Raw genomic sequence first — 121896 nt, 5'->3', positions numbered from 1 at the left:
GATGATGATGATGATGATGATGATGATGATGATGATGATGATGATGATGATGATGATGATGATGATGATGATGATGATGATGAAGCTAAGGTTATTTAAGACATGCAACCTTTTTTTCATCCTGCCTCCTAAGATTTTTGATACTATCCCATGCTTCTATCAAGCAGTGTTAGGTGCAATAATCTTTGCCATGTGTAAGTCAAGAAATGATAAGGTGACATTTTTGTCCACCTAAATTGCCTAAATTTTCATTATAGTTATAATTCTTACAAATGTTAAAAGCTCTGTCCAAGTTGTATGATACATCAAGCATAAGCATTTTAAATGAAACGAAGTAAGAAGATGTTCACCAGGATTACATCCATGCTGCATAATGCAGTGGAAGCAGTAAGTTGTAATGTTTGCTTAAAAAAGAATGGTAAAGAAAGTCCCAAATTTAGTACTCAACCATGTGAACAAATTGCTTAAGGACAATGGCACATAAAAACCAAATTCAGTTGTTTAAAACATTTGCATTTAGTTTGATAATTTAAGCTCAAATGGAAGAGAATTAAAGTTTTTATTTTCTCATGTTGTTCCCAATTGAAAGTCATGAAATATATTTCCCATTTTTGCCTCTTTTTATTCTCCCAGGTCCCACACTCTCTCTGTTTGTGAGAACCTTATTCTTACTGTTTTGTTTTTTCATATCTTTTCAAAGAGTTCTCTTGTTATAATAATGCATTTAGCTTTTGGAAACCTACTTTTCTGGTGTGATTGATGTCTGGTCCATGAATAAATTGTAATTATTTGTATTTGAATTGTTAAAAAACGAATCAACTTTTATTAAAAAATATTTTCTTATAGCTTGCACCTGAAATGACATTGCTTGAACAGTTTCGCTATCACTGGAAATGTGTAACTCAATTTTTTCTCGACACATCAGGTATGTTCTCTCAGTGTGGTTTTGTTTTCCTTATAAAGAATAAAAATGATATTCATAATGCACTCACATTGAGCCTGTGTACCTCATTTGTAAGAAATTCTCTTGTACTTGTATATATTAGAACGTGATTTTGTTAAATAATTTCATGATCAAAGTATTTCTTATGATGTTCACAGATGAACGAGTTTCAGTTGAAAGCACAGCAATTCCACACCATTTGGAACAAATGATCAATGTTTTGCAGCAAGAAGAACAAGAAAATGGAACTGCAAGTGCTGTAAGAACTTTATCAAAGCAATCCTGTTATTTACTTTTTATTTTCGTTCTTATTTATGTTTATGTAGTGATTAACCTCTTTTCTAGGGTCCTTCAATGGAATTCATGCTACAGCATAAGATTTTAGAAACAATGCAAACCCTGGGTAAAGCTGATGTAAGGTTACACAAATGTGTTTAATTAAGGTTACTGTGATGCGTTTCATTCAATGTAAACATTAATTGTGAAATTTTTAGTGTCCACCTGGAATGAAACGTTATGTTCTTGTGTTCTTCACTAATTTATTGGGTAAATCAAGACAACAGTTATTGCCTCATGTCAATGTTCATAAGCCAGTTAATGTGAGTTTATAATTTTTTTTGTAAAGTTAATTATATGTTATTTTACCCACCATACTTTTTATGTAAATCTTGTTAACTAGGATAAAAAAATTTAAATAAACCTAGCCTTTTAAGAGACATAAGACTCTACAAATATTATTTTGTGAAACCTGGAAGAAGCTAAATTTTAATTTTTTGTTATAATTATTTAAAATATACTAAGTACTGATTGTTAATAATTCTTGTACCTAAATCTAAATACAGTCAAATCTGAAAATCCCTTCTATTTAGAAATTAATTCGTTGTTGTGGAAAAATAAAAGCTGCACCAACTGAAACAGAAGAAGTGCAATTCCTTCTTCAAGTCTCTTCAAAGTTAAAACAGGACTCGTACCTGGTTAATTTTTTCCTAGAGGTATGCATATAATTTAAATGTACGATTTTAAAACGAATCATTAGAAAGTTGTCCTTATTAATTCCCATCTTTAGGCACCAAGTACTACTGAAAGTGGATCATCTCCACCCTTGTCACCAGGAATGGAACGAGAACGTGAAAAACCTGAATATAGTTTAGTCGATGCTTTAATTGTTCTCACGAATAGCGAGGTAGTTATATATACTTATGCATTATTGCTGCATTCAGTATCTGCAATATTAATATTTTTTAACAACAAGCAATTCCTTTAAGGTGAACATATCCTCATTTTATAGGACAGTAGAGTGGCGATAAAAGCATGTGAAGGCCTTCTCCTCTGCACTTCTATTCCTGAAGATCAAGCTGCTAGTGTTATTGTCTTGTACACAGCTTTCTGTGAGAGAATGGTAATGTGCAATTTTAATCTTTATTTTGATACCTCACGCCTTTAATTACTTTAATCACTTAACTGTACAATTTATTTATGGAATGCCGACCAGAGATTCTTTGATTTTATTTCTAGTTTTATTAGATGATAAATTGTTGTCACTTTATTTTATCACATTTTTGTTTTAGGCTGATCAACTAGCAAAATTATTTCGTGGATTACCCGCAGTTATTGACCCTGCAGATATGAATCAGTTATCTACTACGTGGGGGTATACCATTGTTAATACTTTACAAACATTTGTCATAAGCACATATCTAAATTTCTCAATTTTGGACCCTATTAAGTTCCACAAAAACACATTTTATAGAGCATATCACAAAATAAGTTTTACAAAAGTAGGCAAGAGTAATTAGTTCTACAGTTTTTTTAAAATTAAATTGCAAAAATAGTTTTTAAAGATATTGCTGCGTAAAGAATTATGTTTGACTATAAAAGCCATTATTTTCTGTGGTATACTTTTGTTGCTCTCAACACAAAACAAAAAGACACTTCCTGTTATCATTTTTCATAAAAAGAGGATTTTAATCAGCATAAGTAGTTCCCTATCTTTTTATGAGAACTCCTAATTATAAAAATAACCTCGTACACCTCCCCTAATCACAAAAATATGTTCTGGGAGAAATATTTTTACGCTGAGAGTATTTCATGCTAGAGTATTAGTATACAAGTTTATGTTTCAGATTTGACCATGAAGATCAAGCAGGTCCCCCTATTACTGGAAAACGTCAAATGATAGCATTTTTTTCATGGTTGGATTACGTCAATCAACTTAGTGTTGAGGCGCATTCTGTAAGGACTTATTGATAACTTTTTTTTTGCTAAAACATGTAGAATGTATTTCAACCCTAAAAAACACGATATTTTGTTGAATATAGATGGTGTCTAAAGCACTTGCTGGTGCAATACGTGAAAGATTCATCCTGACAGCTATTGAGCCTGGTCTTTCCCAAGCGTAAGTGTGCCTTCCTCTTTCATTGCAATAATTAAAATTTTGTGTTATTTATCTTTTCTTATTTTTGTTTAGATCAGAGCCATGTGCTATCACTGTCACTGCAGTTTTAACTCGTTGTCTGAGACTGGTGTCTTCCGCTACTTTAGCACAAGGTATGTAAATTGTTGAGCAAAAGGGAAATCTTGACAAGAAAATTTTACCATAAATGCTTATTAGAGAACTCATCTGGGGTGACAATATGTTTTTGTAAATTGCAAATTGATACATCACTGAGTGTAAATTAAATATTTTTTTACTAATCTGGAATGATTCTTTATGGTTTACATATTGCAAAAAATTAACTCATTTTAACATAACGAACAATAACGCAGAAGAGGAATATTTGTTTTCAAATAAAATCAAATACAATATACATGGTCTGTAAATTTAACACATCAGTTTTCTAATGCAATAAAACAAAAGTGAGTTAAATAAAATTAATATCTTATAATATTAGAAGCCAAGAAAATTTTCACTTAAGATATTCAAAAAATAGTTGCAAAATACTGTTTGGAAAATTCTGATCAAGTTTCATTACAGAGATCAAAAGGTGAGTTCAAAGGATCTTCACACTGTTTTATTTAAATTAGCTATCACAAAAATGGAAAAAAATATAAAATTAAGCAAAATTATTTTGTTATAATTTTTGGTGTATCCTAATACTAGCATTTTTTGTGCTTATTGTGCTAATTCACAGTATTTACCTCAAATATATTTTTGTTTAAGTTTTGTACAATCTTAATCTAACAAGCATACATAAGCACTGTTTTAATTAAAGTGTCCCCACCCCCACCTTCTTTGAAAGCTGATTGAAAAGTTGTCTGGGGTTAAGTCTAGCATTTGCAGAAGAAACAGTTTATTTTTGTATGTGTATGGAAAGCAAATACAGAACTAAACATTGAAATATATGTGACATTTTTGTAGAGTTTGCAGACATTCTTCTTGGGCATGACACTAACCCTGAACAACCAGACTATCAAAGTCCGCATAAACTGCGCCATTTACTCATTCAAAGGATTAACCACTTGAGCGATCAACTCGCAGTCGAAACTTTGCGATTATTCCAAGCGCTACTGCAACTGTCCTACCAACCAATTATAGACACTTTAGTTGTGAGAAATTTTACGAATAGAAGCTACATTGACTGGAAGAATGAAAAACAGTCTGAAAAGACGAATATAATAAATGTGGACACAAATAGTAATAATGACAATAATGAAATTTTAGAAAAACAAAATAATGTGCAAAAACAAGATATTGAGAAGAAAAACAATGTTGTCAGTCTGAATGAACATGGTATAGATAATACTTTGCCAGAAGTTTCAAATGTCGCTATAGCTGATGAAGAAAAAGAAAAAAATAATACTCTTGAACTTCCCAAAGATAGTAAAAGCAAGGTAATATTAGAAGAGAATAACTTAGAGAAAAAAGTTGAAAAGAAATTGAAGACAAGTGAAAGTGTAGACAATACAGAAAATGAAAAAATTGAGGATACTGGAGAGAAAAATGAAAGTGATGCAGATGTATTGAAATTTGATGAACTGAACATAAATGATGACATTACATTTAGTAAAAAGAAAGTTGAAAAAGTTGTGAATGGGTATGACTGAACGTGTGTTTTTCTAGTAACCAGACATTTGCAATTATTGTTAACATCAAAATCGTTTGTTTAGATTTCTTCTCATACTACCTGACACTTTAAAAACGTCTCAGATGGTAGGAGAGACTGGGTACGATAGTTACCTTAGAGATGCTCACAAACAGGTAAAGTCATACTGGTAGCCTTGTGGTAGAGCATTCCCTTCCAGTGTGGGAGGTCTTAGGTTCAAACCCCGACCAAGTCATGCCATAGACTATAAAAGTGTGAATCTATCCTTTCTGCTTATCTGTCAGCATGAGAATAGGATTGATATCTTAGGCGGTTGTCTAGTTGAGCGATTGCTGGGAGCTTTATATGCACTAGGACCCCCTTCGCAGGACCCTCGTTAATAGCAGTACCAATAGGAACTGAAGAGGTCATCCTGAGTAAATAATTTCAACAATCACCCTGCATATCATACTGCATTCTTTTGGAGTTGTCTAGATATTTGAAAAGTTTATGTAACTCCTGAACTCTGGATATATCTTTAACATTATTAAACCCCTAACTTATAACGCTTCATGACCTCTTTTTTTAAGTGTCAACAAAGAGCGATACAAACATTCTCTTTTGATTGGCCGAATTTATTAACAGATGGTGAGTGTTCACAAATTTTGCTGTTGTCGCTGTCTTCGCCATCGATATTGCTGTTGTTGTTATTATTTTTGTTGTTGTTGCCGTTGCGATTGTAGTTTTATTGTTGTATTTATTGTTTTTTGTTGTTGTTATTGTTGTTATTATCATCATGCGTTGTTTTTTGCAGGCTGTTTGGCTGCAACGACAGATGATTCTTTTTATGAGGGTGCATTTTTGCATACTATTTTCAAAAGATTGCAAAGAATTTTAGCTCAGGTATTGCTTTGGTATATATCTTGTAATTGGTTCAGTTTTATGTTAACACTTATCCTGCTGTGTGTAGGTGTTCAGTATCTGCATTTTTCTTAGCCATTCGAAATTAATTTGGAAGTAACTGCTATCATCTCCACACTGTGTCAGTTCCGTCATCCGTATTTACATGAATTTCTTATGGACACGTCAGGCGTGACAAAAGATTCTATATTGACTCCTCACAGAATATTACAAAAAGTAGGTGAAAAAGTCTCCTGTTATTATTTCTTTATTATGTTTGTTTGTTTGTTTGGTTAAGTTATACTGTTGTTGTTATTATTGTTACAGATCTGTCAAGACGTTCGAAATAGAACATCTAGGATATCCAACTTTCAAACCTCTTTACTAAATGTACGCAAAAACTTAATTGGGTTGAGTCATCACACGACAGAGTAAGTGTTGTAAAAACAATTTTTCCCCTGTTTAATGTGGAGATTTATACTGACCATAACTTTTGGTAATGTTTCAGTCGTTATGGTGATGCGGGCAAATCCTGAATTAATAATGTACACAGCATGATAGGTCCTTAAATTACTAACGGATGTGGACTTGCTTCCGAGTACATGATTCCCGCTCTTTTAGTAGTTAAAATCTTGAAATTTACTAACGACAAATGTGAGAAAAAATCTATAATCTGGTCTGTAAAATATCAGTAAAATTTAGACTATCAAGGTCATGCTTTACTTTTAATTTTTTTTTCTTGTTTCAGTATACCAGATGAAGCTTTCATGGAAGGGGTAATTGTTTTAGAAGAATTTTGTAAAGTAAGTATTTACTGTTTTTATTAGCCACCACCATCCAACTTCTGCACTTAACACCCTCAATCCTCATCCTTGCCATTGCAATCTTTACATAAACAAACACCTCTGGGTGTAAATTATATCTTCAATGTATTATTATTTGTTATTTTAGGAGCTGGCAGCCATTGCGTTTGTTACAGCAACAATGGAGCAATCTCAAGATATTTAGCTTGATTTTATTTTAATGAATTTTTTATAGTTCTGTCTTTTTGTAAACCCCCTGAAATTTTCGTCCTTGTTTATTATATACATTTTATAAAAATCAATCAGTGTAATATTTATTATTCTATGGTTTCGGTTATAATGTAATAATGAACCAATCAAAATCATGCATTTTTGCCACTCCCCACTCAATTATGCCAGCCGGCAGTATGCACACTGTCGTTTCTAAGTTTTGTGTTTCATTTTTATCTTGCTTTATCAATTTTTAGTGAAACGTCTGTTTACAGGGTTTCCTCATGACATGGTGTGTACATCTCACTGTTTATTTTATGCCAACCCTTCTCTTTTCTTTTGTTTGTATAAACATCGCCCTGTTTCGTTCGTTGACACATACCTACATATACTGCACAGGTTATAGATGTTTAGAACCCGATCACAACATGATATCATTTGAATTTAGCCTCGTTTAAGTTTGTGCAGATATACCATTTTGTTGTAATCGCTGAATAAATGTTGGTTTCGCGAATTGAGATGTATATTGTATCATCTTAAAATTTATATGAATTTTCATATTGTTTATATTTAGAAATAAATTTGACATGATTTGTCACTTTCTATCACTTATTAATTTATTTATATATCAACATTTTTTCTTGTGTGCAAACAAATATTTTATAAAGTAAGCTACTGATGAAAGATTTTTACTGGTCTGTGATTTGTACCAGAGTTAGTTTTAAAAATGGCGGCCCATCTTTTTCAAATAGAATCCTGTATCGTGAGGAAAAGAAATAAATTTCAATGCTTGTAATTTTTCTAAATTTCATCTCATGTGAGAAAATAATCCTGTGGTGCTTGTTTTTTTCCAACTTTTTTTGTGTGTGCTTAGGACATTTTCGCCTCAAATATGTTGCCACCTTATCTGCAAAAAGAACTTTTTTCACAGCATTGATCTCAGGAATTTTTTCACTTGGTATTTTCATGTTTCTATACCAAACGATTTCATTTTTAGATGTTTTAAATTGATTAGAAATTTTAAAATTAAAAAAGATGGATCGGAAACGACATTTATCGTCAACCGGATCTTCGTCCAGTGATGATTTTTCATCGAGTGACAACCATTCACCAACCAAGAAGGGGCACAGCAGTTTTATCAAAGCAAGAAAATATGAATCTCAACAAGAAGATAATTTATCGTCTGATGGCCAGTTGCCCACCAAAAAAGCGCGTCATGAGTTTGACGAAGCTCCTTCTTCGTCTTCAGAATCGTCATCTGGTGCACCATTGTACAGCTCTTTTGCGCAAAAAATGATGGCCCAGATGGGATATAAGAAAGGGAAAGGTCTTGGTAAAAACGAGACTGGTCGTGTTGACATAGTTGAAGCATCCAACCAACGTGGTAGAAGAGGTCTCGGTCTAAAATTAAAAGGCTTGGAAGCGAAAACAGCACTGTCTTGGGATGAGGAAGAGGAAATTCTAGTTAGACAGGAACCTGATTGGATACCTACCAAAGATCAAGCTATACCTGCTCTTGATGAGTTAAACTCCTATATAACCATGACCGAACGAAAAGAAACGATTGACGACGAATTTGAGTTTTGCGAGCCAGAGATTCTCACAAGCATTCTGGAAAGTAAAAACATATTTGATAACTTGGGAGGTGATGAATTTTTAAAAGCAAGATTTCGTGCTAATCCCTACGAGACCATTCGCGGTGCCATCTTTCAAAACCGTGCGGCGATGAAGATGGCGGAGGTTGATGCGTCTTTTGATTACATGTTTACTAATCATCCCGATCGGAATGAAAAGGATCCAACGAATTTGTTGTATTTTGCTGATATATGTGCTGGTCCGGGTGGATTTTCGGAATATATATTGTGGAGAAAGAAATGGCACGCAAAAGGATTTGGATTTACGCTGAGAGCTGATTGGGCGAACGACTTTAAGCTTGATGATTTTATTGCTGGCACACCTGAAACTTTTGATTGTCATTATGGAGAGAAAGGATATAACGGAGATGGAGACATCTTCAAAGACAAAAATTTGACTGCTTTCAGGGAGTACGTGTTGGAAAATTCGGACGGTATTGGCCTGTATTTTGTGATGGCTGATGGTGGATTTTCTGTAGAAGGACAAGAAAATATTCAGGAAATATTATCAAAGCAACTATACCTAGGACAATTTATATGCGCTTTAGGGACTCTTCGTCCTGGCGGACATTTTATATGCAAACTTTTTGACATCTTTACCCCGTTCAGTGTTGGTTTGGTGTATCTCATGTACAGAGCTTTTGAGAGAGTATGCATATTTAAACCAGTGACCAGTCGTCCAGCAAATTCTGAAAGATACATTGTGTGTAAAAGTTTACGCAAGGATTCTCAACCGATATACGACTATCTGTTCGATGTAAACATTCGAATTAACGGACTGAAAGGAAGCAATATAGATATCAGAGAAATCGTCCCAGTCTCCCTTATGAGAGACGATAAAGAGTTTTATGAATATATTTTCACTTCGAACAATACAATTGGTGCCAGACAAATTCTCGGTTTACGAAAGTTGGCAACTTATGTTCAGAACACTACCTTAGTTGGTCAAGACCAGGGTGAAGTTCGGAAGCAATGCCTAGCAGCATGGACCATTCCTTCTGAAGCGCGTTCGAATGTGATAAGAAACGATCCAGAGACGCAATTCGAAAAATTGATTAAACATGCAGCTACAGATTGGATGAGAAAACAGCCTACGTTTTTAACGGAGGAGAGTGTCCATCAAATAAAGAGTATTCATGACTACAAATGTACCTTCTCAGGTGGAGACCGCGTGTATCTGTTTAGTTTGGGTAGACAGTCGGTGTATAAGTGGAATCCACGTGACCAATTTGATCCAGCGTGGAAGCGACTTGATAAAATGAATTTGGAGCTGCCCCGCTTTACCCTTCTCGACGCAGAGCTCGTGTTCGAATTAAAAGGAGATGGCAAAGGCCAGCGAAGAGTGATGGCTGTGCATATTTTGGATGTGCACTACCTTGGAGGAGAGTACGTTGGAGATAAACCATTTAGTGAACGTATCAAGTACGCGGATGGATTTGCCAAAGCGCTTTCCAAGCCATGCCGACCGGATGTTATTCGCGTGCGCGTGAAACAATTCTTTGCAATGATTGAAATGAGCGAAGTCCTCGACGCGTTACAGGTGAAACACATGAAAAGAGGAATGGAGAGGAAGTTGTGCAGCAACGTGGAGGAGGACAAATATTTCGTTCCTACTGGTTTGTACTTGATTCGGCGTGTGAAAGAACCGTGGCACCTGCAGTTTAGTCGTTCAAACAAGAGGTTCTATTTTTACAATCCACATGGAAATAAATCTCTGTTTGAGCCTCCCAAAGATTCTTTAAGTGACGTCAAATATTGCGTCAGTTCGCGTTTTTACTGGAAGTGGGAGGAGAACTTAGATTTAGATCTTGATTCATCGAAAGAAGGTGTTTTAACGAAAGCTGCTGTCGTTGATTTTGTCTCTCGCAAACTTTAATCACCAATGGTTACTTTTAAAAAGTTAAACGTTTTATTTATCAAAAGGATTATTTTGTGTTTTAGTGTTTTTACCTTGGTTGTCTTTTAAACTAAAATTTACGAAAATTACGCCCTTCCTATACACCTCTTCAAGCATCATTATTGATTTCTTTTAAAATGAAAACTAACAAAAATCTCCATCGTTACACCTTAAAATGTTGTCTTACTTCAAGTATCTCGTTGGCCAATATTATGTCTGCTTTAATAGAACAATTTTTGAAATGTTAGTGGTCAAACTCTCTTAGATATCTGACGTGTGATGCGACCACATAAAAATTACTACCCATAAGTATTGGCGTAATTAAGCTACGGATAAAGTCTTGCTAGTGCAAAAAATAATTAACAAAATAATAACAAAAAATAACAAAAATAATTGCTAAACACACACCACGTGACAGAGCGTGACGTAACGACTAGTTTTTGATATTTCATAAAAATGCCAATTTTTACCAGATTGTCGTTTTCGGCAATCGGTTGGACTGCTTCGATAGAATTTGTTTATTTTTTATTAACCAGAGAAAGACCTCGTGGTTTATAGTATTTACGATAAATGTTTAAAAGATTAGGATTTTATTTTATTTTGACAACAAGATAACACAAGTAAAAGAATGTGTAATTAAATTACTTTGATATACACTGGTTTTTCCATTATGTTAGTCTTTTCAATTGAGCTGAAATTGTTCATTCCATTCGAATCTCATTTTTAGTAGTTTACGTTGTCTGTGTTACCCAAATCAAAATTGTGAAAACGCTAGGTAAAATAGTTACAATTCTAGCACTGGTATTAATTTTCGCGGCAATTTCGTGAATTTTCGTCAAATTCGCAAAAATAAATACCCATGAAATGTATTTTTTTTTAAGTATAATTAAGAAATCGGTTTGTTGATTTTTGCTGATATGAAATAGATTGTTCAGGAAAGAGGGAAATTTTAAAAGGTGACAAAGTAAATGTTTTTGCAGTGAATGCGTGTCTTTTAAATTATCGCCTTCATTTTTTAGTTACGATAAATTACAAAATTGAGAAAATGACCGACTGTCCCTCCATCGTAGATGCCAATCCTGAATCTCAAGATCTATCTTACAAAAAGAGATTGCAATTGCTTGAAAACGATGCACAAAGTTTATACAAGTTTTGCATATCCAAAGGTTTCTCCACCAATCAAATGAAGACATGTTTGACTCCTTTACTTGGAAAACAAGAACCGCTTGTAACTCGTATAGCAGTTGGGTCATCGAGGTCTCTTTTTAAGTTATCTGTTTTATTTGGCGTAGTCGCGATACTTTATGGTTGGCCAACTTCTAATAAAATGGTCAATGTGCACATGAGATTGCTCAGTGTCAAGGTAAGAATTCATCTTGTTATTTTCGTGCAAACGCGGCGTATGACGCTTTAACAAGAAAGTTTTCCTTTTATCGAAGAAAGCTTTGACAGAATTTTTCTCCAAAGTTTAAAAAGTTCACGAGTTTCTTAGCTAACCTGTGAGTGCTTTAAAATGTTTTATAAAATGTTGTAATTGTCAATGAAAACCTTTTAGTATAAACTTTTTGGTTCAAATGTTTGGCGGACTAGTGCTAAGTTTCTTTTTGGCTGACTTTTTATAAAAGAACGTTGTCTCTTATTGGTTTAAGTTAAAGTAATATATTGAGGAAAGTGGTATGTTTTCGGAAAATAATGATTGGAATGTTGGATAAAATATTCCTAGTAAAAATTTCTACACAGATCCGGCGTAAGTAAATGGTCATTTCTGCTCTGCTGTATTTGCCAAAACTCGCTTTCCCTCATGCTGTGTTGTTTGTGTTTAGACGATACCTTGGTGGGATTGGACAGGACTTTACGAAGAAGACTGCCTGATCAACAATCCCTATTTACCGGAGAAAAAATTAAGCGAAGAAGATTGTGGCGCTTGCAAAGAACTCCCGCTGCAGATGGACGAAGGAGACCTGGAACGATTATACAACGTCAATACTACCATGGTTACAGATGAATTTCTCTATGCTGATTGGCCTTTAGTTGTTACTGACCCCGTGCGTGATTGGCCAGTTGATAAAGATGGAAAGTTGTTGTTTTCATTGAAGATGGTGAAAGAGGTAAAATTTGTAACTGACGCAAACTCATCTTAGTGTTAATAAAACTATGTCAGATTATTTTTGTAGATGTTTTGTTCATATTTTTGATCTTAAAGTTATGAAACAACCGCTTCCGCCTACAATGAGACTCTCAAGTTGAGAAAAAACTATGAAATTTCAAACATTTTAATACGAAAACAAAAGCATATTATCGGCATATTACAGCCTCAGTTTGAAATTTTAGTTTAACATGTTGAGGCTAAGCTAATATGCCAGCAAGTCACTTCAAAGAATGTGTAACGAAGTTTCAAGCCAAAGCAAGCTGATGGACCTTTTTTTTTTTTTGATAGCTCTATACGACGAATCCGTCTTTGGTGGAAGGATCTGAACTTGACACTTGTGAATTTTTTTCAACAATGGAGGAGAGCAAGAACATCTATGATTACATTAAAGCGCTCAACGAAGATACCCTCCCAACAAAATATCACGTGGCTTGGTATGTTTGTATATTTTGCAGAACGATACCTTCTAAACGATACCTCCTAAAAAGATCGTTTTCTGACTTGTACTTACCACCGTCAGTTTTTCTATAATCTTTTTTTACATTTATTGCGTGACTGTGTACCAAAAATTGACGATGTAGATTTTGGGCTAAGGCTTTTTCGGCACTTAGGCTTAATTTACGCCCTGGAAAGATCGGTGTCCGACCAATTCTTAACTCCAGTTAGTGTTTGTGGGTTTTAAATAAACACAAGTTGGACTTGCTTTTTATCAAAATTTGACCATATATCTTACAGGGTAACCATAAGGCAAATTTGGGCCTTACAAATTGGGATATGACTGACCGTCGGTCCCGGATATTTCGTTCAGCTTTGACAAATTTAGACTATGAGGTATGAAGTTGAGTTGAAAAGATGTGGGGTAAATTCAAAGCAAAATTTGGTGTTTCTGATTTTGTCCTACACCTTGTTCTCCCAATAACGTTTCAGCTGACCCAAGCCATCTTCTCTGACCGTACTGTCTCAAAATGGGAAAATGAAGTAAATAAATCCGTTGTGGGACTAAAGATTCCAAACATATTCAGTATATTCATAATTACGCAATTATTAATTGAATATAAAAGCAATTATGAAATAATATAAATGTAAATTTGATAGTTAATTTATTTTGCAGGTAGCCATGAACCTTCGTCCATAACTCCCCTCCGTTTTATTTTTTTGTTATTAACTTCCATCTTAGGGAGAATTGTCAACCGTCTGCAGCAAAGGTATTTCGATTGTACACTAAGAGACCATACTTCCTTCCAGCGATGGCTGAATCTTCGAAATCCAATCAAATCATCGTTGCCAAGGGTGATTTTGACGGCGATGTATTTCATGTATGTCATTTTACTTCGTCTTATGAAAATCTTTTCAATAGACCTTCCTCGTATTGTACTTTTTGTTGATGTTGAGTATTATAAACAAGTAAAGGTATTGTCGTAGCCATGTTCTGAAAGATGAGTTTGCTATGCGTACAAAAACTTAACTTGATTCGACTTTCGAAAAACAGTTACAAAGCAGTACTCATCGTGGTCAAAAGCGTTTTATTTACGGCTTATCATATTATGCTTCGTTTTTGAATGGAAACTTGAATACGAAAAAAATGGTTGTGGCAGACCATATATATATACTTGCTTTTTTTTTTTTTTTTGATAAGTGAAAAATATTGCCATAAGAGCACGTTAAACGCACAACTACAGTCCAAGAAATTCTGCACGAATTAAGTTTTGCTAATTTTGCTGAAAATTTACGAAATTATGTGTCATAAGTACTATATTGTATTTAACAAGTATTTTATTTTTCGCAAATTTAGATTCCACAGCAAGTCGATTCCGCTTCATGGATAGTCGTTGTGAGTAAAATATTTCTCGCCAGGTTAAGTACACTCGCAATTTGTCGTACGGGTGCCCTGGTACCGCATAGTTCCCAAACAGTTTATCGTTTCAAATACTGTAAGAATATCTTTCATGATATAAAGTGACGTCTTTAAGTAGGACTCCCGTTAAACTCTCTAAAAGACTTCTGACTATCTAGAAAGTCTGAATCTCGACATTTTCTCAATCAATGTTTACTATGGCGGCTGAAGGAGATGCCAGTTACAAACCCTGAAGTAAACCTTAAAAACTCAGAGTATTCAGGGATTGGAGGAAAATGGCAATTATTTTCACAATAGCAAGGAAAATTTGGTTTTAATAGCATATTTCTATAACTATTGTGAGAATCCACGCCTCCTAAAAATCTTATGAAGTCATAAAAAAAATCCTAAAATATCTAAGTTATAGTTAATTTGTGCAGTTCAAGTTGCAACTATTCAGTGCGAGAAAAAGGTATGGTAGGGCAAATCAAATGTCAGATAAAATTTCCCTCTTAAAATGTACGCTTTTTTTTTCATAAGAATATATTTTATAAGAATATCAGGTTTACAACAATAAAGAAATAAGAACAATGACCAGCCTGGTTAAAATTTTTACATTCTTGTAATGTTGTAGTTGACAGGACGAATGATGATTCACTTGGTACCGCATGAAGAATGTAATAGTTACAATTGCAAAGAAGTTTCTTTTGTTTTGTCAGCTGGTGAAGCAAGTAAGTTCAAGAACACTCTTGATACACAATTGTAGGGAGGAAGTATGAAGGAGGGGGTGTTGATAATTTAAATTGATAGTGGGGAAGGGTATTAGTAAATTAAAGTGGACCAAGGGGGTTGGGGTATTTTTTAGTTTTCTATTAAAATTGTGTTATCGGATCTTAAAACAAAGTGTGTTTAATTAATTCTGATTTTGTCAGAAATTAAATTATGTCTTGTATAACATGTAAACTGTGTTCCTAATGCTGGCTTTTAGTGAAATATTCACTTTATTTTCTTTTGTTTCCTGATTTCGCTGAAAATTTTTATAGCAAATCTTATAAGTTAGTAAATGTAAGAAAAAGAAAAAATAAATATTACAAAAACAGCAATAATTTCCGAGACTTTTTCTACGTCGGACGATGTCTCCTGCAGTGACAAACGTGATAAGATCTTTAATTTTTATTGGCGCAGTAAAGAAGGGAAGGTTAATTTTCCGAATTTTTTAATAAAGGGGTATAGGTGGTGGTAATATTTTTTGAAATTTGATGTTGTTTCCTCTATAATTGGGTTACCAAGAATATTTCTTACTATCGCTAAACTTTACTCACTTTTCTCTTTTCTATCGGTAGAGAACATCTTCAGTGGCAGCATAAGGTTGATTTAAACCAAGGCTATTATTAAATGATTTTTTTCATTCGTGTTTTTTATTTAGTGCTTGTCTCTACGCGTATTTGGACGATCAATTATTCTCCGTCGACCGACGATGTGACGTTAGCATTCTCTTCGACTGTCGTCTGGGATGACGTTTAGATGACGTGTAAGGTTTGTTTGATTACTCGGTACTTCTCCTACGGAAACTAACAGCCGCCATTATTAATAACAAAGTACACAATTTTTTGCAAGCTCGAATTCTTCAAAAACAACAAAACAACTTGTGAACAACAGTCAGCGTCAAGTGAGTAAAAAAAAAAGAAAAAGACAAACAGCAGATATTGCAAATGCAGCAAAAGTTTTTCTTATTATAAAAATCGATAAGTTTTATACGATGAAAAATAAAATTTAAGCTGAAGGTAGACGTGAATTTTCTCTTCTCGAGAAAATAAGAAACAAGCAGCAACAGTTCAGCCTATACACTACTGAAACATAGGAAACATTAAGCTTCAACTAAAATTTTGTGTTACTTATATAAGGGCGTGTATACAGTATGGAAAATAAAACAGTAGAGAATCAATTACTATCACTGCAGAATTGTCTATTTTTTAGGCTGATAGCTCCAGAAGCAAATAACATGGTTGAATTTGCTTCTAACTTTAAAAGACACGTATATTTTTGTATTGGTTAAGCAGTGCTCTCGTCTCGTTCTCGTTTATTGTTAAGGTTTTCACAGTTACACAATCTACTTTGTTTTGTTTTTAAACTTTTTGTTTGCACGTGCTCGTATATATTTAGCATTTTTAACTTTATTTTGTAAGGGATAATTTTTAATCTTTTTTATGGGAAGTATATTTTGGTAAATTTGGAGTGGAAATAGATATTTTTGTTACAATTTTGTACTTTAATATTCTATTTTTTTATTATTTTAAGTTACAATTGAATTGAAGGTTGTTTTATGTTAAAAATTTGAAATTTAACTTTTCCGCCTGGTTTATTAACTGCAATCACACAAAGAAACCTGAAAACACAAAAAAAAAACCTGAAAAATTCTGAAAAAATAATTTTATACTGAAAAGTGTGAAAACAATTAAAGAATAAACCATAGTGTCTTTGATCTCTAACGTCTCCAGCGATGTATTGATAAGATAAATTGTGAGATGACCATTTAACCCCACTCATCTGTCTATCTTATCGGGGAAAAGAGTTTTTAGGTTACTCGGGGAAAATTGACAATCATGGACTTTTATCAATTTGTGCATTTTCTTCCTTCTCTTCTTTTTCTGTAATTATCAAGTCCATTAGTTAACATAAAAATTAGTTGCTTGACTTATGACGAAACAAAAGTATCTAAATCACATTTTTGCGGAATTATTGCTCGTAAAATGGAACTTAACTTTGTAAACACGGTCCAACATTTCTTAAAAATTGACCTTTCCTTAGTTGACTATGTGTTTCGTAGCGTGATATAATATATTTTTAAACTCGATAGCTACAATTTCTAAAATTATGTAAGTTTAAAAAAATACCATTTTCCAAGTTCAATTCGATGTCATAAATAAAGAACTGGGTAGGGAAAGTTTGTTGGCCCAGTTATTATACACTAAAAAAGAAAATAAATTACCTGAATCAACTCTAGATTTGAAACATAGCGTGCAAATAAACGACACTTGCAGGGCGTTTCAATGTTGAAGAAAATTTCAACTTTGTTGAGTTAATTTTGTTTCTCATGAGACCAGATCTCAAATTATATCTAAGATTCTTTTTCGCAGCAAATTCCTTACAATCCATATTTTGTTTTGAATATCTTCTTTAGTAATCAAAAATGCCACGAAAGTTTGGGTTTCTTATATGTCATGGAAAAAAGTAATTCCTTGGAATGCCATAGCATATTGACGCGGGTACGAAATGTATCATACGAAATGACGCATGCGCATCTATCAAACGTCGTATTCATTTTAACTAGATGAACGGGACTTGGTGATAGGAGCTTGTTAACTTCTTCAGCATTGTGAAGTTGCTAAATATGTCAAAGTCGTGATCCAAAGTAAATTTAACTCTAAATTAACATGCGAAATAAAATATTGCGAATTTACCTGCTTGTTTAAAATGCCTTATTTAAGTTTGTGGAAACAAATCAAGTTCGAAAACAATAATTCCGCATTATTTTATTTCTTCCCAAATGAGAAAGAAATAAAGGTAGCTTAAAGGGGCTACGGAACAGCTGTTGGTTTCGGACTTTAGTGACTTACACGAAAGTCGAGCTGATGAGCCTTTTTTGAGCCGATAAGTTTTTTTCTAAAAAGATTTCGTCACATTCGAGTGTTTATTGTTTATTTTTGCGCAAAAAATAAAAAAAACTAATTTTTTAACTCCGGGAAAAGCTGCGAACTGAAGGACGGATACACCTGTGCCAGGTTGCTCCAAAAAAACATGTTGAACAAAAAAGAATTAACGATGTTTACAGAGGTTAATCGTACAAAACATGTATGAGTAATATGTACAAATAAATTATATTTTAAAAATCTTGCGTATTCCAGTTAGAAACGTATTAAAATAATATCCCCGTGCGTTTTCAGACCAACTGCGTTGTAGAAAGTTACAGTACGGATGAATAGGTTGGTATTCTTGATTTAATAATGCTTGTACATTCCTATAAAAACAAAGGGTTGATACAATTCGTTTTTTACTAGCATTTCTAATAATGGTGTGTGGCCGAGTCATTAGAGAGTTTATTTTATCATGACGAGGACGTTGTTAGCACTGTCAGTCAAACCATGTCGTGTGAGACTACTGGGTGGGTATTACCGATCTAATTCATCTATATTCTATACATGAAAAATACAAGACCCACTTGATGACAGTGTTTCAAACATTTAAAGAATTTATTTTTTATAAATGTTCGGAATAATTGTTATAATATGTAGAGCTCCACTGTCGCCACAAACTGTCACAACTTTCTAAAAATAAACACTGGAAACTAGGTTGCTTGGTTAATATTTAAACAAAAACAAAACAAAGTTAAGCAAAGAAATGGTTTTGTAAACGTGAGTAAACAAAAAATAATAAATATAGATAAAATTGATCCTGCATGAAGTTTTGTCTTGTCATGCTAATTCAGCGTTATAATCACATTCTGATATATCACTGAGAATATTTAAAGAGAAAATAAATTAATAAATCATAAAACATGAAGAAAATATAAATAATTGAAATTTTGGATCTCAAAAAAAGATAAAAAATTAAAATAACGTTGCAACGCTTAAATATATTTGCTTGACAACAGAATAAAAGTGTAAAAAACATGGCGGAGAAACGTGTTGTGGAAGAACGGTGATGAAATATAAAGCAAAGTGTATTTAAAAAGATAAAAATCTTAAGAATATTTTCGTTTGAATTCACCAAATATGAACAACACAAGTGATTTACCAGAATCCGCTCACATCATCGAAATCGTGGCGTTTACCACACTCGGTGTTATTCTGGCAATTATCAATTTGATCGTGTTTATAGCTGGGTTCTACGTGAAAGGATCCATAACAACTTGCTCCAAAATATCAATGAACATATCTCTTACAGGTGTACTTGTCGGTGCGCTTCTTTCTCCGTTTCACGGTCAAGGAGATGCATGGTTGTTGGGGGACGGCATCTGTAGCAGTTTTCTCACTTTGCATTCATTCTGGCGGACAGCTACTATGTCCTTCATAACCATCATGGTGTTGGAAAGTTATATTCAATTAAGACGTCACTGCAGCGACCCCGACGAAACACGAGACAACAAAAGTTACCTAAATCCTCACATGACTATCTTTCTCGTCTGGTCTTCATCAGGCGTCGTCGCCTTCCTGACATTCATTGTCATCTCAACGACAAACAACACGCTGTGTATAAGCTACCAACATATTAAGAAAGAGTTCATGTATTTTTACGTAGTCTTCGTTATGCTTCTGCCACTTATCGTCTTGGCTGGTCTTAACATATCGTACCTCAGGCTAACCTCGAAGTATATAAGAAGTATTGGAGTGTATGGGAAACATCGACGTAGAAACGTACTAAAGGACTTACAGTATGCAAAATGCGCGTTCAGATTATTTCAAGTCGTGTTAATAACATGGATTCCGTATATTGTTTACATGTTCTGTATTTTAAACTGGAATATCGAGACGATATATTTCGATGAGATTAGTTACAAGGTTGTCAAAACTTTACAATGGCTTTGTTACTCGTCTTGCTTACTACATCCGATCGTTATTCTGCATTACAACAAACAACTCAAAACGATTGTTGTTACAGAAGTTGTTCACTTGCAAAGAGTGTTTTTCGATGAAAGATTCGGTGAAGAGAGAATACGAGAGGTAAATGAACCGGCTCAAACTAGTAGCCAGGAGACACCATCGCCTGGCTTAAGAAGAAAAGCTATTCTAAAACTTCAGAGGCGAGAAATGGAAAATTCTGAAACTCAATCCTCTACAAACGGTTCAAACACTGACATTAGTATGTTATGACCAACTTTTCAATCAATCAATTAATTTATTTACTTATGCATTTGTTTATATTTTTTATATTTACGAAAACTTACCGAGCCACCGTTGCATTCAATTTTCTGCAAACTAACCAAGATGCATTCTTTTGTCTGTTTACTACTCATTCGTCTTGAAATCTAAAAAAACGGGGGTAAAATAACATCAAATCGCAAAAATGGCGTTAATTCTTTTAGGGACAACTTCTGATAAATTTACTACCTTTACTATTATTCACTAATAAATTTTGTCCTACTCTAATTAGATTAATTATGGAGTTTATGATTCCAGACATACACAGTACACCATCTAGAAGGGTGACCGACAATATAACTAATACCCGATTGCGAAAAAATTTACAGTTTTTGTTACTTTTTAATATAAAAGATCATAACATATTTTCGACGCGGTTTTTGCAGCGATTTCTTCCTTCGCCACGTCACTACACATTAAACGTTAATAAAGCAATATACTAATCATTTATAGGAACGTATACCCCCGGCTTGTTGTAGGAAGCGCCTAACTGAAATCATCTGAAATAAAACTGTTTACCTATTGTGATCTATTAAACGATGTATTGCGTGTAGATCTCAGGACCGGAATATTTAGATTTTGTAGGCGTTAATGACAGGAAATTGAAAATTGTAAATTCGAGAAAAACTAACATGCATTTTCCTTAGTGTTAAAACAAGGGTTGTCTAATTTATACATAAAAGCTCTCTATTGTTTCATAACATTTTGCTTTTTCTAAATGCTTGTAAGCTATACAACATTGCGATTATGAACTTTTGCAACTACATAAAAATAAACAAAAATTTCGTCACACAAAATTCACAGTGTATATTTTACGGTAGCCATGAAAATTAAAAAATAATCTAATATTTAAATGAAGCACAGTTTATGCACCAAATTTGGTATCAAAATTCTACCTGAGGTAACAAGTTCTTGAGGTGAGGATTTAACGCGGATGTGACAACATTGCTAAGCTCCACAAGCGCATTCATTGTCGACAAAAAGCACTCGCCATCGGCAGACATCTAAAAGTGTAACTTATTTGTTAAACGCATGCAGTTTATACTTTTAGCGTTACTAGAATTATTTTGTAACTGCTTCATTTGTTTTTGTATTTTTTATCTTTTAACCTTTTATCCTATAACCTTTAGAGATAAATGTTTTAAAGTTTTTAAAGATACAGTTTATGGAGAACATGTCTAAAAAAAGAGGCCAAACGGTGTAAAACACAACAACACAAGAATAGAGAACAAATGTTTATCATACCAATGCCATTTTTATAGGAGTTATCAATCTTGAGAGCACGGGTAGTGTTCTCTCTTCTGCATCATCAACCATCAACATTTGAACAAATCCTTCGTTTGCAACGAAAGCATATGGATGTATTGTTTCTCTTAACCCCTATGCAAAAAACAGTAAAAAACGTAAAAAAAATTATCAAGTACATAATGTCGAAAATTAATTGGAGATGTGAACATCAATGAATTAATTGGAGATGTGAACAGGAATGAATTAATTGGAGATGTGAACAGCAATGAATTAAATTGGAGATGTGAAAAGCAATGAATTAATTGGAGATGTGAACAGCAATGAATTAATTGGAGATGTGAACAGCAATGAATTAATTGGAGATGTGAACAGCAATCAATAAAGACTTCAGTCCTTATATCAATAAAGTTACAACCATTACGTCTAGCACGTGAATATTAACCTAAATCACCCAAATTCAAGAATTTTACTGTCCTCCATGTATTTCATTAAAACATGACCGTAAGATGCTTATCGCCATATCTCGTTATCGAACTGTTAATATAGGTTATTGTGAAGATTTAGATATTTTATTCTCCAGTTATCAATATACAAATATAAGCAGTTTTTTTTCCTTAACTTTGCCATTTTGTTTGTTTTAGGACATCTTGCTGAAAACATCGGTGTCACAGGTCAGTTTATAGGTTAAACATTGCTAAACTTTGACAGCTTGCTTTCAAAAGCACCCTTTGTATGCACGAATTCATAGTAAGCTTAAAATTATTATAAAGCCATTGCTTATTTGCTGTTAAGAATGATTATCAAAACAAAATATATATAACCAAAATATTTTCACATCAAAGTTGATAATATCATTGTACCTCAGCGAACGTGATAAGGAGGGGGTCATAATTTAGATCTTCAAGTGGAACTGTCCATTGAATTTTATGCTTCACTGAACCATGAACAAGACTAAAAAGTTTAAACAAACATTTTTACATAAAATAAAATGTCTTACATGAAATAAAATAAACAGTCAGTCGACTGTATGTGAATGGATGATATTAAAGTCAAGGTAAGGATACTGATAAAGGTGGGAAATATCAACACCGACATCAACATTTGGCTTTGTTAATCTTTTATTAGGGTAAGCCCTTCTTAAATAAGTGGACAAATAAAGAAGCCAGCATATCTTGCTAATTTGGGTAAACAGAATAACCCTATCAGAATAAAAAACATAACCATATCACACCAAACCCAAAAAATTCATTTTCGCTAAAAACAACAAAACAAATTGTCTTCCTTGCATTCATAATATACTAATTTATCTTAATGATATGCTATCCCAAATTTTGAATCCTTCACAACTAAAAAAACATACCGGCATGGAATCCCATCTTTACTATATGCAGATGCAAACACTGACTTTGATCCTTTTTTGTTAAACTGTAACAAGAAATATTATACATTAAATGTCATATTTGGACATTTTAAGAGAATAATTAAACAAACAATTTTTGAATTTTACACACTTTGGATTAAAAACTCACATATCATACAAATTGAAGTAGAAAATGTTTATTAAAACAAATACATTCTTTCAAATTTAAAGAAAAGCTAACTGACAATTTCACTGAACAGTTTTGTCGTTCATATTTTAATCCTGTCGTCATACATCTAACGTTACCATATTTGTTTACATATGTCCTGTGTCTCTGTCTACTATCTTTTATCTTAAAGCCATATATCCAATCCACATAAACATCTATAAATATTGGTTACATCTTAAATGTAACCACTTGGAGTTGAACTGAAGAATAATCTAGTCAAGCTTACACATCTTGCTACATCACCCAATACAATGACATGAGTACGCTCCAACAACTGAGCTACGGTGGGTAAATAAAATGTCAAAATGGACAAAAAGAATGTCACTTACAGGGTCAACAGTTTTTGGATTCAACCGATTAGAAGGCTTCTTATTCTGAGAGCTTCGTTCCGAAGCAGTTGATGCCCGGGGTGTTGTCTTTGTTGCATATTTTTGACTTTTCTGTCCTGTATTTAATGCAGATCTTGCTCGTGTTGAGGTTAAAACAGTACTACTTCGGCTTGAAGCCATTGTTGAAATATTATTCGGACTTGCTTTGAATTGATTCTTTCATAACTACTAATAATTTAACACTTCTAAACCATAAATTATTAATGTTAAAAAGTACAAAATACAGAAGAGAAACAATATTGAAAAGCCATATCACTTTTTCCTGATTTAAAAACAAAAAAGACTTAATCACAGTAATGATATAAAACAATGACAAAAGGATAGACAACAAAAATATTATATATAAAGAGTTGTCAAAAAAACTATTTGCTTTGATCCTAAACACAAGCAATGCATTCTCTATTTCGTATCCTGTAAAACAAAATTATACAAAATACTAATATTACTATTAAAAAAAGCCATTGAAATGAGGTTGCATAATTTGCTTCAAGCCCAGAATAACAAGCAGGAGATTGTTCTTGAAGAATACTTTTAGTCCTGATAGCCTTATTGTTGCCTTTTGATGACAGCTTTTTGTTTCACACTGAAATTTGTCAAATGTGTTGATCTTGTTAGCAATGGTAGCAGAAGAATAAAAGTGAAATGTCAAAAAGTTGGTTCCCCCACCATCATTAGACAATGAGACGAGTTACAACGATTGGAAAAAAGAAGTGCAAATATGGCAAGCACTGACAGAATTAAAGGCAAAAAAACAAGGGCCAGCTATATTCATGGGCTTAAGAGGAAAAGCTAAAGAATCAGTTCTAGAATTAGACATTGAAAAGATAAGTGCAGCAACTGGAGTAAAAGCCATTACTGACAGATTGGACAAAATATATTTAAAAGATGAGAATCAAACTGCTTACATAGCTTATGAAACCTTTGAAAAATGTAAATGACCGCCTGAGATGAGTATGAATAACTATCTTATACAGTTTGAACGGTTGTACCATAAAATCCAAGGACATCATTTGGTACTTCCTGATGGAGTGTTGGCATATCGAGTTCTACAAAGTACCAACTTTACACCTGAGCAGCAACAGTTAGCAAGAGCAACTTTAAATGAACTACAGTATGATGCAATGGTAGAGCAGTTAAAGAAAATATTTGGGGATACTGTGGCTTCATTAGGAACAAATACTGAAGTAAAGATAGAACCAGTTCTTCAGGCAAGTGCAGATACAATTGAGCAAATTACGTCACTCAAAGAGGGGGATATCAACGCTCAAGGTTTAGAAGAGGAAGACCTGCAGCTGCTTCAAATCAGAGATATGCAGGAAGAAAAACCACACCCAACAATAAAAGAATGAATCCACCCGATCAATTTGGAAGTCCATCAAGATGCAATATTTGCCAATCTATATATCACTGGGCTTCAAACTGTCCACACTCTTATGAGAACCAGGAACCTGAGGATGTTAGAAAAGATGACAGTCTTTCCAAGGTTACTTTTTTTGCAAAAATCAGAGAAGATGAAATGCAATCTCTGGTCGGTGAAACCCTGTCATGTGCAGTTTTAGACTGTGGTTGCACAAAGACCGTTTGTGGTAATACTTGGTATCAATGTTTTATTGATAATCTTCAAAATGATAGATTGCCCGAAGAGCATCCCAAGCAAATAAGACTTAAATTCGGAGATAGTGAAGCAGTTTGTTCTATGAAAAGAGTGTTCTTACCTGTAATTATTGGCTCAAAAGAAGTTTATCTGAAGACGGAAATTGTCCCAAACGAAATTCCTTTGTTACTGAGTTAAGCTTTCATGAAAAAAGCAGAGGCAGTTTTAGATTTTAGCAACAATTCGGGGACAATGTTTGGAGTATTCAATCCTTTAAAATTTACCACTACAGGCCACTATTGCATACCTTTGAACAACAACATAATATAGATGGATGAAAAGAGACATGACCACTTGTTACCCCAGGTTGCTTTTGTTTGTGCAAGTGCAAAATCAAGAAAAAGTGAGATTATCAAACTTCATCGTCAATTTCGCCATCCAAGTGCTGAAAAATTAAAACCTCTCATCAAAACATCTAATTCCTTATTAAATGACCGAGGTGAAGTTAAGAAAGTCATCGATGAAGTATCAAACTCTTGTAAAGTGTGCATCAAATACAGAAAACCAAGACCACGCCCTATTGTTGGCTTACCAATGTCATCAGAATTTAACCAGTGTGTGGCTCTAGATCTTGTGCAACTTTCTCAATCATTATGGTTTATCCATATCATAGATGGTTTTACCAGATTTTCATCAGCAAAATTGACAAAGACGAAAGACAAAGATGTAATAACAGATATTATTTTTGAAATTTGGTGTGCAGTGTGTGAGCAGTTTAACATAGAGTTTTCAAAAACTGCAGCTGAAAGTCCTTGGTCAAATGGACTATGTGAACAACACAATGGTATGATTAAGAAAATGCTGAAAAAAATTACTGAAGACACAAAATGTACACACAATCGTACACTTTTGTGGGCTGTAAGTGGAAAGAATTTTTATCAAGCAACACGGAATTTTCATCAAATCAGTTTGTTTATGGTAAAAATCATGACTATCCCTGCATCCTCACTGATCATTTTCCATAATGACATAGTTTCAAGTAAAACCGTGGCCCATAACCTTGCTGTAATGCATGCATCACGAAGAGCCTTTATAGCAGCAGAGTCTTCTGAGCATATACGAAGAGCATTGAGGCATAATGTTCAGTGTTACAATGATGAGCAATATATCAATGGAGATAGAGTTTTCTATAAGAGAAAAGACAGTGAAAAATGGCATGGACCAGGCACTGTAATTGGACAGGAGAATAAGCAAGTCCTTGTAAAACATAGTGGAAGTTATGTTAGAGTACACATGTGTCGCTTGCAGAAGTTTGACCAAGTTTTGCATTTACAAAAACCATCGCAAGACACGGAAGGGAGTACTGAAGTGACAACTACACAAGTGAACAATTGCATTCTACTTGAACGCGATGTTTTTGGTGAATGTGTTGGTGCAAATGATTTTGACAGTAACAATACAGAAGAACCAGAAAATGAGAAAACAACAAATTTACCAACAACAAAAGAAACAACATCAGACGGTGCCTCAATAAATAAAACAACAACACACAAGATATCAACAAATAAAATCACAACCAATCAAAATGTTAGCAATTCGTCAACAGTCTTAGGAATACCAAAGTTGAAGTCAAAAATCACTTACAAGCTAACTCCTAACAGTGAATGGACAAGGGGATTAGTCCACAGCAGAGCAGGAAAAGTGAACAGAAAAGGAAAAGAAGGCAGACAGTATGGTAGCTGTTTAAATGTCTAAAATGAAGACACAGGTGAAATAAATTGGTTAGATTTCAAAAGATGTGTGAGTGACTGGCAACCTGTTGTTGAGACAAACGAAACTGAAGTTAAGTACTATTATCGACTCAAGCAACTTTTACAGATGGGATCCTAAATGCAAAGTATAAAGAATTGGCCAATTAGGAGGACAACAAAGTTTTCTCCACCGTAGAAGATAAGGGTCAATCTGTAATATCCACAAGATGGGTGGTCACAACACAACAAGTCTAAGAAGATTAAGAGAGTTGCGTGTAGCACCCTTGCTGCTGAGACAATAGCTCTTGTTAATGGTATTGATACATGCATATGGGTGAAGAATGTGATAAATGAAGTGTTGAATACTAATCTAGAAGGCATCTTATGTCATACAGAGAACAAATCATTGTTCGAAGCTGCCCATTCAACAAAGTTCTTGGAAGACAAACGGTTAATGGTTGATATGGCTTCCCTTAGACGAGTATCAATCAGAAAGAGATTAAATTGAAGTGGATTTCTACCAAGCATCAGTTATAGCAGATGTATTAACAAAAACAAGAAGCAAATAGCAAAATAAATATTTGGTATTTCTGATATTCTTAAAATAAAGTTTATTTAAATAAGTCAAAGAAAATTGTTGTTGTGTTTACAGTATATTTATAGACTGTATATTCTGCTGGTACCGACCAACTAACCTGGTTTAAAAGATAAGATATTATTCTACCAACAGTAAACTTTCAAGCCAAAGCCTAGCATATATAAGCACTTCTTAACGAGCAGAGTAGGTCAGAAAGTGTAAACTAAACCTGTTTCAACCTGTTATTTAGCCTATAGTTATTATTTTGTGGACAAACTTTGTTTTGGTCCAGCTATAAAACTTAAAAAAAGACTTATATTAAAGATGATTCCTCATTTAAATTTTGATGACGTAGCCAATAAAATAATACAAAATGTAAAGAATTTTGTTTTAGTTACAATGGCGAACAAATTTTATTTTTTATTTTTTATTTATTTTTGAAAAATTTCATTTTACCGGCAGAATGGGTATATACTGGATTTATTCTGCCAATACCAGCAGAATATCTATGTTAGATAGATAAATGTGTATATTTTACATGACTAGATAGATAAATGTGCATATTTTACATGGCTAGTGTCACATACCCAATTATAGAGTCTGCACCAAATAGCTCTGTATATTAGAATGCTTATTCTCCAAACTTTCAAGGAAGCACTAACCGTTCAGTCTGAATAAGCGCCCAGAGTAATAGTTTAAAAATTATATACTTAAATTCTTAAACCAAAAACACGGAAAACGGAAAGAAGCAATTATGTAGGGAAAACTAGATAGCTAGCTAGCTAAGCAATTCTCTAATTTTTTTTTATAAATTTTTTTTCAATTATAAATTTTTACTTGCTGAAAAACAAATGCTAGCCCAAAAAAGGATGGGTTAAAACTGGACTAGAGCTAGCTAGTTATAAAAGCAATCTAAATTACACAGGAAAAAAAAGAAGATATGAAATAAAGCCAAAAAAATTTCAGATGATAAATCTCAACATCTCCACACCGCTCGCGTACCATCTTGGCAAAACAAAAGCAAAGCAGATATATGCGCTCGGGTACAAAAATAACAAGACCGGGGGTTGGAAAAATTTTGATTTGCTTTAGCCTCACATGTTTTATGTTTGAAAGTCTTCCGTTAATGGTGGGTAAGAAATGGATATTAGGTTAAGTACGAACCTGCTATGCAGTAACAGCAGCCACCAGGCTTATCATTTTGTCCCGCTAGCATTGGTTATTTCCAATCAAAATTTAGTAGTAAAAATTGATCAATTCAGTAATAATATTATTATTGTGGAAAGTTTATCATTTCTTGAACATGAAAGTTTAGTAGGCTACGTTTCGGGAGATCCTTCTTCCATCATCGGGAAAAGTCAAATGATGTTGAGCGTGTTTTATATAAATACATAAAGCCTTAGAACTAACCATCTTTGTGCTTGTTATATTGTGAAAGACTCAATTCCATTATGTCTCAGGGTTATTATGTTGTATTAACAATTCTCTTTTATCGAATTTGAACCTGGGCGGGGTGAGTAACTTCACATACAGAACTTGTTGATCCGCGTAACGCTAAGCGCTTTACGACGGTCGTTAAATTTCGCTTATTTATTTCATTTTACTGAGTTGATATCAGTGTACCAAATACTGACTTCAGGTTTTCGGACAATTTCTTGGAAGATGACTTTTCTATATGGCAAACATTCTATAGTAATTAATAAACGTATAAACAGAACGAAGTCAACATGGACGAACAAAATGTTAGGTTTATTTCTAGTTTTAATAACATTAATTTTTGTATAAACAAAAAATTTACATTTTTACAGAGAAAATTTCAAAACAACGTCAATGAAAAAATCCTTCAACATCACAACCCAAAAATGAATCGTCTTCAGCGTCCAACTACAAAAAGAAACAAAAAATAAAAATTGGCGTTTTACATTACAACCAATGAAAAAAACCAATGCTTTTCCAAGAGTGGCGGTAAATCAAAAGACGCGGTAAATCGAGAGGATTGCTTATTAATATTCGTGTTAAATTTTCTTTACGTCAAGGAATATGAACTAGGTGAAACCATGGAGATGGAAATATATAAATATTTCATCTCCATGGTTAAACGTAAAGATGGACAAGCATTTTCACATGAAATTTCATGCTGTAGATGATCTACGGAGCAATGCGGATATGCACTTTTCTTCCTTTAAAACAAGCGAGAAACTACATCTTAATTGCTCAACGACAAAGTAGTTACTTTGACGCTACGTCACAACTTCCATATATTAGATTAACGTCAGTGTTTAAATTAAAATAGTGAAGCCATTGCCGCCATTTAAGGCTCAATATAAAAAAAAAGGTGGAGATAGCATCTCCTTTGTGGGTTACTAGGGGCAATCTAGGACTAAAATAGGACTAATTTCTTAAAGCTGGGTAGGTAGGTTGTCCCCTGTGCGCTAATTCGAGAGGGACGCTTATTTGAGAGTAGGCGCCTAATCGAGAATTTTCAGTAAACAAACTGCTTTGTCAAAATTGATTTTATTCTGTTCCGGCGATTAGTAAATCTTTGGAAAAAGAGAAGAATAAAAAAATTCAAAACGTGCTTACACCAAAATCGAAACTGTCTAATGGATCCAGTTTAGTTTGACTTTCATTGCTAAGTGGTCTCTCTGCATCCATTTGCTTCGCTTTCTTGTGAGCTTGATAATTAAATAACTTTTTCCCGGACGACCTTGACACTCTTTGTGATGAACTGCCTTGATTTGCATCTTGCATTCGTGATTTCTCAGGGGTTCTATCTGACTGTTGGACCTGCTTCGAAATGTACCAGGGGTTCGAGTTTTGCTTCGCTCTGTGTTCATTTTTCATAAAAGTTTGCTGCAGTTGGTAAAGCTCTTTTGCTAGTGTCTGATGCTGCTCACTCAACATGGCACATTCATTCTTTCCATCCTCCAAATCAGTCAACATTCTGAAAAACAGGCTTCTTATTGCTATTTCTATAGCCGTATATTATCTTGAATGATCGTGCACAATAAGTTTTTAGGACTCCTTTTATAAAAGTCGTTCATAACATATTTGTTTCTCATAATTTCGACACTACTTAATGTGTCTTTGTCACGTGTAGAATATATTAATACTAGAAACAAATATATAAAAGATTGACTTCTATAAAAAAAAGAAATAAAAAATAACTTTTTTTCCGACAACGTGTATTTTGTTTTTTAAAAACACAATTTTATTTTATTTCTAGTCCACGTCTTTCGGCAGGAATTTCTACGGCGTCTACGGGTATTATAATATAGATTAATAATTATTTCAAGTGGGGCACAGCAAAAGAAGAATGAAAAATATAAAAGTAGTAAAAAAATGAGTTCAAATGAGTTTTATAAAACCTAAATGAAACGTAAAAAGCAATATAAACAACTATTTTTGATTTATTTCGTTTTTTAAAACTAATTTTAGCTTGTTGAAACTTAAATAAAAATCTAGCTTAAATAAAAATCTAGCTTCGTAAAATTTAGGATCACTTAAAAGATAACAAACGACCGTTTTAGTTTGGTATTAGCGAAATCAACTTATCATAAAATAATAATTTCATATGATTTATTTGTAAAAATAATAGGGTTTTTGTACCTTGTGCAACGGAGTATTCTGTTATAACACTCAAAAACTAGTAATTTCCGTAACGCCACGCTAGACTGGTATCCTTCCGTGCTTTACTAGCCTCGGTAGTAAAAACGGCGACAAAAAAAGGAGCCCATTTTAAAGTTCATCCGGCTTAAGGCGTAGAACAATAAATTGAAAAACTTTTTAAAAGCATAGAATTAAACTTACTGATGCAGTTCTGGTTTCATTGTTGACTTTTTTGCAACTTTTTCTTTCACGATTTTCAGTTCTTCCTTTTCTTTCTTTAATTTGCACAAATCTGTTACTAAAGCTGCAAAAAATAATCCCATTTGTATGTTAACCGTTTAATACAAAAAATTGTCTTCTTTTTTATCGCCAATAGGTACTCTGAAAGAGTTTGGTAGACATAGAATCTCTACTACTGCTTTTTTTACATTAGCGCAATTCCTGTCCCTCATGTGTGGAAACAGTCTCCGTTCTATACAACTCACTACACCAAATGATGATTTCTTTGCATGGTTTAGAGAATTCTGATTGCACTATTTTAGTACAATTTTACTCTTAATTTCATCCAATGGGATGCCTCGTACATTTCTGGAGTCCGCCAAAGTGGGACATTTTTATAATTCCGAAAAATAAGTTTACTGCAGAGATGAAAAGTAAAGATAAAGTTGATAGACATTTTCTACACCCAACACTTTTAAAGAGATGTTTACCTAAACAAATCTTGAGAAGAAACTCGACGTACCCTCTTTCAAGTCATTTAGTTGACTAACTTCTTTGTTCAGACTGTCTCTTTCAACTTCGAGTAACTTCAATTTCTCGTCGCGTGTTTGCATAGCTGCAACTTCTAAAAATGCAAACTCAACTTTTTCATTTAGGGCTCAGAACTATAAACACAAAAGAAAGGGTTACCTAAAAATCGAGAAAATCCTTTTTTAATATATTTTTAGTATTCAACCATAAAATTCACACGGTTTTCTAATTTAATTCAAAGAACTCAACCATTTGCCAGTGTTTTTGGAATACTCAGGAATACTTTATTTGGAATACTCAGCGTTAAAAATAATTTTGCAATCAACTTACAAGGGTTGAAGTTGTTGTTCGCATCAAATATTTGATGCGTTGAATCAACTCCTTCGTTGAATATTAGTTGAAAACAACCTACTGTAAATGCTCTAATAAACGTCCCGGGTGTTTATTTTATGGTAAAGATTTTTAAGTGGACGTTTATTGGAGACGGTCATTAAAAGGAAACAGGGGAAGGAAGGTATAAGCCAATTTTAATATCCATTACCATTCCGCAGAATACACAATCAAAACAAACATAGTAACATAAAAACGAGGTTAGTTTAGAGACAATTCTTTGTTTAGCGCTAATTACGAACGTTTGGTAAAAAAATAAATAAAAAATGGCATTTATTTGATATCCATAGGGCTTATTAAAATTGTTATGGATTTTATATTTTACACTCACACACAACTTGGCTAATACCTAGCTAGCTAGAGGTTAAACCAGTGTTGGATGATTATTGACACATATAATTTTTGGTGTTATTGGGTATCTTTCATTTTTTTGTCCTGAGCATCCTGGGGTTAGTGGATTATTAGGCCGAAAGGTGCTCTTCATCATGTTGACATTAAACAAAATGTGGGAAATTTTTTTATCATCCAAGGTAGAAGAATGTTTACTCAAAAGTACCCTTGACTTTTTTAAACAATTATGGCCTGTAAGAAAGTATTTATTGTAAGTTAGAGTACTGGCATATTCTATTATATTATATTATTATTTGTTCCTAAAAACAAAGTCTAAAAATTTGTATAAATTTGTTACAGGGTCACTTAGACATAAATCTGATAGAATTGATATAAAAAATTTTGTATTGCTATACCTCCCTTGAGTTTTAAAATTTAAGCATCGTAAACCTTTTATAAAGAAAATCATATTATTTCATTTTGATCAAATAATAATAAATTTTTCTTTACAAGCTAAGAGAATTGTAGATGAATAAACTGGTCAAGATTTGTTTTAAGCAACATATTGTTTTTCCCATATATTACATGTTTCCAGGAAAAAAAATACTCCGGCAAAGAATGTTTTATATGCAGATGGCCTTACGACTAAAAATGACCACTATCAATAGCTAACAGAGGTCTAATGAATAGTCTCGGCACTGTCAAGTTAATTCGAAAGATAACAAGAACAATTTTAAAAACCTTGAACTTAATTTTTTTAAAGAAGAAAGCTTCTATGCCTACTAAATTTTTTCCAGTTTGACGCAAATTTGTGACCTGTGACAAAAACATTTTCGTGACGACAGCAGCATGTTTAATTCATGAATGTGTCTTCACCTTCTGAAAATAGGTTTTAGCTATCTATCTAGTTAGTTTGATAAACAATTTGTGATTACTAAGTAAATTAGGTTTAGCCAAAAATATGTTTATTATAAATGTAAACTAAACAAAAAGATAAGAAGCAAGTAGTGGAGTGTGAAAATAATAAGAACACCTATAACTGGATAACATATCATTTCTGTGTGCATATAATATCTAGCTGATGAAAAACTAGCTAATTTTTAAGAAAATAATTATTATTTAACTTATATGAGCCATTAAGATTCAGTAAACTAGGTATACATACTAGATTTTACAGTAAAAAAAAAGTAAACTTTCTTGAATGGAAAAGATGTTTATATTGGCTAACCAACATTAAAGTTGTCATAAATACACACTTAATTGGATAAATATTTATAATTTTTGTCACACTACCACTACTAATAACCTTATATACTTGTATACACTACGACTTTTCCAATATGAAAATTATAAACCAACATTTGTTGATAACTAAAACAGCAAGCAAACAATTTATCATCCTGAACTTTATTTAAACTAACCTCGTTTGCATGCAATGTTTTGGTATTCGGCAACCAGGGTTGATCATGAAAAAGCAATATTAAAAAAGGCTTGTTCAACATTCAAGTTTTTACAAATAAACAGATTGAAAGGACAAGTTCGCAATGCCTTGAATTAGTTAGAAAGTTAATTGTAAAATGTTTCTCTGGTTTTTATAATTCTCCTGATCTTGAATTCAGTAGAAAGCCTTAAAAATCAACTCTTCTCCTTATTTCCCTATAAACTGCTTAAACAAGTTAAACTCTAATAAACATTAATTTTTGACTAAATAAGGGAGCGTTGGAGACAGGCGTTTTATTAGAGACTAGGCGTTTTTTTCAAAATTTCCAATATTTTTTGGCCTGCTTATTGGAGACGGATCTAAGAATGAATAAAATTCTACATCAGAAACGAAAATTTCCGGACAGATAAACTTTCGGATTTTTGTTTGTCCGAAAAATTTCCGTCCGAAATTTGGGTCTACTGAAAGTTTTTTTGTCGGGAAATTTTGGATTTTCTAATTTTTTTAAAAAAGTGCATAGAAATTATATATAGGGTAATTAGAAAATCAATAAAAAATACAGTTTTTAAATTTAATATTTTCGATATTTTCACATTTGGCTGAGGCTCTATCTATAAAGTTGGATCCTGAAGACGCTTTTTAGGTCTTGATTAAATATATGTACACTTTAAATGCTTCTAGCCTTCTTTTGTGTCATTTCCCATAATCATTACTTTGAAATTTGGTTAAAATTCGTTCAAAAGACTTACCGAAACATTTTTTGACTTTATAAATTTGTCCGAAAATTTTTCCGCTGAAATAAAAAATTGTGTCTGAAAGTTTTTCCGCCGAAACATTTTCCGCGGAAAATTGTAGTTCCTAATGTATGCTGTTTTCCTCAAATGCCATGGTGTTTCTGTAATGCTTAAAAAATCTAAATTTTGTAGGATTTCCAGGTCGCTGTCATCTGTTATTCAGTCACATACTTTGAATTTCTTACGTTTTAAAATTTGCCCATGTTCTTCTTTTACTTTACGTAATTTTTCTTTCAAACATCCTTCAAAGTCTGGCATTTCACACTCCCCAGTTAAAGGAAATTCTTTCAAGAATTTGTCGCACTCCTTAAGGAACGCTTCTCTAAATAAGACCAGTTTGTATTATGCAACAGTAGATTAAAAATTCGTGAAGCTCACCAGGAGTTGAAATTGAAAAATACTGAACAATAAAAATCTTGACCAAAACAAAAGCAAAATAAAACAATAATATCTTGCAAAATTAAGGTTACGAATGGCTTCCTGCTTCAAATAATCGTTTGTTGATCGAATTTTATCATGTACCTGTAATTTCTAAATCTTTTAAAAAATCTCGAACAACTTGTAGTTATGTTACAATCTGATTCAAAAATCGTCCATTTTTCAGACTTAATAGTATGTGGGCCAAGGACGTAAACGTCGTTTAGGTTCTGTGGCCTAGCTTGTTCAGAGAAAGTTAAAATGGCGAAGTTTTTTGACAACAGGCAACTACTATTGTCAGTTTAATCGATATCCAGTGGAATATTCATTATTCTTCAAAAGTACGAATATCATTTCTTTTATGAATTAATATTTGTATTTAGTCACAGCATTTCCGTCTAAGGAGTCTGGGCTTACCTTAAAGATAACGAGAGTGCGGTCAGAGAGCCAGAAAACAAATAGGATGCTCAATGGGGTTAACAACTTGAAAACATTTATTTTTGAATTTAGCATGTTTAAATTCACTATGTAGATACCTTTGTCACAAAATTTGGAGTACGAAACTTTTTTAGAAGCCTTTAAGATACATTGGCCTATATTAGCTAAATACGTCTATAGTTAGACAAAAATAATTCTAAACTTCTAACCTCTCATTCTCACCTTCGTGATTTAACTCTTCCTAAATGATAAATCATGCAACAACTATACACTAAAAACTAGGACTTAATGATACGTATTCATCTTTCTATATCTTGCGAGAATCCATTGATTAGTTGACAGACTTAAAATAATTATGCATTGCTGGGCCACGCATTTAAAACCAGCTGTAGAGATATACAATTAAAATCCATTTCTATGTTTCTTGTGTGGAAAATCAGGTCTCCTTGATATGAAATTTAAAGATAGAAAAATGAATAAAAATTCCTGAGCATGCTGAAAAAAAAAAAATAATTTATAACAGAATTTTTAATTTAATATCCTATGACTTATTAAACCTGTTTTATTTCATCCCAACTAAGTAAAGTTTCTGAGCTAATAGTACTTTCTTTTCTTGGATTAATTTTCACTACTTTTTTTATTTTATCTGAAAATATTATCAATGATTATTTGTTTTCAACGAAATCTTTAAAATTGAATTCATGAATTCAAAAAAATTTGCTCAATTTTTTTAAAAAACACACCCCATATAGGTTTCCTACACTTTTGTAAGATCTTTGTTAAAATATTTTTGTTCTTTTGGCACACCCTAAAAAAATATTAAAAAGTAGTTTCCTCACTATTAACTCTCGTAAGTCTGCATTTTCTCTACATGATTCTTCTTTTTGTCCCTTTAAAATGGTTTCCCTCATGGCAAGCCATTTCAATTCAATTTCTTCTTGCACCAGTTTGTGATTGAGAACGCTTAGACTACCTTGCAAAGCTTCAACTTCATATTTAGTTTCTCTCAATCTATCTTGATGATCTTGGATGTTTTGATTCACTGAATAAAACACAGTTCTGATGATTGTACCATATCACTGCATGTATTAGGCAACCCTTACGTAAGTCGAATTTCCACTTACATATTTTTTTGCCTTAGCACTGACTAGTATTAGTATCAAAAGCTGAATTCAATTCAACTGTTACTCGGAACAAACTGGAATGGTAAATACCAGACAAATTTCTGGGTTAGACGTTTAGGAAATGTCTTTTTGCATGAACAGAAATATTTCAATTCTAATCTGATCTGTTGGGAGGTAAAAGTATGTAACTTGCCTTTAAAGGCACAGTGTGTCCTTACCCTGAATTACGTGCATATAACTGATCAAAACACACCTACAGTAGGAGCCTCGTTAACTTCACTTTTCATTTTACTGCAACTTTATGTGTCAATATAATAAAGGGGAAAATTTAATTAAAAATTAAATATCTTAATGAACCTTGGTCAGCCTTGTCCGCCAATGTGCCTTATTTCATACAAGAGTGGTTGAAAAGAGTACAAATTTTAAAGACTAGGGTAAAATTTTACCAACAGCAATCCTGTTCCTTAGATTCAACATTACTTTTGAGCTCGTATGCACAATTGTACCACTGAAAAAACTTGTCTGGTCACTTGACAGGCTATTATAGAAATTTAATCTCATGAAGGGATGGCATACACATTTCTAAGCTAACTGATTAGAGTGACCTTGTGATAGTGATACTATAAGTATAACTTTAAATGAAACATGTTACCAAAATGATAAACAAGCAACTTTCTTACCTTTTTTCAAAGCTTCAAATCTTTGCTTAATCCTTTCTTCTGAATGAACAATTTGTTGAAACAACTCACTGATTACATGACCACTCATAATATTTTTTTTTTCTCTGTATGATTTATTACAACTGAATACAAATAAAACAAGAAGCCCTGGGGACTCTAAGAATTTATGCTCGCTACCAAAATATTTGATGACAACCTGTTAATTTGTTGTGTTATCATGCCAAACATTCGAAGAGATTTGGTGCATGAAGCTCTGAAGATAAAGCACACAAGTGACAATATATCTTACAAGAAACGCAAACAAAACGAAACGTGTCATAATAAACTAACATTTTAAAAGAAATTGCTAACAAAAAATACAGCCTATCATTTATGGTTGAAAGTCTTACGATTGAAACGTTTATGGTCTTAAACGGCATTTAGTTGACAAAAAATCAAAATTTTGATGTGACCATCATTTTCAGCATACTTTTTTTATTAACTGTGCCAATTTTTGTCGAAAATAAAGTAGTTTTAATTTTTGGACAAATTTTGGCCTGAAATGACATTTAGGTGACAAAAATCAAAATCATGATGGCACCAATATGTTCAGCATACTTTTTTGTTAACTGTGCCAAATTTTGTCAAAAACAAATACCAATTTTGGCCTGTGACAGGTACAAAGTATTAATGCTACTGATATTTGCTTAAACCATTTGCAGTAGCTTCTAAATGACTTGGTAAGTTTGCAGAAAAAGTATTATATTACACAAGAACAATCTAAGAATATTTTACAGGCAAATAACTAGAACAGAATACAATTTTATTATCTACTAACTCAGTTAAGGTGGCAGTAAGCTTCTTTTGCTGTCCAAACAGCTGAATATACTCATGTGATTTATGTATACAAAAACTTTTTTTACTATTTTTTAAAAACGTGAGCCTTAACACATACTAAAATGATTTGGGTTATTCACATTAAAGGAGTTTTTTTTTATACACATTTTTAAACATTAAGTTTTTGCATATTTTGAAAAATACCATTTTCTTCTACAGCATAAAACACGGTTAAAAGAAAAATATCAAGAGTAAAAATATGTTGCTTTCTAAGTGATCAACTTGCACTTTGATCTCCAATTATTTATCACTGGAAGCAAACATTCTATCAAAAAAGTACCAATCATTATATTGCACTAACTAATAATCCAATTTGCAAGTATGTAATATTTATTTATTTGCTAAAAGCTTAGACTATGTGGGAAAAAACAGAAAAAAATCTAGTGCCTAGTATAATACCTCCCATAGGTGTGGATTTAACATCTGTTGTTATATTCTCCCCTGAAAGATATTCAATTACTTAGTTGTTTTTTTCTCTCTCTCTGTTTACATACGCCCCCTTGTTATTAAGACATGTTGTATTAGTCGCTTAAAAATAATGAAAAATATATTTAGGTCCCTTCTTCTTTCACACAACTTCTGATGAAGTTGTTATTAATAATAAAGACTTGACACTGTATGAAGCACAAATTTACATATCAATACATAAGTATATCTAATTAATCAACCATCTTCTCAATTTCAGTCAATACATTTTTCCATTTTGTTGTTGGAATAAGCATAACAGTCCTATAAGAATTCATTGTCTGATCTTCGAAATTCCAACTGCCTCCGACTGCAAGACCAGTTGCTTCTGTAACATTGTAACTAAAACTCAGTTCGGACTCCTAAAAAAAATAAGAAAATTAATTAATACAGACATCAACTTAAAATTGCTAAACTCCAGTTGGTATATAATAAATTTTTATACGTTTTCAAACTTATTTGACAATCAAAGTTCAAATAGTACATGACAACAAACATGTAATGGTAGTTTCTTCTAAATGCAAGTAAATCATCAGAAAAAGAAAAATAGACAATTGAACAAAACTTTTTTTTCCATACAAAATTTACTCAGGAGATATCTCTTGTGTACATTTAAATTTTTTTTTAAACAACATAATTTTAAAAAACTACTTTAATAACACAGTATTGTGAAAATAAACAAAAAAAACATTTTAAAACCAAAAAAGAAAATTTTATAACAATTTTCTTGCAAGTTGCATTCATGTGTGCAATGGATGTTTCAGTGTGATAAATTACCCTTACTGAAGAATTGCATGCAAGCGGTCTGAATGATTCAGTGTAATATATTAAGATCAGAATTTTTTTTCACACAACAGTGGGATTAAAACATTGAATTAATAGTTAACCTTAAAAAACAGTTCATCCTCAAAATTTGTATATTCCACTTCCGAATTATTCTCTTGTTTCTTTTTTTTCTTGGCTTTACTACCTTCACCTTCTTTTTTCTGAGGTTCTATTGAAGAAGGTTTTAATGTTTTTGATAACAACATTAAATAATCGAAATCGTGCAGCTTGTCCTAAAAAATAAATCAATTATATTTCGAACTTCATAATACATTATTGTAAAATACAATTATTTTAAAAAAAAACTAACAAAATTTTTACATATTTTTCTCCTTCAATGCACTGTTCAAGGGTGGGATCAAATGGGGGAAACGGATACAAGTGGGTAGGCATTTGTTACGTTTTTAATGCTATATTAAATACTATTTTTTTTTTACAAAGCAAATCTATACCTCAGATTTTGCTTGCTCTACTTCCTCCCTAAAACAAAACATAAGACACCTTTATACCATATCTATTTCCATACATACAACTTAAAAAACAACCATTACCACCTACCAAATGGAGTTATGAAATGGAACAGCAATCTGTGAAGGAATATTGATAAACCTTTCGTTGACAATAAAGCCAATATTTTTCTCGTTAAATAATTTCTTCAGTTTGGTTGACAACTCATGAGAGGAAGATTTACATTTTGATAGTAATTCTTTTTTAAGTTCCTTTATGCATGTCTTTTCCTTTAAAGCAAAAAAGAGCCCAGTATAATTTTTTTACTTTGTTATAAAAAAATAATAAATAAACAAAAACAAAGAAGAATTAAACGGGTAAATCTTACTTTGTACTTTTTTAAACTAAGCACAGAAACGATACCATAAATTTCATCTTCTTCATCATCAACGATCTAAGATAAAAACAATTTAAACAAACACTTACAACTCCTCTCATTTATATTATCGTATAAATTAAAACAAATAAGAAAATTTGGTTACTTTTATTGTACTGCCAATCGAGGACTGTGAAATAATAATATCAGTTAATTCTGAAATATCTAAGTGCAACGTGAGAAACACCTAAAACAAAAAAAATAGACACTTAGTTCAAATAAAATTTGTTACATAATTTTTTGTTACTCTTTTTTGGCACTGATTTTTTTAAAAGTTTACAGCAGTTCATCAAAAAAGCTAGTCGACAAATACCATTTGTCTGTACAAGTCTCTCCACCTAAAAATGTTACTATGGTAACATAATAATTTCAATCAATAAATTTCAGTTGCAATTTAAAAGCATAACTAAAATTTTTCTTAGGCTGTCTACAATAAGAAATTAGCAATGGATCTCAAAAGTAACATTATTAAAGGGAACCCGAGGTATAAAATGATGTTGGACTTATATTATAGAGCTTAAAAAGTCTTTTTAAATTTTTTAAAAAGCTCTTTTCGTTCTCAAGATATTCACATTTAAAGAATTTCAGATTTGATTATGCTGCATGAATTATGATGTTATATTTCAGTAATAGCAAATTTTGACAATTCCTTTCATCAGTGAATTTAGACCTGTTAAGGGATGTGCATTCAAACTTTATCGATGCATAGATATTATTGATTAACATAATCTTTTTGCCAAAAAGACACTCGCTTGCTCGTCCCAGGCCCTTCATTTTTTGCTGAGGAACTCATAACTTGGGATCTGCATGTTGGTTTACAATCAAATTTTGTGAGTAAACATATAGGGCTTATACAAGCTTACCCACAAAATTTGATTGCAAACCAAGTTCGTATTTTTGCAACACGCACGCAGTTAATATATTTTTTGCAAAGGAAAAATAATAATAATTTGCCTCACTATAAAAAATGTTTGGATGAACTTGTTCTCTTGTTTTGAATTATTAAAATAACTAGCTTTCAAGGTAAAAAGATTAAAATACTTGCATGCTCGAAAACTTGTTTTTAAAACTTATGCAGTGAGAATATTTCTTGTGCTGTTTTAAAAGTTATACAGAATATACTTGTGCTGTTTTGAAATTTACATAGCAAGTTATTCTTCTCCCATTGAAATAATAAAAATAACATAAAATTGATTTTAATAAAAAAAAATTAGTGTTCTTTAATGTTTTTTGCATTGTCTTATATCTAAATTTAAGTGCAAAATCTTTTTCAGACTATAGTTTAGTTGACAATAAAGTCTTACACAGCATTAAAATTATTTAAAAATTCATAACGGAGGAGGGTGTTACAACAAGCTACAGTACTGTAAAAGGTATCTTAACATCGCGATCCTCTATCGTGCGCGACGTGAACGATACGCAATAGCTTTTTGAGCATATTTTTGTCTCGATAGATGTGAATCATATCGCGTCTATCAGGATGTTGCGATAGGCTCGATCTATCGCATAGTATTACTCGATGATGTAAATTTCTTTATAATACTTATTTTAAATTAAATACTGAACTTCAAACAAAACAAAACAATGCTTAAAAGAGTTTCTTTTTTTTCTATGATAATTTAGGAATAATAATTCTTGTGTGAATAAAGTTAAACAAAGTTGCCTGACTTTCGACGAAAGTAATAAAAAGTAAATTAAATATTTTCTTTGCTGGGTTTATCTGGAGGCGTAAAACGTTGTTAGTTTACACACATTTTCATATAAGAATCATTGTTTTTTTTTGTTAAATCGACATTTCGAGCCTTGAATAATTCTTAAGATTCTTAAAATGCGATCTAAAAAAGCTTTTCCATCGCCGTTCTTCTTGTATAACTTTCAAAACAGCACAAGAAATATTCTTGCTGCATCTATAAAAAACAAGTTTTTGAGCATTCAAGTATTTTTATCTTTTCACCTTCACAGCTAATTCAAAACAAGAGAACAAATTTACCCAAAAAATTTTTAGTGAGACAAATTATTACTATTTTTCCCTTCGCAACAAAAAAATATTAACTGCGTACGTGATGCAATAATACATGAAAAAAAATGCTTGTCGTAACACCCTTCTCCGTTGTATTGAAGAATTAAACTTTTTATTTAATTCTAGCGCAATCAATATTATTTAAACTTATTATTTAATTTTCATAAAGTAAAGTTTATATTCTTATATAAAAGACGCAGTTACAGTCTTTATTATAATAAACGAACTTCGTATAAGCAACTTCTCATACAAACTTGTTTGAAACGATACAAACTACAAAAGAACTTTATTTTAAATGATACAAACTTTATACGAACTTGTAATTTTGATGATACGAAAAAGTTCGTATTAAAAATAAAACTATACGAAAGATTTAATAAATGGATAGGAAGTTTTTGATACAAATTATACGAATTAAGTATGAACATTTTGAGACGATCTATTTATTTTTTTTCTTTACGCTGTGATTTGAGAACAATATAATAAAATTATTTCTTTCGAGATTATCGTTTAATTTATTTATTTTCTTTGCGCTACAATTTAATAAGAACAGATATTTAATTACTTTTAACACATCACAATGTATTGAGACTGCCTATCGAGGAAGCGCAATAAGGCTTCACGTGATAGAAATTTAGGAGCTAGAAAAGCTATCGCGTATCGATCGCGCCGCGCACGATACGCGATCCTCGATGTTAAGATACCTTTATACAGTACTGTACATATTTAGCTATTTTTGTGATTACAAAATTAGTGCATCGCGCATTTTAGTTTCATCGCAACAAATTACCATGAACAAAGAATTAACTGCAAGTGGCCTTAACTTCGTTTAGTATAATTGTAGATTGACATTTAACCAACAAAATATATCATCATTGATTATCTTCTAAGCTCACTATATTTTCACGAAAAGGGATGAGAAAATGTTTTTTTATAAAAAATTTCTTTAAAACTTTTTGCTTCATATCATTATTTTTTTGTTTTCGTGAAAATAAGGGTCGGTCGGGCCCATAGAACAACTAATTAAGTTGGAGTTGCCTAAATGATGTGTGCAAATCTGATTATTTACATGATTTGCAGAACACTTTTTTGTAAAAATGATTGCCAAGAAATTAAAATAAGCAAAACCCTTTTTATAGTAAAACAAAGCTCTTCTAGAGATTGTCTGTTGACTGTCTTGTCTATATGACAAATCAAAAAAGCAGCCACAAGAATGCTCTTTAAGCCACTGTATTGTTATTTCTCCTACCAGCATTAGTTAATGTACATAAATGGAAATTCTAAAAAAACATAGAGCAAACTCAGACTAAGTAAGCCAGAACTATATTTATAGAATTATTCATAGTGCCTAGTGAAAACCATATTAAAAAAGATTACTTATTGACTTATTCCAGTTAAAAATTGCTGGAATTTTCAATTAAAACCTTTTTGCAAAAAAAACTTACCCTTAAAAGAAGTTGCTTTATTCCATGGAAATCATTATCCACTGGAGTTTGTGCTTCAAATTCAACATTAATGTTCTGTAAAACAAAACAAAAATCTCATTAATGCAATGAGTAGTAGCTAAAAGAAAACAAGAAACTAAATTTTACCTCAACGCTATCTGTGTCCTCATCACTTGAAGCATTTTCTTCACTGTCACTGGAGCTTTCTTCATTGGAATCATTGTTTGTTAACGTGGCAGTAGCAGCTGCTGCTCTTCTCTTTTTCTTTTTCTTATCTTGCAAGTTCATACTTCTTAAATGTTTAGAAACAAAAACAGATATTTGGTGGGGTTAGTAAAAGGGTTAAGAAAGATTTGTAAAAATGCCAAAAGAGAAAGATTTGATATTTCTGGTGTAACAGCCACAAGGAAGTTAACAAGTTTTTTGTGAAAATTTATTTTAAGAAAAAATTGTCTTCTGTCCCCTTACTAATTTTTCCCAAAGGTAAGGGACCGTCTCCACTATTGTTTCACATTTTGTACAAATTGAAACGATCATGATCGTTTCAAGATCAACAGTTTTTTAAACTCATTTACAAATCGTTTCATGAAACAAATGTGAAGCGATTTAAAACAATTATTTTTGAAACGATCCTGGAGGCAATCTCCAAGAATAAACATCATTATTACACATTTTTAAGCAATAATTGCAGCAGTAGTGTGTTTGTAAACAAATGTCATGTTCATGTCTTGGATTTCTGGCAAAAATGACTTGTTTTATCAGATTAAATTTTTCCGTAGAATTTTCAATTCAATTTCCAAAACCAGCACCATTTTCTCCAGTTCTTTCCAACAAACAAACCTGTTTTTTTTATAAACTAAATGGGCCAGTTGGAGGACTTATTTTCAATGGTGTGAAACTTTAGTGTATAGTTGGAAAAATATTAGGGTTCGAAATAGAAAAGTAAAGTTGGTTCGCAAAAATTTTGGCACATAGTAATGAAGTAAACCAGCATTTAGCCTGGGAACACCGTAGATCAATTATTATTGGCTTGTTCATTAGTACAGGGTTTCCACCGAAAATATGGTATCAAATTTCCTGACTTTCCGACTTTTTGAGGTCAAATTTCCTGACTTTCCCTGACTTTTTCAAGAAATTGTACAGCCAAACAGAATAACAAATTAACTAAAACCGTTTAAACCATATTTGTCACAACATAACTTACAAGAGCTTTAATCCATATAATATATAACATGATCAAGAGTATGTTAGATCCACTGAATGACTAACAGAGCCTGTCAGTAAAGTTCTATCAGTCTAAGTCAAGTTAAAAGACAAAAAAATCCCTGACTTTTCCCTGACTTTCCCCAAAAATGGGTCTTTTTTCCTGACTTTCCCTGGCCACAGATAAAATTTTTGTGACCTGTGAGCTTTTACTTTTTTCTGCGTTATTAATTTTTTTTGTTGGAGACGAGTGGGGGACATTAAACTTGTGAACTTCAAATACGAGAACTGAGCGTCTGAACTAGCGACTCTCTAACTTCGATAGCCGAAATAATGTTGCAAAAAAAGAAATGTTTATTTTTATAGCACGCTGTAAGAAAATATTGAAAATGTAATAATTGTTTCAGAGGTTCATCTTAACCAGTTTTCGTGAACATTACAACGCAAGTTAAATAGAGTATACTGATTAAAGTTGTTTTCACAAAAAATATTTTTGTTTCAAAATGCATCTAAAAAAGCATTTTTATCGCCGTTCTTCCTTCTTAAAATTTTAAAATGCGATCTAACGAAGCTTTTTTATCGTCGTTTTCGTTCTTAAATTTTTAAAACGCAATCTAAAAAACATTTCTCTCACCGTTTTTTGTTCTTAAACTTTTAAAATGCGATCTAACAAAGCTTTTCTATCGCCATTTTTTGTTTTTAAAATGCAATCTAAAAAAGCATTTCTATTGCCGCATTTCGTTCTTAAATTTTTAAAATGCGATCTGAAAAAACATTTCTATCGCCAAATTTCATTCTTAAACTTTCAAAATGCGATCTCAAAAAGCTTTTCTATCGCCGTTCTTAAATTTTTAAAACGCGATCTAAAAAAACATTTCTCAGGTGTGTTTTTGGGTGTGCTGCACTGGTTAACTTCTTATAAAATTTGTCAATTTGCAGGTGCTATCAATAGCACGCCTAAGCCATTTTGCGTGTGTGTGGAGGTGTGCGCGTGCTATTGCACGCCTCTCCTGAAAAGGCCTGATTTCTATCGCCGCATTTCGTTCTTAGACTTTTAAAATGCGATCTCAAAAAGCTTTTCTATCGCCGTTCTTCGTTTCTAAACTTTTAAAACGCGATCTCAAAAGGCTTTTCTATCGCCGTTCTTCGTTCTTATATATTTAAAAAATGCGATTTAACGAAGCTTTTTTATCGTCGTTTCATCATCATCATCATCATCATTCTCGGCTTAACGTCCGTTTTCCATGCTAGCATGGGTTGAACGGGGTATATTAATGACCCTCTTCCAATCTGATCTAGACTGTGTTAAATCTAAACTCAACTTCCTCTGTATCAAGTCTGTCCTTATAACCTCCTGCCAAGTCTTTCTCGGTCTGCCTCTAGGCTTTGCCCCAGGAACTATCAAGTCTCTACACTTTCTTACCCAATTATCCTCCTCCATTCTTTCCAAGTGCCCCAGCCAATTCAATCTTCTTATCTGGATAACATCTTTAATTCTATGCTTTCTATGCTCTAATTCTCTGCTTCTTAGCTCAACTGAACTCTTTCTGTCTCTCAGACTGGCGTTGCACATGCACCTAACCATTCTCATATCATTCCTTTCTAAACGGTCAAGATCTTCCTGCTTCACTGCCCATGTCTCACTACCATACAACATAACACTTCTTACACAGGCCTCATACAACCTACCTTTTGCCTCAATTGACAGGACTCTGCTGGTCAACAAAGGAAGTAACTCTCTGAACTTTTTCCAAGCAGAACCTATCCTGCAAGTAATTAAATTTTTAAAATGCAATCTAAAAAACATTTATATCACCGTTTTTTGTTCTTAAACTTTTTAAATGCGATCTAAAAAACATTTCTATTGTCGCTTTTAGTTTTTAAATTTTTAAAACGCAATCTAAAAAAGCATTTCATTTTCTTCGCAAAGTGATTTGCTTAAATTTCATCTCAATTCGCAAATTGCGAATTGCGAACTGCTAATTCAAAACCTGAATGTATATAACTGCTAATACCACAAACAAAGCAAAACCAGCCAAAACGAGCAAAAAACATACCAAAAATTCAAAAAAAAGAAGCCAAATTGTATGATTTTGTTGGGTGCCATATGAATTCCTATGCAAACCTTGTAAGAAAGAACTGAACAATAGATTGTAATAAAAATCAAGTAGGTGAAGTAAGGTCTTTTTTATGTTGAAAATTTAAAAAAAATTATTTTTACTAAGAAATGTTTTTATATGTTTTTAAAAGCTTTTTGTGACTTCTTAGTTTAGATTGTTATACTATTTTGTGCTTCTATTATTATTGTTACTAAATTCATCGCAATTATGCAAACAAGTGTGCCGACTCTCCCCAAACACCGCAAAAACCACGGGGCTGTTTGACGAATTTTGTCGTTTTAGAAAAAACTCAAAATTTTGCCTGAAAAAACCTGAGTCAACCCAAAAAAAATTTTTTTAAACATTTTTTTTCATGAATATATCATTTATTCTTTTAATGTTGAGCATTGGTAGTGAAAGATTGTTTTTTATATCATTCATTCGATAAATAGCTGTAATAAAATCCCACAAATAATAAACTGTAAGTAAACGACAACAAAATAGCACATCTTCTAGACAAAATTAAAAATGAGAACAATGAGCTTAGCTCGCGTTGCATTACGGGTGCTTTTGGATGGGTCCAGGCTTTTCCAGTCTGTTACAGATGAAAACCCTGGGAAAAAAACTAAAAAACTCCTGCGGACTCTCACATAGCTATACAGCGTTTTTAGCCAGTCGGCCCCCCCTGTTTATACAATCGTTAACAAAATTCAAAGTTAGTGCTTTTATTTTTGTCACTGAATTTGATGACGTCATCACCAAAAATGCTGACGTCATCAATTTTTTTTCATCAAATTGTTCAATAATATCTTAGTTTCAAGTGCAACGGACAACACAATTGTAGGAATCACAGAGAGGGGGGATCCAATCACCTTCCCTCCCCCCCAGCATTGTGGAGCCCCTAAAAGGCCTAGCGGGAATAGGGTTAGCTAAGTATGTAAATTATCACACATGCAGTTGTAATGTCAGCGTTTTATCCAGTGCGCACTACTAACAGCCTAACGTCACCAGAAACTTGAAATAGTTTCTTGACTAAAAGGGGAAAAAATGTCTGAAACGACCAGGTCCGAGGCTGGCCGTTTTGCAAAGGTATTTTATAAGACAACGAAGTGCCTGAAACGACCACTTTTTTAAATCCCTAGAGGAGCTCGTCCCACAGGTTTGACTGAGGAAGGAATTCAGCGAAGGAAACAACACGCGCGCATCTGCCATTATGAATTGGTGTCTGATCCATTTTTGTCACGAATTATCGACAATTGAATGTTTTACTCGCGCAATTTTCTCGATAAAATCGATAATGTTTTATTATCGCCATATTTTATTTGTTAAATTTCGCTGGAAGGTTCAACCCAGATAGCTATATCAACACAACAATACACGGGCAGACAAACCAGACGATTTGTATTCATCATAAAGTCAAAAAGTCACTTGGAAATAGGTCATTAAATTCAAATAAAGATTTGAAGGTAATATGCAAACAAACTTTGCGTTTTTACAATATATACTTGTTGTTCTTTGTGATTTATGGCATAGAAAGTATAGTTCGTTTCCAAATTTTGCCAAAATAATGAATTTCCAGTGCTATTAGCCTGCTAGTCAGCTAGCTTACTATAGACCTGTTAGGTCAAACATATATTGCTCTCAGATATGTATGAGCGACACATATCTGAGAGCAACCTAGTGCTTACACACAGCAAAATCTTGCACAACTTTAATCCACCCTGTGTTCTTATTTCCAGCTTACAAAAATATAGCTACTAAAAGGTATTTGCTAGCTAGCTATTAACCTTTTAATGGTTAGCTCTTTTCGCTTTATTAATTACGTCATTAGAACCATATGGCTGACCACAGAAAACATTTAAAAAGGTCAATGGTCCTTTACATTTCACCTACTCTCTGCTTTTATTGTCATAGTCGTACTTTCACTTATTTATTATATTAGTGAGCCCTTGGTTAATTATTGTAATAATGGCTTCTTTTGTTTTGTTAAGGGTCTCTTATGATGTGAAATTCCACCCTTTTTAAGTTAAAAATGAAATTGCCAAAACGCTTGAGACTTGATTTTAAAGTTGTATAATCCTGGAACTACTTACCAAATAACTCACTAGATCCACTGGATGGTGTTTAATAGGCCAGCATTAGTAGTCATTTTAGAACTGAGGCAGGCAGTTTTCTTTGAAGTGACAGACATTTTTTTATCCAGCCTAAGAGTGTATTTTGTTGTTTGTCAGTGATTGGGATTTTTTAATGTTTCAATGAATAAACAATCTTCCATTCCTAAATAAATTTTTTTAAGTTCATAAATGCATTTTCATTGAGCAGAATAAAAGGAACTGCACATTATGTTTTAAAATTTGTTACACAAAACAATTAATCAATTTTTCTTGATCTGAAAGTGAATGAGTCAACAATAGAACAAAACTGTGCAATAAGCTTTTACACAGTTACAACATTTGTTAATCCACATTTAATGACACATTTTACATTTTTCTTACTTTTAGTCAAACTCACAACAAACTTTCTTTTTCCTGTATGTGTCATCTTTATGGAAATGAAATGTCTTGAATTTAAGTAAACATATTTCACAAACGACAGAGCATTTTTTTCTTCTTTAAAATTATGATAATAATTCTTCCTTTAATTTCTTTAGCATTTGTTTTACAATTTGTACAAAAATGAATGAAGGCAGTATTGCAAGTAGCTGTTGAAGCTTGAGTACTGAAGTATGGGAAATTGCTGTGGTAGTGACAGACCTTATATGCAGTATAAGGTATCAAAAACTTTGTATTTTTTAGATCTGTTTAACAAAATCTTTTTGTAATAAAGTCATACATATTGCAAAGAATCAATTTGGCACAAATTTTTGTACATTGTTGTTGTGTTTTTTTGTGTTTTTTTTTTGGGGGGGGGGGGGGGTTAAAGTTGGTTTTTAAAAACATTATACTTTAGCAGGTCTATTAATAAAAATATAACACCCAAGAAATAAATCGCTCCCCCAAGGTTACATTAATTGAAATTGGATGAGCAATCTAAATAAATACAATAAGTTTATAAACCCTTATATTTTATCACAAAGTCTTTTTTATCTATTTTATTTCATCTTTTTATATATATTTTGGTTGTTTTTTTACTGTATATAATAAGAAGAGAACATTGACTTCCATGTGAGATGAATTATTATTGCTCTTGGAATTGGGGGAGCAATTAATGGGTCAGCTAGTTTCTCATTTCTCAGAATTAGGTGATTCTTTGCGTGAGCAAGAGCAATTGCTTTCCCCTTATTGATAGGCCTGTTTAGCAACCTTTGCGGTAAATGTTTACTATCTTGATACATGACATTTTGTTGCATACAACTATTTAGTCATCAGAGCAAATCAACATTGCATGTGTAGAATGCTAATTTTGTGATCAAGGTACAATTTCTTATCTGTCCTCAGCCCACAAAAGAGTGATTTTATTGTGCATGAAAATTCAGGAATGAATTTAAGCACAAATCAGTGTCCTACCTGCCTGCGACTACAATCTTGTTATAATAACAAAGTTTACTATGCATGAACTTTGTTTACCTAAAGTTTGTTAAAGGTTAATCAATAATAAAAAAAAACACATAATAAATTTCTCCAATCTTAGACAATTTTGTTTGTGGAAGCAATCTTAAAATAAAGAAATTACAGAAAAAAGTGTAGTAACAAAATTTATTAAAATAAAAACCATGAAAATCATTACTTAAAATAATATTCTGTTATTGTGAACGAATTTTTTATCTTTTAATTTCTGATTTTTCTTCAAACAAAAACCACACCAGCACTTAAAATAATGTTTTTAAATCTGCCGATTTTTACTTTCAAAATCATACTTTCGTAACAAACAAGATGATCACACATGCTGGAAAGAATAACCGTTTTGGATCTATATTCTGAAGAAAATATCAACTAACTATTCAAAGCCAACATGTATACATCCTAACTAATCGACTGACTACTGATTTGGGATAAAAAATTATGTGGACTAATATATCATCAACATGACCCCTTTGTAGTTGGTAATCGCAAATTACAGCTAATACCTAGCCATGCAGTCCTTGACTTAATGCTGAAGTAAATGCAGAAGAGAAAAACAAAACAGGCTATATTTTGAAACTAGAATATGTTCTATGTCAATCTGAATGAAAAAGGAATTATTAGAAAACAAATTAAGAGTACCTAGAAATCTATATCACTTAAAAAACATTGTGATTAGTGGTTCAGCTAAAATAATAGGCCTGTACTTGATTTAAAAACTGTCCAAACTAAACTGATTATAGTTTTACAAATAACGTAAAAAAAACAATGTATTTAACAAACACTACCACATTGTTTCATTTAATTCTGAAGTTGTTAAGAAGTTAATTTTTTGATATCTATTGTAAACTTATTTTTTGACTTTATTATTTTGGTCAAATCATAGTCTCATTTTAACTAGTTAATATTGTAATACAATTTTATAAAGTGAGCTGCATTATGAATTTTGTTTTAATAATACTTTTTGTAATAAGAGAATGGATGTTCAAAATGTTTTAGAATGAAATATGATGCACTTTTTTTAATTTTTGCGTAATAGTAAAAAAAGCATATTTTTTTTCTTGAATACGAAAAATAGAATGGGGTGCTAAGAAAAATCAATGCATTTGATAAGTAAAAAACCCAACACCCATAAAATAGTTTAAGGCGAGTATGGAGGTGCACATATTCTGAAGAAGACTGCTATCATCAATACAAAATTTTAAACAATGTATAATATATTACCCGTATATGTCTGTGCGTCTTTCTGTTACGCAAAATGGTAGCTTAGCTGCGCAAGTAATGTGGCGCACGCGATACGGTATAAAAAGGGCAAGCCTCTGGATTTTTCCACAGGCTAACGACTAGTTTGATATAAAGCTCCAAGATTTTCCACAGGGGAATAATTTCCTGGAAATTTGACACTATCTTATTAACCATTTTACAGCAGCACATTGTAAATACTGATGTGTTGCTGATGTGTTGCGGATGTAGTTTAAGAAGCCAGATTGACATTAATAAAAATGCGCCCCCGTGGAATTTGTTATTATCTCAAAAAGAAGGTTAACAAATTATTTTGCTGTTTTTTAGATTTTGAAATAATCAAATATCAGAAATCAGCCATGTTTTGAATTATTTTACAAAAAGACGTGTATTATTAACTTTATTTTTTAAAATAAGTTTATTTGTACAATTTTATCTGTGTACAATTTTATCTGTGTACAATATCTACTGGATGATATTATCGAACAACTCTTTAACAGAGGGAAACATTGATTTTGTTTTTATCACAACAGAGTATTTAACCTAAAGTGCAGTATTTTGTGTACCATAACTCTTGGCGTATTGCTATGATTGTTTTAGTGTGGAAACCTGATTTTAACTTTTCACTTGCTTATATAAGAAAAATAATGATCTAATCATAGGATCGCAAACTTAACACTTGATTGTTTGAATGCTATTACTGTGTGATTTGAAGCAAGATTATTTTTTATGCCTTTCACTACCAACATTATTCTCTTCCTTTGAAAAATCATTAAAACAGGAATGTAACCTACATAAAACATTGAAGCTGGAATAAAAAAAAATTGTAAACGTTTGATAAAGATCATTATCGTTTGAATACGTGCTAATTTTCCACTTGTCTAAAACACACTTTGTGGCATGTTTTAGACATGCAATAATAATCATGCTTGAAGCAAGTGTAGCATGGTTGGAGGAATGTGTGTTTTCGATTGCAAGCTATTCCTGTCCAAGCCTGTGATTGACCAACATAACAACCATAAAAATGGATGTGTTGTCAAAATATAGTATCTGTAAGAATTCTTGCTTATTTTTCTTTGTTTTTTTTTTAGTATGCCCCAATTGCAAAGTCAATAAATCAACTCAAAGCACGCTATGATGTTATAGTAATAGGATCTGGCTATGGTGGTGCAGTTGCTGCTAGCCGTGCTGCTAGAGCTGGACAAAAAGTTTGTATTCTTGAAAAAGGACGAGAATGGCTTCCTGGCGATTTTCCAGAAACTATGGATGAAACTGTAAAAGAAATATGTTTGATAAAATATGAAGACAAAAAAGTGTTAGGTACTATACGCTATACTAATTAAAGAGAAGGTTGAATGCTATAGAAACTAAATCAAACACTACCCTGTAATGTTTGAATTAGGACAAGATTTAATTAAAGTTTCATAAAAATTGGTGGTGATTTAACTAATTTATTAAGTTTGCATCGTTTAAATTAGACATTTCAATTTCCATTTTGTGAATGCAATTTTTTAATAATATTGTCACAATGTCTTTTGAAGAGTAACAAATGCAAAGCTAAATTATTCATAATTTTGTTCTTTCCAAAAACGTATAGATAAAAAGTTTAGCACTGCTAGCACGTACCTTGTTATAAGGTGCAAGCAAATTTATTTTTTGAAAAAGAAATTCTCATGGTAGTATTCATAGACAGAAAGATGCAATGTCACATAAAGATTGTAATTTTAAAAATTAAGACCAATGCAATGTGTTTAAGGAGGAATTCTCAAAAAACGGTGTTATTTTTTTTAGGTCACCCGTCAAGTTTATATCAATTCAACATTACAAAAGATATTACAGTTATGACATCGTGTGGGTTGGGCGGTAGCTCCCTCACTGATGAAGGTGTTTCATTAGATTGTAAATCGAAAGTATTTTATGATCCAGTTTGGCCTCAGATATTTCGAGAAGACTTTGAAACCTTTAAAACAATTGACAGAAGTCGTGCACAAGAAATGCTAAGGCCTTGTCCTTACCCTGAGGAATATCCTCCATTAAAGCGTATGAATCAAATGAGAAGTGCAATCAATAGCATTAATATAATTGACGTAGAAGATATTCATGAGACATTTTACAGGACACCATTAAATATAAATTTTACAGACTTACCACAAAACCATGTTGGCGTGTCACAGCCGGCTTGTAATGGATGTGGGAATTGTTTGGCTGGCTGTAACACAGGAGCAAAGAATACGTTAGTGACAAATTATATTCAAGATGCAATCAACTATGGTGCTGAAGTTTTTGTTGGTGTACGTTTATTATTAAGTGGAAAACTTTTAATTTCATATGAATTTGTATTATATAGTTACTACATAAAGGCATTCTATTTTGTTTTTCTCGTATTTTCTGTGTTTTAAATAGGTTGAAGCGATTTCGTTACAAAAAGATTACGAGTCCTACCAATGGCAAGTGTCTTACCAACAAACTGGTGGAAGTGATAAATCCGAAAAAGTGGTTCAAGCAAGTTTCGTGTTTATATGTGCTGGACCATTAGGTTCGACTAAGATATTGATGCAGTCTCGTGAAAGAGAGTTTGAAGTCTCAGATCAGTTGGGAAAAAAGTTTTGTGGAAATGGTGGTCTATTCGGTAAATTTAAATTTATAATGTTGGTCGCAGAATTACAGTTTTTTTGTTATATTGTATTGTGATTTTTCCTCTCTTTAATGGATGTTTTTATAACTTTCTGTATCTGTATAGGTGTGAGTTTTCGTGGCAAAGAGCAATCATTCGCTACAGGTTTGAGAACTGGTATGTACAAACGTGGTAAACTGCCGAAAGGTGCTAGTCAACCTCCTGGCCCTGCAGTTTCCAGTTTTATCGACATAAGAAAAAAAAGAGGTGGCTTTATGCTACAAGATGTTACTGTTGCAGGAGCATTTCTGCCACCTTATGTTGTTGGATCTGCTCTTTCTTCTGGTGCTATGAGAAAACCTGACCCTTTCCCGCATGGCCAACAATGGATACAAATGCTTAAGGTTGGTGTTGTGTTTTTTATGTGGCAAATGTTATTTTAATCATTGCTAGATTACTTACCACAGTGTAACATTGATTTCTCGTTATTTCACACCTTAAATTACATCTACAAAAGGTTTATTTATAATAATCTTCTGTAAAAAGAGTTGCCGGCATATATAAATCGATTGCGAGCAATAAAAATCGCTTAACGAAAACCGGCTGTAAATTTCTATATCATTCCCTGTTTGTTTTTAGAGTATCGGTCAAAATGGGGTGGATAACACTCTTGGTCTATATTGCATGACTCCTGACGAAGCAGACGGTGAGGTAGCTTATGAGAAGGAGACTCGACAAGTGTATGTCAAGTGGAATAACGATCACCATCAACGCTTTTACTTCAGTGCCAGAACTGGTCTCGAAGAAGCAATTGGTAGTTTGGGAGGTAATATGGGATTGTCACCAAAATGGTCAGCTCAGTTAGGATCAGACGCTATAACCAAGCACCCTCTTGGTGGTTGCCCGATGGGAGAATCTGGTCATTATGGTGTGGTAGATCACATGGGACGTGTTTTTATAGGTGCAGTACTCCAGTTCAAGAATTTAGCTTTATTGAATGTGTAATGTAATACTAGACTCGAGGCGCATCTCAAAATCTTTTGAACGGTGTCGGTCCGGTCGGCTTACTAATGCTGCCATTGCTAACATTAATTTCGATAAATGCTATAAAAATACGAATGTTACAGCGAAAATATTGACGATGACTTTTGAACTGCCTAAGTTATTTTTTTTGTCTGTAATATAATCTATACCCATCAAATTTATTTCTTTGGTCGTTTCTAGGTAACACTGAAGACACGTATGACGGATTATTTGTGGTTGATTCATCGATCATTCCGTGCGCACTTGGTGCAAATCCTTCTTTCACAATCACCTGTTTAGCTGAAAGATGTATGCGTCTAATTGCCGAAAATGAAAGGTGGACCATAGATTACACACTAGGGGTGAGTGGAGTAACAATCTGTATACCTTTTTTATGCATGCACTTTCTGTACTGAAGATAATACATGTAGGTAATGTGGCATGTCACTATAATTAATGTAATTATGTGGTGTTTCTGTTCTCGAAAGTCTTCTTCTTTTTTCGACGAATGGCCAAGCAAATCAGAATGTGTTATATAAGTATGAAGATGACTAGGCCAATACTTATGTAGCATTTAATTTCCTTGTACTTATGCAGATTTATACTTTAGGTGAAAGGGAAAGGTGATCAAGCCAGTACAGCTTTGTAATAAAACGCGTAGTGTTATTTTTTATTATTATTATTATGAGCGGTGAATAATATACAGTTTTACTATGAAATATTTAAGTTTATTATTACTAAGTTTATAATTATGTATAAATCCTGTATGTTTGACCGCCATTGTCGATGCGGGCGAACAAGCCAGCATCTTGTGGTGTCATTTCAATATCATTGATGAAAAACGTCCATGCATTGGGTAAAATTGTGAATGATCGAAGCAAAGAAAACATATTAACTTTTTTTTATATCACGACAAGAATAATGTCCTTAAATTTCTCTGATGACTGCTGCGCATTCAACTCATTTTTAAATTGGATTTTGTTTTTTTTTACGGTCAAACTAGATGTTAAGTAGATTTCTGGTAACTCGAACCATATCATCTCGAAGTATTCTCCTTTATTTTTCATATAAGAGCTTTTATCGTTTTAGAAGCATTCCTTAAACCTGGAATGTTTTCGAGTTATCAAGAATTTAGTCTACATCTGATCATGAAAGCGAAGGTTACATGATTTTTAATTTTTAATAAAACGGTCATTATTATCGAAGTGCACACCAATTTCATACTCATATTTCTTATACTTTTAATTCTATTCGTTTTTGATTTATATTAGTTGCTTTTAAGTTTTTAAGAAAAAACCTTATTTTCGTATAGCTTTTTTATCACTTTTTTATTACCTTTTAGATATATTACCAAATGTTTATTGATCTGTTTTTGCGAAACCAATTGAATCTGTGTGTGCACGTTGGTGAGTTACGAAACGATATCTAGTCCCAGTCCTTTTTAACACTTTACAAAAATATTTGCTATCTTTCTCACCACATTTAAGAAACGATAGTTTGCGTATGTTGTCGTAAAATGTGTAGATAACTTTCTTTGCGAGGCGTGATTTTGATTATCGACAGCTGTTATGTGTGTGATGTGCGTTACCGTATACACGCATAACTTTAGGTATGTTTCTTGTAAATTTTATTTCGCAAAAAAAAAAAAAATCCTTGCATACTGAAAGTCTCTTACCTTGCCTCCCTTGCCCTGTATTTTGTGATCAACGGAAAATATCCCTTGCCCCATCTGTTGCGATTACCGAAGAATATTTATTTTGTAATGAAAATTTTGTGTCTCTATTTTGACAAAGTGATAGACGGATGGAAGTTTTACAAACGGCTTATCTCTCACGACTTTTTTTTATCCAAAAAAGTGACAAATTTGTCCCATTTATACCTTGACATTTTAATGTCGCTATGTTCATATCCTCTTTTTGTCCAATTTGTTAATCTTCGTAAACTCTTTTCCAAAACTTTTAAAAAAAGATTCTTGCGCCGTTTTCGATATCAAAATACCTGAAAAAGCCCAGGGAACGAGATTACAAATTTACGTTACCATCAGGGAATTTTTATCACACTTCTGACTTGTTATTTCCTAGTGTTATTGGATATTAATGGATACGGCAAAACAATGAACGTGTTGTAATATTTTCTCTGTAATTTGGAAGCCACCGATATTACATAGGAGCAGCAGTCTCGTATTTTGTAGAAAATTATTAGTACCACTTTATTTTGTTAACTGTCCTTGTGAAAAAAATGTAAAAAATTATTATTTTTAATGTTTTTCCTGACAAGTTATTTCGCTCGCCCTAGGCTGACGCGGTTTAAAAAAGGCTGATAAAAGCATGGACCAAACGACTTTTGTCTACAAATTTACAGCTTGCATCATGGAATAATCCACGTCGAGTCACGCGACGATCCTAAAATATGGTAATGCTGACGTTAGCAAAAACTACTGTAATGTAAACATTAAAACGCAATATATGTGATCTATACGTCGCCAAGAACAGAATTTCAATAATGGACAACATCACTTTTTCGTGATTAGACTCGTGTATTTTACAGCTAAAATTATTAAAAGATACAACACATATGAATAAAAGATAAAGACAGATATTACATGGCAGATATAAGTTTGGAAAAAGGTTGATATATTTTTTCCTTATTTACGATCATCACGGAAGTTAGTATCTTCGACGTGACGCTTTGTTTCGGTGTCCATCATTTTTTATCGCTAATAAGTCTCGTTCTTATGTGTCGCTAAAGTCAAATCTTGATAATTTTTTTTTAAATAAGGTGTCGTAGAGGAAAGTGCGCATACTTGTAGACAAATGAGACCGAAAGCGAAATAATTCTACCTAATAAAAACTGTTAGCCCATCTATCGTTTACTCGTCAAGTAAGGTTTTAAAATCTATTAAAATCACAACACAAACCGAAATTAGCTATTATTTTCATGAAGTTGATCAGCGTTCGAAGGTCCTGAAATAAATTTATCGCCTGTCGGGAGATCATCTTCATAAAATTTACGCTCGTCATCTCGGTTTCGGTAGTACGGCTTATTTCTATTATGCCACGAGTTACAATTTCGTCGGTCATCCCGATAATAACGATCGTCGCGGCGAAACTTTCCACGATACGGGTGATTGCGATAATTATTACTATATTCATCGTCTTGTCGATCGGGCGGCGGCTCCCATCTCGATTCATATCGATTATTAGCGATTGTTTTTGGTTCAGTGAAATTTTCAAAGTCATTTATATCTTCGTTCCATTCATTTTTATCCTCCTCATTTTCCTTCTTATCTCGTTCTTTTTTATATTCATCAAATTGTCTAAATATTAGAAAAAATAAAACATGAAACACAATTTAGTAGCATCCATATAATACAAGGGAAAGTTTTAGTACTAACGTTTTTGGTGTTCTTTTCATCAGATCTTCCAAATAACCTTCCCTTTCTAAATTGTGTCCACGAGATTCATTGAAGGCTAAGATAAAAACAAACTACATATTTAGGTAGAGATAAAGATTTTTATCCCTACCTAAAAACCTTTCCAGAAGAAAAAAGAGATTTTTCGGAAACTTTTCGAGAAGGAAATAAAGATTTTTAGGAAACTTTCCAGAAGAAAATAAAGATTTTTAAGAAAATCTTTCACAGAAAAATGGGAATCTTTAAGAAACTGTTCCACAAGGCAAAAACTTGCAAGCATTACAATTTGCAAGCATAAAAAATTCTAATTAAGTTTTGCTTTGAAAAATACCGCTAGAATTATATTTTTTTTTAAAATAACTGGCATCTAACCGATCAATGTATCGGGTAATTACACATCTCAAGTACCTTCTATAGCTTTTTCTGGTGTAAATCCCAACCATTCAATCATGTATCGACACACCAAATAGCCAGTCCTGTTTACACCATGCGTACAATGAATGCCGACAAGTCCTAAAAAAAGTATAGAGTGACTAACTGCATCTTTACTTCCTGGAAAACTTTATTACATATACTTCCACGGACAAAATTTTTAAAATTTATGATTCGTTCTCCCAAAAAGTTTTGTTTCAACTACAAGTTTCACACGGGTGGTCTTATTTTTTTTACACGGACAAGTAACTAGTATAAATCTAAATAAAAATCTAAAATAAAATAAATAAAAATAAATAAAATAAATCTAAAATAAAATTAAAAAACCTAAATATTTTCCGAATAGATAACCATTTAAGGTGGCAGTAACCTTCTTGTAACTGTCAGCTTCATTTTTACTCAGTGTTTTACCTATATAAATTTCTCTACTATTTTTTTGGGAATATGAACGTAGACACACGAAAACGATTTTTATTTAAATTGCTAAATCAACACAAATTTTCTTAAAACAAAATTAATTTTATTTTTAAAACAAGAATAAAATACATGTTGGCAGTAATGCGCCATCATAGTATTGACTTGGCATATATTCCTAGGATTTCCATTCCTTATAAAAACCGTACATAACAAAGGGGTGAATTTTAAGGTATATATTTATCATGTGATGTAGGAATATAGAATTTTCGTTCTTTAATAAAGTGGCAGATGAAATGGAGAATAAATCTCTTTTAAACGGATAAACAGTTCTTAGTTTATTGGGTCGATGCACGTACCCTTAAAGAATGTTCGTAAAAGGTGATAGTAACTCTTTTTTAGCTGTCCAAACAACTTATTTAATCAGTTTTTATGTGTACAATTTTCTTTGAGAATGCCGACTTTAAGTCAGCAAAAATTTCGAGTTAGGAATATTTAAGAAAAAGGAAATTGCTTTTATGAGCTCCAGCTTTTTACTACCTCGTGATTTTTTGCCTACTTCTGTTTTAAAATGAACTTTACCCGTGTTAAAAGGATGTGCAGGGTTTTTTGTTTCATTTTCAAACAATAGACTTTATATATTTTGAAAGGCTTTTGGGTAGAATCCCTTTTCCGCACACCTTTTTATAGCTGTATTAACTTTATAGAGAAATTGTTAAAACTGAATATTGTTGTTGAAAAATAATAGTATTATAGCTATAAAATCGTGGCAAGAGAAAAAAAACTTCGATACTTAGTCTGAAAATAACCTTAACTAATTATATGAAGTGTTTCTTTGGATTTTAAGTTACTGCCACCTTAATTGATAGAGAAACTAAGGGAAAAATTAAAATACAACTAAAACAGGCAAATTTTTGTATTCAAAGGCATAGTTTTATCGTCCTGTTAACTTTAAATGATTCAACAATATAAAGAAACAATATGGCTTTGTATTTTGAAAATGTCGCCAATTCTGGTAAAAAGCATGGACAACTCATCACTAAAACTAATTTTTTGTTAAAAGGTCAGTGTTTGAAGCAATATAATATTGCATATAAAATAGAAAAAAACTCCAAAAATAAATAAAAACCCCAAAATGCCTGAAAAAAGAAAATTACAAACAGCTGTAAAATCTGACCTACTGAAAAAATTGACATACCTAAACACAGAGGAATTTAGAAAAAATCACTTTTCTCAGCTACCAAGTATTGTGGGAAACATGGCTCTTAGTTTATTACAGAATGTGCTATTTTCTTGGCTATTTGCTTAAATCCACCAAAAAACAGAAAAACAGGGAATGCTTACTTTTACTGTCTCTTCCATGTTGATATATAACATCGTTCATAATTTCAGAGACTCTAAAAAATGTTTTTGCATCAAGTTTAACATTTTGAGTTATTATAGTAACTTATTTTAAGATAAAGATGTAATAATCCCTTTATAAATAACAATAAAAATAATAACAGAGAAAAATGCTTACACTTATCTCAAAATGGTAATATTTACACAAGCAATAGAATGCTCTGGTAATGAGCATTTACGCAAGCACTACGCGGGCGCAAGAAATTGCTCGCGACTCATGGCAAGGCCTGAACACAAATATAAACATATATAATAAATATAAAGAAACAAACAAAATCTATTCCTATAAAGCAAAAAAAAATTCTAAAACCTGTCTGAAACTTGATCACTTGGCACACGTTGACCTTCACATTTTACTTTTTTGTACTGAACACCATGATACTCTTCAAGTTCCTACAAATAAATCAAATAATTTAAAATGTTGGCAACAAGGTTGTTATATATCAAAAAAATTTTAATTAACACAATTCGAGCCTACATTTGCTCCATTGTAATAGCGAAATGTGAATGTAAGGTCAATAACAACAGCTAGCTGGTAACCAAGCTCTTCAATCTGCTTGCAAAGTTGTTCTGGAGTAAATCTGTACATACAAACAACTGACATTAGAATATGCAAATTTAGAATGTACTCCACAAATGTGCTACATGTTTTAAATTAAATTAATAACTTTACAAAAAAAAATTATTTTTTATATAAAACTTGTAATTATTCTACATTTGTGATGCGGATTTATTCAGAAGACCATGCACGAGCATGTGCCTTAGGCCACCTAAATTTATTTAGGTGTACTTTTTTTACACTAAAAATTCTCATAAATCATCACGAAAAAAGGCAAATAATTATTCACATAAGTTTTAAAAAACAAAAATTTTCTTTCTTCTCTTGATTTTCTTGGCAATTGTTTTGTAGTTAATAAGAGTGATGTGATATGAGTAAGTTCAATTTAAGGGCTACCTTATTTCAATAAACAGACATACAATTGGGAAAAAGGGAGTGATAGATTTATGAAAAATGATTCTTCGTAAAACAACACAAAATATTCCAACATGACTGACTGGTAGAAATTTATCTATGCGAAATGCATTTTTGTTGATTTTGCAAATATTAATCAAATTTTTCCTCAAAAAGTTTGATCATGATGGAAAATTAACATGCATGGATACAAAAAAGCCCAAAACTGACCAAGCAATTATCAATAAAAACATACACTTACTGTTGGTCTTCCTCCAGATAGGTTCCACCATCTTTATGATGAGGTTGGCGATTGTAACGCTGTATATGAATGACATTATAGGGGTAATGATTTTAAAAATGCATCCATGCGTTATGAAACATTTTAACTTATACTACGACATGTGTATAAAGTGGAAAGTTATAAATGTTATCAAGAATTCGCTCTAATAGATTGCTTACGTTTGCTAATGGGGTTTTAAATGCGACAATAGGTACACCTTTGATTGGTTTTCCACAGCATGAATAAGCCAACCATCTACACAAACAAAAATAATGAAATATTATACACAACCAGTAAGACCCATATAAAGCTAAAACTAATGCTAAATATTTTTTAATTTTGCTCCTGTTTTCTAAAAGAAATAATTATTTGGATATTATAAACTAAACATTAAATGAAATCAGCTAATCTAAAAATATTTTATGTGAAGATAAATTTTTTATATGTCAATTAAGAACCATAAATAAAAAGTACTTTTATAATTTAATATTATACACAACCAGTAAGACCCATATAAAGCTAAAACTAATGCTAAATATTTTTTAAATTTGCTCCTGTTTTCTAAAAGAAATATTTATTTGGATATTATAAACTAAACATTAAATGAAATCAGCTAATCTAAAAATATTTTATGTGAAGATAAATTTTTTATATGTCAATTAAGAACCATAAATAAAAAGTACTTTTATAATTTTTTTAAACAGTTTATTTTCTGTTTCAAAAGAACGTAAACAAAAAGAGCAGTTTTGTTCTTATCAGTCACCATGTATATACCAGAGAATAATATAATCTTCCTAGGAATTTTTAACATTTTAACATTTCACAACATAAAAAAATATCATTTTTGTGTTTAAAAATAAACTGATGTGATTGTTAGAGCCAAAAGGGCTTACAGATGAAAATGTTATTAACATGCCTTTCATACAAGCGTTGAAAATATGCATGTTTCGTCCTAAAGCTCGTGCAACAATGACTTGGTCAGTTGTTTAGTCAAAATTTTTGGAAGACTAAAACAACTTGTGCCGATTCTGTCTCCAAAATGTGGAAAAAGCCCCATAGACCTTTTTAAAGGTTTAGATTTTTCCCTAAGGCTAAGGGAAAAGAGTTATTTTTTAGTTCTTTTTAAGATACTATTAGGACATTAATAAATATATATATGAATCAGAAGGATTCCTTCTGCACTTGTTAATAGATAAAGCCTTAACAATCCCCCAGTGAGAGAAAATGGGCTAAAAAAATTATTTTTAGCAAACTCTGGCCATAGATACTAAAAGTAAGTTTAAGCAGTAAACACCAGTATTTCAGAATAACCACCATAGAGCCTGAGCAGTATTTTGAAGTAACCAACAGAGAACAAGCACTTTTAAATTAACCATCAGTGAACCAGCTTAAAGTTTTTTCTTTCAGATAAGCCAGCAACAACGTCCCCAATGTGTTTATTTTAATTTTTTACGACCTTAAAATTACTAAATATCACAAAAGGGTACCTAGTTTCAAGGTTTTTTCTAAGTACTTAATGCACTTACTAACTACCCTATTTTGCAAGAGGCCAAATATCATTGGTGCTCTTCACGACAACCAAAAAGTATGTTTTTTGAATTAAAAATGGATGCAAGCTTTTTTATAAGTTTACTAAGATTGTGCAGATCAGCACTTCCAAAGCCCTTTACAGTTAGAGAGAATGCAAAATAGGCCCAGATGACTTCCTGAATTGTGTCGCTAAGTAAATTGTGTTTAGACAATAGAAAAGTTTTTAAAAAATGGTTATATATAGTAGCCTAGCTAGCTAGTGCCATAGATTAGTGGTTGTAGATTGTGGCGCTATAGATTAGTGGTTGTAGCTTTCGTACTCTGTGTGGGAGACCAGGGTTCGATTCCTCTTGACGGCGATTCAACATGGGCGAGTGAATGAATGGGTCAACCCAAGTCATGTAAGGGAAATTGGGAAGATGGCACACTGTGTGGGTCGCTGGATGTTGCCAAGCGTTGTCTTAGAGCGCGGGCCCTGATTGGGTCTGCATAGCTCATGCACATTAAATACTCTAGGACTTTCCATCTAAGCCATGGCCCCTAATGGAAATAATAGACAGGGTATATCCCTCGATATTTGTGAGGCTAGCCATGTAAAATATGCACATCTATTCTATCTATCTAGCCAGCTTACTTTTGATTTAGCTAGCTATCTCCTTCAAAAAGAAAGCTAAAGAAATAAAATCAAACTAATCTTGAAAGCGAAAACTGTTTTAAATCATTTATAGTCTGATAGTCACACAATACAAGTATAAGCATTACCTGTCAGGTATAAAACCCATTTTTTGTTTTTGTTCCTTTCGTTTTTATTCGATTTTCACCATAGAGTCCACACGAAACCCGCAAAAAACCTCTCTTTGATGATTTTCGTTAAGAGACCGTAAGAATAGGGTACGTCAAAAGCGGCTGTCAAAACATTGCTCACGCTTTGGATCTCTGAATCAGCAAAACAAGAGTTGGTTAAAAACATTGTTGGTTCGCGGATCTCTAACTTTGAAAAAGTCGTATTTTTTCCTTGTATTGATAGTGTTGTATTCACCTGTTTTTTTCGCATCTGTAAGTTTCCTGATTTTTTAAACTGAGAGATACATCATACCTTTTCTGTTTCTCAGTATAGCTATAAGCAACACTAAACACAACAGGACATAGAATCATGCAGCAAAGACCTGGACAACCGTCATGTTTCGATCGAATGAAAATGGGATTCATGATTGGTTTTGCTGTCGGAATTAGTTCTGCTGGATTATTTGGAACTTACTCTGCTTTAAGGTATATTTCTTGACAACAATGTGTTTTGTATTTTAAATAGAAAAATTTGTGCTTATTAATTTTGCTTACAGGATGGGATTGAGAGGAAGAGAGTTATTATCTAGTGTTGGAAAAGTCATGCTACAAGGTGGTGGCACTTTTGGTACTTTTATGTGCATTGGGACAGCAATCAGATGTTAACATGATGTATAAACCATACAACTTTGATAATTTATAGTCTATAGGGTGTATAGTCTAGGTGTGTAAAAAGGACGTTATTTTTATCGAGTAAAATTTTGATAAATAAAAATATTAGAGTATATAGTTTTTGTTGATTTTTTTGTTTTGATATTGAAATTATAAAATAAACATAAGGCTTTGCTTTATTTGTATTTTAAAATTAATATAACAGCATAATCCTTGCATTATAATACAATATCAAATTAACAAAAATGATCGTCTTTAAGCCGAATCTCCACTGGACGATATTCGCGACTCTTTTTGTGACAAGCGACTAAATAATTAGAGTGTTGATGACGATCGTCCTAAAAATCGTCCTATGGATATTCGCCCTTATTGACACGCTTAAATGATCAACGACGCATACCGTCATTCGTCTAATTTAGTGCGAAAAAATTATTATTTTCTTAGGATCTCACTTATAATTAGAGGAAATAAATTGGCTTGTTTCGAAAATATTATTTCCATTAAAAATAAGAGGAAGACGCACTAGAGAAAAAAGAACTAACATTTTTTAAGTTTTTATTTTATTTTTTCTATCACTTTTCTTTCATCGATTTTTGTCTTTCATTGTGTTTATTTACTTCTGTTACAACTGTTTGTACCAGTTTATTAAGTAAACTTTGATTCAATGTCAAAAAACAATATTTGGCGGGAGGTTCCAATCCAATAACGAAAACAAGTATTATCACCATATTATCACATTATTTGGTTCGCACTCTAATTAGAGAAAAATCTGACCTTAGTCGCATTAAATGAGAGGAAAAACAAAAAAAATTAGTAAAGAGTATCGCACTAAAAATTAGATGATATAAATTAAGGAAATTTCGAAAAACAGCCATTCAGACTAGACAGGACGCGTTATATTAGAGGAATAACGGTAAATATAAAATCGCAATATTGTAACGATTTAAAAAATGTACCTACGTTTTATATGGCGCCAGGGATGAAAAGTTGATATGCCCGTGCCCGTAAATTTTTAGCAAAAAAAATTCAAAGTTAAAAAAAAAATTCAGGCTAAACTAACCAAATTATGTTGACAAATTCTGAGGTTTTGAATTTAAATTCATAACCTAGACTTTGCCTTTTCTCTTCCAACAGAAAGCCTTGTGATTCATCATCAGTGAAGGTTGCAGCAGATGTTGAGGGATTTATCAGAAGAAGCAAAATGGCTTATATTCGAACTGGTATTACTGTTCTTTCTATTGGTGGACCTGGGTTGTTATATTTTCCAGTTGAATATCCTTGAGTGTCGTAACAAACGGGTAAAGCACGCGTTGAATCTCCGTATGTCTCACCAAAATCGAATCGGCGTTCTAAAGAGATACATATATTAGTTCAGCCAACGTGTTCTGTCTGACCTAATTTTAACCACCTTCAGCTGTAAACATGATTCTTTTTGGTTGTACCAAGGTTGGTTTTCTTTCAAAATATCGTTGGACCAATGTTGAAAACTTGAGAGTAACACGTGACAAATTTAAAAATAGAATAAATATTTGACAAGACGGCAAGCACATCAATTAATAGACACGACTTACGAGGAACAAATCCGGTGTAATCTGGCACCATTCCAAGTCTTCTGTTATACACAGACACGTACCGAAGATTACCAGTATCAGGTAATGGCCAAGTAGAGGTATGGGAACTAAATCACAAGATACAACCACACATTAGGGCAATTCAATTACCGCAAATTAAATAGGGTGTTAAAGTACCACATTTAACTACCACTTTCTTCTTTTTTCGTTTACAAGACCGGTCGAATTTTTTGCAAATCCTCCAATATCCAAAGTACAAATGCACTAATTGCCGGCTGTCTGACCCACTTACTGTTTGCTAGGCTTAAATTCAGAAACGTCTATTTTCTCAGTTTTGTTTCTCTCTCGTGTCAACATCGTTCCCAACGCATCGCCATAGGCGTAACGCGTCCATACACCATATCTCCCTCCAAGTTTATGTTCCTCATGCCTTGGCACGTAACCTTTGTAGCCTGGTATAGGAGCTTCCGTAAACTTTCTCCTTTCATCTAGAAAAAAAATGAATACTAGATTTCACAGGTATCAGAATTTACGCATAACCACACAGCACACAAAATCAGCATGTGTAACCTACCAAAAGATTTGCCATTATAAGCAGCGATGTACCTAACATTCACACCTGGATGAGACGGGTCAGGAGGGGGATAGTCCAGATGCACTGTTAGGCTTGGTTGTGAACGAGTCGTTTCTCTTAAAGTGTAGCCATCAACTTTATTCTTGTATTGGCTTCTTTTAAAATCTATTATGGCATCTTCCGTTCCTTCTTTGTATGTTTGACCGTATTTAAAGGTATGCTGTGGGACAAAACCTAGAATACAACGATATCTTATAAATCACTCGGTTTATATATACTGTAGAAAATAAAACACTCAGCGGCATTTAAATGCCAAAATTTAATAAAAAAGCGCTACAGAGGTTTTGCTAAGTATTTTTGAGAGAAATAGGAATGACATACCAGTATATCCCGGAACCATTTTTTCAACATATTTTCTGTCCCCGCCATCAGGGGGTAAGAAACATTCTCTAGCATTGTTGTTGTAAACAAAAATGTCATTGGATAGTGGTCTGAATGAAGAAAGTTTTTCGTTCTTCGTATATTTCTATGAAACACAATAGGTACAACGAAATCGATTTTAAATGTTAGCGGTCTTATATTTGTTTTTGAGTCCTTGATAATGCTATTTACATTTTTATTTGCAATACAAAAGCAAAGAAAAGAAAATTTCAACTTTATTAAGAAAGAATTTGTCGCCCCCAAAATTATGTCCTTTTTTCCAGTTAAGAAAAGTTTTCTATTTCCAGAAGTAGAAAATAGACCTTTTTAGTAGTAGAAACTCGATCAACATATTAAAAAATCTCTTTTAAAAAAATAAATATGTAATTTCTTTAACAGAGTAGTAAGAGTAAAAGAAACTTATTTAAAATCCTTAAAAAACACAAAGGGAATAAATTGACAATTATGTTTTAAGACACTTCTTGTCATCAATTTCAATTTTTTTTGTAAACACATAAAAGTATCCTTTGTTGTAAAAGATGCGCGGAAATTTTTTTCGTGGAATAAATACATATGTCCACTCAGCCTTACGGAGCACTGGTACGAGTTCACGTTCGGCGGGAGATTCGAAAATAAATTCGACGTTCGAAATACGTAAACAATTTTACAAACAAAACAGAAAGAAATTTACTTATCGCCAAAACAAAGATTTATTGTCGTTTTTTATATAGTATAGCTATATTTATTCATAGAAATATTATTTTTATTAACCGCCATACTTTGATGTTTTGATAATAATATACGTTTTATACGTTTGCTTTGGAAGAGAAAAATTTTAGTGTTTTTAGTGTTTTTTTTAAATTTAGTTATTTATTAATGACTAATCTCTTCTCTTATTAGCTCTTTACTTTTAATTTACGGCTGGATATACCTCACTAATGATACACGTTTCTCAAAAAGATGTCAAGCTATAGCTAGCTAATATAGTAGTATACCAGATATTACTATATTTGTACGGGAATGTCAATTATATTCCCGGCTTTGAACTTTCAGTAATTAAGACAACATTTTCGTTTTTAGACTTATTGACAAACGAGGAAAACCATGCTTTTCACATCTTTAATTTTTTTTATGAACTGCAGGTATTTCATTTCATTCTTATTTTCGTCATAATGTCAGACTCATACGATCACTGACTCACACCTGCTCTGTAAAAAATATTTGCATTGTAAAGTCTATTAAAATTGGCTTATATATAAGCAGGTTATTTCGCTTAGTATTTCTACATAGTTACGAAAAGCTGTTTGTTACCATAGTCTATAGAAATCTATAGACTATGTTGTTATATAAGAACAATTTCATAAAAACACGAGCATTAGATTTGCCTGAAAAATAAGAACAAACTAAGAACAATTCGAGACTAAATTTCTCCAAAATAAGAATACATCTCTTACAATTCTCTGGCAAGCTACCGATAATGTTTTTGCTTGTAAAAGTTTCTTTTGTCGTAATTGTATATGCTCTAATGAACGTGCAGTATCTATCGACCGGTCTCTAATAAACGGCCTCTCTTTCAGTCAAAAAGGGGCTTTTTACTGAAGTTTTCCTTCAAGCAATTTTATTTCTGTTGAATTTATGAAGAATATAAATGAATATTTTAAATTGTTACTTTTTTAATAACGCCAAGTCTCTATTTAACGCCCGTTAAGTTTAAATAAATGGAGTGTTTATCTGTTCATGAACAAAATTACAAAGCTGCATCTCTTACAAAACTGGCAGTTTTCACATATAAAGACGTAAATTCCAAAGATCATTATAAAAAAATTTTATGCTGAACCCAGAAAGTATGATTCATATGTTAAAAAACCTGTAAATGATTTGATTAATACTTAACAAACTCCCAGCTTATACATTATTATTCTCTCTCCAATGTACTTATAAGCTATATGAAAAGCAGTATAGTCAGAATATCATAGACAGCAATATATTGCGTTTGCCTAGTCTCTGCATATCATATTTCTTTTAGGAGTTAAAAATAATTACAGAAAATGACGACACAGCAAAAAATGGCTTTTCATATGATGAGAAATCACAATGTGAGACACCAATTACACCAGAACGTTCAACAACGGAAATTGCAAAACCATCAAAACAACCAACAGCAGTTTCAGCATCCACAACAACAACAGTTCACAAAGCAGGCTGTTGATGTTGCGAAGGACACTGAAAAGTTACAAAATGATCAACAGAGGCTAACGACTTTGCACTCAAAACTTCATAAGGAAGCAGAAAAGATACGACATTGGAAATCTGAGAAAGAAATGGAAATCAAACAAAAAGAAAGGAGTTTATCAGATGCTGTCCAAACAATAGATTCACTAAGGAAGTCTATTATTGAACTTCAATTTCAAAATGAAGAGTTTAGTTCTAAATTACACGAGAAAGAGATCGAAAAAGAAGAAACAGAACAAAGAATGCATACAGTTAGAGAGATGGCAAATGTTTTAAGAGATCAAATGACACAGCTTGAAAACCGAATTGCGAAAGGTAGCTTATCTCGAATTTTTTTGTTTGCCTAAAACTGTTATGTGAAAACAGTCCAGCTATAAACGAGTTTTTTAAATAATTGTTTTCTTTCCTGAAATCCGCTTTCATAATCACGAAATTTTAATCTTACTCGCTATATTTAATTTCAGAAAATCGATTTCATACGCAATTTATTGTTATATATTTGTCTCTTTTGATGGAATTTCATACACTTCAAAATGCATTTCAACAAAAGGGTTGAAATTTCAAAAACATTCTTGTGAGATCACTGACGAAACCCATTCTGGCAAGCAAGAGTCAGTAGCCTAGATAAAAAATGATAGGACAAAACGTGAAATTTTAAAGTTTGCTATTCAGGAGAACAAGATAAGGAAGAAATCAACCAAATAAATCAAAACATAATTGAACAAAATCAAAACCTTGTTCTCAAGTTCCAAGAACTGGATATTGGTCAAGCGACGATGATCGAGAAGAATTCAAAGCAAGTTCAATTGCTACATAGTAAACATGAAACGGAGGTATGTTAAGGGCTTTATCCTTAGAAATATGCTTATCTATAAATAAATTGACATGTATAGAGTAAAAAAAAGTATTTGTCGTCATGATAAATATAAAGGATAACAAAACATTTTAAAAACTTCAATGTACAATTCGATAGTTTAACGTTCGAATTGTGACAACGTAGGTGAAGTAAATTTTAAATAAATGTGAAATCTTAAAATAGATATATAAAGTATATTGTTTATATGAACTTGAACATTCTTGATTCCTGTTATTTTGATTTTTTGACTACAACATATACTTTTGATAATACCAATTTTTTCTAAATAACATCACAAAGTAATATATATATCATATTTGCTCTTCAAAGGTGAAAGACCTGCAAGCAAACATTCGACACTTAGAAAACCAAGTGATAACATTAATTGAAACCAAAACAGTACAGGAAAAATCTATCAATGAATACATAGAACAGATGAGAAAGAATGAAGAACAAATAGGCAACTTGCAGCAAGAGCTCTCCAAAGACAAAGAAAAGCTGCAGCATGCTGAACAGGTTAATTACACGTTTTTATTTTAATGATCATTGACAAATAACAGCATACAAAATGTTATTTGTTAATTTGCTAAAATAACAAGATTAAACAGCTTCAACTTCTCCTTTTTGAATGATCTTTTTTTTCTTTTGTTTGTATTATTTCAGTGGGTGCAAAAGTTAAAAATCTTCGAGGTTGTTAAGAATAAAATATTGCACCCGTTTTTATTAAAAATGATAGCGTATTTCAGCTTTTAACTGAAAAAAATTAATCTTTTTTAGAAAAGTAAAACATTTTAAAGTCGCATCAATGAAGTTCGGTAGATCTTTTTAGTTTTACATATTTTTGACACGCATTTTCATGCTATACAATTATTTAGGTAATGTATGCGCAGGAGCAAAAATTGACCCAAGCTACTAAAATTACAGACGATGTGTCAAAACAACTGCAAATATGTAATGAAAAATTAATTGAAACAGATAACAAATTAAAAGAAATTAAAAAAGAAAAGGAAGCTCATGAAAAACATGCGATAGAAGTTGAAAATATATACTCAAAAGAAATTAACTCTCTGCAAACAGATATTAAAGATATGTCAGTGAGTATTCAGGAGAAAATTAGCGAAGTGGAGAAGTTAAGTATTGAAAATGAAGAACAAAAAGAAATCATTGCAAAAATGGAGACGGATGAATTGGAGCAAACAAAAACCAGTGATGAATTGAAAATAAAGATAACAAAGTTAGAAGAAGATGCAAAACTCTATGTCGAAATAAAACAAGACTTAGCTAAAGAGGTCCAAGAGTCTTCCAGAAAATTAACCGAAGCTGAATCACAGATATCAGAAATGATAAATGAAAACTCACTTCTTCAAAAAAAGATGGAAGAGTTATCAGAAGAAATAATAACTTTAAACAGAGAAAGGGAATCTTTATACGGACAAATTGGCACTGGCAATGATGCAATAAAATCTATACAAAATCAGATTCAAGAAAAAGAAGAAATTATCAATGAATACGCTACTAAAATAGCTGAATGTGAAAGTAAATTGAAAGAAGCAGAAAAAAATATCGATATCCTTTCAAAATCAAATGATGACCTTAAAAAAATGCAGAATGACGTAAAAGAAAAAATCACAACCAAGGATCAGGAAATAATGCTGTTAAAACAACTAAATAATGATAAGGAGAAACATTGCCAAGTAAAAGATGAAAACCTAAACACTGCTCAAAAAGAAATCGATTGCCTCTCCTCTAAAATAGCTGAATACGAACGTGACATGGCCCAGTTAAGTGCACAGGAGCAAGAGCAGGTTGAAACGATGAAATCCGAGTTAGCTGGACAAGAGAAAAAGGCTGAAGATTTGGGAAATAAAACGAAATCTCTCCAATCTCAAATAGCTGTGAAAACAAAACAAAATAAAAATTTAGAAAGAGAAAATAAAAATTTAAAGAATCAACAAAAGAAAACAGCTGAAAAGAACAACAAGTTAGAAGAGACCGTAAAAGTATTAGAGGAAGAAATCAATATGAGTAAAACAAAAATAAGCGAGCTATCTAAAGCACTAGAATCAGCAAACCTGGAAAATAAATCAAAGGAAGCTGAATTTGATGTGGCACAACGCGAATTCTGTGCAACGTTGGAGCAATATAAACTAGAGAACGATAAGATAGTTGAAGAACACGTGAAAGAGAATAGGGATTTAAAAACCCATCTTGAAGAAATAAAATTGCGTTGCTCTAATGAAAATGACGTATTGAGGTAGGTTGCCTTATCCAAGACAGCAGTTGACTGTTTTAATCTATGTACCACATAAAATCCCATTAAAAAATACTTCGCAGTAGTTTTTTACAGATATAACCTTTTAATTATTTATTATTTGATTATATAACTTGAACTTGTTACGGAATATAGGCAGAACGTCCACCAAGCGAACCAGCTGATTGAAAATCAGAGAGTAAAAATTTTAGAGTTAGAAGCAGGAATTACTACAATATCAGTCAAGGATCGTGCGATAGCAGAGCTAGAAAATACTATCAAGGTAATACAAGATAAACTTGCTGTTGAAAATGAAAAAAACAAATCAATAGAAGAGCAATACAATAATTTGTTAGAAAAGAACAAATCTATGGTAAGTAATTATTCCATAATACTCTCTATTCTGTAACATCTCATATTCTTGCCACGATTTTTATCACCCGTATTCTATTTACCAGTCCTTCACTCTCCCTTAAAAATTACAAAATTATTATAATGTAATTACATAGCTTTGTTTCAAAATAGAAAAATCAATTAAGTGATGACGAGAGACCTGCACAAGACAGAGTTGTACCAACGACGCCCAAACTTACCACAGAAGAATCCATTGCAGTCACACCGCATAGCATTTTAAGAACAAGTCAATCTTACCGAGGAAAAAGAGTATTGTTTACAGGTAAACCTGCTGACACAAATGATATTTTCTTTCTTGCAGCACTTATACCTTCAGACACTTGCATTTCTAATTTCGACTGATAAATATCATTCCTAATTATTTTGTTATTACATAAAAACGTGCCACGGTATTTTACGTTGTCGCAAATTTGAGTAAATGATGAAGTTCTCAAAATTAAAGTAGATTGGACTGATGTGGAGCACAAATTATGTATCCTTGTAATTAAGGCAGAAAAAGTCAATCCTAGTTAATTAGCGCATTTTTAATATTTTGTCGGCCTTAATTTTCCGTTTCCTCTATTTGCTTCCCTTTGTCGTTTTCTCGAGATTTTGTCACTCACGTCTAGCAAGGTTGGACCGATGGGTTTGATCCGTGCGATCCGTAATCGCATTCTTACTAAAGTATTTTAATGAATGTTGTATTTCGTTATTTATTTATTTTCGTTAATTAATTTTTGTAACATGCTTTAGGTGTCGCTAATGAACACAAAACGTCACCAATGGATATTGAAAACACGGATGAAACTCCATGGAAACCTGTAACACCATTATTACCAATGCAAAAATCAGTGACAAAAGCAAAGAACATTAGGTATGTACTTCAAATTGACAAAACTTTCAGTTATTAGAAAACTATTTTAATTTCAAATGACCTCTAAATAAGGTGCATGCAATTAGAAAGTGGCTTTGGACAAGACAGTATAAGATATACGGATGATATTTTGGGGTTGTATTGATCAGGACAAATCGTAAACGAGAATAAACTCCTTAAAATTATTAATTTTTGTTTCCAAAGAAAGTATAAAATTCTATAAATTCATGAAAACAAATCTTGCAAAAAGAATGACCAGCTCACAAAAATTAATTCCCTGAGTATCGATATTGCTAAAAATAAACTTAGCAAAAAGTAGTTCTCACTAAAACTTTTAAAGGGGCTACGAAACGATTTAATAAGCTTAATCCCTTGACATTCCGAAGAATGGCGTTTAATAAACGGACCACTCAAAAGGTCAATGTGCAAGAAATCATACACACTTTAGAACAACATAGACGTCTAGACAGCAATTTTTTATGAATAATTAATCTTTTTATGATGAATTTGCTACTCTTTCTTTTTTATTTCTAAAAAAAGAAAAACATGTTCTTCATTACTCTTTTGGCAGTATAATAAGCAACGGTCTGTAAAATTTATTAAATATCAGTAAGATATCAAAAGTTTGTTTTGACGAGAAAACAGAGACAACACGAGGAGCTGTATTTGTTAAAAAATGCTATGTTGCTAGCTTTAAGATAGTAATTAATACCTCTAAAAGATTCAAAATCATTGTTGTTGCTTAAACTGGCTTTATGTGCCATAAACTTGTATGTTTCCATGCAAAATTTTGAAGGTTTTAGCTAGCTAGCTAGATCAAAAAGTTTAAAGATTATTTTATTAGAAAACTTGAGTTAAAAGCAAGGTAAGTGCTTCTATAGAATTAATCATGGATATTTAATATATGCAGGCAGGGGCGGCGCCACTAGGGGCTAAGTAATATTTTTCTGCCAAAAAGTGTCTCTATCACTGCATGAAAATTGATGTGATTCAACCAGAGTACCTGCAGGCTATCTCACTAAATAATGTGATTTTAATGCAGTGACGCATACCAACGAAATCAGTACGTAACAAGCAGGGCCGAAATAGCCGTTTTACGTGTTTTAGGACTTTAAAAACGCATTGGCTTCCAGAGGCCCTGTTGTTTCGGAAACTTGGTTCGCTCGTTAATTGTCACTAAAATCTCAAAATCTCCCACTATGCCTAAGCCCCCCCCCACTTTGGAAATTCTGGCGCCGCCCCTGGTAGGGACCTTTTCTGCCATTTTTAGTTATAGTTGAATACACAATATTATATTTAAGATGATTTAAGATTTGTTTTTGTTCTCAGTGATCATAAACTTTTTCACCGCTATTAGCTTGACTTTCGTGTAAGTCACTAAAGTCGGAAACCAACAGCCGTCTTACCACCGGGAAATCGGAGTAGTTAAGGTGGGAAAAACGCTGGGTCTCAAACGATTTTTCTGCGGCCAAAATCTGGCCACGCTTTTTGATTGGCTAATTTTATTGTTCTCTGCTCACGTGATTATTATCGGGGAAAGCCCTTTTCATCCCGAATATTCCAGCGAGTGGTTTCACTCACCCTAATAAACATTAGTGTTCTACAAAGTTTTTACCAAAGTAAGATTTGGTCAAGCTTGGTAAACACCTCACAGATAAATTAAAATTAGTCACATTAAGATTAGTCACATTGTTCGATTTAAACTCGGGGTTTCCGCTGAGTAATTCGTTCGTGCCTAAGCTTTAGTTTGAGAGAAACTCATTTTATCAACTCGAAGAAGAAAGCTTAGTTAACTAGGCTACCGTTTCATAGTCCCTTTAATTATGTTGGTAATGCATCTTCACATCAACGAAAATAGCTATATATTTTCTAATACTCTATAAAAAAGATTTGCGGAAATTTAATTTCGCACTTTTAAAAAAAGTTTTAGTATTTTTAGATTCGTTGTTTTTATAGATTTTCTCCGAAGCCATCACCACTTGTTCTCCAACAAATGGAAGAAGACGAACGTAGAGCACATTCTCCAGGTCCGAAGATAAAGAAGTTGAACAGGATTTCAAGACGAACGGATGAGAAACAACCAAACCAACCAAAAAGCAAAAATGGCGATGGGAAATTTACAAATGAAAAAAATGCCTTCCTTAATTCAGCGAAAAGAAATATATACAATTCGCCAAGAGCTGTTTTAGGCCGTACTAAAGAGTCACCACATTCCTCGCTTCTAAAGAATAAAATGAAAAAGCTGAAATCTAACATTAAAAAAAACAAAGATCAAAATCTGTCATGGTTCGATGCTGATAACATTTTCGGTTTTGATGGTTAGAAAAAAGAACTTGATGGTCCTGGAATGTTTACATCTACATTAAAACTTCACTATTGTTTATATAAAGTTTCAATTATAATGAATTCTCTGTTATATCGGACATAGAACCATAGGTTTGTCTCTCAACATATACAGTGTACGGTTTCCCCGCTATGTTTAATTTCAGAATATTAATCGCAATAGTTTGAGTAAAGTTTTTCTTTAAATTATACAAGTTTAAAACCCTATTATTTTGTTGTGTTTGTGTTTAACGTTTGTGTAGTTGAAATTGAAATTAATGTAATTAAATTGTACTATATCATAATAATTATGTTTATACTGTTTATATTAATATCGTATACATACACTTGAGTTTATAACTAATAAATTAAACATTGAAAACAAATATATGTCTCTTCCCAACCTCATACTCCAGCTTGTGCAAGGTATGCCATAATTGTACATATTTTTGCGCGTTTATTTTTCGCGCGAGTTTAAATTCACCTACAAATAACAAGGAAAATAGTAAAATTCACAGTAATGAATCCTTTTTTATGTAAAACAGTAGAAAAATTATTCTGTTTAAAATTGCTTTAGTTCCAAATCTTTATTTTCGCGCGTAATAATTTTCGCGTTTCGCATGATAAATATTCCCCATCTTAAGCTTTCGTGAGGAGGAAAATTTCCAAAAATTACGGATGCGATTACTTTCAAAGAAATGCCGAAAAAAATTTCGACAGAAATAGTACAGAGATTTATTACAAAACTATAGCGCAAGGCGCAACGAGTTGTTTACAAATATTAGCTTTCGCGGGTGAACGAATTTAAACAAAAGGCGAAAAATAAAGCCTACTTATATCCTTCAAGTGTTGGAATACTAAGCTTAGATTTTAAAGTAATTGAAATTCTCCTTTGTGCGTGACAGATACCTTCCCTACTGACAAAACTATATAAGACAAGCAATATTGTTTGTTTCTTCAGGCGTTTTATTTCACTGTTATACATTCGCTGGTATTCATTTTCACGGATAAAAGTTTCCAAAAATATAGGCGGGTATAAATTTGCGAGAATTGCATACAAATGCTAATGTTTTGAAAGAAAAGCTTTTTTCACCGAAAAAAAATCAAATAATAATTTTAATGCTCGTTTTTGTGATTTCGGAGGAAGAGTGATTTTTGACATTGTTTCGATTTTCGAGAATGGAAGAATATTTTGCAGATACTTAATCTCGAAAATTTAGTGATGAGGTAAGGATGTTTATATTTGTTCTGTTATAAAATGAAAAAAAAAGAATATTAAAGATGGGTAAACTGAAAATTCTCAAACGCGGCATTTGCACTAAAATCTTGCTTAACTTGAAAATGGATAATTATTTGCCAATATATCTTTCCGTGTGACAAAATTTCCTATCACTTAAATTATTATATAAAAAAATAATCTACTTTTTTAAGCTGCGGATCAAATCTTGAACAAATTCAGGAACTAGTTCAACTTCTTAAATTTACTTGTTTTAACTTCTTACAACTCTGACACTCAAGCCCTTTAATCAACTTTTTTCCAAGCTATTTTTTTTCGTTCCTGTTACCCTACCATTTCGGCGAATTAGTCCATTCATTTCCAGTAGGTGAAACTTATCAGTGCGACTTTTTAAATACATACTTTCTATGAACTAAGAGAATTTCAATGTAACATAACATCACTACACACGTCTCAAACACAAACAAATTAAACTTTTAGAGGATGTGAACAGTTACACAATCGTTTGCTAGTTACACAATCGTTTGCACAAAGAGTTTGCTATTAGCAACCTTTCATTTTAACCTTTCTTAGTGTAATTCCAGTCTATCCACCTCCAACCGTAGGAAGGGAATGTCTAATAACGACGCTCTTTTCGCAGGTACCCTATAAAAGTGTAATCCAAACAGCTTGCACACAGGGATGAAATCGAGCTGGAGTACCCGCAAGTACATCATTATCAAGTTTTTAATGCTTTAAGTAATTTTATTTATTTAAATATTTTTACGAAAAATAGAATAATGACGTAATACTAAAATAGTCTGATACATATACTATACATGTAAATATTTTCTTCGGTAAACAGTATATTGTAAGCTGTGTCTAACGTGCCACTACACTTCACAACTTGAACTAAGCTTCATAGCTCTAAATTCCATACAATCTTTCTCTTCTTTCAAAACAATTCAACTGCGAAACTAAACAAAGATATACAAACTAAAGCACACACTTTTTGCAAGCAGAAAATAATAATACAGGTCAAATAGGTTTCGAGGCTTTCTGTTTTTCCAGAAAAAAATATAAATAATGTTTAAATGCGGTCAGTTTTGAAGTGATCGAAACCGCTTGCGATTAGAATTTTTTTTACGCACATTGCACTAGTTTCGCAGCGTGCGTTTTACGAGAAAAATAAGGAATGAAGGAATTTGCGTCTCTTAATGGAATAAATTTTCGCAAGAATTAAATTTCTAAATTTTTTTTGTGCTTTTCACGAAATACTTGAACTACCACTGTCGTCATTGGCGAAATTCAATTTTTCGAAACGTTATTTTTAGTCATTGTGTTTTTGCGTAAATTCACCAATTTTTCACCATTTTATTTATTTACATCTTAATAAAAAAAAAATTTTCTTTCGCTGACATTGTGCCAACTGTTGAAGTAAAGACTAAGTGATTTCCTACCTAGGTCCTGAGAATTCTTACGTCAATGACAGAGATGACGATTTTTCTGATGAATCTGGTTGATGTGGATGAAGAACGAATTGCATATTTGATGAATAGCCGTAATTTTGTGCTACACGCTTTTTTTTATCGCAAAATCGAAAAGGAAAATGATGGCAAAAAAAATTGTTATTTGAAACTTATATCTGAACATAAAAAGGAAAAGTCTGTATACAAAAATGTGGAAATATAAGGAATAAAAATAGAATTAACTTACGTTAGAAAGTTTGTCAGTGTGATAACCATAAGTGTGTCCACAATTGAATTTTAACTGTGGGGTATAACCACTATATCTAAACAAAGAAACAAAAAATTGATGAGTGGCAATGTTTAAAAGTCCCGCTATGAACTTGGAATGAGAAACATCTGGTAAACGTTTCCTTAAAACACCACCAAACCAAAATTTGTTATTTCTATCCAAGCACAGAACAAGATTTTAGAGAAATTTTAAGAAAATTTCTACCCTGTTCAATAAGTCAGAGAGAGTTGTTAATTTATTTGTCCACTCCAAAAGATCTCACGCTCTGTATTAGTTTCAGAACTATGGCTTTAGAGCTATTTAAATTAAGATTTAAACAAAACGCAGAAAATTACCATATTCTGTATTTCAAACAACAAAAATTTGCTAAAACCTGCTTTCTTTATATTTTTCTGCTTTAAAATTTCTCCACATGGACACTAATATCTGTCTGCAGGAGGTAGCAAAAACTTTAAGTGGATTTCCACTGAAGATTGAAGTGAATCGGATCAGAATATATTGTGATTTCTACGATCTGATTGTTTAATAAAATTTTCCTTTCTGACTTGAATCATCTTAACTTTTCTTGCGTACAGGAACACAAAAAATAATAATAACTAGCAAAATAACTAATCATCAAATTTACTGAACAAATTCATACAAAAAATCAATGTATGTTATATAAATAAGCTTGTTCACACAAGAAGAGAAATGTTGTTTACACATGATGGGTATAGATGGATATTTATTTAGGTAGGCTTGGATATTATTTTAGGTTGTTCTGTCTGAGAGGTTAAGGAATTGTATTATTTATTGACAATACCAATACCTTAGATAAAATGAAGTTTATCTGTTATAGTTGGTGAATGTATGGGAGGTAATGAGTACTTTGTCGAGTGCAAGATTTCTGCAAAATTAGATGGGGCGTAATGCCTGTTAAGGTGGACATCACAAACTATTCAAAATCTAAGTCAGTCTGATTTTTTTATATTTCTTGCTAAATTACGGTCGCACTACAATTTTTAAAGCATTGAGTGAGGCCATTGAAATAAAACACAGATCACCAACACATGCTAGAGTAGTCCAAGCCATTGAAAAAATTTGAATAGCTATGGCTCTGTAGGAACAACTTATAGGTAAAATTTTGTAATTAAAAAAATCAGGACAATCACATAAATTCTCTAAAGAGTAGGATTCCTTTTTCAACAGCATTATATTCTAGGGGCTAGCAATATGAAAATTAGTTGTTGCCACCACAAACGAACATTATTTAGACAAAATTTACCATCCCGACAAATCAGATTATTTAAATCTTGAAGGTTTAAACTTATTGAAGGTTGGTTGGAGATCTGGACACTGAGGATACTTTTGAAGTCCGCCTAGGTTCTTATTATAAGCAATATGAATATTTTTATTTCTCTGTATGAATATTTGTATGTTATTGACAGCAGCACTATTTTAAACATATAATCATCCCTGGCTTTCCTCTTCACTTTCCTGAATTCACCAAATTATTCCTAAATGCAGAATTGCGCTTTTAAGCTTGTTGACCTAACCACGAAAAAAACAACTGGCAAAAAGTAAACAGAGCTGTGTTACTTCATTAAAGATATATACTTATATTTAGCAAACTTTTGACAAATCTGCCATTGTTGACGACAGCGTAGGCTAAATTTCACACAAAAAATGATTTAACTTTTTCTCATGGTCAGAGTTTTTCTAGTTCATAACATTTTTTTTCCATTCTCAATAAGATTTTTGTAGCTAGCTAGAATAAATGACGTATGGCGCCGTAGATTAGTGGCTATAGCTCTCGTACTCTGTGCGGGAGACCGGGGTTCGATTCCTCTTGACAGCGATTCAAAATGGGCGAGTGAATGTTACCGTAGCCCCGGGTTAACCCAAGCCATGTGGAGGAAATTGGGAAGATGGCACACTGTGTTGGCCGTTGAATGTTGCCGGGAGTTGTCTAGTAGAGCGCGGGCCCTAATTGGGTCTGCGTTGCTCAAAAATGAGCATTAAATACTCTAGGACTCTCCATCTAAGCCATGGCCCCTCCTGGAAATAATAGACAGGGTATATCCCTCGATATTTGTGAGGCTAGCCATGTAAAATATGCACATCTATCTATCTATCTATCTCTTGTTGTGTTGACTCTAAAATTGTGTTTTCCAGTACCAAGGCTAGTAACTAGTAGATATTCAGCTACCACCTAAATTTAGAACCTATAATTTCAAAATAAAAAACAAACCCTGGTAGATTACTGGCTTCGTGTGGATGTATAAGATCTTTAGGTGTCAAAGATACATCTGCATTTTTTCTTAAGTTGGTCTTTTGAGCTGTCATAGCCGCCATTTTAAAAATCGAATGTTTTGATCACACTTTTCAGGGGGTTTGTCAACAATCCTCGTTGCTAAGAAAAGGCAAAGCACACTCGACCCAGATTACTTACAGACTACCATTTTCAGTTTGCCACATCCCTGTCGCCCCCAGGGGGTCGCTACGCCTCAAAATGCGGAAACCCTTAGGAACGAAGTTAAGTTTTTCATCTAGTCGCTCACATCATAAAAATTCAATAACTATTCCTTTGCTGATGGAAACAGTGCGCATTTGAGAAGGGTTAGGTCAACATTTCTCGTCCCTGGACTTCTTCAAAGAGCTTTGACCTATTTTTTGGAAGCACCCTCCTCCCCAGGTTATTTTCGCCGTCTTCTATCAAAATGATGTTGATCAGTCGTCACTCATCCCTTTGCTCCAAACGTACCCCAATTTTCACACATCGCACTTGTCGCCCTGCCTGGCAATAAAAACATTGCACCTTACAAAGGAAGCCACGAGTTTCTCTTTCTTTTTCTTAGATTGTCAGAAAAAAGCCCTGGCAACAAGGTTGGCTGATAAGATTACTACCCACTCGTTGTCACAGCTTAAAAGTTTTACGCGTTGTGGTTAAATTATTTTGTGAAAGAATTTCACCAAACAAGTACGGCGATGTTTAAAGATATTTTTTTTCAGTTTTGAAACGAAATAATGCGATGTATTATTGAAGCTTTGAGAAAGTTTTAAATTTTACGATCACCTTTTTTGGAATTCGAAAGAAAGTATTGTTGACAAAAACTGTACAAGAAAAAATATTAGAATATAAAAAATATCCCGATGATGGGAGAAGGATCTCCCGAAACGTCGCCTACTAAACTATCATGTTCAAGAAATGATAACCTTTCCACAGCAATATGAATACTGAACAGACAAACCGAAATAATATCTTCAATAATAAAAAATATTAGAGTAATTCTTTCCGCAGCATTCTTTCAATTTCTTGCGAGATAATCGTGTTCTTTATTATTTTCTTCCAAGAGTTTTTGTCATCATCGTCGCTGCACTTTGACAGACCTCACAAAATCTGTCATGACACAGCGCAGGTGAGACATAAAGCTCTGGGAACGAACAATTAACGGAAATATTTAAAATACTGACTAAATCCCTAATTTTCCGATGTTCCCCGATGTTTCACCGTCTTCAACGATTTGGCTAGCAAAATCGATTTCGAAACATGTTTACTAATAGAAGAGAAGGCTACTGCTCACCACAAAAATCAACTTTAACCTATCAACTGCAGAAAACAATCTTTCTCCTTTCATCACAGCGTAAAAATAACAACGTAAAAATAAAAACAACAGGTGAGAAACAAAATGTAAAGTCATTTTTTTTTACATCTATGGTTAAAACAAGTTTTTGAAAACGTCGAAATTATATACACTTTATAAATAGTGTTAAAATGGAAAGTAAATATCTTGTCATGTTTCAACACACTTCAAAAAGTCGAGAGGAGCATCTGTTTACTCCTCCAGTAACAGCAGCAGCTACTTTTCACTCGCTTGACAGTCATCCTCAACAAAATCTTTCGCATCATTCTTTGAGATTGATAATATGTGACTAACTTTATTTTTAAATTGAACTCCGTAAAACTTTTCGGCAGATTCCAAAAGTTCGGGACGGAAAGTAGTTGTAATAAATTGGGCTTTTTCAGCTAAGCTGTGGATCATAGCTAAAATGTTAAAACAAATACAATGTCACATCAAATAGCATGTAGCATAAAGTGGATAAATTTTCTCAAATTTTATATTTGCGAAGAGTTAAAACCATTAGGATTTGCAGATACTTTATTTTCGTGAATGTCTTTCTTGTTTTCTGCAATTTTTTTTCCGAAAAGTGCTACACTGGCGCCGTAACAACACTTCTTTCGCAATCTTTTTGAAATCTCTCATTCGATGTGTGTTAAAAGGAAGTATGTTAAAAAGGGTAAAACATGCGAAACCGATCTCAATGGTCCCTATAATCTATACCTATGATCTCTTTATCTATAATCTCTATCGACAGAAAATGGCTGATATTCAACGTAAAGAATATTTTAAGTTACAATACATACCTGCAACAGATTTGCGATACGACGGGTCGAGCGCTTGATCAATTTCATCGAATAAATAAAATGGCGCAGGATCACATTTTTGAATAGCAAAGATTAAAGTTAAAGCGACTAAAGTTTTCTGTCCTCCGGACAGTTGATTCATTTCTAGAGTTTCAGCACTTTTGCCGGTAAACGATACCTAAAGAAAATGTGCAGTTACACTGAACATATGCTTATTGCACATACACAGTTGCACTCACTTCGTGTGATTTTATTTCAGTCTTTCCTGTGTTTACATAAAGTTTTCACACCCGCAGTGAAATATCACATTGGTTATAAAAACAGAAGTAGCATTCAGAGTGGGTTTAACTTTAAAGGTATAATGTGAACACAGTTCAAAGCTACTTAGCAGTAACCGAGTTAATTCATTCGCCGCCCATAAAAATGAGTTAAAAACTAAACTACTTTCACAAAAACTTTGCGTACCTTAATGGAAATTCCACTAAATTCATCAAAATTCTTTCCAGATCGTTGACTTGATGAGTCAGATTGAGACTGAGAGTTTTCATCTTCTGTATCCCGAGTTTCTTTCTTCATAATAAGCTGAGCTTTACCCCCTGGAACTAACTGTTTAAAAATGTCGCTGAAATTATGCGATACCTAGAAACAAATAGAAGAGGAGTGAGATCAGACTGTCAAAACTTATATGAAAGTCCTAGGGATAAAAAAGAATACCTGTTTGAATGTGAACAATATAGCTTCATGCTTCCGCTGTTCAAGAACATCCATTAAATCAACAATAGCCTAAAATATAAGGGCTTTGGTTAGAACCAAATTATAATTCAGAATCAAGTAGCTTTCCTTGCCGTATTAATTCGATAAAAATAGTCAGACAGAAATGACTTGATGATGTTGGAATAGTGAGACTCTCCTGAAAACCATAAGATTTACGGGTAAAATTCCCCGATTGTAAAGAAAGTTTTCTTTCCTCTAGTTTTTCTGATTTTAAAACGAACTTGTAAGTTTTAAGGCCGCACAATCTTTATAGTGAAACGTTTTTTAATTGAATGATTGTCAAGAATTTTTAAGGCAAAAATATATTAAATTGACATAAAAGAAGTTTCCTGGTTTCCCTTACAAAATTGCAACATAACTTCTAAAATCTCCCTAAATAAGTTTAAACTTCGCTGACATCCAAACAACCCTCCTTAGAAAGGAAAATAGTTCTGCAAACCTCGTGTCCTTTAGCCAACTCTTCCTTTCGTTTGATTAGTTTTTCTTTCTGTTCAGAAAAGTTAACAAATTGATCCAAAGCCTTCTTGTTGACGTGGCTGTATTTTTTCAGTTCTTCATTGGCTTCTTTTAACTTCTTCCAAAGCTAAAAACAAAAAAAAAAAAAAAAAAAACGCGATTGAAACAGATGACTCGCTCAGGTAAAAAACAAAAAAAAAACTCACTGCTTTACTCGCCGTTTTATGATATTTCTCGAAAGCGTCTGCAGGAAGACTTCCCAACTCGCGGATTTTTCGCATGCATTCCTCTTTCTAGAAATATCATCACAATATACATTTGTTTATCTGACGACCGCGATAATGATTTCACAGAAGATCGGAAGATTTTAACAATGCATATTATAATTTAGTAACTACATTTGACAGGTAAATCTCAATTATGTCATGCTGGAAGATTAGGAGGAAATTTGATTTTGTTTTTCTTTATTTTAAACTTCATGAGCATAGGAATCTTAGTCAATTACATCATTGAATTTCCGCGCCCGAAGGCGTAGGAAATTCTTTAAAACCGTCGTTTTTTCTTTCGGAGCATTTTTTGAGAAAAAATCGACCCTGGGATTTCACGTTGGTCCGTCACGGATGTAAACTTCGTACCCAAGCTCCTTAACTACTGAGAAGTCTAGTATTGACGCTTCAGGCCAAAATTGGTATTTGTTTTCGACAAAATTTGACACAGTTAACAAAAAAAGTATGCTGAACATAATGGTGACATAATAATTTTGATTTTTGCCACCTTAAATGTCATTTTAGGCCAAAATTGGTACAAAAATTAAAACTACTTCATTTTCAACAAAAATTGGCAAAGTTAACAAAAAAAGTATGCTGAACATAATGGTGACATCAAAATTTTGATTTTTGTCACCTAAATGCTATTTTAGGCCAAAATTGGTCCAAAAATTAAAACCACTTCATTTTCGGCTAAATCTGGCACAGTTAACAAATAAAGTATGCTGAAAATGATGATGGTACAAAAGTTTGGTTTTTGTCACCTAAATGTCATTTTAGGCCAAAATTTATCCAAAATTAAAACTGCTTTATTTTTGACAAAAATTGACACAGTTAATAAAAAAAGTATGCTGAAAATGATGGTCACATCAAAATTTTGATTTTTTGTCAACTAATGCCGTTTAAGACCATAAACGTTTCAATCGCAAGACTTTCAACCATGAATAATAGGCTGTATTTTATGTTAGCAATTTCTTTTAAAATGTGAGTTTATTATGACACATTTCGTTTTGTTTGCGTTTGTTCTAAGATATAATGTCACTGATGGGCTTTATCTTCAGAGGTTCATGCACCAAACCCCTTCGAATGTTTAGCACAATAACACAACGAATTAGCAGGTTTTCATCAAATATTTTGGTAGCGCGCGGAAATTCTTAGAGCACCCAGGGCTTCTTGTTAGGTATTTAATTTCCTTCGAAAAATTAAGTTACAGCTTGCTCTGTATACACTTTTATAAATTTATAACTTTTTTTGTAAAGCTGGCTATTTGACAACTTCGATTACACATAAGTGTTGTGAACAAAGCATACATTCTACAAATAACACGCCCACCTTTTTAAGAAGCACACTTCTTTTGTTCGCAATCTTCTCCATTAACTTCGAATCTTCCTCGATTGCCGTCTTCTTTTCTTTCTCTATGTTCTAAAAAAATATCAGAAATACATAAGAGATAGGAAATCAACAACATTGTTTTAAGTAAATTTTTTATCATCGTAATTTTGACCGTGGTGGAGGACTACAGTAAGTTCTGTCCAGACGAGAGTACCTATTTAATTATGCGAGAGGTGATCAACGCAAAACCTATATCACGATCTATGATCACATACCTTCCACTCTTCCAAAGAAGATTGAAATTTTTTCAACTCTTCGTTGTGTTTTCTTAACTCAGCATCAAGTTCTAAAAGATTCGAAGAAAATAGGCTCGTGCTAGGCCCTTTGATTGTAGGTAGTAATGTGGGCTTTAAAAGATATTATATACATTACCTTTAATTCGTTCTGAAGTTTTATCGACCATCGAAGAAAATCGTTTTAATTCTGAACGTTTAATTTCTAATTGTTCTCCTTTATCTTCGAGACAAACCTCTTCAAGATTCTAAAACAAGGTCGTAGCCAAATAAAACAGTTGCTTTTACAAGCGTTTAGGACATTTGTTGTGAAGAAAATAAACTACCGTTTGAAGTTCGTCTCTTTTTTTATACAAATTTGAATTGAGAAGATCATCCAGTTTCTGCTTCTTTCCTTCCAACTAAAAAATACAATATTACAGATTACAATACTAAAGTATTTTATCTTGTATTCTTATGAGCTTTACGCATAGATAGGAAAATTTCTTTTTTCAATAACATTGATAAGAATTTATATAAACCTTTTAAATTCAAAATTTAACAACTTTTATTGAAACTGTACATTTATTGATGTGAAAATAATAAATGAACCTTAGTGTAACCAATGATAGACAAGAATGTGATATTAGCTTACTTGCGTTCTTTCTTTAAAAACAACCTTAATCTTATCTTTTAATTCACCAATCTCGACATTCAGCTGGTCAACCTATTGACAAAAACATTATGTATAACATAAAATTCCTCAAGTCAATTGTGTACTGTAGGACGTGTATACCTCATCTTGATCGGTTCTTGTGAGCTGGGAAAGTAACTCAGTTCCAACTTCTTCTTGGAATGATTTCATTTGTGATTTAAGGCGTTCTAGTTCCACTTCGTAATTGGTCAGTGCAGTTTCCTAAACAAACATGATTTTCATCTCACAAATCGTGAGTTTTAAAATAATATTGCAAACCTTAAGATGATGATATTAACACGTTTTAACACACAAAAGTGATAAAAAGTCCACACAGCATACCTTTGGTCCCAGGCTTTGTTCCGAAGCAGATTTGTTTTTTGTTAGATTCTTAACATCTTGCTTTTGTTGATCATATGTGTGTCTAACAAGAAATAAGAACAAGCACTTGTTAGTATTTTAGAGTAAGGCAGCAAAACTTCAAAAACTTCGTAAATTTAAGGCTTTAACTAACCTTTACAACAACAAAATTTAACGCAAAAATAGCGAAAAAAAAACAATTGGAAATGATTACAGCCTTGATTATCATTTTAATAAAGCAAATAAAAATCTAAAATCAGTAGGTTTTATGAGAAAAACAACGCAATACCACGTGTTTAAAGTGCAAGCTATTTTTTGAACATCATTTGACACAAAATAATATCACCTCAAATTTCCATGAAAAAAAGTTAAAGTGACTTTCAAGAATATAAAACTTTTCCCTTCACGAGATTTTAGGTGGAGCCTACCACCCCAGAAAATCATTTATTAACACATTAAATTACCTAAGTTGAACTTGAGTTGTTTCGATATTTTGTACATCACTTAATACACGAGTGATTTGGCCATCCAACTGCTGCAACTGAAGTTTTACTTCTTGAAGTTCACCTTCTTGTTTCTCCAATTTAGCTTGTTGTTCCCAGATCTTTTTTTGTGATAACAAACGTGACTGGTTTGTATTGACAAACCCACCTTCTAAAGTTCCACGACGACTAAACTTGTCTCCTACACAAGAACATACATCCTTATTATTGGAATCATATTACAGTGGACTAGCTCTTCTTATAGTTTTTACGTATTCGGTGATTGACGGACATTTAGGAAAATGGAAAATAAATTGTCTAATTTATTACCTTCCAAAGTTATTGTATCAATGTCGTGGCTTTTGGAAAATTGTGAACAAATGTCTTGATTTCTGCAGATTAATGTTTTTCCAAATGCCAATTGCATAGCTGGTTTGAATAAATCATTGTATTCCACTTTTGATATCATTGGGAGAACGTCCTAAAAAAAGAAAGCTCTCAATAAATTAATAAGATCTTAACTTACTATTTGAAGTTCTATGAAAAAAGGCTGGCTTGTTTGAAAAAAAACCACGCAAATCAAATAACATTCATGATAAGCATACCTTATTCCATGAAATTATCCAGTTATAAAATTAACGTGGTTTTTCAAATTCGCGTTAATTTAATGACCGTTAATTAAATGTAGTGTTAATTTAAAGACTGTTAATTTCATGATTCGTTACTGTTAATTTGGTGACTATTTTTTTAAAAAAACATAAAAATACATTTTTTACAAATATTCTACTAATAGACAATAGCTTAACGGTGTTTTTTTTTTCAGGGATCACTTTTAAAATACCTTTTGTATCATCTTCATACTCTGATACAAGTGGAAAATTATCTGAGGGACTTTTTCTTTCTAAATTTTTAACATTGTTTTTCCAAACAACGAAATCTTTTATTTCGATTTCCAAACCACCTTGTAATAGAAAAGACCGCTTCACTACCGTGGATTTGACTGTTTCCATAATTTTTGCTTCGAGTGATATCGCATATTCTCAAATTCGCGTTAATTAAATGCATTTTTGCAAACAACTTTGCTGCCTTTTACAAAAAAATTTCATTGAATGTTAATTTCATGACCGTTAATTTAATTCGCGTAATTTTCTTGACTCGTTAATTTCATGGAATAAAGTATATATTTTATTGTCACATTTTTTGTATGTAACTATGCACCTTATTGCTATTGAATGCAGTCCATAAACTACATAAAATCGTTTATTTACCATCAGTATTATTTGTGTGTATCAATTTTGGCGAGTGTTTAATTGATAAATAAACTAATTAATAAAAAAACATTTACTGGTGAAGAGGGATACTGAAGATCTCTAAACTGCAACTTATTCAATGGCATAAATGTTATTTCTCCACGAAGACCCATTTTATTTATATGTGATAAAACTTGTGTCCCAGTTTTGTCGGTATCCACAATGATGTTAAACAATCTAAAAAGAAGAAAAAAAAAACATAACACGACCATAGAAATATAGTAGAATTTAACTAAAATTAGAGAAACCATAAGACATGCCACTACTGCATTGGATGTGTATTAGTTCTACTTACTTCCCTCCAGCAGTGACATCAATAGCTGTAAAAAACTTTTCATTGCATGTAAAATTTTCAATAAGTGGTCCATAAACGCCTTCTATCCCTTTTTCTTGCACAATTCTTTTTACACTTTCAATACCAGCCGCTACAGGCTATTGTGAGAACAACAATAATGTCGTTAAGTATATGATAAACAAGTTTTAGCTGTGTTGAAGTATTAGAACCCACCTTGCTCATAGTATTTCTTAAATCCCTTTCTGCTCGACTAAGATCATTTCTTGTGGATTGAATAGCTGTTTCTAATGTATTTTCCTGTCTCCACAACTCCCTATTGTACAGTAAAATGAGTTGTGATACAATTTTGCTTTTCATAAATAAAGGCACTTGCTTCATGGAGGAAAACTTAACACACAGATTTGAAAATAGCAAATATTGCCGCAGCACAGGAATTAGCACGCAATTGTGAGAAACACAAATTTTTTTCCTAACAGTTATTTAAATTTCTAACTTTCTTGTGTTAAACAATTCGTCTCTTTTCATTTTCAACTCTGAGTGTTCTCGATTAGAAGCATCCATTTGACTTCTTCTTTCTTCAAGGTTTTCACTGCGTTCCTAAAGTAAGAAAAGAAGAAAATACTAAATTTACATGCATGGAATTATGTCTGTTAAGAGATCGATTATAGATTTCTCCATATTAGTGGTAGCATAATAGTATAAAATGTTTGTCTGTTTAACAGGTCCTGCTAATTTAAAAAAATAAATGTATTTCCTTACAGCGATTTCAGCATCAATTTGCGCAAATCTTTGTCTCGTCTCTCTAACATCATCTTTATATCGAGATATTTGCTGCTCTTTTATCGCCACGCTTGATTTCAGTGATTGTAATTCCTAAAACAAGAAATAGTTGATTGAATCCTGTTTAATAACATGTGGAACGGAGTGTTTGTTAATTTATCATATTTTTACTTTTTTAATCCAACTGTCTCGCTCTTCTTTACTGTGAAACTGTGTACCGCGGCCTTGTTTTGAAAACAAATCTGTCCTTCTCTGTTCACAAGATTGTAACCTAGAGTCATGCCATAAAATTCGTTACACAATAAAGTTAAACATTTTGATCTTACAAACAGATTACTTTAATACTCTTTGGCATTCATTATTTTTTTGAGACACTGTTTTTTTAGTACAACTCAGATTTCTTCTTTATAACATACCTAGCTTTGCAATCTTCTTCAATTGATTTCTTTTCTTGATAAACAGGTAATATCTGTGCCAATTTTTCTTCATTTTCGGTTATAACTAACTCTAGTTGTTCTAATTCTTTTGTACCTTGGGTTTTCAAATGAGCATCTTCTTTTACACCATCTTCTAAATCTTTCACATTTAATTCAAGTTTAGTGCGTTGTTTTAACTGTTCCTGCCTTTCCTCATCAAGCTGCTTTTTTTCAAGTTTCAAGACGGAATGTTTGTCTGTGATTTCTTTTATCTCATGATTTATTATCTATAATAGTTGCCATTGAACAATATTATATATCAGAGAATAAAAAATAACACTAGCAGAAATTTATCAGATTAGAATTCTGATTTTTGTAGAAGAATATGTTAAAAACTGCAGGTAAAGAAAACATCACATAACAAAACACATTTACCTCCACTTTCGAAGACGCCTCTTGAGCTTCTTGATGTAAGTCACTGGCCCTTTCGTTTTCATTTTGTCGAGATGAATCAAGCTAAAAATGATACAAATAAATTAAGTGATGATGATCCATACAAATCGTTGAAATGTCTAATCAAAACCAAATACATTACATGATCAAGTTTCTCTCTTGTTTCACGCAATTCTTTGTCATGTATCGTGTATTCTAAACACCTAAAAAGAGAAAGTGTAAACAAAAATTGTTCCATAATAATTTAATTAAAATACAAAAGCAACATACCTTCTTTCTTTATCCCACTTTTGATATTGTTTCAATTCTTCCTTTTCTGCTTCTAATGTCCCCAATCTTTCTTCAATATATTTTAAAAGGTCATCTATTTTATCACGCTTATTTTCTAAACAAACAAATGATTTGTCGCAGATAAAGACTTTCAAGAAACAATGAGAAGAAACATAATATGACAGTATTGGCAGCTGTACCAGTTTCTTTTAATATAGTGTGACTCTCATTTTTTCTTTCATCATATACTCTTGTTCCAGCCACCTCACGCAGCAATTTTATTCTTTCATGGTCTTTAGCTACAGCCAATTGATTTATCTAAACAAAAAGTACCCGAACACTGCATGCTAATGATAAATAGTGCTTATTGACAAAACAAAGCATAAAGTTGCGGTGTTTATGTAATTTTTGTCAATTAGGTACAGCTATAATGGAAATGTTGTTGATTTATTTTTGGGGTAACCCCTTCTTTTGATGGGTGAATAAAAAAATATTCATTAGTAAATCAGGAACAACAAAAAAAATTCACACATACCCTTCCCTGTTTTACAATGTAATATGGATTGCTCCTCGAAAAACCTGCACTTTCCAACAGGTTCATCACGTCAGTTTTAGTCACATTTTTTTTATCTAAAAAATACTGATCTTTTTTTGATCCAATCACACGACGTAGAGTAATTTCATCTTTGTCAATCTAAATAAACAAGAAAAATATACGTGCAGGATTAAAAATGTTCCATGCTGTGGAATATTTTAAAAAATGATGTCACTTTGCAAAAAGTTTTTTTTTTTTATATTAAAGCTGCATTTTCAAAGTGAATAGCATTTACTAGGTTTTTTTTGTCGTTGTATCACTAATGAGTACGAGGCCACAGTGGCAATAAAACAGAAATCAGTGAAACAAAACTGCTTTTTCCTGAAGAGCTACATTTTTACACAATAAAAATCTTGTAAAAGTTCATGCTAACCCTTGTTTTTAAACCGTTACTTCCGCTCCCTATTTTTTGAAATTACACAAAAATTAGTTGATTTTTAAAAATATATAATTACTTTAACACTGCATGACATATATTATCAATGCATAAATTGCAAGATTTCTGCATAATGGCATTTTATTGTGTCTAATTAACCACATTTTTAGCAACAAAAAGAAATTGCTCTTCTTTCATATTTGCAAACTCAACATACGGATAGAGGACTTCATAAATTGTAACTATTTGAGATAGTTTCAGATTGAAATCCTTAACAAGTAGTAAACAATAATTTAAAAAATCCATACTGGAATTCTCTTGTCGGTATTGTCGAAAATTATTTCAACATAAGCAGATACCACTCTCGGACCTGTTCCTTCCTAAAAATAAAATATTAAAAACAAAGATTTTCAACCTAAAGTGCATACACACAGTTGTGTTAATGGTTAACACAAAAATACAAAGGAATGGTCACATACATGCAAAAGCTGTTGTCGTTCCTCTTGCCTCATATGACTAAATTCGTCACTTAAAACGAATTGAATAGCTAAAAAAGGTTGTAAATATATGGTGTAAATACAGAACCTTATGTAGAAAAAAAGGTTTAGTCATCACTTTTATACTATATAAACAATCACATACCTAGAAAGAAATTGCTTTTTCCTGATCCATTTCGGCCAACTAAATAAAAAATTAATTTTGAAACACTTTTCAGTAGCACCTGGCTTTGTTTTATTACCATAAATAATTATAAATACCCAAATATGATGATATCATAGTACAAAATCATGTCTAAAATCTTTGCTGATCAGCCTAGTTATTACAATACAATGGAAAAACTTTGATCTTTTCATTGATCAGGTCATTTTTATTACTCCAACTGAAGTTAGATCAAAGTTTAAAACAATTGTGATGTATACTTCATTGTTACACTAGATTTCAGTTTACAACACTAATTGGAATGCACCAAATTTCACACCACACATTCTTTTATAAGCAACTGAGATGCTAAGGCTGGCATTTGACACAAACACTAACTAACAGCTAATCAACTTGTCAGACTGAAAATTCAGAAAGCGAGCCCCTTCTATTAAGTGTGAGGGTTCACACAACAAATATAAACCTTTTTTCAAATTGAATTTTATGAATGTCTGGATGATTGGAGTTCCAATTAATTGGATGTTTGTTAGACTTTATCCTTGACTTTAAGCATATTCATTAAGGTTGTTTTGTGAGTGCACTCAAATAAATTAAATATCATTGATTAAACTGCTCAGGTGGTCTAACAAGGCAAAAAAAGTTGCTATTTTCGAACCAGTCATGCAAATTAATTTTTACTAGCACTTCTGATCACATGTGGATCACTCATGCAGATTAATCTGTGTATGATTCATAACAGATGTAGGAGTAACACACACCTGTTTTTAACCTGAGTATGAGAGAGCTCATATTAATTGAAGCATATATACAAAAAAATAAATACAGAGAAATAATGTAGTTAAAATTCTGGATTCCTGACTTACCAACAACATTATGCTTGGAGCTGAATGGATCTATAACAGTCTGATCACGATAGCTTCGAAAACCTTGAATAATCACCTGGAAAAAATTACAAATACAATTTACAAATACAGTGAAAAGAAATTCTAGAGAGGAACTCTCATATTGTACAGTTAAAAATGTTTTAAAATGCTATTTTGTCACATTTTGGTAAGACTTTCACTTTTCTTTTATTGGTGCCTTTAAAGATGTATGCTCTCACTTGACAGGTTATGTGATGTGCTCTTACACCTCCAAACATTTTTTAACAAATGATCAAAATGTGATTTTGATTATAAAGGATCTTAAAGTAAAAATAAATGTTGCAGAGCTTAAAAAAGAGAAAAGCTGTTTCCTTTTTTTAAAATGTTTACATTTAAAAATTTTCAGATTTAATTATGCTGCATAGATGTCATATAATAATGAATTTTGGGCTGTTAAGGGATATACATTGATAACTCCAGGACTCTTATTTTTTTGTGATGACCCTAAAACTTGGAAATTGCATGTTTGCATCATCTTCCTCTGTTAATTTATATATGCTTTGTATATTTTAGAGTATATAATAGATAGTGGGCTTGGTCCCCTGATTGGTCTTAATCTACATTGTTGTCAATTTTTATCATTATCATTCTTGGCTCAACCTTCGTTTTCGATGCTAGCATGGGTTGGACGGGGTATAATAATGACACTCTTCCAATCTGATTTAGACTGTGTTAGATCTAAACTCAAATACCACTGTATCAAGTCTGTCCTCATTACCTCCTGCCCAGTCTTCCTTGGTCTACCTCTGGGCTTTGGTTACTTCCTTGTCAATTAAGGTGAAAGGTAGGTTGTATGAGACCTGTGTAAGAAGTGTTATATTGTACGGTAGTGAGACATTAGCAGTGAAGCATGAAGATCTTGGAAAGAATGGAGGAGGATAATTGGGTAAGAAAGTGTAGACACTTTATGATTACTGAGACAAAGCCAGGATGTAGACCAGAAAAGACGTATCAGGATGTAATAAGGACACACTTGATGGAAAGGAATTTGTGCTTAGAACTTACACCAGATTGGAAGAATGTCATTAGTATACCCTATCCAACCTATACTAGCACAGAAAAATAAGTCAAAGATGATGATGATGAAGTGGACGATGATGGTGATGATAATTAGTTTGAACAATTGATAGTTTTACTGTTTAAAACTAAAAAAGACATTATTTATTTAAAAACACATTGTATATAACTTTGTTTTGATGAAAATTAAAACCAGTATTGTCCTAAGGACTATTTCCCCTTTCACCCGCGCCCATGTTTGTTCGGCAATGCAAATGAGGTCAGCTCCTCCGTACCTTGGTAAGGATAGCATCGTATCTATATAAAAAACGGAAGGGTGCTGTAAACCACAACATTTGCTGAGTCTCAGGAAAAGCACATGCACCGTACTTGTTTAACTCGTGGGAAGTTTTGTCCTGGCCAAAGAGAATAGCAATGGTCTTCAGGGGCTTGACTGAGTGCATCACTACAAACTGATTTACTTGAGGTCAGGGACCATCTACAAATTCTGTCTCCCAATCTAAGCGAATTGGCACAAATTAATTCGTCTCCCTTACCAAAGTTTATTTATTCTTCTTAAGTTGATACTCAAGACAATTTTTTTAATTCAGCTTAAATTTAAAAAAAAATTGTCAGGGTTCGAATTAGAAAATTAAAGTCGGTTCGCAAAAATTTTGGCACTCTGTAACGAAGTAAACCACCATCTAGATGTGGCCTGGGAACACCTTAGATCAATTACCATTTTTCTATTGCCGTTCTTCATTCTTAAGTTTTTAAAATGCGATCTAAAAAAGCATTTCTATCGCCGTTCTTCGTTTTTAAACTTTTAAAATGCGATTTAAAAAGCATTTCTATCACCGTTCTTCGTTCTTAAACTTTTAAAATGCTATCTAAAAAAGCATTGATATCGGCACTAAAAAATATTCGATTCACAATTTTATCATTTTCTTCGCAAAGTGATTCACAAAAATGGCATTTCGATTCGCAAATTGCGAATTGCGAACTGCTAATTCGCACCCTGATTGTGAAAGGAAATGAGCCAATGTCAGAACGATTTGCAATTGTTCTGAACCGAATTTAATCTTTCATAAAGAATAAAATTTTGAATGCTTTTTCTTGAATTGTATGCAAATATAAAACAAATTATTATTTTCGTTTGTCAATGATTTAATTTGTTAATTTGCTTTTTTTCGTTATAAAAACATCATGACTGATAATACAAGTGATACCTTAAGGGAATTAATTTTTGCGTAAATTAAATTTCGCGGATTTGGCGGTTTTTGGTCAAAACCATGCAATTTAATTCCCGTGAAAAATCCAAATGTGCCTCATCCGCGAAAATAAATTCCTGCGAAATTTCGAAAACACGTTCATCTGCGAAATTAAATTCCCTTTTTTTCTTTAATTTTTCTTTTAATTTTTTTTAATTTTAGATACCGTAAAATTCAGTAAATAAACCTACCCTGATTCTGATAATGAGGATGACGTTGGGAATATAATTTCTATTTTAGAGGATGATATGACGGATAGTTAAAGAAAAGATATATTAAGAGTTAGTAAAATTCGTATTTCTTACTTTTAAAATTTTACGAAATTTAGATCCGCGAAATTAAATTCCCGCAAAATTTTTGGATACACTCTATCCGCGAAATTAAATTCCCGCGAAATTTCCAAATCATGTTGATCCGCGAAATTAAATTCCTTTTTTTTCTGAGAAATTTCCTAAAAAAAACCCCGCGAAATTATCTTTCCGCGAAATTATCTTCCCGCGAAAATAATTCCCTTAAGGTAGTGATAGTGGAAGCGATCTAGAATGGTTATTCGCTGACAACTCAGAAGATGAAGAAGATAGTTGGATAGATACTGTGGAATCTATCCAGCTGCTAACTGGAAGCGGTAAGAAAATTTGTCACTCAAAATGTTCTGCTGATTTCGTAGGAATTATATGTGTAAAATTTGCATTATTTTCATTAAAATTTAATATTTAAATGAGAGTCGTATTGTTTTAAAAACTTTTGCATCTCTGTTTTAAATAAATTCCTTATTTTTGTCATTGAACAAAATTTACTTATGTTTCTTTAAATAGTCACGGAGCATCTGTAACAAAGAAGTAGGAAAGGTTTTTTTATAATATCTTTGTTATTTGCTATCCATTTATATAACAGCAATCATAGTGAATGAATTGCAGCAATGGAGAGAAAGTCACATGTCCCTTATTATTATATATTTTTAAAAATATATTTTGTTCTGAGTGGCCACCTGTTGCTTAAAAGTAGCCAAAAGAAAAAAGAAAAGAAATAAAATTTGTATCATCAACCTTTAACTGTAACATTTTTGAAATTTCAACAGCAATTAATGGGCACTAGGTTGTGAAATAACAACGAAAAAAGATACCTGTCCCTACCTGCTTTATTATAATAAGCAAATCATTTCAATGTACTGAATATGATTGGACAGACGTAAACAGATTAAAATAACTTTCAAAACAAAAGAGAAAATATCTCCAGGATTGTTTTAGAGAGAGTTTGGAAATTGTCTTTACAGGTCCAAAATTCTAGAGCATGTTAAGACAATTATGGCTTCCTTTAAAAGTGTTGTATGTAATTCTTATTCCTTCCAAACTTATTTTGTATAAATTTGTATATTGTTATAAACAGAAAAAATGAACCTGACCGTAAGCCATGACCCCTCCTGGAAATAATAGACATGGTATATGCCTCGATATTCGTGAGGCTAGCCATGTAAAAATATGCACATCAATCTCTATCTATTGCAAGTAAAATATATAAACATTTAATCAACGTGTGTGATCCACCGAAAAGGAATGTTAGAGAAAAAGCCACTCGTGAAGACTTCCAGTACACATAGGCTCAAGTAAACCTGTCAGATCGGTTTGCCGGCCTAATTTTTGCTTTAGGTCGGCAAAATTTTGTTGGCCTTTGGATTCACATGTCACTAAATTTGTGTTGCTTTAGGTCCGTGTTTGCTATGTTTTTGCAATTTTTTAATTCAGGTTTGTAGCTTGTTTATTAGGGGCTTTTTCTCTATGAGAGTTTGACCATAAATTGAAAGTTGTACCAGGGCAGCATTATTAAATTTTTTTTAATTTAGCTAGCTAGCTAGCTAACTTACAAGATCACATTTTTTGCATCATAACTTTTTTGTATCACATTGGCAATCTTGTTATCAAGGAAGCAAATATGATTATAAAAATGAGTCCACAGAGATGCACGTAAAGTAAAAAAGATAGACCAAAATGTATTCATTACTAGAATGAATTTCTTAGATAAAAATAGCGAAATTAAAATGAGGAAGGTTTAGAAAGGACTGATATAATTTACATTTACCTGCTTAATGTACATGGTGATAATTTATCTATAACGACACCTTTATTATCGCTTTATTTAGCTAGCTACTATCCAGGTAGCTAGCTTTAGCTATACTTTGTTTATATTTTTGCACATTGCTACTTTTGTAAAATTAATTTCGAATTATTTTGGGTACACAGCTTATAATATACTCATTTACTATCATTTAAATTTTTGTATGGTAAGTAAGACCATTATAAATTTCCGTAGGCTTCTGTGGCGGGAAAGGGTTTTTTTGTGCCAATGATGCGGGACCTCTATTTTTTTAGTTCATGAACACAGTGTTTTATTCCTGTTGATTTATTGTTGCATTTATTTGCGACAATAATTATTTCCTCTTCTTAAACAATTATAAATTAAGGTTATGGCTTTTATCTTGGAAGAATATTGCTTTTTTACCGAAACTATCTCTGATTCTTCCCTTATGAACTTTGTACTCTTTAACCCCCGGATTGTCGTTTGTTATTCTATTTTTTTTGCGGCAGATAAAGGTCGACACGAAAAGGACAGTACATAGAAAGAGAAAAATATGATGGTAGCGTAGCGACTTGATTTTTGCCTGTGGTTAACTACATACCGTTTGACCTGCGATTTTGAAGAAAAGTTTTAACCCTGCTGTCTCCAGGCTTTTACGCTGGCAAAACTTTTCATTGCCAAACCAAGAAAGAAAAGATGTCTTCAAAAAAGGAAAGTAAGTTAAATGGCAATTCTCTTATTGATGATTCGCCAGATAGCGAAAAAACTGATTGGCAAAGTAAGATGCTAAAAAGATTGATAGAGAGTGCCATCCCGGAACCAATAAAAGTTGCTTGTACTATTTCTCCACCTGGTAAACCAGAATATCTTGGAGAGGAATATCATGGTCGTATATCCAAGGAAGAAGAAAAGAGACTTTTAGAAGGTAAATCTGGCAGATACATTGTAAGAGAGAGTTTTTCTACTACTGGTTTACATGAGTATACATTGGCGTTTAACCATGATGGAGAAATTCGACATGTTAAACTTATATACAATCCAATAAGTAATACTTTTAAAACAGATTCCAGTGAAAAAGACTTCAAATCAGTATTAGAACTAATGACGGATGTGTTAGGTCTTTTTCAAGATATTAAGCGTAGTCAATCAAATGGAAATTTTAGTAAGAAAGAAAAATATAGCAAGCCACATTTGTTTAAAAGTCATAATTACAAACATCCAAAATGGTGTGATGAATGTGGACAATTTTTATGGGGTTTATTTAATCAAGGATACAAATGTGAAGATTGTGGAATAAATGTTCACAAGAACTGCAAAGATCTAGCCCCATTACCTTGCTCAAAAGTAATAATGGGTCCTAAGATCTCTTTTTCTAAAGAGGGTACAAGATTTTCAAAAAAGCGTAGTTTAAAATCTGATCAAGGAAATACTGGTAGTGAAAGCCCTAGCTCCTCTTACGCAATCATAAAGCAAGTTAGTCAATTTGAAGCACAATGTGCGTATTTTAGGCAATGTTCCAAATTTTTGTCAGCTTTTAACATAAGAGATACATATGTTGATATGAAAAATACGTTAACAAGATGTTTTTGTGACCAATGCATTAATATGAACGAACAAGGTGCAATGGTTACATGTAACAGTTTAAAACAATGGACAAGGTTTCAATTTTCTCAGCAGCAAGACACACTAAAACGGAAGATTAAGGATTGGGACGTGGTGTATTTTGCAATTAAACCTCACATTATAATAGACATGTTAAAGAAATGCTTTGTGCCTCTTGAAAGTGAGCAAGATTTTGATTTAGTTGTGGCACCATCACTTGCATACACCGTGCAAGATATGAAAAATGAAAACTGGTCTTACAAATTTACAGACCCTAGCACTGCTACAGAACTTTTTGCACAAACAGTTTTAGAATGTTACGTTAGACCAGGAAGTTATAAAATTATTGTACTTCCAAATACTGACAATGTTCATGAATGTGGCGCACCACTTGTTCCAGAGAATTGGAAAATAAAAGATAAAAAAGATATTTATCCGAAATCAATTCTTGTAAAAATATTTGATAAATAAATTTGTATCTTTATGTGTTCAGAGTTTCAACAAGACAGGTGAATAAACAAATAAATTGTAATAATATTTGAATTGTTTATCATCATATATACTTTTACTTCTAAAGGGATGGCTAAATAAGAAAGGTGGTACCACCTGTCATGAAGAACCTTGTTTTCATCTGCTAATAGCACACATAGAGCTTTGGAGATTTTTTAATTAAATGTGTTGTGTCATGAAGTTTTTAATAAAAACCGGGCTGTCTAAGTCACACTTTGGTACAATTAGCATGGTAAATTAAAAGGAAATGGTACATTGACCATAACAGATCATTTATGTATATAGGCTGTTCTAAAGTGATAAAATTGATGCTTCAACATCTTTTTTTTCTTATTTAAAACAATATAATATATCTATAACAAAACTGAGGACAAAAAGTGTTTGTGTATACATATATAAATTTTTGGAAAAAAACATATGCTATTTGTTAACACTGGTTGGCTTTATTATGTTTTTGTTTTATATATATTTACTTGTGTCATAGACCTTATAATTTGTAAGATATAATAATTTATATAATGTTATTTTTTGGTACAAAGGTCGAAATTTTACATGCATTATTTTTTTTCAAGTTTAATTCTAATAAATAGCAACCCAGAGCTTGTGTATAACAAAATTTAATAATTCAATTTTATACAACGTAGGCTTACATTATGGAAACTATTTAGAGAGAAGCTGTTTCAAGGCATCTGAAAAAATCAACATTATCATCATCAATTGCAAGACCTTATCAAGATGGCCACACCTCAAGGTGGCCACACCTCAAGGGACATTTTTTTTTTTTATAAGTAATTTTTGTTATTCCATTTCATGTGGCGAAAAAAATGAGCATGTTTATTTCGCAACAGGACTGATGAATTATATTTACATAGTTACTGCAATTTGAAATTAACAGCATTTAAACTCAACAGGGATTCAAAAATATAAAAAACTTGATTATTAGTATACACTTCAATTTGGTCCTTACATTTTGGCAAATTCTCCTAAAATATCAAATAGTTTTTATATGTTTCTTAGAGTTTTCTCCTAAAATCTTCTAAAATTATAAATTTTAAATCTGTGGCCACCTTTCTCATGGTCCTTATTTTGAATTGTTGGTTTACACTCATTTTTCATGTCCTTACAAGCATGTTTTGCATCTTTGTGTTTATCTTTATGTCAATATAGCATACTATATTTTCTTTAATGTTTTAAGTATTTTCTTGGGACCTGTATTCTATATTTTTTCTTAGAATACTCAAATATATGTAAATATTTTTGAAGTTATTGTTTTTGTTTTCTTTTTAATTTTTGTGACGCACAATTTTTTTTTGTACATGGTTTTAAGGGCTAGTACTAAAAAATTTTAGAAAGCCTTGATGATATAGAAACAATTTTTTTTTTTAATTTTGATTGCTTTTTATATTTGAGGCTTCGCAGTGAAATTCATCTTCTCTAATAACTGCTTCTAATATAGCTTTAAAGAAAATGTTGTAGGAACTCTTACAAAGAGCTTTGGGAAAGAGGCATGACATAAACATTATCTGCATGTCAAATCATGCTCATTTATATATATTTTTTCAAAATGTACATTATTATGAAATAAAATAATATCTTCTACTATTATTCACATAATATAGAATGTGGTTATTTCTCAGTTCCTTTACTTTTCTTGTGATTAAAAAAACATGAATACCTAAAGTTGCTGTGAATATAAACACAAATGATTTTCAGTTTGTAGACTCGAAGAGTCAAAGATTTCCATACTTTTGATGCAGTTTCGCTGTAACTTCACGATGTAATTAGCTACATCATTTATTTTTACACGGGAAATACGTTTGGTAATAATTGACCAAGTTGTTGATAGTTTGTGCCAACGAGCTAACTGAACGAATGTCGAGCTTAAAAAGTTTCTTTGCATTTTTATGTTTGGGTAATTATCAAATGAAGTCGTGAGGACATAAAACGGAACGAAACATGGGCGGGGAAAAAACCATATAACTTAAATAATTTTTATATCGCGTGTTTCTGCTTTTATCATAAATTAAACTTCGCACCATATATACAGTTCATAGACAAAACTGAGAATATCAATTATGCTACCACGTCATCGTATCCAGCAAAATATTTTTTTAACAACTAGGTAGTCATTTGTTAATATCCTTCAGAGATTCATTTCAGAGTGATCCTGACGTGAAAATGGTGTATACATTAAGTTGATTAATTTTCGCGAATTTTATTTAAAAATTTGTCTGCACGAAAATTCCTGGAAAGTTCAATTGGTGAAAATAAATAACTAATGGTCAGTCTCGATGATATGAGCAAGTTCAATTAAAGGCTACCTCATATGTCAATAATTACTATACTCGTTAAAAAACAATTCTTCACAAAAGACCTTACAATGGTTCGTGCGATCAATCGTTTGCAACAAGAAGCACAAATAGATTTACTTGCATGTGTAATTAATAGAATAAGAACTTCTATTATGCTGCTTGGTGACTTTAATAAAATCTAATAACTGACCTTGGATAAGCACTGACCGCTGTTAAGACATTGACGGTAAAATTAAGAGGGTGGGTGTTGATGGATGAAACTTGAAGATGGAATTTGGCGTGCGTTGTATTTTCTTGCAAGACACATGTTCCTAAATTACACTACACTGCATAAGGTAATTGAATTGATAAGCAAAAATTAAATTTAGTAGAGGCGGGCTGAGGACAATAAAATTAAACAATGCAAAATAAAACGACTTTCATAAAAAAATTGATTATATCTTCATCATAAAAAGCATGTCTCAGGAGGCAGTCGTACAGACATCTTCAGCTCGTTTTCTCTTTCTGACTAACTCAGCAAAATAATAGATAATAGTGGAGACAATATCGGCGTGCTGAAGCATCTATGTTATGAAAAACGCATTGCGCGCTTTTTTATAACAATATTAGGCTGGGAGTTCGGGTTAAAAACAATAGGTTTAGAAAAATCACCAGCCTGGTGAGAACATTCTCCTAAAAGAAGCGTGCACAGACCAACCAGCTCACTACCATATAACCGGTAGCTGGAAATGTATTGTCTTTGAGAGAAATTTTAATTGGCTCTGTGCAACTTTAAATTTTAATCAAATTAGCCATGTATGACGTCACTAACTTGCTTGCTTTCAATGTATTCACTTTTAACCCGTTAAGCAAGTAAATTTGTGGAACAAAAAAAAAGTAACAAAAATTGTCAAACTTTGCCGATTTGTAAATATTGAGTTTTTTATTCTATTCTAACTCCGATCATTGAATTTCCGCGCCCGAAGGCGTAGGAAATTCTTTAAAACCGTCGTTTTTTTCTTTCGGAGCATTTTTTTAGAAAAAAATCGTCCCTGGGATTTCACGTTTCTCTGAGAGGAGAATAGTATTGGTATAACTGACTAACTAACCCTGTCCCAAATGGTCAATTGCAACGTCACAGATTTAAACTTCGTACCCAAGCTGCCTAAGTACTGGGAAGTCATCTTAATGTCATTTTAGGCCAAAATTGGTCCAAAAATTAAAACTACTTCACTTTCAACAAAAATCGGCAAAGTTAACAAAAAAAGTATGTTGAACATAATGGTCACATCAAAATTTTGATTTTTTGTCAACTAAATGCCGTTTAAGACCATAAACGTTTCAATCGCAAGACTTTCAGCCAAGAATGATAGGGTGTATTTTTTGTTAGCCATTTCTTTCAAAATGTGAGTTTATTATGACACGTTTCGTTTTGTTTGCGTTTGTTGTAAGATATGTCACTTGTGTGCTTTATCTTCAGAGCTTCATGCACCAAACCTCTTTGAATATTTGGCACGATAACACAACGAATTAGCAGGTTGTCATCAAATGTTTTGGTAGCGAGCGGAAATTCTTAGAGCCCCCAGGGCTTCTTGTTTATCTTTTAGAAGAAAAAGAAAAAAAAAGGCTCGAAATTTCCACGAGCATAGAAATAGATGCTACAAAAAAAAACCAAGGATATATCATATTACATAAGAGGAGTCTAACAGGACGTTAGCCGGAATCCCGCTCACATCAGTAATTATATACAAAAAATCGCTTTGTGCTTGTATAGTAAATTTTTGTCCTGGGACTATTTTGTCCCTCGCCGTCCCGAACAAGATGAATTTTTGCATATTTCAATTGAAAGAAAAAACATCTGGCGAACGTTTTTCCAATAAAAGAAGGACACAACCATTCCGGCAATCGTGCTACCTCTCATGTAAACAGCCTCTCTCAAAAGGAGTGTAATAAGGAGCAACGAAATAGACTTGTTCTTAGTAAAATGCTGTGTACATGAATTCCTAGGGCTTTTATCCGCTATTTGAGATACAATCAGCGCCAAAAACAGAAGCTTCTAGGGATAAAGTGGGTTATATTAACAAAATTAATACCCCAATCGAGATTGCACTATCATTGAAAAAAAGTGAGGGTATTACAACCTCGTTCCCAGCGCCTGTTGTCTCTTTTTTATACCGCGACGATATATATAAAAAAATAAACGCTGAGAACGAGGTGAAGTATATTTTAAAAAATTTCTGCGTCATGAGATTATTATTGATAAACTGCAGTTCGAAAATGTAAGATTTATCCAGCTTGATCCCAATATCTTCTTTGCTTTTATTCGTCAAACGACTTGTAGAAATCATCCAACCATGGTTGCAACTGTAAAAGAATAACATGTGTGTAGTAAGGTGAAGGTGAAAATTTGCTTGAGAGATAAAGGGGAGGGTTTCGAAACTTAGTGCGAAATTTTTAAAAATTTGATCCTCTAGATTGCTGAAACCACACTAAAATTCAATAAATCAGCGCACTGAATGGATCGTTTTTAGAGGAACAAGAAATGACCATGCGTTCTTATTTTAAAACATGTTTATTCCTCTTTTTTTTGAGCAAGCCAACCGTTCATACTAAAAAGTGCGGAACAGCTACTAAGTAACCAGCAGTAAACACTAAGTAACCAGTAGTAACCACTATGTAACTAGCAGTAACCATAACCAGCAGTAACCACTATGTAACCAGTAGTAACCACTAAGTAACTAGCAGTAACCACTAAGTTACCACTATGTAACCAGCAGTAACCACTAGGTAACCACTAAGCAACCGGCAGTAACCCTCAAGCAACTAACAGTAATTACTAAGTAACCAGCAGTAACCACTAAGTAACCGGTACTTAACAATCTACTTTTGTATATTTTCCAAAATTTATCCATTTTAAATATCATAAGATTTACGCGATTACCACGTGTTTAGAAAATCTCAAAAGTTTTTCCAATCTTTTCAAAACTCTTCAAATCTCCCCATAACTACTTTAAATCTCCTCTAACAGAATTGTTTTCTGGAGCTTTCCTCTCTCCTAAAATTTTCTCAAATTGTTCTTATTATAGTGGTCAATTTTTAAGAAATGCACTCCCTTCCCATCCTCATTTCTCCCATCTTCCTAATTTTAGTTTAAATACCAGTTTCTAATAAAAACGTTCTTGTTATTTCTTGTTATTTCTCGTTCCTGCTGGTAAACACGGTCTTAGTATTTATTTCGCGTTTTAGTGTGAGCGCAAAACAACTATGTTTTCTATCATTTTTACTTGTTCGTAGTTATTTATTTTAACTTGGAATTTGCGAGAAAACTAATTATTACTTTTCAACACATTTTTATAAGGATAACAGGGAATTAGTGACGCTGCATTGCAAAACATCAACAATAATAACAAAACTACTCACGTTTGATTTTATCGCAACATCATTTTCTGAAATGGCTGGCAGATAGTCCAACAAGGCAATACCTTTACGGACGGTGATTCCCAGAAACTTGAGATTTAATAAGAGATCGTAAAACAATATGGAGGCTTTTCTTGAGTCTGTTCTTCTGACAATGTTATAATGGCGCAGAATGTGTTGTCTTTCTTCTTCACAAACTTGGACTAGCATGCGAAGTGCACCCATTATTTTTCTGACGTTTCGTGGCTTACTTTCAACAATGTTAGCATAAGTGAGCATAGCATTGCGCTTGTTGATGGTAAGCTGGCGTTCTAAGCAACCAAGTTGTTCTTCACGAAATTTTAACTTTTCCTTCTTCTCTTCTTCTCTTAGGCGAGCCATTGCTTTTTCATAATTGTCAAACCACTCTGAATATAAAAATTAACAAAAAATTTTAAAACGAAGGCTTACAAATGTTATATTTATGAATGCAAGTTGAGAAATAAACACCTTTTTGTTTCTCGACAAAAGAAGTTCGATTGAGACTGCTTTTTAATTTCCATAGTTTTTCCCTACTGGATGCTTTCTCTTCAAGTGTAGCAGAAACTTTGTTCTGGTGGCGATATCTCATTGTGTTCTTCTTTATACGATAGGATCTTCTATCGCACTCTTCTAGTTCAAAAGGCATATCCTCTTTGAAATTTCTTAAGGCATAGGAAAAACCTTTTTTGTGTCGAACACCTAAAATGGTACATCATATTTCATATAGTACATCTGTAAATTTCATGAAACTTAAAAAGTTTTTGGGCTTGCCACTGGTAACCGGATTGTAAACCGCTTTCTCCTCTAATAAGTTCAGTATTTTTATATTTTTTGATTAGTATCTCGAAAACCTCGCACAAATGAAGATATTTTTTTATTCTTAACGTATTATTTACTGCTTAGCAAAATATAGCGGGAGGGGGGAGGAAGGGTCTGGTTGTAGGGCCTTGCTTTCTTTAATGTAGACACACTTACTCAAACATTTGTAGGGTACTACTTCCATCGCAACACTACACTCGCCACTTTTTGAACGACACCAGTTGTAAAAACGGATGGATTTGTCTGCTGGAAAGACTTCAGTGACTTTTTGTTTTGGATACCTCTTTTGACAGTAACTGAAAAACGAATTTTTTTTTTTCAACCTCATTTCAAGGGAATATTGGGCTTTTATATGTGGATGGAACCCTTATTGATAAAAAACCCTGGGTATACGTTTGTTTGTTATTAAAAAATTCCACTTCTTTAGTCGCATTTGCTAACCAACATTTACCTCAAGATTTCTTTTCTGTATGTATCGCACACAACTCTATTCTGTGTATCAGCTATCCATTTCCCTGTTTTCAAATCAACGTAAAACGGAAGCATGTTACAGTTTATAGCTACGCTAGGTACGATTTCATCGTGTGCTGACGACGCTCCAGTGATGGTTGATGGAATCATTGACATACAGAGAAAATACAACGCAACACTGTATGCTGATATCATCTTTTTTTCTATCTATTTAAAAGTAATACTTCCAAGCTACTAAAATAAAGAAGAGGAAAAACTGAAACAAATAAAAGAAAGTACAGGCAACATCTTCAAAGTTAAAGGTGTTAAATTAAAGGAGATTGAGAGATATATTATTCAAAACTAGAAAACTCTGTTTAAGTAAGGAAACTTAGCAAAATATGATTACAAAAATATCAGAGGTGAAGTGTAAATACTTTTTATAACGACTTCCGTGCTTTAAAATAACAGCGCGTGTTTGTGTTTCTCTTGTTATTGTAAAATGACTGTGTAAATTATATGACAACATTAAGTCACATGATCCGGATATAACCAATCATATAGCGCAAAAATTAATGTTAATTTCGCCTGAAAGCTTACACTGCAATTTTTTTGATGACATGTGACGATGACGTATTACTCATTTAGTCACAATAACCCCCTCCCGTGTTTTTATTTATTAACTCTCTAGGTCATTCGAAAATTTCGGAAATAATAACCTCCGGAGAAAAACATGCAAGGAAACCTCTTTGCATGTTTTTAAAACCTGAACACATACATACTTTAAATGATTGACTATACGCCCACATTATCGCTTATTTCGAATAAATTCCCAGGTCGAACTTTAGGGGAAAAAGACTTTCGCAGACAGAAACTCTCACGAGGTCAAAAAAATTGCGAAATTTTTGCGAAAAAAACTTTCGGAAATTGTAATTTTGGGGCGATTTTCGTGTAAAAATTAAAAATGACTTCATTTGCAAGGGAGAATCTTTCTCGAATAGTAACATTTTTATACATTTTTTTTCTCTTCTTTTTAGGAGGATAGAAATAGATATCTTCCTAGTTATTAGTAATCAAAAGTCTGCATTCATTACTGACTCAATGTATTAGGATATCTGAGAAATAAATGAAAACATCAAGTTTTATTGTAGTTGGAGAAAGAAGAATTAATTCACTAACTTTGGGATTTTCCAGTTTTTGATTTATTTGTGGTGAAAAAACTTTCGCGTCTTGAAAAATATTCATGACTTCACGTGAAAATGTTTTCGCGTTTTGCTGATTTATAATTTTCAAAGGCTAAAATGACCAAAAAAAACCGCAAATAACGCGAAAAGTTTTGCCCCTTTTTCAGTCGCAAAAACTTTACAGTGTCCACCTCAGATACTACAATAACTGCTCTTGGAAAGAGAAAAATCTTCCAAAATGAACTACATAGATCATTTAACCCTAATTTTACTGGCATAATTTAAAGTTAAAATTCTGTCACCGCGCTTTGAAAAAAGCACAGCCAATTTTCTCTAAATTGGTGGAAGCATTCGAATGTAAACGTGGATCACTTTTCACGATTTTAATCAATTAGTTTTAATGTGTTCTGCGCAGCTATATCTGTCAAAATTATTACAGTGTTAATCATCTACAAAAAAAGTTTAAATTCATGACGTCAGAAATTGTTTAACGTTTGTTTGGGTGCAAACTATAGAGAAAATCTTATTAAGCCAGTCTAAAAACACACCATACCAAGTTTTAAGTCATTATTTCAATTAAAGTTACAGCACTTTTAACTTTAAAGAAAAGTACGGTTTTAAACCTCTAAAAAGGTTTTTTGACTAAGGATATATTACAGCAGTGGGTTATTTGATAGCTGTCTGCTTCAACAATGCGATGCAAGAAGAAATAGGGTGAAAAACTAAATAATTTATGCGTTGTAAATAAAAACCACATTGTTACTTGTAGTAACTAAAACGTAGGAGGTAAGGGTCAAAAATCCTTCGGTGTATCAGGGAGGTATGTAGCTACTATATAGATAGTCCTTAAGGGAAATATCTAACCATTTACCATCATTTTTTTGCATCATTACAAAAAAAAAAAAAATCTTTTATTAACATTGATCCAAATAATCTTAGAAGATGATTAGAATGGTTTTAAATTTCACTGTGCGTTTTTGCGAGTCTTATCACAACATTTAAAGTCTATATATGAAATCTTATCTACAATTGTATTTAATTATGACATCAAAAAAATAAAAATATCCCTCGTTAAAATGCCACGTGGTGCTCTTAGAAAGAAAGCTTTAAACAGAAAGTAGAAATATGTCAGGTTTGAAGTTAATAGCAAATTAAGACAACATTTTAGCCAACATTTCGGCTAACATGTTGGTACGATTTGCTATACCATTTATAAAAATGTCCAATATTTTACCAAAACTTGACCAACATACCAAAATGCTCATTCATTCATTCATTTTAACAAAGGCGAAAAAAGAAGCTGCAGCATATATATTTTATTGACCCTTGTCTTTAGTGAGAATGGGAATTTTTGCGGAAAAATAGTAAAAATTGTATACATTCGACCCTGGTTTAATAGATTATAACGATGGCGATCTGAGAAAGTGAATCCACTTGTTGTTTTTCGTAGCGATCTGAGCATCACAAGTTGGGAGGTAAGCACCTAGAAGCGCGAAAGTGATTCAAGAAACATTTACGTTATATTTTATAAATGAAGGAAGTTGGGATTAGCAAAAAGAAGAAGTATGAGAAACAATTCTATTTCGCTATTTAAATACTTGTATTACGTTATATTATTATACTATACAATTTTAGTCTTGAAGCATTTGAAGAATTTGAAAGAAAGAATATTCAATGAAATGTCATCCCCTGTTTATAAAGAGCTAATTAAGTAAATAGCATGACTACCCTAAAAAACCTGTCTTTGGTTAAAAAGCATCACGTGACATTTGCCGACCACAAAATACGTCAGCTTGAAATTTGACATTTTTATTCTTTTTGTTTTTGTGCGACAATGATGAGAAGCGAATACTACAGCAGACATTATAAAATCCTGCTGCAACTATTTTACCCATATCCAGTCTCATATAATGGCTGATATGTAGAAAGATATGTAGAAGCGAATCAAGGTGTTAGATGTTGACTCTAGAGGCGGCAAATGTACACGTTGCTTCTGCTTCCTCATTGCAACAAGACCAGCTAATTTAAAATTAATTTCTCCTATTTATATCGATTTTCTTTACTTTAAAATTTTACATTTTTTGTTATTAAAAAATAAAGTTAGGCAAAAAAAAGGAAGGAAAATTTTGACTTTAGAGAGTGTAATAATATTTTTCACGGTGTGGGACAGGAAAACATTTGAAGGTTAAACAAGTGTTTACAAGGGTGGTGGAATTCAAGAAATCCAATTTACTTTTTTAACAGAAATTTGTAAATTCAAATGAAGGTAACATTTTCTTATTGCGGATAAGACAGGTCACCGCAATTTGGAACACAAAACAAACATTCTCGCGTGAAATAAACCTCGAAAGTAGCTAGTGTAGGGATGGAATATAACCAGACTCAAAAAACTATGTATATAATAGAATGGATTCATACAACGTAAAACAGCTACGAGATATCGCAACAACACGTGGACTATGTAGGGGTGTTTGCGGGATGCTTCAACATCTCGAAAATGATATCGCAAACCAGGAAAATTGGATCAAGGCTGTTGAGGAGAAGTTCTATGCGATCGCGTTTATCTCGGACCGTTTTAAAAAGCAAGACATATGTAACAAAGCCGTTGGGGAGGATTCCGATATGTTCGAGTATGTCCCCAACAAGTTCAAAACGCAAGACATGTGCAACAAAGCCGTTGAAGGGGATCCCAACATGTTCAGGCACGTGCCGGATCAATTCAAGACGCAATACATGTGCAACAAGGTCGTTGAACACAACCCCTCAATGCTCAAGTATATATACAACCATTTCAAGACGGAGCATATGTGCAGCATGGCTTTAGAAGGAGAGCCTATAATGCTCGGCTGTGTCCCGGACAATTTAAAGACGCAAGACATGTGTAGAAAGGCTATTGAAAAGGATTTCTGGGCACTCATGTATGTCCCCAACAAGTTCAAGACCCAAGCATGTGTAATGGGGTTATTAAAAGGTCTGCTTACCTATTCGAATATGTACCGGATTGGTTTGTTACCAAGTGCATGCTATCAAATAGAAAAAGCAAACTTAAATGGCGAAAAGAATATCGCCAGAGGAAAGCTGAAAAGGATAGAATTAAGGAGGAGGTAACTCCAAAAACATGGCATCCAGATAAGTCATCGATTGGTGTTTTTCGGAGGATGTAAAGGCAGATCTTGAAAAAGTGTAGGGGTTGATTTGAAATGTTATCTTACAACCATGGTTGTCAGATACTATAATAATTGTGCATTAACTTTAAAAGTATGATATTCATGATCTTCCTTACCGGCATTGGTCTCTCTCTACCACTTGTGGCCTTGGCATGTGTACAAGAATCAGAAAAAGATAAATATAAAAGCAGAGAATTCAAGACCTCTGGAATTAATTTAATGCCCTAAATCGTCCTTGTAGCTGTGATAAATAAATGGAGTATTGCAACGGCTGTGAACGTATATTGGATGCATATGTTAGGTGCACCTGCGGGCGTAGGTTTGTGGTAAGGGGTAAAATGCTTTGATGGTACTGCTATCACGAATATATCACGTATACCGGCGGTAGCTGTGCGTGCACAATGACTTGTAATCCTCTGAAGTCGTTCGAAATATACGATAAAGGAGATGCTGAAATTTGAAAATGAGCTTGTCAAACCTATAATTATTCTATTCATTTGCGGCCACCTTCACAGATATCGACGATATCAACGTGGACTATCTGACAGTGTCAGATTCCATACCTGCCAATGGAGGTAAGGATCAAAATTATATTATAGGGTACGAGACCTCGTGGTAGCCCTCAGGGTAAAAACACCAAAAATCTGGTCCGCACATGGGGTGACTCGTTACAACGCTAATGCTGTACCGGCAGTCTCGATTTTGAAGAGTACCCCGATTGGATCAAAAAATATCGTCAAATCTGGGCTAAAATCGAAGAACTAATATCCGAGCAATTGACGACAGAGCCTGTAAAAAACAACCGTTATGTGAATGCTAAACTTAAATATTACAAGGACGCAATCACGATCATATTTTATGGTATGCCGTTACCCTACGACAAGCCCTGTCAGGCCAGTGCCATCCTGGCTATTTCGTCGGTCTATGTACAAGGCAAAAACTACTACTCCAAGGTACACATCACGGAATGTAGGTGCAAAGACTTCAAAAAGGAATGGTTGCTGGGTGAGGATTAAAAAAACCATATATTTCATAGGCCATACAAGACCTATAAAACTAAATTAAGGGCTGTAAGCAGGAGGTGTGTCTATATAGTGCTTGCATACTGTACAGATTGCAGTTTTTTTAAGACGTCCTGTCTCCCCTTTTTCCGGCCTGTAGCAACTAACTGAGCACGTTCCTGTATGTTGATGGCATTCACGATCCTATTAAAGCGTTGGCGCATCTGTTCTTTTAGCAGCATATACCTCTCCTTTTCACGGCTAATCAGGCTATACTCATAGTCACTGATCACACCATTTTCCATAGCCTTTGAAATAAGGTCGACGATAGAGTTTACTTTCGCCTCTGCGAGTAGCTTTATACCCTCATGTTCCTTGGATTTTACACGTAGCCGTTTGGAGGCGTTTCGGAGACCGGCCTGACCTATTCCGGCCGTTATCGCGAGTCCCCCCATGGCACAGGCCAAGGGGACTCCTAAGTCGACGCCATAGCTCCGATAACAAATCTGGACGTAATCACACCTATAACAAGCAAACCATGGTCACAGAAGCGTATCCACGTATTATGCATTTTAAACTTCTTAGCAAGCCTGCTTCGCTCCTTGATTTTATCTCTTCAATATACCTCTATTTCCTCAAACTTTTTTAACCTAAAGACCTGTCCCTCATCCCGCCTATCGCCTTGCGCAGGTGCGCTCGGTAAATTTGGATACAACTTAACTACATCATTCATTTATTCTATGAGAATATGCATCGTAAGGCCAAAGAACGTAACGTTTTTATGATGGTAGACGTCCGTCAGCATAAACTCCAAACGATCGGTTGAACCCTTAAGTGGAAGGTAAACAGGAGTGTCAAAACTCAAGGTCAGCCTTGCCTAAGGATCTCGATCCGAGTCACCCTCTGGTCAAGCTCCACCTTACGTATGGTAAACTCTGTATTGTCATACAAATTCAGCCATCTAGGTCAAATACTGATGGATTTCAGAGCAATTCTGGTATCTTGTCCAAGGTAGTCTTAAAATATAGTAGGCTTTTCTATATCTGTAATATAGAGTTGTTTCATCCCTTTCTTCTAAGAAGAAAAGGTTTAATATATACAAATATAACCCATCGGTAAAGTACAAAAGTAACAGGGGAGAATGGGAACTTGGTATTACAAATCTTGAGCACCAGGACCTGTACGTGAGTACAGACTCCCATATTTCCGTGGTATTTCCCGAGTTTATCAAATTTTCTATCTCTGTTCCAACAACATACCTTGATGACCCCGTTCAACTGGGTTGGAAAGGCCAGGCCTTGGACTACTGGAATATCCATGTGAACTTCGCTACTCATTGCGCCACAACAGCCCTTGGCATCTGTACCAAGCACATGACTGGTACTGTACCTCTTATCAACTCAATCTTTAAATTCCATGTCTATTATCATATGCGTCGTATTCTTACCAGAATGAAAGTACCCATGCCCTATGATGATGGGTTTTCTCAGTATAGAAATCCCTACTCCACCTCTCGATACGCCCAAGTATGCCGTGAGTATGGCGCAGTTCCTAATGCCCTGTTTAAATTTAAGGCTGTCATGTCGTAGCTTATTGTTAATGGGGACTGGGCTAAGTTTATCATGCCAACAAGTCAGGGTTTGACCTCTGAAGGTCTGACCAAACTAAGCGAGAGTATTAGGGTTTACGTGGTCTTTTTGCTAGGACCGCAAGCAGGGGCCAAGGCATTCTTGGTCGGGTCCGGTGCAGACAACTACACAGCAAGGCAAATCCTATCGCAAAAATTTGAAGCCATGGTCTAACGTCAGGAGAATGTAAGCCACAACATCACCGAGTTCCAAAAAGTACTCCAATATGCACCGAACTCCTGTAAATTTCGCTGTAATGCATGGCGTATATATGTTGCCCTCGGACATGAAAGAACGAGATTACCGTACCGATGATCCCGTGTAACGCAACACTTGCCTCGCCTGCTAAGTATTTGAGAAAGTTTTCAAGCCTTTCCAGCTGCTTCTCTACAAAACCTTTTTCACCGCCCGCTGCGGCACTTCCGCCTGCAGCACCTCTGGTACTTCCCCTTGTAACGGAGAGTACAATGATGCTTATCAATAGAGCAATGGCAGAGACGATACTCACTATGGCTATCCCCTGCTCTTTGAAGAGTATCTTTAGCTTCTCAAGCAGAGTTGTGTTATCCCTGGCGATTTTCAGCAGCGTGTCTTTGATATGTCTCAGTTGGGGGTATATGTCAGTGGATAGTGTGCCATGCGCTTCCTCTATGGCCTTCTTTTTATCGTTCAGATCCTTATCTCTTTCTTCGCCTTTTCTATTTCCCTCTCAAGGTTAGCTTGCTGTCCTTCGTCCGCCTCAACCTTCTGCTTCTCAAGTTCTTTCACCTTGCCCTCTGCCTTGTTAATCTCGCTGTCGTATAGGATCATCTTGTTTTGCAGGTTTTTCAAGTTACCCCTTAATGTCTGAAGCTCGAGGTCAAGTCCCCTTCTTTCACGTGGGGTGATGCCACCTTCATCGGGCCTGACAAACGAAGTGTCTTGTATAAGGCTCTCCGTGGCATCTACAAATTCATCGATCTCACCTAGCGACTCCATCTCAATATTTTCAGCCTCGGACACCTTCTCTCTTTTATTATACCTTTTCAAGAGGTTCTGGGCCCTGAATTTACCACCAGGTCTTGCAGGCGATTACTACCTAGCAACGTTTGTATCTGACCAACGGTTTTTAGGCTACCATCTTGATTCGTAACCACTATTTCCTTGACCATTTATTACCTTTAACTATCTCCTTAACAATAAGTTGATTCCCTTTATCCTCCCGGAAGGCATCATTATCTCGCATTAGGCTGTAACCCCAACTTCTCCGTAAGATGATCGTAAAGGCCGTCGATCTTTGATTTTATTAGTTTTTGCCTCTGCCCCGAAAGCGTATCCCCCTGCTGCTGTTCTGTTAAAGACCCCGACGTTCCAGGGAGTTTTGGCGTTCCGGGGAGTTTTGACGTAGTATCGGGTTTATCCGGTTGGCCCTCATCCTCCTCGTCATCATCAATATCAATTTCAGGTACAAATACTGGATTAGTTGGAATCTTTATTTAAAGATTTCCCTATATATAATAAACATGAGTGCATTTGGAACGACGACCCATATGCAGAGATGAAGCATCTCGTTGGTATCAAGGGCCGAAAACAAAGGGTTCAGATAAGCCACATACCAAGCACGATAAACCAGAATGAAGATCTGTATGTGGATATCCCAAACATGCCGCAGAATGATGTCATCTTTCCGGGTAGTCTAAAGCTCTTATTTGACCTGACGCTGACGGGGACCAATACAAAACGTACCATTGTCAGTAACATTGGCAAAAGCCTGGTGAAAAATCTACGTAATACCCTGAACGGTAACGAGATACAGAATATATCGGATTACAATACCCTGGCGGTCTATAAGGACTTAAAGCTGCCAAAATTTGACAGGGACAACAACCTCATCCTCGAAGGCATCAACCCAAATGATGGAACGATCAGAGCCTTACAGATCAAAGCTAGTGATCATGTAGGTACCGATGAGGAGAAGGCAATCGTGGCGGCGTATGGTAACACCTTCTACATACCCTTGGGAAAAATGTTTGAGTTGACGAGAGATTTACCCTTCCATAAAGCGGAATTATACGACAGGTTGTAGTTTGTGCTGTAGTTCGCGGCACATGCCGATGTGATCAAGGATGCAGGGACTATAAGATCACCAACATTAGCCTGGAGTTTGACAAGTTCTCATGAAGGTCTCGCCAGCGCTTGCTTTGCCAAATGAACGCATACTAAGAAGCAAGGTTGTCAAAAAAAAGAAGATACCTTATATAACCTCTAAATTGACACCCCCGCGAAAAGTCTCAAGGGAGTCTTACTATTGTTCATAGACCCCGGGAAGGTTAAGGCTTACGCCGGCGTAAACGAGGTGTTTTACAATCCAAAAATTGAGAAGATAAGCGTCACCGTGGAGGGAGAGCCTAATGAGTTATACTCTCATGCCATGCTCCCGAAGGATCACCTCGAACAGATCTGGATGAGGTACCGCTCGCAAGAAGTCAGCAATATCCTGAAGAGAAGCCCCTGCCCGAGGATGGGCTGTACTTGTACCTCCTATAACGCGGGGAGAAGCATGGTGACTCTAAAAGACGCGCAACTGACGCCTTTTGGAGCAAACATACTTACAGGTTGGATCATCATCATCATCATCATCATCATCATCATCATCATCATCATCATCATCATCATCATCATCATCATCATCATCATCATCATCATCATCATCATCATCATCATCATCATCATCATCATCATCATCATCATCATCATCATCATCATCATCATCATCATCATCATCATCATCATCATCATCATCATCATCATCATCATCATCATCATCATCATCATCATCATCATCATCATCATCATCATCATCATCATCATCATCATCATCATCATCATCATCATCATCATCATCATCATCATCATCATCATCATCATCATCATCATCATCATCATCATCATCATCATCATCATCATCATCATCATCATCATCATCATCATCATCATCATCATCATCATCATCATCATCATCATCATCATCATCATCATCATCATCATCATCATCATCACATGGTCCAAAGGATGTTGGGTGTAGAACGGGTACCCAAAGACGATACCTTTGATGACATAAGGTTCATTCTCAAAATCAATATTGACTAGACGTCTATCTGGTATCGGAAAGTTCAGTATAATGCCTATTGTTGCGATATCAGGCAAATCTGATAGCTTCAAATCCTTATCCTTGACGACCTGGTAGCAGAGTGCTCCATAGTTGTTCTCTTCAGCCTCAACGATATAGAGCTGTGGACGTTCAATATCATCCTCAAGATCATCATCGATCTCGTTTCTTGCAAATGTTGCCCATGCTTTTTCTCCTGACGCTACCCTGTGTAAAGGATCCTCGTCCGTGGTGTATTCAACGTAGTATACTCAACCTCAATACCTAACATTTTTCGGACAGATAGGGCAATAACCGGTCACTGCATTGATACAGCAATGTAGTACGGGTACCTGAATATTGTAGTTGATTTGAAATTGATTCCTTTGTAGATAGGCTTGAAAGGGTCAAAAAAGATATATTCTATAGGAGGGGTTGGGAACCCACCACTAAATGAGGCTTTTTCCCTCTTCCCAAGGGGTCGGTGTCACCGCCGCCCCCCCCCTGGGCCTGGAACATTGAAGGCATCATACCAGTTTTGGTCTACTTTTAGACTTTTAGTGGTTGGTTAATAACCAATATATGATGTGAGGATAATTATACTACCCACAAGAGTAGTACAATTATAATTAGCTTCTGTTAACCCTTGGAGACCACCTATTCCGCTAGTTCCAATAGACGTTCATGCGTGTAATGCTCACCAAGCCTAAATAGTCTGACCCTCTCCGGGTTTACCTTGATACAGCCACGCTCTCGGAGCCAATTGTAATGGACGATGGCATTCGGTGTTTCTGCCAGTACCACGATCTCATCCTTGGGGTAGTCGACGAGCTTATTTCGTATTTTTTGGACTACATACCCCAGTTGGCCACAGATGCCAAGATATTGGAAGGGTTCGTCGTTGTTCTTTTGTATAATGACCTTGCAATTATCCTTGCCGGGATCGTCGAGGTGTGCCACGGCACGTTGCTGTAGCTCCTCAATTTCATCCCCAAACATCACGAGCTGACTATCCCTGTCCTCAATTTTATCATTGAGAAAGACCATAGCATTCTCCTTATCCTCAAGGGTTTGACGCTGCTCTTTGAGTTCATCCTGTAATTTTTCCACCCCCTTCAGGCCAGCCATTTTGTCAAAGCTACGGCCCTCGGCTTTCTTGACCTGACGGTAATTTCCAACGCCCCATCCAACGTGACAAATACATCATGGGGATTTTTCCCTCCTCCTAGAATACCCGACTGGCTGTACCCAGCCGGTACAGCCGGTATACCCTCTATTTCTACCCTTGATATTGTCATATGACGATCAAGGCCATACTTCCTAGCATTTTGAATACAGAGGAATCTCTCGAGATCTGCCCTTTTGAAGAGGGATTGATCTTGCTTGTCAAACAGGGTTTCAATGGCTCCTGCGGGTATTGCGTTGAATAAGGCGAGTTGTGAAGACATTTTCTATATACCAATGCCCGACCAGAGGATTGCAACATTCTCACTCAAGAATCTTCCAGGTCCTAGGGTGTTCAAGCCTTACGTATAGGCATGCATGTTTGGAATTTTTCAGCTCGGCCTTGATATCATCCCATCCGGGGATCATGTTGGTTTCCTCGTCTATCATTTTCATATGCGACCGCTCATGAAGAAACCAGAGGAATAGACCTTCTTTTTCCCCTTCAAAGGAAGAACAGTATACAACTGCGTTAATAGCCACAAGCTGTGTTTGCGATGTCTTCCCGCAATAGCCAATTCAAGTAGGCTTTGTCGACAATTATCGAGACCTTCATCAGCTATGACGTCGTCGACTATAAAGAGACTCTCCTCGGCCGCCAACAATGGGTACAGTTTTCGGATCCATTCGAAAAGTTGGTCCTTGGGGTCTATCAGGAACACGTAAGGGTCTTTCCATAGCGTTGCCCTCTCTAAGTATGTCTTATTCCACCGTATAGTTGGGCACAAAATGACTATGTTGTGATAATTATTTTTATATTCATGCTCAAGCAGGTCCAAAGCACGTTGCGTTTTTCCGCAAGAAGTAGGACCTGTGAAGATTGCCGTATGCGAATCTCTCACGACATACAACATTTTATTTCAATAATTCGACCACTTCCTGTCGTGAATTTTGAGGTATATTGCGGCACAGCCCGAACATGTCAACACACCCCACTGCCTGTTTTCCAAGGACCCTCGACAGGCATGGCATATCTTGGTATTTCGAGTCTGATATTCGCGGGGTGGTGGAGTATATAATAATCTACCCTGTAGACACCGCAATGCGTTGCGATACCTCCCGACCAGCCTTGCCTTCTCCAGGCTATCCCCGATAAGTTCAGTATAATGAGGTATAATGTCGTATATGAGCAGGGTATACAAAAGCAGATAGTTTTCATTCTGCTGAACCCCTTTAATGTCTTTATCGATAGCAAGGGGGTCTATTTCATATTCAACGTCTTCGATGTCCTTATTTTTAATTGGCCGCCCCTCCCTAGCTTTGGCCAGGCAGTCTATGCAACTTTTCGTTCGAGTATTCCCCCTGATTTTGAACTTGTCCAGGGTAAACAGTTTTTTACAGCATCTACAATGTTTTGTTGTCATTTAATATTGCGTCTTGAACACTTGACTCCTTCCATAACTCATGTTTGTCCACTCTATTTTAGGCTTCGGGACTATACTTACCGGCAACCATCCTTTGGAGACGGCCACTTCACGACTTGCTCTCCCTGCTGCGAAATAGGCAACCATTTTTTTATTAGAACGTCTTCGGTGTCCATTTTTGTGGATGGGCGTGAAATACCCCCAAAATTTTTTACCTGTCATTGCATAGGCGAATGCGAAACCAAGGTCCACGACCGTCTCGTACAACATATCCAAAATTTCTTTTTCCTTCGGTGTTACGTTGCTTGTACTCATTTATTATTATTACAGCATTTTGAAATTATCGATATTTGGTTGGGTTTTGCCCTGTTTCCCCCGTTGGGGCTCGGGATGGGCCGCCGGTGTAGTGTTTTGGGATTCATTTTTACCCCTGCCAAATTTACACCAATCCCCTACCCCTATCGCCAATATAGCCAAAGTTCCGACCCCATAGATGTAGACACTGTCCATCGATTTGCCGGAATCTGTCGCAGGTTTTTATCATCCTGTGAAGGTTCTTTCCCCACGTTCTTTTGTAAGTTAGACTTGTTCTTCCGGTTC

General features: G+C 33.4%; 12 protein-coding genes across 16 annotated transcripts; 5 read left to right on the top strand and 7 right to left on the bottom strand.

Moving 5' to 3' along the window:
- The first annotated feature begins 257 nt into the window (after window positions 1-257).
- Window positions 258-7486, top strand: LOC130646211 (FHF complex subunit HOOK interacting protein 2A-like). Its single transcript, XM_057452370.1, has 20 exons — window positions 258-387; window positions 847-925; window positions 1102-1202; window positions 1289-1357; window positions 1438-1542; window positions 1813-1935; window positions 2010-2126; window positions 2232-2342; window positions 2512-2594; window positions 3067-3175; window positions 3262-3338; window positions 3411-3490; window positions 4302-4977; window positions 5051-5141; window positions 5556-5613; window positions 5780-5868; window positions 5962-6102; window positions 6193-6296; window positions 6614-6668; window positions 6817-7486. Exons 1-20 carry the CDS (start codon window positions 325-327, stop codon window positions 6871-6873), a joined length of 2388 nt encoding a protein of 795 aa, XP_057308353.1. The 5' UTR covers window positions 258-324; the 3' UTR covers window positions 6874-7486.
- On the bottom strand, window positions 3712-23744 carry LOC130646214 (PACRG-like protein). 2 transcript variants are annotated; one of them, XM_057452375.1, is made up of 7 exons: window positions 23477-23744; window positions 22919-22983; window positions 22419-22509; window positions 21556-21690; window positions 21207-21314; window positions 20337-20417; window positions 3712-3780 (listed from the first exon to the last, which is right to left on the bottom strand). In XM_057452375.1, exons 1-7 carry the CDS (start codon window positions 23654-23656, stop codon window positions 3727-3729), a joined length of 714 nt encoding a protein of 237 aa, XP_057308358.1. In that variant the 5' UTR covers window positions 23657-23744; the 3' UTR covers window positions 3712-3726. The 2 variants fall into 2 exon arrangements, with proteins under 2 accessions (XP_057308358.1, XP_057308357.1); XM_057452374.1 differs by lacking the exon at window positions 3712-3780 and adding an exon at window positions 18218-18410 and having other exon boundaries at window positions 23477-23743.
- LOC130646212 (uncharacterized) lies at window positions 11434-16701 on the top strand. Of its 3 annotated transcripts, none has more exons than XM_057452372.1 (8): window positions 11434-11772; window positions 12233-12517; window positions 12847-12992; window positions 13736-13874; window positions 14351-14389; window positions 15027-15123; window positions 15819-15923; window positions 16370-16701. In XM_057452372.1, exons 1-7 carry the CDS (start codon window positions 11455-11457, stop codon window positions 15914-15916), a joined length of 1122 nt encoding a protein of 373 aa, XP_057308355.1. In that variant the 5' UTR covers window positions 11434-11454; the 3' UTR covers window positions 15917-15923; window positions 16370-16701. The 3 variants fall into 3 exon arrangements, with proteins under 3 accessions (XP_057308355.1, XP_057308356.1, XP_057308354.1); XM_057452373.1 differs by having other exon boundaries at window positions 15819-15928; XM_057452371.1 differs by lacking the exon at window positions 16370-16701 and having other exon boundaries at window positions 15819-16061.
- A 4887-nt stretch (window positions 23745-28631) lies between the features above and the next one.
- Window positions 28632-38014, bottom strand: LOC130646205 (golgin subfamily A member 6-like protein 4). The gene is made up of 8 exons (XM_057452362.1): window positions 37432-38014; window positions 36467-36669; window positions 35837-35868; window positions 34958-35094; window positions 31810-31911; window positions 31269-31371; window positions 30042-30402; window positions 28632-29342 (listed from the first exon to the last, which is right to left on the bottom strand). Exons 1-8 carry the CDS (start codon window positions 37517-37519, stop codon window positions 29286-29288), a joined length of 1083 nt encoding a protein of 360 aa, XP_057308345.1. The 5' UTR covers window positions 37520-38014; the 3' UTR covers window positions 28632-29285.
- Window positions 38015-38961: 947 nt separating this feature from the next.
- On the bottom strand, window positions 38962-44262 carry LOC130646209 (BRCA2 and CDKN1A-interacting protein-like). Its single transcript, XM_057452368.1, has 8 exons — window positions 44093-44262; window positions 43946-44020; window positions 40587-40667; window positions 40433-40498; window positions 40156-40334; window positions 40050-40077; window positions 39660-39830; window positions 38962-39134 (listed from the first exon to the last, which is right to left on the bottom strand). Exons 1-8 carry the CDS (start codon window positions 44231-44233, stop codon window positions 38967-38969), a joined length of 909 nt encoding a protein of 302 aa, XP_057308351.1. The 5' UTR covers window positions 44234-44262; the 3' UTR covers window positions 38962-38966.
- A 4292-nt stretch (window positions 44263-48554) lies between these two features.
- LOC130646204 (cholesterol oxidase-like) lies at window positions 48555-57346 on the top strand. Its single transcript, XM_057452361.1, has 9 exons — window positions 48555-48713; window positions 49898-50017; window positions 53141-53369; window positions 53841-54340; window positions 54453-54678; window positions 54790-55067; window positions 55303-55624; window positions 55888-56048; window positions 56297-57346. The coding sequence occupies exons 2-9, from the start codon at window positions 49973-49975 to the stop codon at window positions 56333-56335; spliced, it is 1800 nt and encodes a 599-aa protein (XP_057308344.1). The 5' UTR covers window positions 48555-48713; window positions 49898-49972; the 3' UTR covers window positions 56336-57346.
- Window positions 57347-58202: 856 nt separating this feature from the next.
- Window positions 58203-65001, bottom strand: LOC130646208 (RNA/RNP complex-1-interacting phosphatase-like). Its single transcript, XM_057452367.1, has 9 exons — window positions 64873-65001; window positions 62760-62835; window positions 62560-62618; window positions 61824-61926; window positions 61656-61738; window positions 61289-61341; window positions 59507-59611; window positions 59081-59156; window positions 58203-59002 (listed from the first exon to the last, which is right to left on the bottom strand). The coding sequence occupies exons 1-9, from the start codon at window positions 64890-64892 to the stop codon at window positions 58609-58611; spliced, it is 969 nt and encodes a 322-aa protein (XP_057308350.1). The 5' UTR covers window positions 64893-65001; the 3' UTR covers window positions 58203-58608.
- A 55-nt stretch (window positions 65002-65056) lies between these two features.
- Window positions 65057-65678, top strand: LOC130646210 (reactive oxygen species modulator 1-like). The gene is made up of 2 exons (XM_057452369.1): window positions 65057-65379; window positions 65451-65678. The coding sequence occupies exons 1-2, from the start codon at window positions 65264-65266 to the stop codon at window positions 65557-65559; spliced, it is 225 nt and encodes a 74-aa protein (XP_057308352.1). The 5' UTR covers window positions 65057-65263; the 3' UTR covers window positions 65560-65678.
- A 57-nt stretch (window positions 65679-65735) lies between these two features.
- Window positions 65736-82943, bottom strand: LOC130646207 (protein FAM166B-like). Of its 2 annotated transcripts, none has more exons than XM_057452366.1 (7): window positions 82263-82943; window positions 79991-80066; window positions 68092-68236; window positions 67756-67944; window positions 67429-67624; window positions 67137-67243; window positions 65736-66914 (listed from the first exon to the last, which is right to left on the bottom strand). In XM_057452366.1, the coding sequence occupies exons 1-7, from the start codon at window positions 82364-82366 to the stop codon at window positions 66772-66774; spliced, it is 960 nt and encodes a 319-aa protein (XP_057308349.1). In that variant the 5' UTR covers window positions 82367-82943; the 3' UTR covers window positions 65736-66771. The 2 variants fall into 2 exon arrangements, with proteins under 2 accessions (XP_057308349.1, XP_057308347.1); XM_057452364.1 differs by having other exon boundaries at window positions 67711-67944; window positions 82263-82925.
- LOC130646203 (synaptonemal complex protein 1-like) lies at window positions 69208-77444 on the top strand. Its single transcript, XM_057452360.1, has 9 exons — window positions 69208-69272; window positions 70157-70677; window positions 71035-71195; window positions 71549-71734; window positions 72094-73472; window positions 73626-73842; window positions 73995-74145; window positions 74616-74736; window positions 76693-77444. The coding sequence occupies exons 2-9, from the start codon at window positions 70179-70181 to the stop codon at window positions 77057-77059; spliced, it is 3081 nt and encodes a 1026-aa protein (XP_057308343.1). The 5' UTR covers window positions 69208-69272; window positions 70157-70178; the 3' UTR covers window positions 77060-77444.
- A 746-nt stretch (window positions 82944-83689) lies between the features above and the next one.
- LOC130646202 (structural maintenance of chromosomes protein 3-like) lies at window positions 83690-99645 on the bottom strand. Its single transcript, XM_057452359.1, has 32 exons — window positions 99495-99645; window positions 95092-95167; window positions 94211-94249; window positions 94048-94115; window positions 93877-93948; window positions 93133-93291; window positions 92798-92915; window positions 92598-92712; window positions 92470-92530; window positions 92310-92390; window positions 91875-92161; window positions 91630-91729; window positions 91438-91551; window positions 91172-91275; window positions 90892-90991; window positions 90679-90815; window positions 90419-90560; window positions 89404-89554; window positions 89056-89275; window positions 88574-88655; window positions 88334-88453; window positions 88193-88264; window positions 87885-87959; window positions 87698-87806; window positions 87541-87611; window positions 87266-87355; window positions 85874-85960; window positions 85651-85794; window positions 85152-85220; window positions 84903-85076; window positions 84438-84615; window positions 83690-84056 (listed from the first exon to the last, which is right to left on the bottom strand). The coding sequence occupies exons 1-32, from the start codon at window positions 99507-99509 to the stop codon at window positions 83872-83874; spliced, it is 3615 nt and encodes a 1204-aa protein (XP_057308342.1). The 5' UTR covers window positions 99510-99645; the 3' UTR covers window positions 83690-83871.
- A 6339-nt stretch (window positions 99646-105984) lies between these two features.
- LOC130646206 (amyloid-beta A4 protein-like) lies at window positions 105985-108856 on the bottom strand. Its single transcript, XM_057452363.1, has 5 exons — window positions 108603-108856; window positions 108308-108447; window positions 107801-108031; window positions 107315-107718; window positions 105985-106258 (listed from the first exon to the last, which is right to left on the bottom strand). Exons 1-5 carry the CDS (start codon window positions 108815-108817, stop codon window positions 106214-106216), a joined length of 1035 nt encoding a protein of 344 aa, XP_057308346.1. The 5' UTR covers window positions 108818-108856; the 3' UTR covers window positions 105985-106213.
- Window positions 108857-121896: the final 13040 nt, after the last annotated feature.

Source organism: Hydractinia symbiolongicarpus, chromosome 5 (genome assembly GCF_029227915.1).
Source record: "Hydractinia symbiolongicarpus strain clone_291-10 chromosome 5, HSymV2.1, whole genome shotgun sequence".
Lineage (NCBI taxonomy): Eukaryota > Metazoa > Cnidaria > Hydrozoa > Anthoathecata > Hydractiniidae > Hydractinia > Hydractinia symbiolongicarpus.
This window is presented reverse-complemented; position numbering and strand designations above follow the sequence as displayed.

Coding starts and splice junctions, on each gene's coding strand:
- LOC130646211 (XM_057452370.1), top strand. CDS start 325: ATGAAACGAAGTAAGAAGATGTTCACCAGGATTACATCCATGCTGCAT. Junction 2,343..2,511: donor CAGCTTTCTGTGAGAGAATG/GTAATGTGCAAT, acceptor TTTTTGTTTTAG/GCTGATCAACTAGCAAAATT. Junction 6,103..6,192: donor CTCACAGAATATTACAAAAA/GTAGGTGAAAAA, acceptor TTATTGTTACAG/ATCTGTCAAGACGTTCGAAA.
- LOC130646212 (XM_057452372.1), top strand. CDS start 11,455: ATGACCGACTGTCCCTCCATCGTAGATGCCAATCCTGAATCTCAAGAT. Junction 12,993..13,735: donor ACAAAATATCACGTGGCTTG/GTATGTTTGTAT, acceptor CTTCCATCTTAG/GGAGAATTGTCAACCGTCTG. Junction 15,124..15,818: donor TTTGTCAGCTGGTGAAGCAA/GTAAGTTCAAGA, acceptor TTTTTTATTTAG/TGCTTGTCTCTACGCGTATT.
- LOC130646214 (XM_057452375.1), bottom strand. CDS start 23,656: ATGGCTTCAAGCCGAAGTAGTACTGTTTTAACCTCAACACGAGCAAGA. Junction 22,984..23,476: donor ATCCAAAAACTGTTGACCCT/GTAAGTGACATT, acceptor TTCTTGTTACAG/TTTAACAAAAAAGGATCAAA. Junction 3,781..20,336: donor TTGAATGCAACGGTGGCTCG/GTAAGTTTTCGT, acceptor TTATTGCATTAG/AAAACTGATGTGTTAAATTT.
- LOC130646205 (XM_057452362.1), bottom strand. CDS start 37,519: ATGAGTGGTCATGTAATCAGTGAGTTGTTTCAACAAATTGTTCATTCA. Junction 31,372..31,809: donor ACTAAATGACTTGAAAGAGG/GTACGTCGAGTT, acceptor TATTTTTTGCAG/CTTTAGTAACAGATTTGTGC. Junction 30,403..31,268: donor ATGAAACCAGAACTGCATCA/GTAAGTTTAATT, acceptor CCTGTTTTTCAG/AATGTTGACTGATTTGGAGG.
- LOC130646209 (XM_057452368.1), bottom strand. CDS start 44,233: ATGAACTTGCAAGATAAGAAAAAGAAAAAGAGAAGAGCAGCAGCTGCT. Junction 40,335..40,432: donor TTAGTTTAAAAAAGTACAAA/GTAAGATTTACC, acceptor TTTGCTTTAAAG/GAAAAGACATGCATAAAGGA. Junction 39,135..39,659: donor AGGATGAACTGTTTTTTAAG/GTTAACTATTAA, acceptor TATTTTTTTTAG/GAGTCCGAACTGAGTTTTAG.
- LOC130646204 (XM_057452361.1), top strand. CDS start 49,973: ATGGGAAATTGCTGTGGTAGTGACAGACCTTATATGCAGTATAAG. Junction 50,018..53,140: donor GACCTTATATGCAGTATAAG/GTATCAAAAACT, acceptor TTTTTTTTTTAG/TATGCCCCAATTGCAAAGTC. Junction 53,370..53,840: donor TGAAGACAAAAAAGTGTTAG/GTACTATACGCT, acceptor TATTTTTTTTAG/GTCACCCGTCAAGTTTATAT.
- LOC130646208 (XM_057452367.1), bottom strand. CDS start 64,892: ATGGGTTTTATACCTGACAG. Junction 62,836..64,872: donor ATGGGTTTTATACCTGACAG/GTAATGCTTATA, acceptor TTGTTTGTGTAG/ATGGTTGGCTTATTCATGCT. Junction 61,927..62,559: donor TATCTGGAGGAAGACCAACA/GTAAGTGTATGT, acceptor TTGTATGTACAG/ATTTACTCCAGAACAACTTT.
- LOC130646210 (XM_057452369.1), top strand. CDS start 65,264: ATGCAGCAAAGACCTGGACAACCGTCATGTTTCGATCGAATGAAAATG. Junction 65,380..65,450: donor GGAACTTACTCTGCTTTAAG/GTATATTTCTTG, acceptor TTTTGCTTACAG/GATGGGATTGAGAGGAAGAG.
- LOC130646203 (XM_057452360.1), top strand. CDS start 70,179: ATGACGACACAGCAAAAAATGGCTTTTCATATGATGAGAAATCACAAT. Junction 70,678..71,034: donor TGAAAACCGAATTGCGAAAG/GTAGCTTATCTC, acceptor TTTGCTATTCAG/GAGAACAAGATAAGGAAGAA. Junction 74,146..74,615: donor AAAAAGAGTATTGTTTACAG/GTAAACCTGCTG, acceptor AACATGCTTTAG/GTGTCGCTAATGAACACAAA.
- LOC130646207 (XM_057452364.1), bottom strand. CDS start 82,366: ATGGCGGCTATGACAGCTCAAAAGACCAACTTAAGAAAAAATGCAGAT. Junction 67,625..67,710: donor TTATAATGGCAAATCTTTTG/GTAGGTTACACA, acceptor TTTTTTTTCTAG/ATGAAAGGAGAAAGTTTACG. Junction 67,244..67,428: donor GAATTTAAGCCTAGCAAACA/GTAAGTGGGTCA, acceptor CTTGTGATTTAG/TTCCCATACCTCTACTTGGC.
- LOC130646202 (XM_057452359.1), bottom strand. Junction 92,713..92,797: donor CACTATATTAAAAGAAACTG/GTACAGCTGCCA, acceptor TTGTTTGTTTAG/AAAATAAGCGTGATAAAATA. Junction 87,356..87,540: donor CTTCTTTGGAAGAGTGGAAG/GTATGTGATCAT, acceptor ATATTTTTTTAG/AACATAGAGAAAGAAAAGAA.
- LOC130646206 (XM_057452363.1), bottom strand. CDS start 108,817: ATGATATCAGCATACAGTGTTGCGTTGTATTTTCTCTGTATGTCAATG. Junction 108,448..108,602: donor TACAGAAAAGAAATCTTGAG/GTAAATGTTGGT, acceptor TTCGTTTTTCAG/TTACTGTCAAAAGAGGTATC. Junction 106,259..107,314: donor ATGTTGCGATAAAATCAAAC/GTGAGTAGTTTT, acceptor ATTCTTTTACAG/TTGCAACCATGGTTGGATGA.